We start from the raw sequence: 144,179 nt of genomic DNA, 5'->3' as shown, positions 1-144,179 counted from the left end.
TCGACCAGTTATGAAAACTGGATTTGAAAATCCCGACCAGTTATAGAAACTGGATTTGAAATCCCGACCAGTGAAAGACACTGGATTTGAAAATCCCGACCAATTATAGAAACTGGATTTGAAAATCCCGACCAGTTATGAAAACTGGATTTAAAAAAATCCCGACCAGTTATAAAACTGGATTTGAAAATCCCGACCAGTTATAAAACTGGATTTGAAAATCCCGACCAGTTATAGAAACTGGATTTGAAACTGAAGGATTTAATCTGATGATTTGCAAAGTGACTGAATTTAGGAGGTTATAACCCGAGGGTTAAGAAAATGATAAGATTTTGAGGATATCACAACCGGAGGTTGGGAAACTGATAGAATTATGAGATTGAAGATCTTGGAAATGGTAGGATTGAGGAGTCGCACCCTAAGGGCTTGATCTTTTGGAATACATGACCAGCGGGAGCTGGATCTTTTGGAAGATATGACCAACGAGTGTTGGATCTTTTTGGAAATACATGACCAGCGAGATGCTGGATCTTTTGGAAATATATGACCAACGAGTGTTGGATCTTTTGAAAAATACATGAAATTTTGAGAGATTTAAGTCAGAACTTGAATTTTTAGAAGGAGAAAGGTCTTTGGTCAGAAGACTGATTTTAAAAGGTTACCGGTGTAAGAACCGGGTTTTTCAAATGTGCTCTATATATGATTGAAAAGTTTGAAAAACAACCAGTGCGAGAACTGGGTTTTGAAGATGAGCTTAGATTTTCAAAATGAGTTTTTAGAAGATAATTCAGGATTTATCCCCTTATCCTGAACGGGGGGAATAATAAAAAGAATACCTCATCGAAAGGAGGCATCAGGTTTATCCCTTAACCTGAAAGGGTATTTTGAAGATAAAAGTAGAGGAAATTTTAATAAGATTGGAAAATTTGTTAAAACTTGACATAAACGAGCATTAGCTTGATGTAAATCTGATCAAAGCAAAATGAATCAAATGAAAATAAAGATCACAAGATCAATTAAGAATTAACAAAATTTTGAGGAAAAGAACTTTCGTCTAATCCTGCCTGCATATGATGAGAAAGATTTTTATGAATTAAAATAAAATGCCCCAGTATCATGGATAGGAATGTAAGAATTGATAGAAGATCATTATTTTATTTAAATGGCTCTTTGAATAGTACAAATGGTTTTTGAATGAAAATTCTAAGTATAAAATTTCTTCAAATGCAGAGCATTGATGGGATATGGCATCTCCACTCCATCTGCGTTGATTAGACGATACAAATTGCAAGGCAAAGCTTCCTTAACCACATAAGGGCCTTCCCAATTGGGTGACCACTTGCCCCGTGGTCGATGCTTGAGATGAGCTGTCGATCTGAGCACCAAATCGTTAACTCGAAATTTTCTCTCAATGACGGACTTGGCATAGTGTCGAGCTATCCTCTGTCGATAAGCTTGAGCATGCTCTGCTGCTTTGAGCCTCTTTTCATCCAGTAAATCTAGCTGCACCAATCTCTGCTGCTGATACTGATTAAGTGGCAATTCTATAAGTGAAGCAAATTTGAGTGTGGGCTTCTGGACATGGAGAGGCAAAACCACTTCAGTTCCGTAAGCAAGTTCTGAAGGAGTGGCATTAGTCGGGGTCCGAATGGTGGTCCGATATGCCCAAAGTGCGTCATGAATCTTCTCATGCCAGTCTCGACCTGTCTTCACAGTCCTTTCCAGAATACGAATCAAGATCTTATTGGTAGCCTCTGCTTGGCCGTTCCCTTGAGGATAATAGGGAGCTGAGAAATGATGGGAAATTCTGAATTTAGAACAGAAGGTTTTCATCCTCTCATTTTTTAAATGGGTTCCATTATCTGAGACAATATCATGTGGTATGCCGAAGCGGCAAAGGATGTTCTTATGAATGAAAGAAACCACATGGCGGCCTTCTACTGTGCGTAGAGTAACAGCTTCAACCCATTTTGTGAAATACTTCGTCGCAGCCAGGAAGTATTTGTGGCCGTTGGAAGCAGAAGGAGTAATCGGGCCGACGACGTCAAAAGCCCACATAGAAAATGGCCAAGGAGAAACAACTGATTGTAGATATGCGGCCGGAGCATGAATATAAGGTGCGTGCAATTGGCACTTGACGCACTTCTTCACAAATCTATGACAGTCCTGCTGCATGGTATTCCAATAGTACCCTGCTCGAACGATCTGTTTGACGAGAGTTTGATAGCCGACATGGCCACCACAAATCCCTTCATGTGCCTCTTGGATAACTTCCATAGCTTCTTCTTTGTCTAAGCACCTTGAATACTCAGAACTGAATCCACGGCGGTAGAGGACATTGGCAAGAATGAAATAACGGGTAGACATACATTGAATCGCACGTTGCTCCCTTTTTGGCATCTCTGGTGGAAATTCACCAGACTCAATGAAATTTTTGATATTTTGATACCAAGGTTTCTCCTTCTGATTAACCTGGTTTATTTGCATGATTGAAGCGAAAGCAGGTTGCTCAAGTCTGCCCACTTCGAAAGAGCGACATGATTCACCACCTTTGAAGGATAAAATGAAGCCCAGACTGGCTAAACCATCAACTATCTGATTATGCTCTCTTTTGATATGACTGAGCTGAAATTCTTCGAAGCTGTCCACAAGAGCGAGGACGATCTTCTGATACAGAATCAATTTGGAATCTTTCACTTGCCATTCAGTGTTAACTTGACTGACAACAAGTAGGGAATCACCAAAGGCATGCACTCTCTCGACATTGAAACTTTGCAAGATTTTGAGGCCTTGTATTAAAGCTTCATACTCGGCCATATTATGAGTGCATTGGAAACCAAGCTTGAGAGAATAAGGGATCATTTCTTTTTCTGGAGTAATTAACAAGACTCCAATCCCGATGCCAGACATGTTTTTAGAGCCATTGAAGAACAAGTTCCAAACTGGAGGCTGTTGGACATTACAGATGTGCTCGTCAGGAAAATCATCTTCTGTTTTAATTTCTTCTGTCAGAGGGAAATCTGCCAACTGATTTGCGATCGCTTGGCCCTTAATCGCCTTTTGAGAAACATACTCTAAGTCATATTGCATCAGCAGGACTTGCCACTTTGCGATTCGTCCAGTGAGAAAAGGTTGTTCAAGAATGTATCTGAGCAGATTGAGCTTTGAAAGAAACTTAATTTCAGAAGCCAACAAGTAATGTCTCAATTTCTGGCACATCCAGACCAGAGCTAGACAAGTTTTCTCCATCTGAGAATACTTCTTTTCATAATCAATGAATGTTTTGCTCACGTAGTAGATGGCGTGCTCTATCAGGCTGCCTTCTTCATACTCAGCGAGGAATCCACCACAGGCATTCTGATTGACTGAAATATATAGTAGGAGAGGCTTTCCCAGCTTTGGCGGCTTCAAAATTGGTGGATTAAGGAGATACTGCTTGATGCGCTCAAACGAGAGCTGACATTCTGATCCCCATTCAAATTTAACTCTTTTTCTTAGCAAATGGTTAAAAGGCTCACATCTCATAGCCAAATTGGAGATGAACCTGCGAATAGACTGAATACGCCCTTGAAGGCTTCGCAGTTCTCTCAGATTAGTTGGAGGCGGCATGTCAATAATGGCTTTTGCTTTAGCCGGATCCACTTCGATTCCTTTCTTGCTGATGATGAATCCAAGCAGTTTTCCGGACTCTACTCCGAAAACACATTTCTGAGGGTTAAGTCTTAACTTGTAAAGAATGAGTCTTTCAAAAACTTGACTAAGAGCATCGAGGTGATCCTCTTCTTTTTTAGACTTAACCAAAATGTCATCCACATACGCATCCATATTCTTGTGCATTTGATCGTGGAAAATAACGGCCATTGCCCTTTGATAAGTTGCCCCGGCATTTTTGAGCCCGAATGGCATGACTGTATAGCAGAAGGTTTCCCATGGGTAGTAAATGAGGTCTTCGACTGATCACGAACGGCCAACTTAATCTGATTATAACCTGAATATCCGTCCATGAAAAAAAACATGGCATGACCTGCTGTGCTATCGATCAACAGGTCAATATTGGGAAGCGGATAATCATCTTTCAGGGTGGCCTTATTGAGATCCCTGAAATCAATGCAGATCCGAACTTTTCCATTCTTTTTAGGGACTGCCACGATATTTGCTAACCAATCTGGATAATCAATGGCCCGGATGAAGCCTGCTTTCAATAAATCTTCAAGTCCTTCCTTGACTTGTTGCTCAATTCGAGGGTCTAATTTCCTCAATTTTTGCTTGATTGGTCTGGCTTCTGGTTTCAACTTGAGTCGATGCTCAACTAGCTTGATATCCAATCCTGGCATATCTTCATAAGTCCAGGCAAACACTTTCTGATGTTTTTTGAGGAATTGGATGAGTCTAGCCTTTTCAATTTCACTTAGACTCGACCCAATTTTGAGAATTTTCGGATCATCTTCCGACCCAATGTTGATATCCTCAGTTGGATCTTGCACCAAAGATGAGGGTTCATCCTGCTTCTGAATGTGAGCAAATTCTGGCAATTCTTGAATGGTGGAATCAAATTCGGCTGGTTCTTCGGTCTGTTCCTCTGTCTGACTGACCTCCGCTCTGTCCTTCATCTCAGGAAACCTTGCCAATCTTAAATACTTGGGATTGATAACAAATCTTGTCATTGATTCAGGAGTTAATGGTCCTAAAAAATGCCAAAAAGAGGTTGTTTTTGAGAGAAAGTATGAGCCAAATCAAATTTTTGTATAAAGCAAAGAACAATGACATAGACAGAGTATAAGAAGGAAATGATGGATATTCGAAGAGAAAATTTTGATCTTTCATTGATTGAAGTAAAGTATTTACAAGACTTAAACAAAAGATGGGACTGTATTGTCCCTACAAGATAAAAAGAGAATAAAAGAAAGCAGGAAAACTAAGGCATCATCTCTTCATTGGCTTCCTCTGACAAAAACTGTCCTTTTGCTGGAATCCTGTTCGGTGAACCCCAACCCTGAACTGTCCGCATGCCGAACTGAAATGATGGGCTCTATCACGCCATCTTCATCTTTCCCCATGCCTCGGAATGGCTGGTATTCATGTTTTATCAGCAGATCAAATCCCTTTCTGGCTTTGGAGAACTGAGGGAACAAAGGGTGATCTTTGAAGGAGGTGTAATTGATGCGTCCTCCTAGCTTGAAGAAACAAGGTCCCTGCCATTGGACCGTGGCTGCGACGTTTTCCTCTTTCATGACATCTTTTAACTTTAGCATCTCCAGGCTATCACTAAGATTGATCTCATCTGCCTCTCGGATGCTGGGGATATCTGCTATAAATGTGGGACGAGGAATCATAGGCTGTGGCAGCCTTTCTTCAGGGTCTTCGCCCAAAACAGTAGTAATCATTCCACCCTTAGACCACTTGATGCACTGGTGGAGAGTTGATGGAACGGCATTGGCATTGTGGATCCATGTTCGTCCCAACAGAAGATTGTAAGTCGGTGGTACATTGACGACATGGAACAACACAGTATGCACTGAGTAGTTTATGAAAATCTCTAAAAAGACTTTGCCTTTTGCAGTCTGCCCGTGATTGTCAAAGTCATAGATGGTGATGGGATCAGGCACGTACTCTTCTTCTTTTAATCCCAGGGCCTTTGCTGTCATTTCTGGGCAAATGTTCAAACTGCTGCCTCCATCAACAAGAACATGTGGGACGGTCATGCCCCTGGTTCTGACCACAATGTACAGCGCATTTTTATGAAATGAATGAGGTTTAGGCAAATCCTCATCAGAGAACGTAATGGGCGCATTTGTCATTGCCTGATTTACTATTTGCGCCATGTCTTCGAGCGTGGTGCCCGGCTTTACTTTGATCTTTCTTAGTAGATCATTGAGCTTTTCCCGATGCTGGGGAGACTCGTGAGTCAACTCAAAAATGGAGATGTTGGAGAGCGCTGTAATAGGCTTTTGAAGGCTTTTGGCCCGCTCTTCTGCTGCTTCTGAGGTTTCTGCCTCCTCTGTGCAGGTCTCCTTTTTCACGAATCTCTTTGAAAAAACTTGGGTTTTCCCATTCTCCACTGACGTGTTTCTGATGTTCAAAAATGAGAGGATATCCCCTCTCTGAGATGCAGGCTGGTCCTGGCGTAGAACCATTACCTGATGCTGCAGACTCATCTCCTCTTCGGAACAAGGGTGTATGTGACTCTGCGGCAGGAAGGAATTTTCAGAAACGGTTGATGTGGAATGCTTTGGGAATGGGGCGGATAGGATGTACATTTTGCCCTCTTCTTCATCCTCGATGAGGATGCTTTTATCAATGCAATCTTGGATCAGATGCTTCAGAACGAAGCAATATTCAGTGTCATGGCCCATTGCTCTATGGAACTTGCAATACTGTTCCTTGAATCTTCCCATGAGCATTGGTGGATCTGCCACCTTGGGAAGTTTTAACATCCCGTGAGACAGCAAGTATTCCAGAATTTTCTCCAAAGGCTGGTCGAGGGGAGTGAATTTCCGATCCCTGCTCCAGTTTATATGTTTGGGCTTCTCTTGAAGGACCCCCTTTTGTTGAGGACCGACCAGAAGAGACTTATCATTGTTCTTGAAGAATTTCCCTTTCCTTCCTCTGTTCTGCTCGGGCTTTGTGCCACTGCCACTGCCCTGTTTACTGCTACTGCCCTGATCATCCCCTAGAACCTCGGCGGAGTAGGTGAAGTGTGCCTTCTTCTTTGGGTCTTGCACATTTTTGGCTAAGGCGACACCTTCATACATCCTGTTCTCTACCCCCATCTCGAGCCATTCTGCTCGCTCCGTCAGTTCAATAAACGATTTGGAGGGATATGGGAAGAGGAGACTTTTAAGGGGTTGGGAGAAGTTATTGAGGATGACTTGGAGGGCATGCTCCTCAGAAATAGGGTTTCTCATCTTGTTGCACAGGCTTCTCCACTTATGAATGAAGTCCCTGGCCTTTTCATTGGGCTCCTGTTTCAGGTTGCACAGGTGGTTCAGGGTGGGCAGAGCTTCTGTGTTGAACAAAAAGCGTTCAACAAACATATTGACGACTTTGTCAAAATCCCTTAGTTCAATGGGATTGACGTCAGCATACCATTTGGCAGCTATTCCCTCCAAACTGCGGGGGAAACAGAGGAAGAAGGCGTGGTTGTCTTCGCTGAACCGGGCGCATTCCACAAAGAACATGGTGAGATGGGCCTTGGGATCTCCGGATCCATCGAATTTAATGAATTTCCGGGGGAGGTTCTCCATATTGATGTCCCCCTCTAAACCGAGGTAGAAATCCTGCCTGGTGTATGATCTTTTCCCTTTATCCGGGACTTGCAAGTCTTTGACCATCTTGGTCAGTGCCTGGATCGAGTCCTCTGCCGGGGCCCCATATTTGGGTTTGTTCACTGACACTGGCTCTTCCACTGGCTTCTTGGATTGCCGCAGATGTTTCGGGATGTAGATCAACTGCTCTTCTTCCTCGGAGATCTCTTCCGCTGACTCGGAGCTTTCAGAAGTACTGTCACGCTGTACTTTTTGTTTGCTGATCTTTACTGGCTTTTTCATGGGCTTCTTCTTAGCCTTGGCCTTAGAAGCTGCCTTCTTTGGAGCCGCCTTAGCCTGCTCGGCCATCATTTTAGTCATCATTTTCTGAAAAACCCGGTACATGGCCGGATCAACATCACTCTCATCTCCGGAGTCATGTTTTTTGGAATGTCTAGGAGAATTCATCTCTTCTGGCTCGCTGTCACTGTGCTGTTGAGCAGCCCTTGTCTTAACCATTTTCAGATGCCAAAGCTTTCCTGCAGAATATGGGAATGGTTAGAGTATGGAGAAGTTTTTTTTGAAAATCATAATTTCTTTGAGAAAAAGCAAGAAATGAGGGGATTTGGTAGACAATTTCAAGAGATTATCTCATTACCCAGGATTGGGTCATCACACGATTTGTGATAATTGTGTTACCATTTGATGATAACAGAGAAATGTGCCTTGTTACCTAGGCGAGGTCGTCAACCATGATTTGAAGAAATGCGGAAGGAATATCCCTTTTACCCGAGATTAGGTCGTCATCCAAAATTTGTGACTTTTATTTGCGCTATAAACAAAATACAGAAAACAACATTTTTGGCCAAAAAGTAAAATTTTATTGATATTTTTAACTTTCAAGGACAAAGAGAGGGTGGGCAGACAGTTTGCCACCACTCTTGATATTCAGATGATACATTTGGCCCAGGAAATATAGACAGAGAAATAAAGGAGTTCCAGGTATATTTAGCGACATGATATGCCCCAGACCACTGATCCGACTGCAGGTTGAATTCTGACACATTGCCTGTCGGGAAACGGGTGTTGGCACGAACCTGCCACTGCGAAAACTGCCTCAGACATCGTTCTGGCTGATAATCAACACAAAAAAAAGGTCCCATCAACTTGTAGCGCTTGTCACGAGCATAAGTATATCGAGGAACAGTCTCTCTTCTGTCAAAGAAATCCCAGGTGATCTCCTCCTGATGCAGCTTCTTGATCAGAGCTCGGTATTGGATGACTGTCTTTGGCTGCTTACCGTTGAATTTGAAAGAACTGGCCTTCGAGGGAACGTGTCGCAGGAACCACGACTGCAAGGCGTAAGTGCATCCTTCTACCATAATGGTCTCCCCAAGGGCAAATCGAGCCAAGCCTCTGTAAAGGAAGGCTACAGAGGCCATAGAAACTGAACGTTGACGGGTTTGCTTGCTTCCCCATCTCCGAAAGAGCTGAGCGACTCTGACATCTATGAAATTCTGACCATCTTGAAAGAAAGCTAACCCCACTGTACACAGGATCATGGCATGCTGAATCCTGTCCTTCGCTGCTCGAGACAGAGTGTCAACCTCTTTGTAGGCTCCATACTTTTGATATAGTTCAAATAGGTCGATGAACTGATTTCCACCAATCTCAATGAGAGGCCAGGATCTGCTCCCCGTTGCTCTGGCCAAGGCTTCTCGAGCATCCACCCCTTTGATGTTGATCAAAAACTGTTGCTCGACAGGATCATCTGGCTGACCAGCGGTTCGGGCAATCCCATAATGTCATTGAACTCATCCATCAGTAGAGTCATCTCCCCCCAAGGAAACCAGAATGTGCAGGTACGTGGATTCCACCGTTCTGCCATGGCCTGAATCAGAGCTCCGTTGATGATTCGTTTGCCTGCCGCCAATGCCATCTCCAACCCGCAGTCATCCAAGTGGTCTGGGAACATACGTGAGAAGGTGGCGAACCAAGAATAATACCACCGAGGGAAGAAAGGACGAGACTGGATGACCCGCAGATCCGGGGGTCCATCCTGAATCTGATAGAAGACATGATCTCGGGGAAAGACAACATCGAGGGAATTTGACGCCATTGAGATGATACTGGGAAAAGAAGAAAATAAGGAGGATTAGATAAAATGCAGGACTTACGGATAGACCTTTTAAAGAATCAAACCTGGAAATTTTGAAAGATTTGAGGAGATTTTAAAAGAATTTTCCAGGGTTTTGAAGAAAATTTGATCTAAAAGAGAAAAAGAAAATGTAGGTAGAGAGAAATATACACCTAGGGTTTTTGGAAATAAGAGTAAGTTTTGAATAATACACCCAAGGTTTTTTAAAAAGGTTTGATACATATATGAGAGAATAAGAGAATTTATCATACAACTAAAGTTGCACAAACAAGGATGCGCACACAGCACTCCCTAAAGGCTGACTCTAAATGTAATAATATTTGAAATGGCTTGTAGGACCTTAATCCTAACTCTAGGATTTGAATTATCTGATTCCGATCAAGATACGCCGATATACCCAAGCCAAAGCTCGAAGTACGTGGCATAGAAATATTTCTCCGGTTCTAAGGTAATGGCTTCCCAACATCCTTGAGCACCTACCGATATACCTCGGACTATGGCCCTTAGGTACGTGGTAGGGGGGCGCGAACCCAAATAAGTGGTCCAGTTGTGAGGCTCTCTCCCGAACTATGGTTCAGTGAGACAGCCCAGCAACGTGAAGACCGGGACAATATAGGTAAGGAGGTTTTCAAAATATGTGCAACATGCAAGAAATCAGAAGGCCCTAATGCAAGTCCTAAAGAGATAGATTAAAACGAAGAGAAGCATACACTTGCATACATTGTTTGCATTCAATCCCTAGAATTGAGGAGAGTTGTATTTAAGACCTAAGTCTAATGTGAGCATGAAATAATCTCCTCAATATGGTCCTACCAAACCATACTTAAATCCTATATGCAATGATGTCAGCTTAGGACAAAATCTAGGCCCATAAGGTTTGCATGGAAAATATAGCTGACATATGAAGAATAAAGACTTAGATAATATCAAAGCAAAAGAAAAGGCATTAAATTCGACAGGACGAAGATGAGTCCCATCACGGTCGCCAAACCTGTGATCATCGCAAAATTTTTCCTCTCATAATGTTCTCTCTCTTCCTTCTCTTTTCCTTTCCAACCTCTTATTTTCCTCCTTTTTGAAGGGAGAAAAGATAAAAGAACGGAAAGAAAGAGAGAAGAGAAAAGAAAGAAGAGAAGAGAAGAGGAACTCTTTTGCAGGTCTCACTTGACCTTAATTTTAAAAAGATATTTGAAATAACTCGCCTCCGTTTTTGAAATATTTGCGGGAAAACTGGGAGACGGGATCCGCTCGTCGGTACGAGGTTCGACCGTTCCTGGCGCCTTTACCAGGGGTAATCGAACCAAGGGTCGAATTAATGCCTTTTGCTTTGCTAAGAAATCATCTAAGTATTTATCCTAAGTCTAAATGCACAATGAATCATGCTTGTGCAAATGCAAAGATGTATGCTCTTTTGAAAATATTTTGAAGAATTTCCAAGTGAATCTGATAAAGTGAAGAAATGATTCCTAACTTTAGAACTTAAAATTAAAGTTCTAAGTTTTTTAGAATAATCAAGAGTTTGGGAAAATAAATCTGGAATTTGGAAACTGATTTTGAGATAAAAGGAATTTTTCAAAGTCATAAATGGACTTTGAATCAGAAAAAAATGAAAATGGAATTGAATCAGGAGGAAAGGCAGAATTGGGAAATGTAATTGATTTAAAAGTTGAATTTTCAGGATGAAATCCGAATCCAAGTTCTGGATTCTGAATAGAGTTTTGAGTTGATTTTTTTGATTTTAGGGTCTGAAATGGGAATTTGATCTGAAATCTGGAATGAAATGAAATTGGTTTTAAGAATTGGAATTTAAAGTGAAATTTGGATTTTGGAATTTTGAATGGAATCGGATTTCAAGATTTGGAATCCAAGATGATATTTGGATCCGAAATCTGAGATCCAAGATAGGGTTGGACTATGGATCCCAAGATGGAATTGGATCTGAAATCTGAGATCCAATGTAGGATTGGGTTCTAGACCCTAGAATGGATTTGGATCTAAAGTCTAAGATCCAATGTAGAATTGGTTTCTGGATCCTAAGAATTGGAATTTGGATCTGAATCTCAGATCCAATGGTAGAATAAGGATCTGGATCCTAAAAGAAATTTGGACCTATGATTGGAGATCCAAAGTGGAATAAGGATTTGGATCCTAAATGGAATTTGGATCCCTGATGGGAGATCCAAGGTGGAATAAGGATTTGGATGGAATTCGGATCTGTGATGGGAGATCCAAAAATGGGATAAGGATTTGGATCCTAAATGGAATTTGGATCTATGATGGGAGATCCAAAATGAGATAAGGATTTGGATCCTAAGAATTTGGAATTTGGATCTGAATCTGAGATCCAAAGCAGAGTTGGATTCTGAATCCTAAGAATTGGAATTTGGATCTGAATCTGAGATCCAAAGCAGAGTTGGATTCTGGATCCTAAGAATTGGATGTTGGATCTGAATCTGAGATCCAATGGAATGAGGATTTGTATTCTAAATGGAATTTGGATCTGTAACTGGAGATCCAAATGGAATTTGGATCTGTAATTGGAGATCCAAAGTGGAACGGAGTTTTATACTTTGGAAATCTGGATCCAAGTTGAGACTAGGATTTGATTTTGGATTTGGTTTATGAAAAGTCCAAAATAGGACCTTTAAAGACGGATCTGGGTTTTAGAAACCCAAATTTAAACTTGAGATTCGAATCCAAACCTTGATTGAAGATAGGGGGATGAACTTGGTTTTTGAAATCAGGAGATAATTTCAAAGTTAAATTGAACTTTGAATTTGAATTTTGATTTGAGTTGGAAATTTGAAGTTTTGAATATGAAATGATTTTGAAATTTCAAAGTCAAATTGGTCTTTGAAATTGAATTCTTGAATCTTGAAGTGAGATAGAATTGGATTTGAATAAGATCTGATGAAGAAGAAGAAACACTTGGAATTTTAAAAAGGAAGTTTTGAAAATATGATGCAGTTCTACCCTAAATGATGAATGAATTTAAATTTTGAAATTAGATTTTGAAAATTGTATTTCATTCTTTACATGAATTGAAATAAGATTGAAGATATAATACATCCTTGACTATGGTCATTGAATGTATCATATAATAATCTATATTTAAACTCAGGTGAAGAATGAAACATATTTTGTGCTTTTATAGAGTTTAAAATGGAATTAACTCTCAATATACCCTGACTATGGCCATTGGTATATATATTGAATTAATTCTAAGTTAAACTCTGATAAAAGGTGAAATATTTGAAAAATATGATGATTTTTGAAAAGAGGATCCAGTGTGGATCCAGTATTATTTCATAAAATATAAGAATACTAAGTCTTGTTTACACCCCGACTATGGTCGTTGGTGTAAATCATCAACTTAGAATTAACTTACCTTTTATGAAATGGTGCATGTGCCATTCGTGCTTTACCACTGTGAGAATTGGAGAAATGAAGGAAAAATGCATGAGAACAAGCAATTTATAATGTTTATAATGCTCATTCATTCTACCTAAAGCGGGAAATGTAAATTCTTATTCCAACCTAACTACTACAATTCATAAAATCAAATTTACAACTTCAAATAGTGGCTTTATCTACATATTTCCTGCAAAACAACTTGGTTAGCATGAGAATAAAAGTAAGTTATACATACCATATGAATATTAATGGTAGAAAGGCTCAATATACAAAGATGTTTATGATGGAAAGAAGTAAGATGACATATATGCTAATATGCCCACATATATATGTACTGTATGTGAAAACCCTTGCAGCTAAAACACTTAAAACTTCCTAAATCTGGAATTGTAGCATCCGTAAAGAAAAATTCTATAGGTAGGATCAAGAACTCTCCAGCATACTTCTCATTAGTGTGAGGAATAATCTCAACTATACCATTGCAAAAAAGGGGTAGTAGGTGTAATGCAGCTGGGAAGGGAACTGAAAACATGAAGTGCTGGTGGTTGGCTGATCTAGGTTCACTGATGCTGGTAGTAATCAGCTGGAGTGTATTTTGAGACTAAAAGCAGTTGGGTAATGGGATGGAGAGGAGCAGCAAGGTGCTGCTATGTGAGCAGCATCATGGGGCTGCTGTGCTTGACAAATGCATGAACTTGTAATGATTTTCATATGGTGCAGGAATTAAAGCCACAGTGAAGGGGCTATCAGTGCAGTGGAGTGGTAGGGAAAATAGGTGGAGTGAAGGTGTTTTTGCAAAAATATTCACAAAAAGGAATTTTTCTGAGAATTTAAAAACTATTTTGAGAAAATTTCTTCAGATATGGGTTTTGATCCGGATTTTGAGGAAATACGGATTTAAAGTGATGGATTTGAACCTGAAAATGATTTTGAATGGATCAATATGGTTTTTAATCCAGAAAGTCTGAAGAATTTGCTTCGATTTCTCAGAAAATGGAGTTAGGGGCAAAAGGGTCATTTTTAGAAAACTTTGAAAATTTGGGGTGATCACAACGTTTCTCTCCTTTTTTTTTAACATAACAAGAAAGAACTCCTCTCACAGGTAACTTGCAGAGATCGATGAGTTACCTCTACGTTTTCACGCTCAGTTATCGTGCATGAAACAAGTGGAACAAAGCAACAACCAAGAAATGCATAACAGAGAAACAGCATGCAGGACTGTAAAATATACAAATGGGTACTAGCAAAATAAATCGGTATGACAAATTATAAAGGGAGAATAACATAAACAGGGGTATCAATAGCAGTAAATGATCAATACAAAATCGATTACCAAATTCGGATGTGAATAAGAAATAAACATTCTAAGAGGAACACCTAAACATATATTCCATACCATGGAACCAAAGCAAATCACCAAGAGAATGGAGACAAACACAAAAGAGATACCAAGATGGTGAATGGATGTAAGTGATGTTTCCTCATGGAGGCACGAATGGGTTTTCAAGGGGTTTAACATTACATGAATGAAAACGTGAAATAAACTGCAAAAAGAGAAGAAAAAAAAAGTATTGGGATGATGGACTCATCCCTATTGCTATCGCATGTCTGTAGATCAATTTTGCTATGAGAAAAAATCGGTGCTACAAGGATGCCTAAAAAAAAGAAGAGAATAAGATGAGACAACACCAACGAGGATCAGAAAAGATGAAGCTCAATAAAAGCGAAGTAGCAGTTTTTTTGTTTTTGTTTTTGAGGAAGGTTCAAAAGGAAAAAGGCACAATTATTCACCTGCAATTCTTCTTGATGGAAGGTCGACTTGCGATGGCTTGAAGGGAGAAAATCGACCGTTCGATATTCTGAGATGGGGAGCTCGTGCCTTGGGATGCTATTCTTCAACTTTTGTCGGGAGATGTTTTGGAGAGAATGGCACCGATAGAGGGGTTTTCCTCCTTCCTTGATGTGTTTTCACGATTGCGGTGTTGATAATGGATAAGAAGAACTCGAGGCAGTGAAAAGTGAATGGTATGTTGGCCCCTTGATGATGAGAGCTGGGATGGAGATGAAAGGGGAAAAGTGGACGATTCTCAAAGCTCTGATGAAGATCGATGCTAAAGGTTCTTTTCTTGCCTTTTTTTTTTCTTCCTCCTCCTCCTTTTCTCTGTGTCGCTCTTTTTATAGGGGAAAACGATGGTTCGAGATGGAGCCTCCTTCGGTTGCAGATCGATGGCTGAGGTGAAAAGGTTGTGCGCCGTTGGCAATCGAAGGTGGAGAAATGGAGCATGCCAGGCCGTTGGCGATCGAGGGTTTATGGTGGATCGATCGGGGGAAGAAGAAGATCGGAGGGTGGAGGCCATGGATGCTTCCAGAGGGAGGAACGCACATGGAGGCGTGTGATTTTGTTGATGATGGACGAAGGAGAAGGGCGATAGAGGCAATCAGAGGGTTGATGGAGGGTTTTGGAGAGGGAGAAGAGCACATAGGGTCGGTCATGAGAGGGTTCCGGCGAGAGAAGTAGAAAACCCAAAAGGCGATGGAGAGAGCTTTCGTAACCCTAATGCGATTTTTTTTTCGCAAAAAAAAATCCTCTCATTTTCCTAAAATTTCAAAAGGCCAGCTCTTTTTTAAAGGCTTTTGCAAAAACTGCCCTTCTTCTTTTCTCTTTTTTTTGTTATTTTCTTGACATTTTCTATATTTTTTGATATTTTTGGAATAAAATCCTAAAACTTACGAGAAAACAAGGATTTAAAACTAATTTTTTTGTATTTTGGAGAAATATTTACAAAAAGGGTTTTTAAGGCTGTCTTGGGAAAATTTCTTCAGGAAATGGGTCTGGACCCAAGTTTCGAGAAAATATTTGAGCTTTAAACCTCGAATTGAGAAACACAACTCGATGGATCCAAACGGATACCGGACGAACTGTTTTGAGCCTTTTCAGAAAGTTATGTTGGAATTTTTGGGAATTTTGATTTAAAAAAAAAACTGGATAACGAAGCTTAGATTTAGATTTTTATTTGGATCCGGATCCGAAATTGAGTCAGATATGTAAAATAAAAAAAATTTAAAAAAAAATGGAATTTAGATTAAGAAGTGACTCAATTGCCCAAAAAATGGGTGCAAAGGGCAAAAAGGGGATATTTACAACATTTTGAAAAATTTGGGGTGTTCACAGATACCCCTCTTTGCTACTAAGCCGGTTGAAAGCCGAGCTTAGTGGCAAAGAAACACTCCAAATTTTGAAAAATGCCCCAGTCAGCAGATCTGAACTAGGTGTGGAAGAGTTATTTTGAAAACATGGTTTTTCAGGCTTAAAACCTTATCCTGAATGGTTCTGGGGGACGAAATCCTCGAAAATGATATGACTGAATAAAATAAATAAAAAAATGAGGAAATCGTGATGGGACTTTAGGTAAAAAGATCCCAAGATGGTGAAAGATCAGAATTTTGATCAAGTCTCATGGGTGAGACAAGATCAATCCTTTTGGAATGACTCAGGTTTGGCCCTTAACCTGGATGGGACGAAGATAGATCAAGGTAATTTGGATGGGGAAAGGAATATAAGCAGACCTCGATGGGACATTTGTGAGAGAAATGTCTCGCGAGATGAAACTCTAAGCATGATCCTTTTCTGGATGGATATACAAAGCATAGATTCCCTTGTGGGGAAGACCATGATGGGACGAGGAGGATTACCTCATTAAAACGAGGTCCAGGTTTAACCAAAACCTGAAGAAGGAAGATATCTCGAGAAATGAGATTCAGGCTTAACCCTTATCCTGAAAAGGACGACCATACAGAACCCTCGAACGAGAATGCCGTGATGGGACAGGAAGGGATATATCATCAGAAGGAGATTTAGAATTTAATCCTTGACCTGAGTGGGGGGATCGCACGCAGTTCTCAAGTGAAGAAACTGTGGAAGGACTAGAAAGGACATCTAGTCGAAAATGAGACTCAGGTTTAACCTTAACCTGGACGGAAAGATACCTCGTGGAACGAGGCTCAGGCTTAACCCTTAACCTGAAAGGGGGCAACCATACGGAATCCTGGGATGAAGAAACCACGATGGGACCTTCGGAATTTAGATGAAGAAATCCAGAAGGGGTTTTGCGAGAAGAGAAAAATAAGAGATTCCCTAAAGCTTGAAAAGGGGATGATCTGGGGTGTCTCATCGCTGAGACTAAATCAGCTTTCTAAAAACAGATGACCTCTCGCAGAAGGTTTTTTGGGCTATACCTTGAGGAGCGAGGTAACATGTTTAATCCTTAGCCTGAATGGATACAGCATCCTCGAAGAGCGGGGAAACTAAGATGGGCCTCTAGACTTTGCACAACAAGTTCAAGAGGGGTTTTTGAAAAAAGGATAAGAATGGGGGTCCCTGAAGCTTGAAAAGGGGTTGTTCTTGGGCGCCTTATTGCTAAGACTGAAAATAGCTTTTGACAATAATAGATCTTTTGCAAAAAGTTCAGGTTTAACCCTTATCCTGAGCGGGTACTGTCTATGGCGGGACAGTGGGGAACACAGGGAAGTGTGCAGATCTGAGAGCGCTCAGATCAGACGGAAGGAAAGGATTTTTCAGTCTTAAGGAGGGATGACGTCAGGATACGTCAGAACGAACATCAAGTTCTTTCTTCATGTTGAGATAATGAGAAAATATTGCCAATAAGATGCCAAAAATTATAGTTGACTCAGAGTGATTGAATTGTGCTCATGTGTGAAAATATCACCTCTTTCTACCTAGAGTATTAGCTCCAATCAGGCTAACTCTGTAGAATTGAGAATCAAATTCAAATTTGTTGATGTTGAACTTCTTTAAGGAAGTTGTTAATTTCCTTGATATGAAAAGAGAGGAAATATTCTTAGCTTCATAAAAGCGATTGAGTGAAAAGATATTGATAAAAGAATTTTACATAGATAAAGACGATTCTTGGCAGTTTCGGGCAGTTTGATATCCTGGGCATTTCCTATGACGATCTTTTTGCACTCTTTTAAACCATGGAGCTTTCTTCATTTTGGAGATGTCCTGACCTTTTCTCTCTTTTTCGGGGGAAGGGTACGTCACAAAGTCCTTCATCTTGGAGATGTTCTGATCCTTGTTTTTCTCAGGAGTCAGGCTTGATGACATAGGTTCATTGGTCAAAATTCCCTAGATAATAGCAGAAATCAAATATCTTTTAGGGTTTGTTGGTAGGTCTATCACATCCGCCTTCATCTCGACGGTGATCCGAACTTTCCCTGGAAGGATCCGTCACAAACTCCGTCAACTTGGAGATGTTTCAAATCTTCTTTGGCCTCGGGGGTCTACTCGCTTAATTCGCCTTCATCTTGACGACACTTGAGAGATCCCTTTTGCGGATATTTGATTGCAGCTTGACTGACTGAGGAGATATGGATTGGGTAGGTTTTTTTTTTTTTACTACCCAGGATATTTCCATTGTCTTACTGCCAAAGAATGGCCTTTAAGAATGTGTCATAGCTATGATCAATATCAATTCGCTCATGGCTTTTTAACATCATCGAATTTTCCTTTGCCGGTCATATCGAAGATTTTTCTTCATCCTCTTGGTTGACCAACAGAAAAAGCTTGAATTTCAGTTCTCATTTCGCAAAAGTCTTGCTCCTCTGGAAATAATACTAAAGGTAGTTTGAGGTAATTCTTTTATATGATGAAAATTTTGAGATCAACAATGACTTGATAACAAATTGGCAAAATATTCTTAAAATCCTTGATGAAAGGGGTCGCTTGATACCGAATCGACACATCCGCGACAAAATTCTCCTCTCTTTTTCTCCAAAAAGAGAGACGGGCTTAGCCCTTACCTGAACGGGAAGTTGGAAATATTCCTCTCTTCCCCAAAGAGGAGGTGTTTGCAAAACGGAACTTTCGAAGAGAAATTAAGTTTTCGTCAAAACTCCCTATCTCTAGGCTTCTCTTATGGAAAGACGGCCAGGAAAACAAAGTTGAGAAAGTATCACAGAGGAATGAGTCCATCACACTCTCCCTAGAAGAGGGTCCTCTGTGAAAGGATTTGGCCAAAGATGAGAAAAAAATGGGGGCCACAAAAAGAAACGAGCTTTCGTCGAAGCTCTCCCAAAAAAAGGGTTCTTTTGTGTAAAGTTGGTTGTTGTTTTGCAAACTGTTCGCGAAGAAAACGAGTCCCTTCAAACTCTTCCTGGAAGAGGGTTCTTGCGAACGAAAGATGGTTACATGCGAAAAGAACGAGCTTCCTCGAACTCTTCCTAAAAGAGGGTCCTTCGCAAGAAAAGATTTGAAAATGATAACCCGAAGGTTGAAATTTGAGAATTTAGAACTTGAATGATGATGTTTGGTTAGTACAAAGACTGAACCTGGGGGGGGCTGACTGATTAGTCAGCCAAACACTAGCACGAGCGCTAGATGTACCAGCACGAGCACTGGATTTCAAAAGAATGCCCCAGTACGAGCGTTGGGTTTTCGAAAAATGCATACCAGTACGAGCACTGGATTTTCGAAATGCACATCAGCACGAGCGTTGGGTTTTCGAAAAATGCATACCAGTACGAGCACTGGATTTTCGAAATGCACATCAGCACGAGCACTGGGTTTTTCAAAAGGAGAATTTGAGAAATAAGACTGACATTCGAAGATATTTGAGAATTAAGCGAGAATGATTGCCGGTGTTTCAGGATTATCCCTTATCCTGAAGGGGGGAATTCAGGTTTTTGCTCCTTAACCTGAAAGGGAAGTTCAAGGAGAATTCCGCTCCACAAGTGAGCATTAGATAGGCATAGGAAATTCAAATTGGAACTTCGAAAAAATGAGGATATACAAAAGCGAAAATTCCGGTCAGGACTTGGTTTAAGAAATGAGTGAGAATTGAGTTTGAAAACTTGAATTCTTGACACAAATCGATTTGTCCAACACGAGCATTAGATTCAAAAGGAAGTTCAAGTCGGAACTTGAGACTTCAAAAATAAGAATATACAAAAAGGAAAATCCGAGTCGGAACCCGGTTTTTAAATGAGTGAGAATTGAGTTTGAAAAACTCGAATTCTCAAAACAATGATTTGTCCAACACGAGCATTGGATTCAAAAAGGAAGTTCAAGTCGGAACTTGAGACTTCAAAAATAAGAATATACAAAAGGGAAAATCCGAGTCGGAACCCGGTTTTTAAATGAGTGAGAATTGAATTTGGAAAAACTTGAATTCTCAAAACAATGATTTGTCTAACACGAGCATTGGATTCAAAAAGGAAGTTCAAGTCGGAACTTGAGACTTCAAAAATAAGAATATACAAAAAGGGGAAATCCGAGTCGGAACCCGGTTTTTAAATGAGTGAGAATTGAGTTTGGAAAAACTCGAATTCTCAAAACAACGATTTGTCCAACACGAGCATTGGATTCAAAAGGAAGTTCAAGTCGGAACTTGAGACTTCAAAAATAAGAATATACAAAGGGAAAATCCGAGTCGGAACCCGGTTTTTAAATACAAGAAAATGAAATGAGAATTGAGTTTGGAAACTCGAATTCTCAAAACAATGATTTGTCCAACACGAGCATTGGATTCAAAAGGAAGTTCAAGTCGGAACTTGAGACTTCAAAAATAAGAATATACAAAAAGGAAAATCCGAGTCGGAACCCGGTTTTTAAATGAGTGAGAATTGACTTTGGAAAAACTCAAATTCTCAAAACAACGATTTGTCCAACACGAGCATTGGATTCAAAAGGAAGTTCAAGTCGGAACTTGAGACTTCAAAAATAAGAATATACAAAAAGGAAAACCCGAGTCGGAACCCAGTTTTTCTATAAAAAAAAAGATAATAGAAAAATGAAATCTTGAGTCGGAACTCAGATGGGAAGGAAACGATTCCAACCCGGAAGTCGGAACTTGAAGGATCGACAAAAGCATGAATAGATTTTGATGATGAAGATGAGAGATTTATTCGAGATCCTTGACCCAAGGTGGCCTAAGACCAGAATTTATTTATGATGACTTCAGTATTTTCCTTCATCCTGAGAGAGTATAGAACAAAATTTTTAGGTGATTTGAAGAATTTATAGGAAATAATTCAGGTTTATCTTTTAACCTGAAGAAGAATAAATGGAGAAAAATTTAAAGAAATTTATTGAAAATTTATTTTGAAGAAGAATTTTCACGGGTAGCAGCGATGCTCCTATGAGGGATATCAGAATTATCCCTTATCCTGAATGGGAACACCTCAGACAAATGAGGGTCAGGTTTTTCCCTTAACCTGAGGGGAAAAATATGAAAAGAATACCTCATGGGAAAGAGGCATCAGGTTTATCCCTTAACCTGAAGGGGGGTATTTTTTAAAGATAAGGAAATGATATTTAATAAAATTTGATAAAACTTAATGAAACTTGACAAATTGATAAAAATTGACAATAAATTAAAATTTAATTAGATAAAAATAAAATGAAATGAGTGCAATTTAATAATGAAAAAAGAGTTGGTAAGATTTTTAGAAAAGGATTCGTTTGATCCTGCCTGCATTATGATGAAGGAAGATAAGTATAGATCAAAATAAAATGCCCCAGTATCAGGGAGAAGAATGTGAGAACTTAACAGAAGATTATTGCTTTATTGAAGGAAACTTTTGAAGAGTACAAAAGGCTATGATGAACAATTTAAGTGTGAAATATTTTCAAATGTAAAGCATTAATAGGATCGGGCAGTTCCACCCCATCTGCGTTGATCAGACGATAGGAATTGCGAGACAGCGCTTCCTTAACCACATAAGGGCCTTCCCAATTGGGTGACCACTTGCCCTTCGGTCGATGCTTGAGATGAGCTGTCGATCTGAGCACAAGATCATTGACTCAAAATCTTCTCTCAATGACTGATTTGGCGTAGTGCCGAGCTATCCTTTGGCGATAGGCCTGAGCGTGTTCCGCTGCCTTGAGCCTTTTCTCATCTAATAGATCAAGTTGAACCAACCTCTGCTGCTGATACTGATCAAGCGGAAGCTCGATGAGCGATGCAAACTTGAGTGCAGGCTTCTGAACGTGGAGGGGTAATACCACCTCGGTCCCGTAGACGAGCTCTGAAGGAGTAGCATTGGTCGGGGTCCGAATGGTAGTTCGGTATGCCCAAAGTGAATCATGCATCTTCTCGTGCCAATCACGGCCTGTCTCCACTGTTCTTTCCAGAATGCGGATCAAAATTTTGTTGGTGGCCTCAGTCTGGCCATTCCCTTGAGGATAGTAGGGAGCTGAGAAATGGTGATGAATCCTGAACTTCGAGCAAAAAGTCTTTATCTTCTCATTCTTGAAATGGCTGCCATTGTCTGACACAATATCATGTGGGACGCCGAAGCGGCAAAGGATATTTTTATGGATAAACGAAACCACATGTCGGCCTTCTACTGTTCGCAGAGTTATGACTTCGACCCATTTGGTGAAGTATTCTGTAGCTGCGAGGAAATATCGGTGGCCATTAGAAGCCGAAGGAGTGATCGGACCGACTACATCAAAGGCCCACATTGAAAAGGGCCAAGGAGAGACCACGGATTGCAAGTATGCGGCTGGCGCATGAATGGAAGGTGCGTGCATTTGACATTTGACGCACTTCCTTACGAATTTACCAGTTTCAATAAAGCTCTTGATGTCTTGGTACCAAGGCTTCTCTTTCTGAGTGACTTGACTCACTTGCTCAACTGGAATGTAGGCAGGTTGATTAAGTTTTCCGATCTCGAAGGAGTGACAAGACTCACTGTCTTTAAAAGTCAGAATAGAGCCTAAACAGGCTAGACCATCTGCTATGTGATTGTATTCCCTCTTGACATGGTTGAGCTGAAATTCTTCAAAATTGCCTATGAGGGCTAAGGCAATCTTTTGATAAGGGATTAACTTTGAATCCTTGACCTGCCATTCAGCATTAACTTGACTGACAACAAGTAATGAGTCGCCGAAGGCGTGTACTCTTTTGACACCGAAGTCTTGCAAAATCTTGAGGCCTTGTATTAGAGCTTCATACTCGGCCATATTATGAGTACATTGGAAGTCGAGTTTGAAGGAATAAGGGAGCATCTCCTTTTCAGGAGTGATTAGCAAGATTCCAATTCCTATACCAGACATGTTTTGGGCTCCATCAAAGAATAGAGTCCAAATTGGGAATTCCTGGATACTGCAAATACGATCGTCAGGAAAATCATCTTCGGCTTTGATTTCTTTTGTCAACGGGAAATCTGCCAACTGATCTGCGATGGACTGACCCTTGACTGACTTCTGAGAAACGTATTCCAAGTCATACTGCATCAGGAGGACTTGTCATTTTGCAATCCGTCCAGTGAGGAAAGGTTGCTCAAGGATGTACTTGAGAGGGTTAAGTCTCGACAGAATTTTGATCTCTGAGGCCATTAGATAATGTCTCAGCTTCTGACACATCCACACTAAAGCTAGGCATGTCTTCTCCATCTGAGAGTATCTTTTCTCATAATCAATGAATGTCTTGCTGATGTAGTAGATGGCATGCTCTATTCGGATGCCTTCCTTATACTGCGCAAGAAATCCGCCGTAAGCATTATGGTTGACGGAGATATACAAGAGCAACGGCTTTCCAAGTTCTGGTGGCTTTAGAATTGGTGGATTGAGAAGATACTGCTTGATGCGCTCAAATGAGAGCTGACATTCTAGTCCCCACTCAAACTTCACTTCTTTTCTCAGCAAGTGATTGAAGGGCTCACATCTCATGGCCAAATTGGAGATGAAGCGTCGAATTGACTGAATGCGACCTTGAAGGCTTCGCAGCTCTTTAAGATTAGTGGGAGGCGGCATATCAATGATCGCCTTTGCCTTGGCAGGATCTACTTCTATGCCTTTCTTGCTGATCATGTAGCCAAACAGCTTGCCTGACTCCACTCCGAAGATGCATTTCTGAGGATTGAGTCTCAGCTTGTAGAGAATAAGTCTTTCAAAGACTTGGCCGAGAGCGTCCAGATGATCCTCTCCTTCTTTTGATTTGACCAGGATGTCATCCACATAGGCATCCATGTTCTTGTGCATCTGGTCATGAAAGATGACTGCCATTGCTCTTTGATAGGTTGCCCCAGCATTCTTGAGCCCGAACGGCATGACTGTATAGCAAAATGTACCCCAAGGCGTAGTAAAAGAAGTTTTGGATTGGTCACGAGCGGCCAATTTGATCTGATTATAGCCTGAGTATCCATCCATAAAGGAAAACATGGCATGGCCTGCCGTGCTATCGATCAGAAGATCGATGTTGAGTAGTGGATAGTCATCTTTGGGGGTGGCTTTGTTCAGATCTCTGAAATCAATACAAATCCGGACTTTGCCATTCTTTTTAGGAACTGCCACGATATTCGCAAACCAGTCCGGGTATTCAATGGTCCGAATGAATCCTGCTTTTAATAACTCTTCAAGTCCTTCTTTAACTTGCGGTGCCACTCGAGGATCCATCTTTCTCAATTTCTGCTTGATTGGTTTGCAATCTAGCTTCAACACAAGGCGATGCTCGACTAACTTGGAGTCTAAGCCTGACATATCCTCATAAGTCCAAGCAAAGACTTCCTGATGCTTTTTGAGGAAGTAGATGAGTCTTTCCTTCTCATTCAAACTCAAACTGGAACCAATCTTGAGAATTTTCGGATTATCTTCAGAGACGATGTTGACATCTTCTGTCGGATCTTGAACAAATGGTGATGGTTCATCCTGCTTCTGAATACTGGCGAATTCTGGCAAATCTTGAATCGCTGAGTCGAAATCTGCCAATTCTTCGATCTGCTCTGTCATTCTGCCCCTGCCTTTGCCTTGCAGATTATGGCTGGTTTGAATTTTATTTGAAAAAGACTGGTATTGATGACGAGCTTTTTGAGCGATTTCGGAGCCATGATTCCGGCAATCCTTTAAGCGCAAGGAAGGTTTTTGAGAAAAAAGGTTTTGAAAAATAGCCTTTTGTACAAAAACAAAGAATGTCTATCATAAAAAGGGGATATAAGCAAGAATTTGTGTACATCAAGATGAGAAATAGGAATCAAAAGTTCATTGATTAAGTAAGTTTGATATTTACAGACGATAGAACGAAAGAAAGAAAATTGGGGCGGATTTTTGCCCTTATAAGATGACATGAAAGAAAACAGAAAACACTGGCATTGTCTTCATTACTGGGCTCTCTTGACGAAGATAATGCGCTTGCCGGATAACTGACCCGTGAAACCCAAGCTGGTACTGGTGACATGCTGAGCGGGGATGATTGGCTCCAGAACGCCGTCTTCATTTCTGCCCAGGCCCCTGAAGGGCTGATAACCATGCTTCATTAGAAGATCAAATCCTTTCTTTGTTTTTGAGAACTGAGGAAAAAGAGGATGATCCCGAAAGGAGGTGCAGTCGAGGCGCCCACCTAACTTGAAGAAGTGGGGTCCCTGCCACTGGATTACTGCCGTTACGCTTTCTGTCTGTTGAACTTCTTTCAATTTCAGCATATCCAGGCTTTCACTCAGATTGATCTCGTCGACTTCCCTGATGCTCGGGATGTCGACAGTGAAAGTAGGATGGGGGATCATTGGCTGTGGGAGTCGCTCTTCCGGGTCCTCTCCTAGGACCGTAGTGATCATGCCTCCTTTCGACCATTTGATGCATTGGTGCAGGGTTGATTGAACAGCATTGGCATTGTGAATCCAAGTGCGTCCAAGCAACAAATTGTATGTGGGCGGCACATTGACCACGTGGAAGAGTACAGTATGCACTGAATAGTTGATGAAAATTTCGAGAAATATCTTTCCCTTGGCTATCTGCCCATGGTTATCAAAACCGTAGATCGTGATCGGATCTGGGGTATATTCCTCTTCTTTTAAGCCCAATGCCTTGGCTGTCATCTCCGGACAGATATTGAGGCTGCTGCCCCCATCAACGAGCACATGAGGGACTGTCATGCCCCTGGTTCGCACTACTATGTAAAGTGTGTTGTGAAATGAATGAGGTTTTGGCAGATCCTCATCCGAAAAGGTGATTGGTGCATTCGTCATCGCTTGATTGACGATCTGAGCCATATCCTGCGGAGTGGTGCTAGGCTTGACCTTGATCTTTCTGAGAAGATCCTCTAACACTTGCTGGTGCTCAGGTGAAGCGTGGGTCAGGTCTAAGATAGAAATGTTGGATAAAACAGTAATCGGCTTCTGAACTGACCCTGAAGCCTCTTCTTTCTTTGAAGCTACCTTGATAAAGCGCTTTGGGATCCTGGGAACTATTTTGGCAATGTCTGCCGCTGCTTTTTCTGGTTCCTTGGTTGTTTTCTTATTACTAAAAAATGCAGTAATATCCACCTTCTTGGCGGAAGACTGCGCTTGACGGAGGACGAGGATCTGATGTTGATCCTGAACGTCCTGGCTGGAACATGGTTGAATACTGCCCTGAAGAGCGAATGTCTGCTCTGTGATGACTGAAACTGAGTGCTTGGGAAATGGCTTGGATAAAATTTCTGGTTGTTCTTCTTCATTCTCAATTAACAGGTTCTTGTCAATGCAATCCTGGATGATGTTTTTTAGGACAAAACACTGCTCTGTGTCATGTCCCACAGTCCGGTGAAACTTGCAGAATTTATCCGTCCATTTTCCCATAGTAACGGGAGGGTCTGCTACCTTGGGGAGTTTTATCATTCCCTTTGACATCATATATTCCAGGATGTCTTCGCGGGATTGTTCCAGGGTTGTGAACTCTCGGTCATAACTCCAACCCTCATGCTTCGGCTTTTTTGATTGCTTTGCTTCTGGCTGAGGTGTTGACTGAGTAGGCTATTGCTTGACAAATTTCCCCTTCTCGGCTGCAGAGTTTGCCCTTTCGACCTTGGAGTGTCCTGAGTTTTTGTTGCGATTTTTCTTGCTCTTCTTGTTGTTGGAGCTGCCACTGCCTTGGTCTGAAAATTCTGTAGCATAGGCGACGTGCGCCTTCTTGTTTTGGTCAGGATTCCCTCTGACAAAAGGATATCCTTCGTAAAGTCCGTTGTCCAAGTCAGTCTCGAGCCATTCGGCTCTCTCAATTAGCTTGATGAATGATTTGGCGGGCGAAGTGGAAATGAGGTTCCTCAGAGGCTGGGCGAAATTATTCAGAATAATCTGCAGGGCGTGCTCCTCTGGGATGGGAACCTTCATTCTGTTACAGGTGCTTCTCCACCTGTGGATAAATTCGTTGGCTTTCTCATTCTCTATCTGTTTTAAATTGTACAGATGATTGAGGGTTGGTGAGGTTTCAACATTGAACATGAAGCGCTCAATGAACAAATTCACGACTTTATCGAACTCTCGTAGTTCGATAGGATTAATGTGGTCTGCATACCACCTGGCCGCTACCCCTTCCAGGCTGCGCAGAAAGCAAATGAACAACGCCCGGTTGTCTTTCCTAAAACGGCTGCATTCAGCATAGAAAGTGGCCAAATGAGCCTTGGGGTTGCTCGTTTCGTCAAATTTAAGGAACTTGCGAGGGAGATTTTCCAGATTGTCATCCCCGTCCAGACCATGATAAAAATCTTCGCCAGAGTAGGTCTGCTTGCCTTTGCTTTTGGCTTGGATATCTTTGATGGCCTGATTCATTTCCTTCATCTGCTCTTGCATCGGATCATTAACCGGAATGGGTTTGTTGATTGATTCGGGCTCTGCAGCGGTCTTTACAAGTTGCGGTGGAGGATTCTGATGGTAAACAAACTGCTCTTCTTCTTCTGATTCATCTTCTACTGACTCTGTTTCTTTAGAAGTGGTGTTGGGCTGTACTTTCTTTCTAACAATCCTGACTATTTTCTTTACAGCCTTCTTCTTGGGCCTGCTTTTCGGAGCAGCCTCCTTCTGGCTGGCTTCCGCCTGCTCTGACATCATTCTGGTCATCATTCTTTTGAACAGGTTGTACATGGCGGGGTCTATATCATCGGCCTGATTCTGATTCTGCCCCTTGACTGACTTAGGAGAGCTGACGGCCTCAACTTCACTGTCGCTGTGCTGAGGAGCAGACTCTTTTCCAGCTCTGGTTTGCACCATTTTTGGCAATGCCAGATGATTTCTGAAGAAGTAGAAGAACGGTTAGAACTCGGAGGAATTTTTTTGAGAATGCGGTTTTTGAGGAAAAGACATGAAAGAAGGAATTGATAGACAATTTAGATAAGTTATCTCATCACCAGGGATTGGGTCATCACAAATTTTTGTGATAATTGTGTTGCCATTTTGCGGCAACGAAAATGCGCCTTATGACCTAGGCAAGGTCGTCCATCATGACAAGAGATGATCGAAGAAAGAATATAGGAAATGAGTCTCATCATTGGGGATGAATTTGTAACCACATAAAACAAAAATAAGATTTTGCCATAAAAAGCCTATTATCAGAACAAAGGTTTGCATTTTCATTGATGACAAAATTTAAATACAAAGAGAAGGTGGGCAGACAGTTTGCCACCATTCTCGATACTCTGATGATACATTAGGACCAGGAAATATAGACAAAGGAATAAAAGAGTCCCAAGTGTATTTGGCGACGTGGTATGCTCCAGACCACTGATCCGACCGTAGATCGAACTCTGGCATGCGGCCCGTCAGGAAGCGGGGGTTGACACGAATCTGTCGCTGCGAGAACTGTCGGAGACACCTCTCTGGCTAATAATCGATGCAGAAGAAAGGGCCGAGCAATTTGTAGCGCTAGACACGAGCATAGGTGTATCGAGGAACGGTTCCTCTTCTGTCGAAGAAATCCCAAATGATCTCCTCCGGATGCAGTTTCTCGATCAAAGCTCGGCACTGAATGGCTGACTTTGGCTGCGTACTGCTAAATCTGAAAGAACTGGCATTTGATGGCACATGTCGCAGAAACCACGACTGCAAGGCATACGTGCATCCTTCCACCAAAATGGTTTCTCTGAGGGCGAAACGAGCTAAGCCTCTATAGAGAAAGGCCAGAGCTGCCATGGACACCGAAAGCTGACGGGTCTGCTTGCTTCCCCATCTTCGAAAGAGCTGGGCGACTCTGATATCGATGAAATTCTGACCATCCTGAAAGAATGCTAATCCCACTGTGCATAGGACCATGGCATGCTGAATCCTCTCTTTAGCTGCTCGAGACAAGGTATCGACTTCTTCGTAGGATCCATACTTGTGATAGAGTTCGAACAGATCGATGAACTGACTTCCGTTGATCTCCGTGAGAGGCCAGGATTTGCTCCCTGTGGCTCTGGCCAACGCTTCTTGAACATCTATCCCTTTGACATTGATCAAGAACTGTTGCTCGACCGGGTCATCTGGCTGACCAGCTGGCTCCAGCAATCCCATGATGTCACCGAACTCATCCATTAGTAAAGTCATCTCTCCCCAGGGAAACCAAAATGTATAGGTACGCGGATTCCACCGCTCTGCCATAGCTTGAATCAGACTGCTGTTGATGATTCGCTTGCCAACTACTGATGCCATTTCCAATCCACAATCATCCAAGTGGTCTGGGAACATACGCGAGAAGGCGGTGAACCAAGAATAGTACCACCGAGGGAAGAAGGTACGAGACTGGATGACTCGATGATCTGGGGTTCCATCCTTTATTTGATAAAGGACATGATCCCAGGGAAAGATAGTATTGGGAGATTCGGACGCCATCGGAATGATACTGAGGCAGAGAGAAAAAGAGTCAAATAGAATGCAGGACTTATGGATAGACTTTTTGATGAAAGAAGAGGATAGACATCAATCCTGGAAATTTTGGAAAGAACAGGGGATTTGAAAAAGACCTTCCAGGGTTTTTAAGAAAAAAAAATTGACATAAAAAGGGGAAAAGAATATAGGTAAAGGGAAAATATGCACCTGAGGTTTTCAAAAATAGAAGAAATTTTAAATAGTGTACCCAAGGTTTTAAAGAAGTTTTTGATATACACAGGGGCATACAAGAAGATGTTATATACTTATAGTTGCACAAACAAGGATGCACATACGGCACTTCCTACAGGCTGACTCTAAATGCAATATTTGAAATAGCTTGTAGGACCTTAATCCTAACTCTATGGTTCAGATCATCTGATTCCAATCAAGGTATGCCGATATACTCGAGCCGAAGCTCGAAGTACGTGGCATATAAGATATTTCTCTGGTTCTAAGGTAAGGGCTTCCCAACATCCTTGAGCACCTACCGATATACCTCCGACTATGGCCCTTAGGTACGTGGTAGGGGGGCGCGAACCCAAATAAGTGGTCCAATTGTGAGGCTCTCTCCCGAACTATGGTTCAGTGAGACAGCCCAGCAACGTGAAGACCGGGACAATAAAGGTAGGGATGTTTTTAAAATATGATCAACATGCAAATAAAATCAGAAGGTTCTAATGCAAGTCCTAAAGAGATAGATTTAAATAAAGAGAAGCATACACTTGCATACATTGTTTTGCATTCAATCCCTAAAATTGAGGAGAGTTGTATTTTAGACCTAGATCTAATGTGAACATGAAACAATCTCCTCAATATGGTCCTATTAAACCATACTTAGATCCTATATGCAAAGATGTCAGCTTAGGACAGAGTCTAGGCTCCTAAGGTTTGCATGAAAATGTAGCTTACATATGTTAGAATAAAGACTTAGATTATATAAAAGCAAAGCAAAGACATAAATTCAACCGGACTGAGACGTGTCCCATCACGGTCGCCAAACCTGTGATCATCACAAAATTTTTCATCTCTCGTTGGTTTCTCTCTCTTCCTTCTCTTTCCCTTTTCTAACCTCCATTCTCCTCCTTTTTGAAGGGAGAAGAACAAAAGAAAGAAAAGAAAGAGAGGAGAGAAAAGAAAGAAAGAAAGAGAGAAGAGGAAAGATTTCGCGCGGTCTCACTTGACCTCTATTTGAAAACATTTAGAAAATTACTCGCCTCCGTTTTGAAATATATTGCAGGAAAAATGGAGAGACGGGATTCGCTCGTCGGTACGAGGTTCGACCGTTCCTGGCGCCTTTACCAGAGGTAATCGAACCAAGGATCGAATCTATGCCTTTTGCTTTGCCTAAATATAATCTAAGAATTTATTCTAACTCTAAATGCACAAAGAATCATACTTGTGCAATGCAAGGATGTATGTTCTTTTGAAAAGAGTGTTTTGAAAAAATTCCAAGTATTCTGAGATGAACTTTGATAAAGGAGTGAAGAAATGATTGAATCTAACTTTAGAACTTTTAAAATAGATCAAAGAAGTTCTAAGTTTTTGAAGTAAATCAGAGTTGGAAAAAAATAGATCTTGGCTTTGAGGAAGAATAATTTGGAGCTTTGAAATGAAAGAAAAATGAAGTTTCAAAGTCGGAAATGGACTTTGAATGAATACTTGAGATGGAATTGAGTTTAGATTTTGAAATTGGAATGGACGTGAGAGAATCAAATGGTATTTAATAATAGAAATGGATTTAAGAGATTCAGATTAGATCCAAAAAATGGAATTGAAAACTAGAATTGGAGCTGGATTCTAGATCCTAAACAGAATGGGATCCGAGATTTGGAATCCAAGATGGACTTTGGGTTCTGGATCCTGAAATGGAATGGATCTGAAGTCTGAGATCCAAATGTAGAGTTGGACTCTGGATCCTAATATGAATTTGGATCTGAAGTCTGAGATCCAAGGTGAAATTGGATTCTGGATCCTATAAGGAAATTGGATCTGAAGTCTAAGACCCAATGGAGAGTTGGACTCTGGATCCTAAGATGGATTTGGATCTGAAGTCTGAGATCCAACGTAGAGTGTTGAATCCTGGATCCTAAAATGGATTGGGATCTAAGGTTTGGAATCCATGATGCAATTTTGGATCTGAAGTCTAAGATCCAAAAGTAGATTTTGTATTTAGAGAACTGGATCCAAGTTGATCTTTGGATTTGGGTCTTGAAAGTCTAAATGGGACTTTTAAAGATGGATCTGGGTTTTGAAAAACCCATATTGAATTTTAAAATTTAAGAAGAGTTAATATTCAAAAATCAATCTCAAAACTTGTGATTTTTGAATTTGAAGACTTGATTTTTGAATTTGAAGATGAATCAGAAACTTCAAAGTTAAATTGAACTTTGAAATCGAATTTTGAATTGAGTTGGAAATTTGAAATGTGAATATAAAAATGATTTTGGAATTTCAAAGTCAAATTGGATTTTGAAATTGAATTTTTGAACCTTGAAATGAGATAGAATTGGATTTGAATAAGACTTGATCTGAGAAATGAAGAAGAAGAATCACTTGGAATTTTGAAAAGGAAATTTTGAAAATATGATGCAATTTTATCCTAAATGATGAATGAATTTAAAGAATTTGAATTTAGATTTTTGAAAAGCTATCTTATTCTTAAACTGAATTAAAATAAGATTGAAGATATAATACGTCCCTAACTATGGTCATTGAATGTATTATATAATAATCTGTATTTAAATTCAGTTAAAGAATAAAACACATTTGGTGCTTTTATAGAATTTAAAATGAAATTAACTCTCAACATACCCTGATTATGGCCATTGGTATGTATTTTGAGTTGATTTTAAGTTAAATTCTGATAAAAGAAAGAAATATTTGAAAATATGATGATTTTTTGAAAAGGATCCAGTGTGGATCCAGTGTTATTACGTAAAAGAATAAAAATATTAAGTTTTGTCCACACCCTGACTATGGTCATTGATATGGATCATCAACTTAGGATTAATTTACCTTTTACGAAATGGTGCATGTGTCATTTGTGTTGCCATTTGTGAAAATTTGAGAAATAAAGGAAAAATGCATGAGGAACAAGTAATTCATGATATTTACAATGCTCATTCATTCTATCTAAGGTGGAAAATGTAAATTTTTCATTAATATCTAAGTTGTTACAACCCTTGAAATTTGGAGCAATAACATCCCTAATCTAAGAAAGTAATACAAGTCTCCCATGACTTCCCTGCAGGGGAATGAGTCAGTACCATCTAGGAGAAGATACTTTATTAGAAGCAAAGTTATATACGATTTGTATTGACCTTAATGCAAGATGCTATGTTCATGCTGAATGAGAAAAAGTACCTGGCCTACTCTGCATTTTGTTTAGAAAATGTACATATCTATATGGGTATACATATATATATGTATGTATAATACGCAAGGCCCTAACTAAGTGGCTTCCATATGCAATGAATGAAGACGAGGGCCAAGATGGCCTAAGGTGACTGCTAGTGATGAACCATTCATGGGGAATGGGAGATCATTGAACTATTATGAGAAATCACAGTTCTTCGGCAAATCCCTATGCCATGAATATACTCCAATACCCCATTTATGGATTGTTAAGGACATGTTGACCTTGTGATGCTACCTAGGCTGGGAGTGCAATGTTGACAGGGTTTTGCTAGGGCGCCCACATCCAATAGTATGAGACAACAATTTTTAGGCAATGCCGTAGATGTGCAACAGGTAAAAGGGATGTATGAAGATGCCGATTTTAATGAAGTATAGCACCCATGGGGCTGCAATAACAGAGGTTCGACTGCTATCAAATTTCTACTAACAGCCACGGTAGCTCAAAGTTACATCGGTGTAACCACTGTGAAGGGTGAGGTATGCTGGAACTAAACATGAAATGCATCTGCTATGTGCTGATGATGGCTGCAGGTGGTAGAGGAAGTGCAGGAGAAACGAGTTCACAGCAAACAGCTGTTGTAGATAACTTGTAATGGGAAACAGACTATGCCTATGAGCGGCAAAGTGAAGAAGGAAAATGTTGTGAGGTTTGGGTGCGATTATAAAAGGTATGCTGACGTGTTAAGGATGTAACTATGATGCAGAAAATGGGATAGACAAAATGATGCTAACATTTAGCAATATACATGTATATAATGCAGGAAACAGTATACATTGATGAAAGAAAAAAAAAATGGTTGGCTGCGGTGTAATGGGGAATGATAGAGTTGATGTAATATATATATATATATATATATATATATATATATATATATATATATATACATATTATATATATATATATATATATATTGTACAACGCACAAATGAAGGTAAGGCTGGAAAATATACTATATGCTAAGCGGTTTTAGGTGTCATGAAGGTGAAATCGACGACTTGCTGCCTTGCTTAAGTCGCCAACTGGTACTGACTACAGCCTCCATGGCTATATGACATTTGTCAGCCAATTGGCTCAGGCTGGGAGCTTGTGTATATCTATGAAAAGATTTTTTTGTATAGGATTTGTTGCAGAAATATCTGCGATTTCTCACGGAGAGATAGCTGAATGTCCTAATCATTCTCGGTTTGATCCTCTCAGAATCTGATTCATCTGAAGAAGGGCAATGTGATGGGGCTGGTATATCGAACTAATGCAGAGTGAAATTCAATATGTATACAACATCCTAAATGGAAAAAATAAATACATGAACACTGTTATACACATGATACCTTAGAAGTAAATGTAAATTTATGTACATCGGCCTAAGACCTTTATATTTAACTGGAATATAATTGCACATGCTAGAATCAGAATGAGGGAAACAGCAAAAGAGAATCTATGACCTAGAGGTGGTTGCAAAACCGATATGAGGATTACATGGATGTAGTGAGTGCCCATGAGATGTAAATAAAAGGGAAAATTGTTGTGTTATGGAGATGGAATGATATATATTGTAGGGAACCAAATGCTACAGACTTCTACAGACATTTCATATTGTCATAATCGTAGTGGAAGTCATATCATCACAAGGTTTTGAGTTCAAGGCCTACCTTTTGCTGCTTTAACCGAAAGATCAACCCCACGATCAGGTATTTAGTAAAGGGTCGTACCTATAATCAATATTAATAGTCAGTTGATTATGCCTATATGAGAGAAAAAAAAAATATTCTTTAGAAAGTCAATTTTGTAGCAACATTCCCGATTTAACGCATATGTATATCTGCAGAAAAAGACCCATCCTCGATGGTTCCGACTATATCGATTAATGCCTAGGATGTTGTCAGGACAACACCTTTATCATAGATGCATCGGGCATTCCTGTCAACAGAACATCCTGCTGCCAAACTGGACAAAACTGCACTTGTCAATGGAAATTCTTTCAGGGAAGTCACCTTACCTGTGGATGTGTCTGTATTTAATGATCTACGAGAATTGAGCGAACTTTACCTTTTTATTCAAGACCACCTGATTTTGGCAATTAATTCAAAATCCTAAAATAACATACAACACATCTTACCGATGACTGAAAACCGGCAACGACCTGTATATGAATGACTATAGCAGGTTTTGTGAAAGAAAATATGATAACAAATGTCAAGATAGACTACTCCCAGCCAATTTTTTTTTTTATTGCAGTGAGATCGAGGAAGGATCTTAGCAATGATGCACGTCCTTTTACAGGAAAGAGTTTCCTTAGGCTAGCAAAGTTGCAGTCATCACTTGCGGACACATCATTGACCCCAGTGTTTGCGAATCAAAGGCACCTTTTTAAAACATACTTGACGTAGGTCCTCTTTGCTTAATCATCTTTTACTCCAAAGGGATAACACCAACTAAGCTTCATTAGTGATATCTTGTTGACTGCGATGATTTAAACCAGAAATAGGGACTAGATAGGAACACAACCTCCTGAACCGGGGTCCAGCACTTCAGCCGACTGCATGATAATTTTCTGTGAAGTCTGTGGTGACTATAAAGGTTTTTTGCAGATAATGCGAAAGATTTGAGAATCCTGCCCATGATTCTCAATTGTGCGATCCTTTCATTCGGATATCTTTCGATGATCACATTCTCAGGGACTCATAAAGGAAAGTGCAAATAGTCACTCCATTCTTATGAGATTGTTCGGACATCTGAACCCTTTACTGAATCTGATTTCACATTTGTTCCTGTCTTCAACCCCCCTTAGAGGGTGACCACAGACACACAGCCATGAAAACATTTCTCTCCTTTTTTTTTTAACATAACAAGAAAGAACTCCTCTCACAGGTAACTTGCAGAGATCGATGAGTTACCTCTACGTTTTCACGCTCAGTTATCCTGTAGATTGAAACAAGTGGAACAAAGCAACAACAAAGAAATGCATAACAGAGAAACAGCATGCAGGACTGTAAAATATACAAATGGGTACTAGCAAAATAAATCGGTATGACAAATCATAAAGGGAGAATAACATAAACAGGGGTTTCAATAGCAGTAAATGATCAATACAAAATCGATTACCAAATTCGGATGTGAATAAGAAATAAACATTCTAAGAGGAACACCTAAACATATATTCCATACCATGGAACCAAAGCAAATCACCAAGAGAATGGAGACAAACACAAAAGAGATACCAAGATGGTGAATGGATATCAGCGATGTTTCCTCATGGAGGCACGAATGAGTTTTCAAGGGGTTAACATTACTTGAATGAAAACGTGAAATAAACTGCAAAAAGAGAAGAAGAAAAAAAGTGTTGGGATGATGGACTCATCCCTATTGCTATTGCATGTCTGTAGATCAATTTTGCTATGAGCAAAAATCGGTGCTACAGGGATGCCTAAAAAAAAGAAGAGAATAAGATGAGACAACACCAACGAGGATCAGAAAAGATGAAGCACAATAAAAGCGAAGTAGCAGTTTTTTTTTTTTTGAGGAAGGTTCAAAAGGAAAAAGGCACAGTTATTCACCTGCAATTCTTCTTGATGGAAGGTCGACCTGCGATGGCTTGAAGGGAGAAAATCGACCGTTCGATATTCTGAGATGGGGAGCTCCTGCCTTGGGATGTTATTCTTCAACTTTTGCCAGGAGATGTTTTGGAGAGAATGCCACCGATAGAGGGGTTTTCCTCCTTCCTTGATGGGTTTTCGCGGTTGCGGTGTTGATAATGAATAAGAAGAACTCGAGGCAGTGAAAAGAGAATGGTATGTCGGCCCCTTGATGATGAGAGCCGGGATGGAGATGAAAGGGGAAAAGTGGACGATTCTCAAAGCTCTGATGAAGATCGATGCTAAAGGTTCTTTTCTTGCCTTTTTTTTTCTTCCTCCTCCTCCTTTTCTCTGCGTCACTCTTTTTATAGGGGAAAACGATGGTTCGAGAAGGAGCCTCCTTCGGTTGCAGATCGATGGCTGAGGTGAAAAGGTTGTGCGCCGTTGGCAATCGAAGGTGGAGAAATGGAGTGTGCCAGGCCGTTGGCGATCGAGGGTTTATGGTGGATCGATCGGGGGAAGAAGAAGATCGGAGGGTGGAGGCCATGGATGCTTCCAGAGGGAGGAACGCACATGGAGGCATGCGATTTTGTTGATGATGGACGAAGGAGAAGGGCGATAGAGGCAATCGGAGGGTTGATGGAGGGTTTTGGAGAGGGAGAAGAGCACATGGGGTCGGTCATGAGAGGGTTCCAGCGATAGAAGTAGAAAACCCAAAAGACGATGGAGAGAGCCTTCGTAACCCTAATGCGATTTTTTTTTCGCAAAAAAAAAATCCTCTCATTTTCCTAAAATTTCAAAAGGCCAGCTCTTTTTCAAAGGCTTTTGCAAAAACTGTCCTTCTTCTTTTCGCTTTTTTTTTGTTATTTTCTTGACATTTTCTATATTTTTTTGATATTTTTGGAATAAAATCCTAAAACTTACGAGAAAACAAGGATTTAAAACTAATTTTTTGTATTTTTGAGAAATATTTACAAAAAGGGTTTTTAAGGCTGTCTTGGGAAAAATTCTTCAGGAAATGGGTCTGGACCCAAGTTTCAAGAAAATATTCGAGCTTTAAACCTCGAATTGAGAAACACAACTCGATGGATCCAAACGGATACCAGACGAACTGTTTTGAGCCTTTTCAGAAAGTTATGTTGGAATTTTTGGGAATTTTGATTTAAAAAAAAACTGGATAACGAAGCTCAGATTTAGATTTTTATCTGGATCCCGATCCGAAATTGAGTCAGATATGTAAAATAAAAAAAATTAAAAAAAATGGAATTTAGATTAAGAAGTGACTCAATTGCCCAAAAAATGGGTGCAAAGGGCAAAAAGGGGATATTTACAACATTTTGAAAAAATTGGGGTGTTCACAGTGACCGACCAGCTTGAGGGCTTGATCCTCATGTGAATCAAGAGAGAACAAGGAGAGAAAGAGAGAGAAGGGAATTTCTATTTCAATAATTTGCATGCCTTACTAGGGGATCCCAAGCCTCTATTTATAGCTTTTGGCCTAGGTTAGAGTTCAATTCCAATCCAAAAATAAAAGCTAACCCAACACCCTCTAATGACCAAAATAGAGTCCTAATTGACAACTAGAACTAAACTAGGGAAGGGATTTTAGGGCCATTTCCTAATAGGACTCATACTAGACCTAATTACCAAAATAATATAACTGCCACACAATTAAAATAAAGACAAGATGAATTTTTAAAGACAGTCTTCCTCATGGGGCACATCCACAACAGCTGGAGGCTCGCCATGGAATAGTTTGAAGTAGGATACATGAAAGACAAGATAAATTTTTACCTCTTTGAGGAGAGCCACATGATAGGCTAACTTTCCTACCCGTTCCTTCACCTTGCACGATCCATAGTATTTTGGCAGTAGTTTATGATAGTCTTGGACCAAGAGAGTCTTTTGACTCCTAGGCCTCCGCTTTAGCCACACTCAATCTCCTTCCTTAAATGCCCAATCGAAATGACCCTTGTTGTTGATTTACTTTATGCATTGCTAGGCTTTATGATATTCTAACTCAATATGGTGAGAATCTCATATCACATCTTTAAATCATAGTCGACTTCAGGAGATGCAACACTCTCATCATCGTATGTTGCCATTGACGGGGGAGGAAACTCATATAATGCCATGAACAAGGTCATCTCTATGAAAGAGTGATGACTAGTGTTAAGGGCAGACTCCTCCCATGGCAGAAAGTGGTCACTTGTTTGGGTGTCTCCTACAAACTAGCGAAGGTAAATCTCTACCGCTTTGTTTATGATTTTTGTCTGCCTATCCATTTGAGGGTGGTGTGGTTCAGTTTTGTCCCACTTAGTTCAAAGTAGGTGAACCAAAACTAGCTCAAAAGGATCGAATCTCGATTACTCACTATGCTTCTGAGCATCTTGTGGAGTTTTACCATATGACTCACGAATTGATTTTCTACCATCTGAGCGGTATACTTGCATGGAAATCTGATAAAGTGAGTGTATTTTGAAAACATATCCACCACTGTAAATATGACCTCCTTACATTCACGTGAGGGCAAGACCTCCATGAAGTCTATTGATATATTTTGTCACCCTCGCTCGGGAATCAGAAAAGGCCGCAACAACCCCGACAGTTTTATCGTCTTGTACTTGTTGTCCTGACAGACTACACATTGTCATACATATTCTCGAATACAACCATTCATGCCTGACCAATGTGTTATGCACCTCGTATCAAGGATCCTGAATCACATCGCTCTCTAGTGGCAAATAGATTTGTCATTTGTATAACATGGCCTACCTCTAACTGTGTGATTATGGTGACTATCCGGGTTCTTACCCAACTTATACACCATTTTTTGGATTTCACTATGGTCTGTTTGGGCACTACATGCCTTACTCCATACATTACATTCAGTTGTGGTAAGTGTATGCAAATTTGGTGTGTTTTCAAATTGCAGAATAGGGCATCGACTGCATTATTCTTCAAGCCTTTCTTGTATTGGATCTTAAAGTCATAACCCATCTATGTTAGCTGATGATAGTAATCCGCTGCTCTAATAGGTATTTAAGGCTTTAATGATCTGTCTGCATGTTGAACTTACACCCAAGAAGGTAAGGGTGCTACTTTTCCACCACTAGAACCGTTGCAAGCATTTTTTTATCATAAGTAGACAAGGTACGACTCTGGTTGGGCAAGGCTTTGCTTATAAATATAATGAGACATCTGTCTTGTGAGAGGACAACATAAAATCACTGCCACACGCATTTGTCTTCCCCACAAAGACCTTAGAGAAATCCGGCAAGGCAAGAATTGGAGCTTGGCACGTAGCTTTCTTCAACCTCTCAAATGCATAAGTGGCCTTGTCGGTCCATACATAACTGTCTTTCTTCGAGAGGAAGGTAAGGGGATGGGCAATATAGTCATAATATTTTATAAATCTTCTGTAATACTCAGTCAACCCTACGAATCCCTATAATGCCCTCACAGTATGTGGCTTAGGCCACTCAAGCAAAACATCAATTTTGTCCAGATCGTCTTAGATGCCTTGGTAGGAGACTATATAGCCAAGATAGCCCACTTGGGCTTATTCAAAGAGATACTTGGACATCTTAGCACTCAAGTGGTGCTCCCACAAGGTCCTTAACATAATCACACATACTATAAATGTGAATCTCAAGAACAATTGTACATGAATATGTCATCGAAGAAAACAAGCACAAACTTCTAAAGTATAGTTTTGAAAATGCTATTCATTATGACTTGGAAGGTTGCGGGTGCATTGGTCAACCCAAAGAGCATGACCAAAAACTCATATAGACCCTCATGAGTCCTAAATGTCATCTTGTACATATCATAATAGGCCATGCACACTTGATGATACCCCGAACTAAGATCAAGCTTTGTAAAGAATGCGCTACCATGCAATTCATCAAGTAGTTCCTCAATGACTGGGATTAAAACTTGTCTTTCACTGTTGTCTTTCAAGGTCTGGTAATCTACACAAACTTCCACATGACACCTTCATCTCACACTCAGGCGGATGATCCCTTGGCTCATCATCTCTCCCATGAGTTTTCTGATCTTGTATTTTTGGGAGTGATCATACAAATAGGGCCTTATGTAAACGGGTCTCATGACCACCTTTAAGGGTATTCTATGGTTTTGGGTCCTTTTAGGAGGTAGATCATGTGGCTCATCAAACAGATCAAAAAATTTATTCAGTAATTTAGCCATACCAGGGAGATCGTCCATGAGGATCGGGGCATTTTTTGGCTCTACCACTTGAGATGAGCAAATAGGCACATTGGGCGCCACTCTACTTCCTTTGCTATTGGAGGTATGATAGCAACGACTTTAGTTTCTCATCCATCCTTGCAAAAAGACATCTCCATAGAGAATAAATCCCAGACTACTTTTTCAAAAGTTTGCAGCCAATGCATCTTAAGGACCATGTCCACAACATGCATAGGTAGGACGTATAAATCCACAATAAATTTAGCTTTTGGGAGCTGTAAACCAATATCGGGACAGACCTCCAAACACTTTAGGTTTGTTTTGTTTTCAACCATCACATCAAAAGTGAGGTGTTCTTTGAATTTGTACCTGATTTTTTGAACAACACTCTCATGAATAAAATTGTGAGTGTTTCAAGTGTCGATGAGTACATTTACCTCATGTGTGCTTAGGTGGCCATGTATCCACATGGAGTTGGGAATGGAGATTCTCGAGAGTGCATGTAGGAGATTTCATGGCATGACTCCTCTTGACTTTCTTCATCATTCAACGAGTGATAGTCTGAGAGTTCTTCCTCGGATTCATATTCTATCACTTGAAAGATGTGGTAACACTTGCATGTTTGACCCTTGAACCACTTATTATTGCAAATAAAGCAGAAACCCTTATTAATTTGTTTCTTGTGTTATGCACGTTGATTGACTCCACCTTAGGGGTGGATGTTGCCCCCTTGAATGGACCGGGCTTGGATTGGCCACCCGAGTGTCAATAGGTTGGTTTGGCCTTTGCATCGCTTGGAGTCACCTTTGTTTCTCATTATTAAGCTTGTCTACCTTGTAGGCCTTTCTAGGACTTCTCACAATTGTTGTAAGAACCTCAATGCGTAGGTCCTCACGTAGCCCATCGACATACAACCCAAGCAAGGTTTCTTCATCCACTTGAGGCAGGAGTGTACAAAGGTTCTTGAACTCTATTTGAAATTTTTCCAAGCTGCCTTGTTGCTTAAGATTCTTAAGCTCTATATGGTAGTTAACAAGCACTGTGGGCCTAAATCTTTTCATGATGCACTCTATGAAGTCATTCCACATTAGCTTCCCATGTACAGTGTCTAACCACTCGTACCATTGAAGAACTCTACCTTCTAGGGGGCAACCACTTCAACAACTCGTGCCTCATGTGACACGTTATGATAAATAAAGAAGTGCTTGAGTTTGAATACCCAATCACACATATTCTTATTGAAAAAAAGAGGAATATCAAAATGAGATTTTTTCCTATCCCTTGTTCATATTCGAGTGATAACTCCTTAAGGATTGAGCCATTCGGGTCTGTAAACAACCCAAATTTTTACCCTCATTCAATGTTTACATTTCGTATGTCATTACATATCACTGCATGCATTCGATATGTCATTTCATGGCATTGCACATCATTTCATCTCATTATCGAGATCCAGAACTTCTGTTTTCAAAATATTGAATCCAGATTCGAGCTTTTAAAACTTTCTTTCAAAGTCAATTTCAAAACCTGGGTTTTGAATCAGCATTTTGCCATTTGTCAACCCTCCAAGATCTTATATTCTAAGTGTTTTCTCAAAAAATAATCTGGATTTGTTTGAAACTCAATTTCAATTTATTTCAATTCTCAGATGAGACCCATTCAGGTGGTGTCTCTTCTGGATTCTTTTATTTATCAAAAATCTCAAAAATTTTAGAGTCCTAGTAGGATCAGGACTCTGTATTTTCATCTTTCTGAAGCTTTTTAAAACTCCATTCGTATTTTAAACCAGTTGTGGTCATATCCTTTCCCATTTTCATCATTTTGTCTAAGATTTCAGAATCCCAGTCCAATCAGGACTCTTTTTTCATGGTCCTAGTTGGATCAGAACTCTACCTTTTACTACCCCTTTTTACCTATTTTTGAGAAAACCTATCAAAATCCTTTTTTTTTGCCAAAATCTTAGAGTCCCAGTCGAATTAGAACCCTTTCTCGGAGTCCTAATCGAATCAGGACTCTATCCCGATTTCGTCTGTTACTTTTGTTCTTCACTTGTTTTTAAAATCTTTTCATCTGATCTTCAAAATTTTCCATTTTAGCCAAAACTTTAGAGTTTTAGTCGGATTAGGACTCTTCCTCAGAGTTGCAGTCGGATCAAGACTCTATCTTTTATCATTATTCTTACATGTTTTTAATCAAATCTTTTAAAATCTTTCAAAGTCTTTCAAAGAGAAGTAAAAAACTCAGAGTTTTAGTTGAACCAAGACTCTATTTGAAGAGTCCTAGTTGGATCAAAACTCTGACCCTGATTTCAATTTTGAGAGAATCCTTCAAAAATCCTTTTATTTATCCTTTCAGGAATCAAAATTGTTATACCTTTATCATGGAATTTCAAAATTCTGAGGTTTTATTCCAGAGTCCTGATCGAATTAGGACTCTATTCCAAATTCCTGATCGAATCAGGACTCTATCCAAAGTTTATTTTCTTACTTCATTTTCACTGGTTTTCAAAAGCTTTGTTTAAATCTCAACATTTGTTTATCAGAAAACCAAAAAGTTTCAGTGTTCTAATCAAATTAGGACTCTTCTTCAGAGTCCTAGTTAGATCAGGACTCTGAACTGAACTTCAATTCTATCTTGTTTTCACTTGTTTTTCAAAATTCTCTCATTTTGTTTTCTCAAAAAATCCAAAATTCTGAGAGTCCTAGTCCAATCTGGACTCTGTCCTCAGAGTTCCAATTGGATCAGAACTCTGTTTGATTTCAATACTTGTTATTTTCACTATTTTCACAAGTTCTTTCATCTGTTTTTCAGAAAATACAAAAAAAAATCTAGAGTTTTAATCCGATCAGGACTCTGTCCCAGAGTCCTAATCCAGTCAGGAGTCTGTTCTGAAGTTTGTTTTTACTTCTATTTTCATTCATTTCCATTTGTTTTTCAAAAATTAGGTCATTTTGCAGAGTCCTGGTTGATTCAGGACTCTATTTCAGAGTTTCGGTTGAGTTAGGACTCTAACCCTCACTGCATTTTTTAACTTGTTTTTATCAATTCTGATAAAATCTTTCAAAATCCTCTTTATTTGGCTTTTAAAATCTAAAATCTCAGAGTCCTAATTGGTTCAGGACTCTGGTCCAGAGTTTTAGTTCGCTTAAAACTCTATTTTCAAAAACTTTGAATTTCATTTATTGATTTTAACCTCTTTTCAAAGCTATTTTCAGTCTTTATTTCAAATTTTCAAAACCCTGATGTGGGGCCCACTTAGTTGGTGCCATATCTAGAGGAGTTATGACCCAATCAGGACTCTGTGTCCTTTCAAAACTTTCAATCTCAAAGTCTACTTTTGAATATCTTTTGAAAAATCTCTCAATTTTAAGTTTTAAAATCGTTTTTGAAAACTCAAGTGGGGCACACTCTGGGTGGTGCCACGTTTGATAAAGTCAGGGTTAGACTAGGGTTAGTCGGTATCCTAGTTAGATTAGAGGTTTAGATGAGTCAAAACCCATTTTGAAAACCCATTTTATTTAAACCTTTAACCATTTATTTTTAGAGTTTTAAATTAAAAAGCTTTAAAAACCCAAATGTGGGCCCACACTAGGTGGCGCCACATTTGGAGGTTTTCTAAGTTAATTAGGAGTTTGGTTGGAGTCTAACTAGGTTAGCTTAGAGTCCATTTAAGGTCCAATCCAATTAATAAAAATCACCCCCCCCCCTTTAGAGTCCATTTTTTTTAAAACTCTCAAATTAAAACCTAAAAAAAATCTCTATTTAAAGAGAGCCCAAGGGGGGTCGACCCCCACTCTTCCCCTTGGTGAATCTTGGAGCTTCTCTTTTGTATGAAGCCCTTCCTCCTTCCTCCATTACAGCTGCAACCTCAAGGTAAGGTTTTCATAATTTTTTTAAAACTTTATTTAATATTTTTCCATGTTTTAACATAGATTTCACCATGGGCTCCCCATTCTTTCATGGTTTAAACCATGGAATCACCATGAAGAACCTCAAAATCGGTCCAAGAAGATGATCTAACTTTGTTCAATGCTGTATTTTGAGATTCTAATCTATTAGAATTGTTTACATTGTCGTTTTCCAAATTTTTAACCAAGAAAACATGAGATTTATCCGTTAAATGGATTAAATCCATGATTTCAAAGGTAAAAAATAATTCCAGCCATGGATTCACTCTTTTATTTTTATTTTTTAGCATATTAATGTTTATTACATGTGTTCCAGTATTAAAATCAATTTGGTTTTACTGTTTAGATATTTTTATGATCTTTTATTGATTAAATCATGTTTTTTTAGTGTTTCTTAGATTTTTGTATGTTTTAATCTTAGATCCATAGAGAGCATGCTAGTTTGTATTGAAATCTTCATTAAAAATTTCTGATTTTTTTATATGTCGTTCACGGACATGTCAGTGAGGTTTTGTAAAAAAATCAGAGGTTTTGGGATTCGAAAACTTTGTTGGAAAAATACAAATTCAAATCGCAAATTTTGTTGATTAAATCGTTATCCAAATTCAAATATAACTTGTAGATGTGATATTTCTCTCATCTAATATTCGATTTGAGATATGTAAAATGCAGTGGCTTTGTGTTAATGTAAGATATTTACTGTAAAATTTTAATAGTTTTTTATCACTGTTTGATATTTTTGCTCTGTCAGAAAGTCAGATACACTTTTTAAAATGCGTTATGATTTGTTAAAACCCTAATTCAATTTGTGTTGATCATAGATCCTTAACTGTATATTCAATTTATGATCTGTAAAAAGGGAAGTTGATTATTTATCTGTTTGTTATTCACTGCTAAAATCTTAGAAATTTTTTATGAAATCTACTATTTTTCCTTGTATTTTCAACTGGAAGTACCTGTTTTAATCAATTTTATGTTAGTTAAATTTAAGTCCAGATTGCCATATTGATATCTCCCTAACCAAAGATAATTTTTCTGATCTGTAAAAAGAAGATTATTTGCTTTTATGTCTATTTTGTCTCTATTAAATTTGTAGGAATTTTCATGGTCAATTGATCCCTGATTCGGGTCTGACACTGAAACTGGTACATGACCGTGGGTAAAAATAGCATATTTTAGGGTTTTAATGCAATTTGTGAATTGGAATAATGACAAAAATATATTTTTATGATTCCAATCTAATTTTAGGGTGAGAATAAGTGCAGGTACCGATTTTTAAGAATTTTGGACCTCATTTGAAGCTTGAATGGATTAAATTGCAAAACAGGGTGCCCGTAGGATCTCGAAACACTGTCAAAATCATGATTTTTATGATATTTTTGAATTTTTGTGTATAAGTTCATGTTTTTAGGGTTTGTTTATGTTTAGAATCATATTAGGATGCTTCATGCTCAATTTTATGTTCATTTGAATCTTTTTTAAACCCTAAACCCAAAGTTTTTACCAAAATATTTTTTGAAAACCCTGGTTTCAATGCCATATTCTTGCTATCGGGGGCATTTTGGTCATTTGACATCAATTTCAAAATTACAAACTTTGGTTTTCACATTTTTAATCATATCATATCATCTTTGGCTTAATTTATCCTCATTTGAGTTTCAAAAGTTATATTTTATAAAATATCTTTCTGAAAAACCCTGGTTTCAAGGACATAGTCTTGCTATCAGGGGTATTTTGGTCATTTTGACCCCAATTTCGAATTTTCAAATCTCATTTTCATTATTTCTTCTGCTTTATTTCATATTTCATTATTTTTATCTTAGGAAATCATGGAAAAAGGCTTATATTTAGTAAAATCTAGCAACTTCCAGATATTGCTGGATAAATCTAGAAAAGCCGACATATCTTCACTAACAAGTTCTCCAGTTTTGCAGAGATATTGAAGACTTTGCTTTCCTTTAATTTCCTTTATTTAAATTTAATTAGTGATTTCAATTAAATGTAAACTTTGGAATAAGAATTTCAATTTTTGCTTAGATTAGGATTTGCATTGCATATAGTTTAAACTTTGATATATAACTGTTATGTATGCCAATTCATGTATATTTTTACAAACTCACCATGGTCGACACGAATGGCATGTGCACAAGCTCTTAGGAAGTTGACAAACTCGGTGGAATTCGTATTCATGGCCATAGTCAGAATACGAATGAGACCCAGATTTGTGATCTTCGTATTAGCCACATTCAGCCTACACTCTTAGGCTAATTTCAAAATGCACTGTATTTCTCAAAATACAAAAGGATTTTCTCAATTCTTCAAAACAATGTCTTTCAAATCTATATTCATTCATTCAATTTACAAATCTCAATTCCAATTCAGAGAAATCGATTTTCTCAAAAATTTCTAAGTCTTACCCAGAAATCATTTTTCTCAAAATTCTGAGTTTTCAAAGAACATTTCAAGTATTTCTCAAGTTCAAACTCATGATTTTCCAAATCCTAACATCTTCAATTCCAAAGTTCAAAATTCAAACTTTTCTCAGAATTATCCAAGTTTTCCCAGAATCGATTTTCACAAAACCTCAGGATTTCTTCATAAATCGATTTTCATTTTCTCGAAAATACTCTTTCACCATGATTGACGATTTTCAAAGTGTTATATTTTCCAAGAATTTTCCAAGTATTTCAAATATTCAAAGCAAACATCATGTTTTCAAATCTGCATTTTTGAAAAATCCATAGCACATGCTTGATTCTTTGTGCATTTAGGAAATAAAACACGATTTAGACAAGTTGAGCAAAGCTAAGCACACTTTTGATCATTGGTTCAATTAGCCCTGGTAAAGGCGCCAGAAACGGTTGAACCTCGTACCGACAGGCGTGTCCCATTCTTCATAATTATCCTGCATTTTAAAACGAAGGTGAGTTATTTTCAAAATCTTTTTCAAAGGTCAGTTTGACTTGCAAAAGTAAAATTTTGCGATGATAACAGGTTTGGCGACCGTGATGGGACCTGTCTTCACCTGATCAATTGTGTGCTTGACTTAGTTCAAATTGTCAAAATTGTGTTCCATGGAATGTCAGCTTTTACTTTTTGATATCATGTGAACCTAGGAGCCTAGACTTGAACCCAGTTGACATGGATTGCATGTAGACTAGGCATGGTTTGGTAGGACCATATTTAGGAAAATCATTCATGCTCACATAGACTTAGGTCTAATATAACCCTCCTCAATCTAGGAATTGTATGAAAACAATGTTTGCTTCTTCAAATATTTCAAAATTCTATCTTTTTAGGACTTAGAGCCCTCTGTTTGCCTGCATGTGCTCATATTTTCAAAAACCACCCCATCTATGTCCACCCGGTCTTCATGTTGCTAGGCTTTCTTCTAGAACCATAGTTCAGGACAAAGCCTCACAACTAGGCACTTATTTGGGCCAACGCCCCCCTGCCACGTACCAAGGGCCATAGTTCAACATATATCGGTAGACGCTCAAGGATGTTGGAAAACATGAACCTAGAACCGGAGAAATTGATTTTATGCCATGTACATCGGGCCTTGGCTCGAGTATATCGGCATAGCATGATTGGACACAGATGATTTGAGCCTAGAGTTAGGATTAAGGTCCTACAACTATTTCAAAACCTGTGCATCTAGAGTCAGCTTTTAGAGAATGCTATATGTGCATAATTGTTTGTGCTGGATGTGATGTATTTATTTTTCACCTTATTTTGTCATATTTTTCCAAATTTTCCAAAAATATTGGATGATTTTTCAAGTATCTCATTTTCCAATTTATGAAACCCTTCTTTGTATTTTCTCAAAACCCTGGACGATTTTTCCAAATTATCCACTTTTCCTTCAAAACTCCAGGTGATTTTCTATCCTTCGTTCTTCTGGATCTCAAATTTTCAGCTTCATTTTGATCCTCCCTGCATCTTTTTCAAAATCCTTATATTTTCCCAAGTCTTATCCCAATTTTCCAGGTTCTTCAGTCTGATGGCATACAGTCAACTTGATTCGGTCTTTCCTAAGGGTCACATCTCCTACAAGGTGTGACAAAGTATTCCTGAACATCGAACTCTCAACACCGGATCCTTCATTCCCTGGTGATATTATTCATGGTTCAAGAACTTCTCTCGTATGTTTTCGGACCATCTGAGCAATTGTGGGTTAGAACTGACATCCGCAGTGGGAAAGCAAACAGTCAACGACAATTTAATTCATGCACTAGCAGAGCGGTGGAATCCGTGCACTTGTACTTTCTGGTTCCCATGGGAAGAAATGACTTTGTTGATGGACGAATTCTCAGAGATTATGGGATTGCCTGAGCCAGCTGGTCAGCCTGGAGATCCATTGGAGAAACAATTTTTTATCAATGTCAAGGGTTTAGATCTCTAAGACGCTTTAGTTCGCATGACAAGACGCAAGTCTTGGCCATTAATCGAGGAGAATGAAAATGAATATGTGAACCTGCTCAAAATCTATAGATAGTATGAGGCATTTTTGGAAGTCAGTTCTTTATCTCGAATAGCTCAGGAGAGAATCTGGCATATGATGGTCTTATGTACAGTAGGATTGACTTTCTTTCCAGACGGACAAAACCGCATGGATATTAGGATAGTTTAGCTCTTGTGAAGGTGGGGAAGTCGACCGACCAGTCGCCTCTCCATAGCCAAGGCCACACTCGCTTTCCTGTACCGAGGGTTGACCCGTTTCACGCTCGAAGAATCAATTCTAGTCGAAGGGTGCATCTATGCCTTGCAGTCCTGGTTCCTCCGGCATGTGCCAACCAGAGCCAGTTCATTTAGATATAATGGTGAAAAGCTCCTTCCAGTTACACGATATTGGTTCTTGATCGACAATCTCCAAGAGGAAGAGGTCGCGTGGGACTACTTTGATCGTCAGGAATCACCTTTCAGATATACTTATGCACACAGCAAGCAGTTTAGGCTACTTGGCCCATTCTTCTGCACATATTACCATCCAAAGCGTTGTGTCAGGCAGTTTTCTCAGAGGCAGAAACGTGTAGAAGCTCGCCTACTTTCAGGGATCATGCCAGAGTTCGATCTCACATCAGCACGGTGGTCTGGAGCATACCATTCCGCGAGATATAACTGAGATTCTTTTGTCAATCTTACTTTTTTTCCGGGTCCTCGAGTGTCCAATGATTATCAGAAGTGGTGGAAAATTATTTGTCCCCCTCCTTTATGTCAAGTTTATTATTAAATCATGTTTCCTTCAATAAAATTCCTTTCATTTTCATGCTATCATGGTTTGACGAACTCGCCTTGGTAACAAGGCGCACCTTTAGTTGTTTATTTTATAAAGAATAGCAGCGCAATTGTCGTGACACCAGCGATGACTCAGTCCCTAGTAATGAGACATCTTTCAATTTGTCTACCAGATATTTAGCAAATGTTTACTATTCAAAACCATTTTCAGCAGCTAACCCTCAGTTTTGCCCTACAGAGAACACTTGCATTCTTACATGGTTCAAACAAGATCCGGAAGGAAAACCACGCCAGTCGAGCTTATCAGTTCCCTATTGGCTTCAGTATAAGAAATGACCTCTTCACAATCCGTCAGAAATGGAAGTCAGCAAACTAATGATGACATCGACCCACAAATGTATTCGTTGTTTCAGAAAATGCTAAGCAAGTTATTATATGAAGAAATACGGGCCAGCTCAGGAAAAACCCACAATAAGAAAAAGATCAAAGGCCGAACAGTGAAGAAGAATGTGAAGATCACCAAAAAGCAGAGTTGTCATGAAGAAACCTCTGATGAGGCAAAATCAACAGGAGATACTGATGAGGAATATGAAACCCAGCAGGCATTTAGAACATCAACTCAAGGGCAGGGGTCGGCTTATAAATCCAGAAGTCAGTCTGTTGATGACCCTACTCAGTCACAACTCCGAGACATGATGAAGATGGTCAAGGATGTGCAGGCTCGTGACAAGGGCAAAAGGGTCTTTACAAGTGAAGATTTCTATGATGGATTGGATGGGGATGATGATCTCGACAATCTTCCCAAGAAATTTATCAAGATTGATGGTTCGGGTGACCCAAAGGCACACCTCGCCCTATTCTTCGCAGAATGTTCCAGGTTCAGGAGGAATAACCGAGCCTTATTTCTTTGTTTCGCTCGCAGTCTGGAGGGTATTGCAGCAAAATGGTACTCGGAGCACATTAACCCTATAGAGCTGAAAGAGTTTGACAAAGTGGTCAATTTATTTATTGAGCACTTTTTATTCAATGTTGAGGTAGTCCTGACCCTCAGCCACCTCTGGAGTCTGGAACAGAAGGAAAATGAGAAAGCCAGGGATTTTATTCATAGGTGGAGATCCGCTTGTAACAAGATGTGTGATCCGATATCAGAGAGACATGCACTATCTCTGATCCTGAGCAACTTCTCACAACCCCTAAAGGGACTGATTTCCACCTCTCCATCAAAGACTTTCATAGAACTGACAGAATGAGCTGAATGACTTGAGTTGAGTATGGAAAATGGATCTTATGAAGGCTTCATGTTTACCAAGAACAGCAGTCAGCAAGAATCAAAGAAGAAAACCTATTTCACTTACTCTGCCAATAATAGTAGAAATCAGAATAAAGGAAATGTGAAAGACCCCAGTTATGGGTCAGAAGGGTCAAACCCCAACAAAAATGATCAGAAAGGCAAATCGATCCCTTAGTATGATAGACAACCACAACAGACTCTTGAGCAAGGGTCAAAACATCAAGAAAAGCCAAAGCGTAAAGGGTGGAGTTATAATCGCAAGTTTACCCCCTTGGATCAGTCTCTCGAAACAGTGTTAGAATATATGCTCGGCAGTGACATGATTAAGCTTTCAAGGGTAGCTGATCCGCTAGTGGTCATGAGAAAAATGAAAGAGAAATTCTATAAATTCCACCGAATAGTGGGACACGATACCGAGAACTGCTTTGTTCTAAAGAATATTATTCAGGATTATATTGACAAAAACCTGTTGGTAGAAGGTGTCGAAGAGGAGAAAATGAGAATACTAAATCAGCCTTTCTTTCAGCATTCAACCGCAATGATATCTGATCATCCTTTCCAGCCTCAAGATCACACCCAACCATGTCCTAGCAGTGATATAAACATTCAACATCGGGTTTTAGTGTTACATAAGGCCCAGTCCCATACTCAGAAGATGGACCTCGTTTCAGTTTTCAGTAAGATGAAAGACTCAAGAGAACCTGCTGGAATATCTCCTAAAGTGGCCAAAAGAATGTCGTGGTTCCCTAAAAGCTTTATTAAACCAGTATCTGAAAAGGACAACGCATCAGAAGAGAAGGTGGATATAGTGCGAAGACCAATTACTGCCCTCTCAAATATCCTAATCCTTGAATTGGCGCATGCTTCTCCCAAGCATCAGCAAGTCCTAGATGATTTATTGAGGAAAATCAAGGTCAAACCAGGCACCACTCCCGAAGACATGACCCAGATCGTTAATCAGGCATGACCAATGCTCCCATAACTTTCTCCGATGAAGACCTACCCAAGCCCCATGCATTTAATAACAATGCTCTGTACATTATAGTTTGAACCAGAAGGATGACTGTACTCCAAGTGCTCGTAGATGGAGGCAGTAGCCTCAACATCTACCCCGAAATGACTGCCAAGGCTTTGGGTATAAAAGAAGAAGAATATACACTAGATCTGATCACCATTTATGGATTTGATAATCACGGACAGACGACAAAGGGCAAGATTTTCCTGAAAATATTTATCAACTACTTTGTTCACACAATGCTTTTCCACGTTGTCAATGTGCCACCAACGTATAATCATCTACTAGGGTGAACGTGGATTCACAATGCCAATGCAGTGCCATCCACCCTACACCAGTGCATTAAATGGTCTAAAGGCGGCATGATAACTACTGTCCTGGGGGAAGATCCAGAAGAGAGGCTGCCTCAGCCTATGATTCCCCGACCGACCTATACTACTGATATTCCTAGCATCAGGAAGAGCGAAGAAGTTGTTCTTAGCGAAAGTCTGGAAATGTTAAAACTAGAGGCAACGCTAGAGGCGAAGCATAATACGGCGATGGTCCGATGGCAAGGGTCATATTTCTTTAAGATTGGGGGTCGTCTCGATTACAGCACTTTCATGGACCATCCTCTTTTTCCGCAGTTTGTAAGAACCAAGAAAGGGTTTGACCTGTTACTGAAGCATGGTTATCTGCCTTTCAAAGGCTTGGGCAAGAACGGAGATGGTCGGCTAGAGCCAGTGATCCCTGACCATCATTCGCGTAGGGCAGGATTGGGGTTCATGGGCAAAAGATCTCACAAAATACTGTCTTCACTAAGGGGATTCATTAAAAGCTTCTACCATCTGTTTTTCTCCTTTTCATTTCTGCAGTTTGTAGGGACGATGTCTCGTTTCGGTTCATTTTAAATGTCATCATTTCATTTTAAGTCTTCAATAAAGCTATCAATTTTCTCGTCCATTTAGATGTCATCTTTCTCTTACTCCTCTGCAATTTGTCTTCAAAATTCATTGTTCTTATCCTTTTCATTTCATGCAATTTATGCCATAATGAATGAACTTTTTCTAAAAGACTATTCCTTTTTAAAATTTCAGAATGTCTTCCCAATCAATAAAGAGATTAGTCATCAATTCTTAAATCACATCGAAACCTGCAAAGATTTATAGGGTCAGGGCAAGAACAGAGAACAGTAAGGTTGCAAAGCAGCCAGAAGAAGTGGTAGAATTTGACTCATCACTTCCAGAGTTGCCAGAATTTGCAGCAATCCAGAAACAAGATGAGCCATCGAACCTAGTTCAGGATCCAACTGAAGACATCAATATTGGTTCAGAGGATAGTCCTAAAATTTTCAAAATCGACACCAGTCTAAGCACAGATGAGAAGGGAAGGGTCATCGATTTTCTCAAGCAGTACCAAGAAGTGTTCACATGGACTTATGAGGATATGCCAGGGTTAGATCCTAAATTGGTGGAACATCGCCTCGTTTTGAAGCCTGATGTGAAACCAGTTAAGTAGAAGTTGAGGAAGATGGATCCTCGAATCGAGCAACAGGTCAAAGAAGGACTTGAGGATTTGCTCAAAGCTGGATTCATTCGAGCAATAGATTATCCGGTTTGGTTGACAAATATCGTAGCAGTTCCCAAGAAGAATGGCAAAGTTCGAATCTGTATCGACTTTCGTGATCTCAATAACGCTACTCTAAAGGATGACTATCCACTCCCAAATATTGATCTCTTGGTCGATAGCACGACTGGTCATGCCATGTTCTCTTTTATGGATGGATACTCCGGATATAATCAAATCAAATTGGCCGCACGTGACCAATCCAAAACATCCTTCACCACGTCATGGAGCACTTTCTGTTATACAGTCATGCCGTTTGGGCTCAAGAATGTCGGGGCAACCTATCAGTGCGCAATGGCCGCCATCTTCCATGATTAGATGCACAAGACCATGGATGCATACATTGATGATATCCTAGTCAAATCCAAGGAAGAAGAAGACCATATCGATGCTCTCAGTCAAGTCTTCAAGCGGTTCATCCTTTACAAGCTAATACTCAACCCTCAGAAATGTGTCTTCGGAGTTGAATCAGGCAAGTTGTTAGGCTTTTTGGTCAACAAAAATGGGATAGAAGTGGATCCCGCTAAAGCAAAGGCCATCATTAATATGCCACCTCCAACCAACCTTAAGGAATTGCGTAGTCTTCAGGGACGTATGCAATCAATTCGGCGATTCATATCCAATCTTGCCATGAGATGTGAGTCTTTCAATCATTTACTCAGAAAAGAAGTGAAGTTTGAGTGGGGACCAGAGTGTCAGCAATCATTTGAACATATCAAGAAGTATTTACTCAATCCTCCTGTCTTAAAATCGCCAGAATTGGGGAAACCCCTTTTGCTATATATTTATGTTAACCAAGTCGCTTGTGGCGGATTCCTGGCGCAATATGAAGAAGGCAGCGTAATAGAACATGCAATTTACTATGTGAGTAAGACTTTTATTGATTATGAAAAGAAGTATTCTCAGATAGAGAAGATATGTCTAGCCCTGGTTTGGATGTGTCAGAAATTGAGACATTACTTGTTAGCATCAGAAGTCAAGATTCTCTCAAAACTTAATCCTCTCAAGTACATTCTTGAGCAGCCATTTCTCAGTGGATGGATCGCCAAATGGCAAGTTCTATTAATGCAGTATGACTTGGAATACGTATTTCAACAGTCAATTAAAGGCCAAGCTATCGCCGATCAGCTAGTCGATTTTCCTTTATCCGAAGAAGTGAAAGCCGAGGATGATTTTTCTGATGAGTGCATCCATAATATCCAACAATCTTCAGTTTGGAATCTATTCTTTGATGGGTCTAAAAACATGTCTGGCATAGGAGTCAAAATCTTGTTAATCACGCCAAAGAAGGAGATGATCCCTTTCTCTCTCAAACTCAATTTTCAGTGCATTCATAATATGGCCGAATATGAAGCTTTAAGGTCTGAGAATTTTGCAAGACTTTAATGTTAAGAGAGTACACGCTTTCGGTGATTCATTGTTCGTCATCAGCCAAGTCAAAGTTGAATGGCAGGTAAAAGACCAGAAGTTGATTTCTTATCAAAAGATCATTCTAGCCCTCATCAACAATTTCGATGAATTTCAGCTTTTTCATATCAAAAGAGAGTTTAATCAAATAGCTGACGGTTTGGCTAGCCTAGGCTTCATTATGTCTTTCAGAAGCGGAGAATCCTGTCGTTCTTTTGAAATCAGCAGACTTGACCAACTTGCCTTCATTCAAGTAATATAAGTCAACCAGACGGAACAGAAGAAGAAGCCTTGATATTAAGATATTAAAAACTTCATTGAAACTGGTGAGCTTCCACCAGAATTGTCAAAAAGGGAGCAAAAAGTGATTCAGCATATGTCTACCTATTATTTATTCTTGCCAATGTTCTTTATCATCGTGGGTTCAGTTCTGAGTATTTCAGGTGCTTAGATGAAGAATAAGCCAAAGAAGTTGTGCGAGAAGCGCATGAAGGCATTTGCGGTGGTCATGTTGGCTACCAAACCCTTGTTAAGCAGATCATTCGAGCAGAATATTATTGGAAAACCATGCAACAAGACTGTTATCGTTTTATAAAGAAGTACGTTCAGTGTCAGATACATGCACCCTTTATTCATGCACCAACAACATATTTATAATCTGTCGTCTCTCCATGGCCGTTCTCTATGTAGGCCATCGACGTCGTATGTCCCATCACCCCTTCTGCTTCAAATGGCCATAAATACTTTCTTGCCGCAACAGAATACTTTACTAAATGGGTGGAAGTTGTCACGTTACGCACAATAGAGGGCCGACATGTGGTCTCATTTATTCACAAGAATATTCTTTGTCGTTTCGGTATACCGCATGACATTGTTTCAGATAATGCTACTCATTTCAAGAATGAGAGAATGAAGACCTTTTGTTCGAAGTTCAAAATTCATCATCATTTTTCAGCTCCATACTATCCCCAAGGGAATGGTTAGGCAGAAGCCACAAACAAAATTTTGATTCGCATCTTGGAAAGAACCATTGAGACGGGTCGTGATTGGCACGAGAAAATCCATGATGCACTATGGGCATATCGAACAACCATTCGAACCCCGACCAATGCAACTCCTTCAGAACTTGTCTATGGAACTGAGGTGGTATTGTCTCTTCATGTTCAGAAACCTGCCCTTAAATTTGAATCTCTTTTAAAGCTACCACTCGATCAGTATCAGCAACAGAGATTGGTACAACTTGATCTACTCGATGAGAAGAGGCTCAAAGTAGCAGAGCATGCTCAGTTTTATCGTCAGAGGATAGCTAGGCAGTATGCCAAGTCAATCATCGAAAGAAGATTCAAAATTAATGATTCGGTCCTCAGATCAACAACTCATCTCAAGCACCACCCACGCAGCAAATGGTCACCAAACTAGGAGAGGCCCTACGTGGTCAAAGAGGAATTACCACATAATTCATATTGTCTGATTAATGCAGACGGGGTAGAATTACCCGATCCTATCAATGCCCGACATTTGAAGAAATTCTATACTTAGAAAACTTCTATTCTACCTTTTATATCCTTCAATAAATTCCCTTCCAATAAATGATCAATTATTCTTTTACCAGAACATTTCTTTTCTCATACTACACTGGGGCATTTTCATTATAAAATTCATCTTTTATTCAAAATACTCTGTATGCGGGCAGGATCAAACAAAATCTGTCATCATTCGCTTATTCGCATTCATTTACATTCACTCGCATACATTAACATTCATTCGTATGTGTTTGCATTTGCTTACATCCATTCTGCATTTGCACCAAATTTCATTCGGGATAAGGGACAAATCCAGAGATCTCGACAGTCATCCAAGTCATCGTGAGGGTGAAGATCGAAAATCTCCCATCACAATCAACTGATAATCTTTTAAAAATCAGTGCTCGTACTGGTAATCTTTTCAAAATCTAGTGCTCGTACTGTTAGTCTTTTAAAATTCAGTGCTCGTACTGGTACTCTTTTAAAATCTGGTGCTCGTTGAACTAGTCCCAAATGTCATCTTTACACTTATTGCCTTTTCTCTCCTCCAGATTCTAGAATTGGTCTAGAAGATCCGCGTTCTGATTCAAACCTTTTTCCAAATCCAATTCAGAATTGGTCTGGAAAAATTAGAGTTCCGACTTGAATTTTCTTCCAAATCCAATGCATCTAGTCTTTCCTGGAAGATTTGAATTCCGATTCGAAGTTTCCGATCGAACCAAGTTTTATACCGGTCTGGTTAACTCCAATTTTCAAAATTGGTCCTTTTATGAAATCCAACCTCGCTTTGGTTGCTTTACAAAATCGCAAATTTGTATTGGTAATTTAAAAAAAAAAAAATCGGTGCTCGTACTGGTAATCTTTTAGAATTCGGTGCTCGTACTGGTAATCTTTTAAAACCCAGTGCTCGTGCTGACGATCTTTCAAAAATCCAGTGCTCGTGCTGACGATCTTTCAAAAATCCAGTGCTCGTACTGGTAATCCTTTAAAATCTGATGCTCGTACTGATAATCTTTTCAAAATTCAGTGCTCGTACTGGTAATCTTTTGAAATCCAGTGCTCGTACTGGCAATCTTTTAAAATTCAGTGCTCGTACTGGTACTTTGTCAAAATTCAGTCTTCATACTGATCGCAACATAAATCTCACATTGAGGTTCAGACTCAATGTTAATCTTCAAATCTGTGAATCAAACAATCTTTATCAGACCTTTGGGTCACTTCCTTTTGTTAATCTGACCTTCGGGTCACCAATTTTATCAGACCTCTGGTCATCCATTTTATCAAGCAAATTTTTGGGTGTCAAAACCTATCAACGTCAATTATCAATCTTTTCTCTTGCGAGGGACCCTTTTTCCAGGGTGAGTTCGAGAGAACTCATTCTTTTCGCATGTCTTTATTGTTCGTTCGTTGAACCCCTTTTTCTAGGGAGAGTTTGAAAGGACTCGCGCTTCACGAACAGTTTACAAAATAATCTTTATTGTCACACAAGGAACTCTTTTTCCAGGGAGAGTTTCGACGAAAGCTCGTTTTCCTTGTAACCTAGATGTCTTTTGTTAGGCCACCCTGTCATCAAGAATTCTTTTTTCAGGAAGAGTGTGATGGACTCGCTTCTCCATGATATCATTTCCAACCTTTGTTAGCGGCCCCCTTTCCATAAGAGAAGTCTAAAAATAGGGAGTTTTGACAAAAACTTTATTTCTCTTTGAAAGTTCATTTTGCAAACACCTCTTCTTCAGAGAAAAGAGGAGTATCTTTTGTTACCCGTTCAGGTAGGGGTCAAGTCTGAGGCTCTCCTTTGGGGAAAGGAGAGGAGAATCTAGCCACAGATGCGTCATTTAGACCTCAAGCAATTTCTTTCGCCAAGGATTACAAGAAAATTTTGCCAATTTGTCATGAAAAATAGTTGTTGATTCCAAGAAATCTTTTATTACACAAAAGAATTACCTCAAGTTACCTTCAGTATTACTTCCAAAAAAGCGAAGCTTTTGCAAAGAAGGATTCAAAATCTAAATTCTTTCTATTGACCAACCAAAGGGATGAAGAATAAATCATCGATATGACCAGCGAAGAAAATTCAATGTTGCTGTGAAGCCATAAGTGATCGATATTGATCGCAGTCAATGGCACATTTTTAAAGATCATTCTTGGAAAATAAGGCAACCGAAATATCCTGGGTGATACAGAAAAATCCATTCAATTTTCATATCTCCTTAATTGTTTAAGCTGCAATTAATATCTGCAAAAGGGATCTCTCAATTGTCGTTAAGTTGAAGACGAATTATGCGAGTTAGACCCCGGGGCCAAAGAAGATTTGAATCATCTCCAAGATGAAGGAGTTTGTGATGGATCCTTCCAGGGAAAGTTCAGATCACTGCCAAGTTGAAGGCGAATGCAATGAACCTTCCGACAAACCTTAAAAGATATTTAATTTTAGCTATCATCAAAAGACCACCAACCAATGAGCCAATATCGTCAATATAATCCCTGAGGCAAAGAAGGATCGAAACATCTCCAAGATGAAGGAGTTTGTGACATACCCTTCCAAAAGAGAGAGAGAGAGAGAGAGAGAAAAGCCAGGACATCTCCAAAATGAAGGATGATGTAATAAATTCCCCAGAAACCCAAAAAGCTCAAATTCTGTCAAAAAGTGCAGAAAGACCATTCTAAGAAAAGAATCCCATGATATTAAATTGTCAAATCTGCCAAGAATCTTTTTTAATTTTGTGAAATTCTTTTATCAATATACTTTCACCAATTGCTTTCACAATGAAAATCCTTTCTTTTTCATTCATATTAAGGAAATTGATAGTCTCCCTAAAAGAAAAGTCAATTGCAAGTAATTTGAATTTGAATATGGATTCTATGAAGTTAAGTCCAGATGGAGGTAATACTCTAGGCAAAAAGAGGGAATGTTTTTCATATATATATATATATATATATATATGCTTATTTTCAATCATTCTTGAATCAATCACAATTTTTATCTTATTGGCAATTTTTTCAAGTTATCCTGACATGAAGTGAGAGCTTGATATCTATTTTGATGTATCTAAGCGTTGTTGTTATCCCTTTTAGGATCAGATGACGGGAGTTGTCCAAGATCCTTCCCTTCTTGTTTTGATCTGAGTGCCTGGGCTCTCAGATTTGCACACTTCCCTATGCTTCCCACTGTCCCACTAGAGACAGTTCCCATTCAGGTTAAGGGTTAAACTTGAATTTTCTGCAAAAGGTCATCTGTTTTAAAAGCCATTCAGTCTTACTAATGAGACATTCAAGATCAATCCCTTTTCAAGCTTTAGAGAACCCCCTTTCTTCCTTTTGCAAACCCCTCTCGAATTTATTGTGCAAAATTCGAAGGTCCCATCATGGTTTCTTCATTTGAGTATTTCGTTTGTTGTCCCCTTTCAGGTTAAGGGTTAAGCTTGAGCCTCATTTTTCTACAAGGTATCGTCCTCTTTCAGGTTAAGGGTTAAGCCTGAGCCTCGTTTTTCCACGAGATATTGTCCCCTTTCAGGTGAAGGGTTAAGCCTGAGTCTCGTTTTTCCATGAGGGATCGTCCCCTTTCAGGTTAAGGGTTAAGCCTGAATCTCGTTTTTCTATGAGGTATCTTTCATCCCATCCAAGTTAAGGGCCAAACCTGAGCCTCATTTTGATGAGGTGAATCTTCTTCTTTATTCCTCATTCCATATCTACCATTTTCCATCATCCGAGTCTATTCCTTCATATCCGGTCAGATTCTCCTAACTGGGGCATTTTATAGTCCAAATTTGGTGTGGTTTTCTTTGCCACTAAGCTCGGTTTTCAACCGGTTTAGTAGCAAAGAGGGGCATTTATAAATACCCCAAATTTTCACCCTCATTCAATGTTTACATTTTGTATGTCATTACATATCACTGCATGCATTCGATATGTCATTTCATGGCATTGCACATCATTTCATCTCATTATCGAGATCCAGAACTTCTGTTTTCAAAATATTGAATCTAGATTCGAGCTTTTAAAACTTTTCTTTCAAAGTCAATTTCAAAACCTAGGTTTTGAATCGACATTCTGTCATTTGTCTGCCCCCAGAATCTTATATTCTAAGTGTTTTCTCATAAAACAAACTGTATTTGTTTGAAACTTGATTTCAATTGATTTCAATTCTCAAATGAGACCCATTTAGGTGGTGTCGCTTCTGAATTCCTTTATTTATCAAAAATCTCACAAATTTTAGAGTCCTAGTTGGATCAAGACTCTGTATTTTCATCTTTCTGAATCTTTTTAAAACTTCATTCTGATTTTAAACCAGTTGTGGTCATATCCTTGCCCATTCTTGTCATTTTGTCCAAGATTTTAGAATCTCAGTCCAATCAGGACTCTTTTTCCAGAGTTCTAGTTGGATCAGAACTCTACCTTTTACTACCCCTTTTTACCTGTTTTTGAGAAAACCTATCAAAATCCTTTGTTTTTGGCCAAAATCCTAGAGTCCCAGTCGAATTAGGACTCTTTCTTGGAGTCCTAATCGAATCAGGACTCTATCTCGATTTCGTCTGTTACTTCTGTTCTTCACTTGTTTTTAAAATCTTTTCATATGATTTTTAAAATCTTCCATTTTAGCCAAAACTTTAGAGTTTTAGTCGGATTAGAACTCTTCCTCAGAGTTGCAGTCAGATCAGGTATCTATCTTTCATCGTTATTCTTACATGTTTTTAATCAAATCTTTCAAAATCTTTCAAAGAGAAGTAAAAAACTTAGAGTTTTAGTTGAACCAAGACTCTGTTTGAAGAGTCCTAGTTGGATCAGAACTCTGACCCTGATTTCAATTTTGAGAGAATCTTTCAAAAATCCTTTTATTTATCCTTTCAGGAATCAAAATTGTTATACCTTTATCATGGAATTTCAAAATTCTGAGGTTTTATCCCAGAGTCCTGATCGAATCAGGACTCTATCCCAGATTCCTGACCGAATCAGGACTCTATCCAAAGTTTGTTTTCTTACTTCATTTTCACTAGTTTTCGAAAGCTTTGTTTAAATCTCATCATTTGTTTATCAGAAAACCAAAAAATTTCAGAGTTCTAATCAAATTAAGACTGTTATTCAAAGTCTTAATCAAATCAGGACTCTGAACCGAACTTCAATTATATCTTGTTTTCACTTGTTTTTCAAAATTCTCTCATTTATTTTCTCAGAAAATCCAAAATTCTGAGAGTCCTAGTCCAATCAGGACTCTGTCCCCAGAGTCCAAATTGGATCAGAACTCTGTTTGATTTTAATACTTGTTATTTTCACTATTTTCACAAGTTCTTTCATCTGTTTTTCAGAAAATACCAAAAAAATCTAGAGTTTTAGTCCGATTAGGACTCTGTCCCAGAGTCCTAATCCAGTCAGGAGTCTGTTCTGAAGTTTGTTTTTACTTCTATTTTCATTCATTTCTATTTTTTTTTTTCAAAAATTAGGTCATTTTGCAGAGCTCTGGTTGATTCAGGACTCTATTTCAGAGTTTCGATTGAGTTAGGACTCTGACACTGACTGCATTTTTTAACTTATTTTTATCAGTTCTGATAAAATATTTCAAAAACCTTTTTATTTGGCCTTTAAAATCTAAAATCTCAGAGTCCTAATTGGTTCAGAACTCTGGTTCAGAGTTTTAGTTCGCTTAAAACTCTATTTTCAAAAACTTTGAATTTCAATTATTGATTTTAACCTCTTTTCAAAGCTATTTTCAGTCTTTATTTCAAATTTTCAAAACCCTGATGTGGGGCCCACTCAGTTGGTGCCATATCCAGATGAGTTTTGACCCAGCTAGGACTCTGTGTCCTTTCAAAACTTTCAATCTCAAAGTCTACTTTTGAATATCTTTTGAAAAACCTCTCAATTTCTAGTTTTAAAATCGGTTTTGAAAACTCAAGTGGGGCCCACTCTGGGTGGTGACACATTTGATAAAGTCAGGGTTAGACTAGGGTTAGTCGGTATCCTAGTTAGATTAGTGGTTTAGATGAGTCAAAACCCATTTTAAAAACCCATTTTATTTAAACCTTTAACCATTTGTTTTTAGAGTTTTAAATTAAAAAGCTTTAAAAACCCAAATGTGGGCCCACACTAGGTGGCGCCACATTTGGAGGTTTTCTAAGTTAATTAGGAGTTTGGTTAGGGTCTAACTAGGTTAGCTTAGTGTCCATTTAAGGTCCAAGCCAATTAAGAAAATCCCCCCCCCCCCTTTAGAGTCCATGTTTTTAAAAACTCTCAAATTAAAACCTAAAAAAAAACTCTATTTAAAGAGAGCCCAAGGGGTGTTGACCTCCACTCTTCCCCTTGGTGAATCTTGGAGCTTCTCTCTCCTCTGCAGCCCTTCCTCCTTCCTCCATTGAAGCTACAACCTCAAGGTAAGGTTTTCAGAATTTTTTTTTTAACTTTATTTAATATTTTTCCATGTTTTAACATAGATTTCACCATGGGTGCCCCTCTTTCATGGTTTAAATCATGGAATCACCATCAAGAACCTCAAGATCAGTCCAAGAAGATGATCTAACCTTGTTCAATGCTGTATTTTGAGATTCTAATCCATTAGAATTGTTTACATTGTCGTTTTCCAAATTTTTAACCAAGAAAACATGAGATTTATCCGTTAAATGGATTAAATCCATGATTTCAAAGGTAAAAAATAATTTCAGCCATGAATTCTCTGTTTTATTTTTATTTTTTAGCATATTAATGTTTATTACATGTGTTCTAGTATTAAAATCAATTTTGTTTTACTGTTTAGATATTTTTGCGGTCTTTTATTGATTAAATCATGTTTTTTTAGTGTTTCTTAGATTTCTGTATGTTTTAATCTTAGATCCATAGAGAGCATGCTAGTTTGTATTGAAATCTTCATTAAAAATTTCTGATTTTTTTATATGTCGTTCACAGACATGTCAGTGAGGTTTTGTAAAAAAATAAGAGGTTTTGGGATTCGAAAACTTTGTTGGAAAAATACAAAGTCAAATCGAGATTCTTGTTGATTAAAATCGTTGTTCAAATTCAAATATAACTTGTAGATGTGATATTTCTCTCATCCGATATCCGATTCAAGATCCGTAAAGTGCAGTGGCTTTATGTTAATGACATTTATTTACTTTAAAATTTTTATAATTTTTTGTCACAGTTTGTATTTTTCCTCTGTCAGAAAGTCAGATAAACTTTTTAAAACTCGTTATGATTTGTTAAAACCCTAATTCAACCTGTTTTGATCATAGATCCTTAACCGTAGATTCGATTTATGATCTGTAAAAAGAAAAGTTGATTATTTATTTGTCTATTATTCACTTCTGAAATCTTAGAAATTTTTTATGAAGTCTACTATTTTTCCTGATATTTTTAATCACAAGTACCTGTTTTAATTAATTTTATATTCGGTAAATTTAAGTCCAGATTGTCGGAATGGTATCTCCCTAACCGGAGATGATTTTTCTGATCTGTAAAAAAGAAATTCTTTTCTTTTTAGTCTATTTTGTCTCTATAAAGTTTCAAGAATTTCTATGGTGAATTGACCCCTGATTCAGCTCTGACACGGAAACTGGTACGTGATTGTGGGTAAAAATAACATATTTTAGAGTTTTAATGCAATTTTTGAATTGGAATAATAGAAAAAATATTTTTTTATGATTCCAATATAATTATAGGGTGATAATAAGTTCAGGTACCATTTTTTATAAATTTTGGACCTCATTTGATGCTTGAATGGATTAAATTACAAAACAGGGTGCCCGTAGGACCCCGAAACACTGCCAAAATCATGTTTTTCATGATATTTTTAATTTTCGTATATAAGTTCATGTTTTTAGGGTTTGTTCATATTTAGAATCATATTAGGATGCTTCATGCTCAATTTTATGTTCATTTGAATCTTTTTTAAACCCTAAACCCAAAGTTTTTACCAAAATATTTTCTAAAAACCCTGATTTCAAGGCCATAGTCTTGCTATCGGGGGCATTTTGGTCATTTGACCTCAATTTCAAAATTACAAACTTTGGTTTTCCCATTTTTAATCATATCATATCATCTTTGGTTTAATTTATCCTCATTTGAGTTTCAAAAGTTATATTTTATAAAATATCTTTCTGAAAAACCCTGGTTTCAAGGACATAGTCTTGCTATCAGGGGTATTTTGGTCATTTTGACCCCAATTTCGAATTTTCAAATCTCATTTTCATTATTTCTTCTGCTTTATTTCATATTTCATTATTTTTATCTTAGGAAATCATGGAAAAAGGCTTATATTTAGTAAAATCTAGCAACTTCCAGATATTGCTGGATAAATCTAGAAAAGCCGACATATCTTCACTAACAAGTTCTCCAGTTTTGCAGAGATATTGAAGACTTTGCTTTCCTTTAATTTCCTTTATTTAAATTTAATTAGTGATTTCAATTAAATGTAAACTTTGGAATAAGAATTCCAATTTCTGCTTAGATTAGGATTTGCATTGCATATAGTTTAAACTTTGATATATAACTGTTATGTATGCCAATTCATGTATATTTTTATAAACTCACCATGGTCGACACGAATGGCACGTGCACAAACTCTTAGGAAGTTGACAAACTCGGTGGAATTCGTATTCATGGCCATAGTCCGAATACGAATTAGTCACAGATTTGTGATCTTCGTATTAGCCACATTTAGCCTACACTCTTAGGCTAATTTCAAAATCCATTGTATTTCTCAAAATACAAACGGATTTTCTCAAATCTTCAAAAAAATTTCTTTCAAATCCATATTCATTCATTCAATTTATAAATCCCAATTCCAATTTAGAGAAATCGATTTTCTCAAAACTTTCTAAGTCTTACCCAGTGGTTGATATTTTGAAATGATCTTTTTAAAACAAGTATTTGCAATAAACTTTGGAAAATCGTCAACCAAAAATATAAAAACCGACTTTCCACAAAGTGGTAAGTTCGGGTCGAATCCTCAGGGAACAGGAATTAATTAAGGTATTTCTAGAAAATTTGATTTATTAATTAACAATATCAATCTACAACTATAAAGTTAATACAACTACAATTAATCACTAAAATGAAAATGAAAAAGCAATTAAATCTTCTGCTCCACACCAAGGGTATTTTCGTCTTTTCGCCAACTATTCGTTCTTCGCACTTGGAAAATAACCCTGGAAAATAAATATGCTTTTTAACCTAAAAATGCAGAAAAAATACAAAGTTAGTATTCTATTCTAACAATGCAAACAATAACTAAAATTAATTCTAATTTTACGAAAATGATAAAACAAATGCTACTTATCAAACAAAAATTAAATAAAATACTAAATTAATTCTAAAATTAACCAAATTAATTCTACTAATGCTGTATGATGATTATGCAACTCCTAAAATGCAGAAACTACTGAAAACAGGTCTAAAATGCCGAAACTAAGAAAATTACGAAACTGCCCCTAACTAGTGTAAAATAGATTTCTGACAGGTTATCATAAAACCACTGTTTGACAGGGCAAACGAGGTCCGATTTTCCCGAAATTTGTTCTATTCTTCAAATGACAGATTAAACAATCTGACAGTTTTTACAGAATGGAAAAACAGTATATGGAACTCCAGATATAAGCGTTTCAAATCTAGGAAAAATCAGGATATCGAAAGTCCTGTAATTTAAAATCCAGAAAAAGCGGTTTTCGCAAAACGCTTAAAAATCAGACCAAATCAACTCCAAAAGAGCTGAAATTTGGTCCGCAGTCAACTAACACGTCAATTAAGTAAATAGAACAAAAATTTTTGGAAAACACGAAACTTTTGCACAGAAAATAGCGCTTGTGCGACAGGGCAAAAATCGGTTGTTTCTTTGAGTGCACTATTCACTTTATGATTTTATTTAAACACTATAGAAGGCAAAGTAAACCTAATGCAACCTAAATGACACTGTATAACAGTGAATATGCAGATGAGTATTACAACTATGCTACATGCATGACGAATGAAATACAATAAGCAAGTTATGACTAAAGCTACGTTAAATAATGATGCGAATGCAACTATGCTACTCAATGAAATATGATTCTAATTAACTATGTTAACTACTAAATAACTACGAGTCAACTAAGCACAATGCACAAATCACACACACGAAACAAATACAATTTATGCACACACACTTCTACCATATACTAAATCAAATAACTAAACTAATTAACCTAAAATCAACATAATTAACATCTAAATGAAATTAAATCCACTAAAGAACAAAGCTAGGGTTAGGTTAGACTCGGTTGACTCAAATAGGCTCGATTTTGACTTGACTAAGTTCGGGTTGGCTTGGATGAACTTGGTTTGGATTAGGTAGGCTCGGGTTGGATTAGGACTCGACTAGGGTTAGGTTTTGACTTGACTAAGTTTACTAAGACTAGGTTGACTTGATTTAGGGTTGACTTAGTCAACTAGGTTCGGGTTTACTTAAGTGGAATCGGTTTGACTTAGATAGGGTTGGACTAAAGCTTGACTAGGGTTAGGTCTAGGTCTTTTACTAGGCTTGACTAGGGTTGGGTCTTGGTCTTGGACTCGACCTAGGTTTGGTCTAAGCTTTGACTTAGACTAAGCTAGGTTTTGACTAGGTTCACGACTCACCTAACCAAGTCAATCTAATTGACTAGGTTAGATTAGGTTCAATAGGTAGGGTCGGTTGACTCAAACTAAGGGTTGACTTGACTAGACTCAAGTGGGTTTAGACTAGGGTTTGACTCGACCTAGGCTCGGTTTTGACTAGATTCAGTAGAATCGGTTTTGACTAGGTCAAGGGGGTTTAGACTAGGGTTTGACTCCCTTAATTAGGTCGACTAAATTAGTAGCCTATTAATTATTCCAAATTAATTCCAAGCTAACGATTTTAATGTAGAAGGTTGGGAAAAGAAAGTAATAATTGGAAATGCTCCAACTTTGAAAGGATTTGGATTCTCAAAAATCGCCCCACTTAATGAGGGGGTTACACTCCTTAATTGCCTTTAAAGCTCATTTTGGAAAAATGAAAAGTCCAATATAGAAATCCATGATTTTTGCTTTTCAAGATGGAATTGAATGCCTTTAATTCTTTATGGAAATCGTGGAGCCTAAATTAGAATTTTTATTTAAATTCAAAAACACTTTCCAAAGTGAAAGAGTAACTCCTTCTTTAATGCATATGCCAAATTCAAATCCTCATTAAATGCCTCACACGATTTTTGAAGAACCTCCTATTTCCAAAAGCTTTCCAAGTTTCAATTACTTTAATTACCTCCCTTCTCAAAAATCGCCAACTTCTAAAAGTCCTACTTTCTAAATTAATGCACTTAAAGCTACCTAGGGAAAAAAAGGACTTAAATAGAAAAATGAATTCCTAGGATTAAATGCTACTCTAATTCCTAAAACCTACTTAATTGACCCCTAAAAACGGCTAGGAAAGAAAACCCTAATACATTAAACCTAGACACCTTCCTAACTTAACTAATTGTAATTAATAATTTCTAAAAAAATCGACCAAGAGCTCAAGGGGAGCTCTAATGGCTGCCGCCCCACCTTGGGGAAGAAGAAGACTAAAAAAAAAAATTAAAAACATAAACTAACAAAAAATGATTTTACTAAATAGCCACTATTTTGATAAACTAAATTAAAATATAATAAAAAGAACTTCTAATTGCATAAATGCAAACATGAATAGCAATATGCTGGAATTGATTAAAAACATAAAGAAATAAAAATTCGACTTTTGTAATTTTTGTTTTTCAATAGATCCAAAACACCAAAAACACAAAAATGCTAAAAACGATTCTCTAAAACAATCCAAAAATAAGGAAATGACTTAACACGATTTTTTTTTCTGCTGTTAATATGCAAAACATACAGCAAACCACACAATTTACTAACCTAAAAACACAACTCTAACTAAAATGCAAAGATCGGCTAGAATAAGTCTAGCCGATTTTTTTTTCTTCTTCAAAAATGATAACAAACAAGACACAAGCACAACCCATGAATAAAATGAACTTTTATAATTGGATTTTCAGCAAAACAACTCAATACACACGCTGGACAAAAAAAATTTGAAACAAAAATATTTTTGTAAAAATCAAGAATCGGCTAGAAATTGTCTAGCCGATTTTTGTATTTTTGCTTTTCTATTGAAATAACAATCACCACACACAACCAAACGACTAAGATGAATCAAAAGAGCAACATTTTTTTTATTAGTTTTTCTGTAAAACAGACCCAAGAACACCTATGACACTTGAAGAATCGGCTAGATGAAGATCTAGCCGATTTTAAGGAAAAGAATGAAAAATAAAAAAAAATCGATTCCAATGAATCAAGCAAACAAATAAACCTAATCTAATGTGCTGGCCTAAGCACGAAATCTAATCTAAGGTTGAAACAAAAATAAAAATAAGAAACACACAGAAAATAAAAAAAAAAAGAAAACCAACACACAATTTGGTTTAAGCTAGAAGAGAAGGAAGAAGAAGACCTACCTCTTGGAAGATCCGACGACCGGGGGGATGAAGAGGAGCGGACCGTGGCTGGAGTAGGACATCCTAAACAGTTCGAGGATGCTGGAATTCACAAAAAAAACAGCACCTTTGCAGCTGCTACACGTTGGAGATCCACCGACGATGGAATGTGAGCCGATTCTCGATCGGAGGGTGTAGAAAGCCTGATGGAGGTAGGGCCGGCTCACCTTGTTGGTGTGTTTCGCACTCCCGCACAAGGTTAATGGTCTCCACCTCTGCTACACCTGCAAAAATACAGAAAAGTGCTGAAACTACAGCAAGGAGAAAGAAAGAAATGGAAAGGAACACAAGAGAGATCGAAAATATGCTTGAAAATCAAGCATAGACCGGTCTTCAATGGCCAAAACGTGGAGAGAGATGGAGAGGAAGGAGCTGCTGGAGTAGAATCACTGTAGGGGGCGTCCAAACATAGCCAAAGACGCCTAGGGTTTGCTAAAAAAAACTATTTATAGTTTTGCCATTTTTCAGAAAGAGGTTTAAAAAATTAAATATTGCTAGGCGCCACTTTCTGGGGGGTTTTCTGCAAAACTTTTTAAATTGGGTATGGATAGGCGTGTGGGCTGGGTTTTGGGCTTTCTAAGGGTTGATCCAAAGTCCAAAGAACCTAATTGGGTCGGATATGGATCTGATCCACCTCGAACTTCGTGCCCAAACACTGAAATAGCCATAACTCTCTCATTTTAACTTTGATTTTTCTGAAATTCGAACCATAACCCCTTACTATCAAAATACATCTAAACATGGGTTTAAAACCTTAAACTAGATACATAATGCATGAAAAACGTATTAACATGATGCACATTTCATGCATCATCAAATACCCCCATGCTTGAATGTTTGTTAGTCCCTTAACAAACCCTAATTATGCTATGCAATGAAGACAAGAAATGTTAAGCATGAATGCATAATACTAACTCACTTTCATAGGAATCACGGTTGCATTTAGCGTATGCAACAAGCCCTTTAAACCCCTAGCTTACACTAGTGGACGAGTAAGGTCTCGTGAGGGTTTGCAGAGATGCTACCCACAAACATCAATGAAATGCGAGGATGATTTTTCAAAAATATTAAGCTTTTAAGAATGCAGTTGGAACAAATATTTCATGTAATTGACATTCTCAAAACAAGTTTAAAAATCTCATGCCACCACAGTAAAAATTCTTTTCCTTCACTTGTCTAATATTGTAGCTAGTTCATGATTTTTCTCCGAAAGTCAAGTATTCTCATGTTTTACTCATTTATTCTCACTTGTATATTTTCTGTACAGTAATACACATATATGCCTAAGCAATGAAAATTTTCTCATTCAGCACATTCTTTCATTTTCACTCTTTTTTCAACTTTTGATCTCTTGTGCATTCTTCTCATATGAGCACTATTTCGAATAGTCAGTTTTCGTGACCCGTGTAGCGAGCTTTAGGTCAGTGACTCCCAAGTCGGCCGACCTTAGGGCACTAGATACAGAGTATCCCTCGGACTTAATTGCTCAAGTCACTAGACCTTCTATTCTAATAGTTTACGTATAGTTTTCCTCTCGTCATGTGCAATGTCTCTATCTCTTAGGCTTTCTATGCAGTCCATGTAACAAGCTTTCGAACCGGTGGCTCCCAAACCAGCTGGCTTTGGGGCACCAGGTGTAAAACACCCTTCAGATTCTACTTACTCGAACTACAAAGGCCACAGATATCGACTTAGACAAGAAGATGATCTCCTTCGTTATCCTTTTCGTTAAGAGACTCAAACATTTCATTCGTGTCTGAGTTCCACTACTAAGATTCACGAAGACATCAACAACTAAACGTAGCTCTATTCTTTTAAACTCATTTTTCAAACACATCTTTCCATTGCTTATTTCTTTCACAAAACATATTGTGCATACTTATACTAAAGTGATTCAAAATTTTCTAACAATCAAATACTATCTTTTCTTTGAATTTTCTCATAAACAACTACTTTATTTGACTCAATTCAGAAAATAAAATTTTTTTATGGGGCTTAAAAATTTATAAACTGTTAGATTATGCCAAAAATAATCATATATGCTACAACTTGTTCTCAAATGCCTACTTTGATTACCAGTCATACAAAAAATTTTGAAATTTTTGTGTGCATGCATCTAAACCACCCCCCCATGCTTGAATGACACTGTCCCTAGTGGCATACAAAATATATCACAATACGATGCACATGCATACTAAGAACAATAGAATATGGGAGAAAGGATAGATACAACCTGATCTGCTCTTGAGCTTCTGAAGTTGAATTTCATCTGATCTTTGAATTATTTGAAAGCTCTGCTCTGTACCTGGTAACTGATACACTAAGTGTTAAATTCATCATGTATATATCAAAACAAAAGTTAGCAAATATGAAATAAAATAATGAATAAAGAAAATACTGAAATGACAAACAAACTAATGTACATATGATACATCCCTCTGGTTGAATCCTCATGCCTTTGTGAGATGCACTATCTCACACTCACCATCCTGCAGGGCATCTGAAATAAAGGGCTTCAATCTTTGCCCATTCACCTTGAATGTACCTTGGGTCATAGGATCGAATAACGTCACTGCTCCATGGGAAAATACTTCTTTCATAATGTATGGACCTGTCCATCTCGATCTTAACTTCCCTGGGAATAAATGTAAACGAGAATTGTATAGCCACACTTTCTGATCTGGCTCAAACACTTTTCTGACAATATGCTTATCATGAAATGCTTTTGTGCGAGCTTTGTATAATTTGGCATTCTCATATGCATCATTCCTGAGTTCCTCTAATTCTGAGAGCTGCAGTGCTCTCTCTTTGCCAGCCTGGGTGAGGTCAAAATTCAATTTCTTGATAGCCCAATACGCTCTATGCTCTAGCTCGACAGGAAGATGGCATGCTTTCCCGAATACAAGGCGATACGGGGACATGCCAATGGGAGTCTTAAATGCAGTTCTATATGCCCAAAGTGCATCATCTAAGCGCTGGGACCAATCCTTGCGGTCCGGACGAACTGTCTTTTCTAAAATTCGCTTAATCTCCCTATTGGACACTTCAACCTGTCCACTAGTCTGCGGATGATACGGCGTGGTGAATCTGTGATTGACAGAATATCTTCTCAGTAGAGAAGCTATCTGTACATTCCTAAAATGCTTGCCACCATCGTTAATCATCGCACGTGGCACACCAAAACGACTGAAAATGTTGTGCTTAATAAACTTAAGCACTACTCTATGATCATTGGTCTTGGTTGCCACAGCCTCGACCCATTTGGACACATAATCAACCTCCACAAGGATGTATAAATTTCCAAATGAAGGCAGAAATGGTCTCATGAAATCAATGCCCCAAACATCAAAAATCTCGACTATCAAAATCGGAAGCAAGGGCATCATGTCCCTCTTAGACATGTTCCCAATCTGCTGACATCGAAGACATCGCCTACAAAACTCATGAGCATCCCTGTGGAGTGTGGGCCAATAAAATCCTGACTGCAAAACCTTTGCAGTCGTCTTCCTACTGCTAAAATGCCCTCCACGGGCTAATGAATGGACAAAATTCAGAATGGACTGGTACTCCTCCTCCGGAACACATCTCCTAATGATCTGGTTTGCACAGTATTTGAACAACTCTGGTTCATCTCAATAATAGTGCCTCACCTGAGATAGGAATCTCTCACGCTCATTCTTGTTCCAATGCTCAGGTATCTGCCTCGAAACCAGATAGTTCACAATATCTGCAAACCAAGGTAACTGTGGTGTACTGATTGACATGATCTGCTCGTCAGGGAAAGAATCACTGATTGGCCTCTGATCCTGCGTGGTCTCTACGATCAGTCTGGAAAGATGGTCTGCTACTACATTCTCGCTTCCCTTCTTATCTCGAATCTCGAGATCAAACTCCTGTAGTAGTAGGACCCAACGAATCAATCTCGGTTTGGTGTCTTTCTTATTCAACAAATATTTCAATGCAGCATGGTCAAAATAGACAACCACCTTCGAACCGAGTAAATAGGACCTAAATTTATCCAATGCAAAAACTACCGCAAGTAGCTCCTTCTCTGTCGTAGTATAATTCATTTGAGCATCAGATAGAGTTCTACTCGCATAGTAGATCACATAGGGATTCCTATCAATGCGTTGTCCTAAAATGGCCCCCATAGCGTAATCAGACGCATCGCACATAATCTCAAATGGGAGAGTCCAATCCGGAGGTCTCAAAATGGGCGCAGTAATCAAGGCCTCTTTGAGAATCTCAAAGGCCTTCATACAATCCTCACCGAAAATAAAGGGCTGGTCTTTCTCCAGTAACGTACATAGCGGTCGAGAGATTTTACTGAAATCTTTTATGAACCGCCTATAAAAACCCGTATGCCCTAAAAATGATAGAATCTGCCTCACAGAGGTGGGTGGAGTCAAACGGGAAATGGATTCCACCTTCGCTCTGTCAACCTCAATGCCATGCTTGGACACAATGTGTCCGAGCACAATCCCCTCCTGGACCATAAAATGGCTCTTTTCCCAACTCAGGACGAGATTGGTCTCTGCACACCTACTCAGTACTCGAGCAAGTTTTTGGAGGCAATCTTCAAAAGAAGAGCCATACACTGAAAAGTCGTCCATGAAAACTTCCATCACATCATCAATCATGTCCGAGAAGATAGCAAGCATACACCTCTGAAAAGTAGCCAGGGCATTACAAAGCCCAAAAGGCATACGTCTAAACGCGAAGGTGCCATAAGGACATGTAAATGTGGTCTTCTCCTGGTCGTCAGGATGGACAGCTACCTGATTATATCCTGAATATTCATCTACAAAGCAGTAGTAGCTCTGCCCTGCGAGTCTCTCTAAGATCTGATCAATGAATGGCAATGAGAAATGATCTTTCCTAGTTGCCACATTCAGCTTCCTATAATCGATGCAGACTCGCCATCCTGTAGTGGTCCTCATCGGAATTTTCTCACCCTTCTCGTTCTCAACCACAGTGAGTCTTGACTTCTTCGGCACAACCTAAATCGGACTGACCCACTGGCTATCAGAAATAGGGTAAATGATTCCGGCATCCAACCACTTCACCACCTCTTTCTTCACCACTTCCTTCATGTTGGGATTTAGCCTTCTCTGCATATCCCTAAATGGCTTGACTTCCTCATCACAATGGATTCTATGCATGCAGAATGAAGGATCAATCCCCTTCAGATCAGTAACTCCCCAGCCAATCGCTGCCTTATGCTCTCGAAGAATAGTCAGCAATCTCTGTTCCTGCTCCTCAGTGAGCAAGGACGAGATGATCACAGGCAGAGTCTCCTCATCTCCGAGGTGTGCATACTTGAGTGAATCCGGTAAGGGTTTCAACTCGAGTTTCGGAGGTGACTCGATCGAGGACTTGGCGGGGGTCTCCGCAAGTGGTGGAAGAGGCTCACTGACAGCTCCCCAAGGTGGTCTCTCTGACGACACTCTAGACACATCTACACTATCTACCCCGCTATTCTTCTCTATATGGTACAAATCTAAAGAATCCTCAGTAATATACAACTCGGGCTGCTCTTCCACTAACTCATGAGCAATATCTACATGAAAGCAGTCCATGTCTTCTGCTGGTCCCATCGCGGCATTGAAAATATTCAGCTTTACCTTCCTATTGCCGAATGAGAGATCCATGGCTCCGGTCCTACAGTTGATGAACGCATTGGCAGTCACCAAGAATGGTCTGCCTAAAATAATCGGAGTCTGGTGCTGGCTATCTACTCCTTCCATATCAAGAATAATGAAATCGACTGGAAAATAAAAGTCATCCACCTTAACTAGCACGTCCTCCAAGACACCTCTCGGTACCTTGACAGAACGATCTGCCAGTTGAAGTGTAATCGGAGTCGATCTCATCTCTCCTAGCCCAAAAGAATCAAAGAAATACCCGGGCAGAATGTTCACGCTTGCTCCAAGATCGAGCAATGCGCGTTCTATCTGGATATTCCCTATGGTACACGCAATGATAGGGGCTCCAGGGTCCTTGAGCTTTGGTGGTGTCTGATGCTGAAGTATTGAATTCACCTGCTCAGTCAAATGGACCCTGTTAGGAACTCTCTCTCTAGATTTACGCTTCTGCGTACATAGTTCCTTCAGAAATTTGGCATATGCCGGCACCTGCTGAATCGCATTGAGCAAAGGTAGGTTGATCTACACATGCTTGAAGATGTCAAGCATGTCCTGGATCTTCACACCTTGCTTCCCTCTATATCCAAGAGACTCTAATGCTTTGGGATAGGGTGGTGGGGGAATATACTCTGCTGGCTCCTCCTCCTTGCGAGAAGGCTCACTCCTATCCTTCTTTTGCACTGAGGATGAAGATGAAGATGAAGATGGGGAAGATGATGATGATGATGGGGATGGGGATGATGGCAGAGCCGATGTAGGTGAAACAATGGTCTCTGGCTCCTTTATCTTCTCTCTACTTTCTCGCTCTCTGCTCTCGATGTGATACTCACGTCCACTCCTCAAAGCCATAACTTATTTGGCTTGCTGCTGTGTCTTAGTATGAAACAGGCCTCCAGTAATCTGGTCCTTGCCCTTTGGGTTCATGACAGCCTGACTCGGCAATGTACCCTCGGGTCTCCTACTAATAGCCTCAGCTAACTGTCCCATTTGCGACTCTAACTTCGCAATGGACTGCGTATGTGAGCTCAAAATCTGGCTACACTTCTCGAAGACGTTCTGATTAGAAGTTTTCACCTCTTGGAATGCCTGGAGAAGTCTCTCCTCAAAAGATGTCTGTGGGGCAGACTTCTGCTGAATCGGGGGAGTGACTGAAGAAGAAGAAGACTGAGAATAATTCGGTCTTTGAAATGACTGAGTAAAAGATGGCCGTCGAACTGGCTGAGAGGATGTAGGCATCTGCGTGGAAGACTGTGGATTCTTCCATAAAAAATTGGGATGGTTACGCCAACCCGGATTATATGTCGATGAAAATGGGTTATTCGGCGGTCTGACGTAACCCTGAGCTGCCTGAACTTGTTCTTGAACAAATTCAGGGTACTGAGCTGCCGAAGGGCACTTAGTGATCTCGTGTGCCGGACTGGCACAAAGAGTACACACCTGCTGTGTAGTGGATGGTCCTGAGAGAAGTTGGTCCAGCTTCTGAGCAATCATGTCTACCTTGCACTGTAGTGCAGTAGATGGACCAATCTCAAGAACACCAGCTTTCTTCTGAATGCTGGGTGTGGCTCTATCCGAATGAGAGCTCGAAGCATGGTGGAGGGAATTCTCGGCCAATGTATCAAATAACCTCCATGCTTCGTCCTCGCTCTTCAGCATGAATGTCCCTCCACATGAAGAGTCAATCATCTGACGATTCTTGTCAGACAATCCATCGTAGAAGCTTTGCACCAATTGCCATTTCGGCACCTGATGATAGGGACATTTCCTGAGGAGATCCTTCATTCTCTCCCAGGTCTCATAAAAGTGCTCACCATCTAGCTCTGAGAAGCTAGTGATGGCTCTACGATATTGGTTCGTACGACCAATGGGAAAATATTTCCGAAGAAACTCCTGTTGAATTTGATCTCATGACTCTATTTCTACAGAATCTAAAGACTTTAGCCAATACTTGGCTTTGTCCTTCAATGAGAAAGGGAATAGAGTCAATCTCAAAGTATCATCATCGAAATTTTGTATCTTTACTGTAGAACAGATTTCGAGGAATTCATCTAAATGTCGGTAGGGATCCTCGTGACTAAGGCCATAAAAGGATGGAAGCATCTGAATAATGTTGGCCTTAATCTCATAATGCGGCGCTCCTACATCGGGTCTCCTAATGCAGGATGCCTGAACATAGTTTGTGGGAATGAAGTATTCCCGCAGAGGGCGTGGATGAACTGGGGGTGGAGGTGGAGGATCCATGTCAGCCATTGTTGCCGAACTTCGATGAGAATGTAAAATTCTCTCTGGGTTGTCAACAAATGGGTGTAATGGGGTTCCTAGACCTCGTCGCCCCTGCATACACTGGTACTAAGACCAGATGTAAGCAAACGACCTAACTCTAAATCTAAACTAACACAGGTACTAAAATGTAAATAAACAAATAACAGTAATTAAAAACAAACAGATATGCTATCTAGCTATGTCAGAATTCTATAACTAAATAAATAAATAACAAAGTAAACTATTCTAAAATGCTAAAACAAATAAATACAGGAAATCACCAACTATGTTTTTCTAAAACCCACCTATCTAATCGCTCCTTGTAGAATGATAATTAAGTGAATCCTAGAAAGAACAGTACGTGAATCCTATATTTACTAACTATGTTAATCCTATATTCACTTACTAAGCCTACTAACTAAAAAGAAAACAACTAATTAACTAAGTAAAACAATTAATAAATCAAACTCTACGAAATAAAGTAATTAATTCGCCGTTCCCTGGCAACGGCGCCAAAATTTGGTTGATATTTTGAAATGATCTTTTTAAAACAAGTATTTGCAATAAACTTTGGAAAATCGTCAACCAAAAATATAAAAACCGACTTTCCACAAAGTGGTAAGTTCGGGTCGAATCCTCAGGGAACAGGAATTAATTAAGGTATTTCTAGAAAATTTGATTTATTAATTAACAATATCAATCTACAACTATAAAGTTAATACAACTACAATTAATCACTAAAATGAAAATGAAAAAGCAATTAAATCTTCTGCTCCACACCAAGGGTATTTTCGCCTTTTCGCCAACTATTCGTTCTTCGCACTTGGAAAATAACCCTGGAAAATAAATATGCTTTTCAACCTAAAAATGCAGAAAAAATACAAAGTTAGTATTCTATTCTAACAATGCAAACAATAACTAAAACTAATTCTAATTTTACGAAAATGATAAAACAAATGCTACTTATCAAACAAAAATTAAATAAAATACTAAATTAATTCTAAAATTAACCAAATTAATTCTACTAATGCTGTATGATGATTATGCAACTCCTAAAATGCAGAAACTACTGAAAACAGGTCTAAAATGCCGAAACTAAGAAAATTACGAAACTGCCCCTAACTAGTGTAAAATAGATTTCTGACAGGTTATCATAAAACCACTGTTTGACAGGGCAAACGAGGTTCGATTTTCCCGAAATTTGTTCTATTCTGCAAATGACAGATTAAACAATCTGACAGTTTTTACAGAATGGAAAAACAGTATATGGAACTCCAGATATAAGCGTTTCAAATCTAGGAAAAATCAGGATATCGAAAGTCCTGTAATTTAAAATCCAGAAAAAGCGGTTTTCGCAAAACGCTTAAAAATCAGACCAAATCAACTCCAAAAGAGCTGAAATTTGGTCCGCAGTCAACTAACACGTCAATTAAGTAAATAGAACAAAAAATTTTGGAAAACACAAAACTTTTGCACAGAAAATAGCGCTTGTGCGACAGGGCAAAAATCGGTTGTTTCTTTGAGTGCACTATTCACTTTATGATTTTATTTAAACACTATAGAAGGCAAAGTAAACCTAATGCAACCTAAATGACACTGTATAACAGTAAATATGCAGATGAGTATTACAACTATGCTACATGCATGACGAATGAAATACAATAAGCAAGTTATGACTAAAGCTACGTTAAATAATGATGTGAATGCAACTATGCTACTCAATGAAATGTGATTCTAATTAACTATGTTAACTACTAAATAACTACGAGTCAACTAAGCACAATGCACAAATCACACACACAAAACAAATACAATTTACGCACACACACTTCTACCATATACTAAATCAAATAACTAAACTAATTAACCTAAAATCAACATAATTAACATCTAAATGAAATTAAATCCACTAAAGAACAAAGCTAGGGTTAGGTTAGACTCGGTTGACTCAAATAGGCTTGATTTTGACTTGACTAAGTTCGGGTTGGCTTGGATGAACTCGGTTTGGATTAGGTAGGCTCGGGTTGGATTAGGACTCGACTAGGGTTAGGTTTTGACTTGACTAAGTTTACTAAGACTAGGTTGACTTGATTTAGGGTTGACTTAGTCAACTAGGTTCGAGTTTACTTAAGTGGAATCGGTTTGACTTAGATAGGGTTGGACTAAAGCTTGACTAGGGTTAGGTCTAGGTCTTTCACTAGGCTTGACTAGGGTTGGGTCTTGGTCTTGGACTCGACCTAGGTTTGGTCTAAGCTTTGACTTAGACTAAGCTAGGTTTTGACTAGGTTCACGACTCACCTAACCAAGTCAATCTAATTGACTAGGTTAGATTAGGTTCAATAGGTAGGGTCGGTTGACTCAAACTAAGGGTTGACTTGACTAGACTCAAGTGGGTTTAGACTAGGGTTTGACTCGACCTAGGCTCGGTTTTGACTAGATTCAGTAGAATCGGTTTTGACTAGGTCAAGGGGGTTTAGACTAGGGTTTGACTCCCTTAATTAGGTCGACTAAATTAGTAGCCTATTAATTATTCCAAATTAATTCCAAGCTAACGATTTTAATGTAGAAGGTTGGGAAAAGAAAGTAATAATTGGAAATGCTCCAACTTTGAAAGGATTTGGATTCTCAAAAATCGCCCCACTTAATGAGGGGGTTACACTCCTTAATTGCCTTTAAAGCTCATTTTGGAAAAATGAAAAGTCCAATATAGAAATCCATGATTTTTGCTTTTCAAGATGGAATTGAATGCCTTTAATTCTTTATGGAAATCGTGGGGCCTAAATTAGAATTTTTATTTAAATTCAAAAACACTTTCCAAAGTGAAAGAGTAACTCCTTCTTTAATGCATATGCCAAATTCAAATCCTCATTAAATGCCTCACACGATTTTTGAAGAACCTCCTATTTCCAAAAGCTTTCCAAGTTTCAATTACTTTAATTACCTCCCTTCTCAAAAATCGCCAACTTTTAAAAGTCCTACTTTCTAAATTAATGCACTTAAAGCTACCTAGGGAATAAAAGGACTTAAATAGAAAAATGAATTCCTAGGATTAAATGCTACTCTAATTCCTAAAACTACTTAATTGACCCCTAAAAACGGCTAGGAAAGAAAACCCTAATACATTAAACCTAGACACCTTCCTAACTTAACTAATTGTAATTAATGATTTCTAAAAAAATCAACCAAGAGCTCAAGGGGAGCTCTAATGGCTGCCGCCCCACCTTGGGGAAGAAGAAGACTAAAAAAAAAAATTAAAAACATAAACTAACAAAAAACGATTTTACTAAATAGCCACTATTTTGATAAACTAAATTAAAATATAATAAAAAGAACTTCTAATTGCATAAATGCAAACATGAACAGCAATATGCTGGAATTGATTAAAAACATAAAGAAATAAAAATTCGAATTTTGTAATTTTTGTTTTTCAATAGATCCAAAACACCAAAAACACAAAAATGCTAAAAACGATTCTCTAAAACAATCCGAAAATAAGGAAATGACTTAACACGATTTTTTTTTATGCTGTTAATATGCAAAACATACAGCAAACCACACAATTTACTAACCTAAAAACACAACTCTAACTAAAATGCAAAGATCGGCTAGAATAAGTCTAGCCGATTTTTTTTTCTTCTTAAAAAATGATAACAAACAAGACACAAGCACAACCCATGAATAAAATGAATTAAAATGAACTTTTATAATTGGATTTTCAGCAAAACAACTCAATACACATGCTGGACAAAAAAAATTGAAACAAAAATATTTTTGTAAAAATCAAGAATCGGCTAGAAATTGTCTAGCCGATTTTTGTATTTTTGCTTTTCTATTGAAATAACAATCACCACACACAACCAAACGACTAAGATGAATCAAAAGAGCAACATTTTTTTTATTAGTTTTTCTGTAAAACATACCCAAGAACACCTATGACACTTGAAGAATCGGCTAGATGAAGATCTAGCCGATTTTAAGGAAAAGAATGAAAAATAAAAAAAAAATCGATTCCAATGAATCAAGCAAACAAATAAAGCTAATCTAATGTGCTGGCCTATGCACGAAATCTAATCTAAGGTTGAAACAAAAATAAAAATAAGAAACACACAGAAAATAAAAAAAAAGAAAACCAACACACAATTCGGTTTAACCTAGAAGAGAAGGAAGAAGATGACCTACCTCTTGGAAGATCCGACGACCGGGGGGATGAAGAAGAGCGGACCGTGGCTGGAGTAGGACGTCTTAAACAGTTCGAGGATGCTGGAATTCACCAAAAAAACAGCACCTTTGCAGCTGCTACACGTTGGAGATCCACCGACGATGGAATGTGAGCCGATTCTCGATCGGAGGGTGTAGAAAGCCGGATGGAGGTAGGGCCGGCTCACCTTGTTGGTGTGTTTCGCACTCCCGCACAAGGTTAATGGTCTCCACCTCTGATACACCTACAAAAATACAGAAAAGTGGTGAAACTACAGCAAGGAGAAAGAAAGAAATGGAAAGGAACACAAGAGAGATCGAAAATATGCTTGAAAATCAAGCATAGACCGGTCTTCAATGGCCAAAACGTGGAGGGAGATGGAGAGGAAGGTGATGCTGGAGTAGAATCACTGTAGGGGGCGTCCAAACATAGCCAAAGACGCCAAGGGTTTGCTAAAAAAACTATTTATAGTTTTGCCATTTTTCAGAAAGAGGTTTAAAAAATAAAATATTGCTAGGCGCCACTTTCGGAAGGGTTTTCTGCAAAACTTTTTAAATTGGGTATGGATAGGCGTGTGGGCTGGGTTTTGGTCTTTCTAAGGGTTGATCTAAAGTCCAAAGAACCTAATTGGGTCGGATATGGATCCGATCCACCTCGAAATTTGTGCCCAAACACTGAAATAGCCATAACTCTCTCATTTTAACTTCGATTTTTCTGAAATTCGAACCATAACCCCTTACTATCAAAATACATCTAAACATGGGTTTAAAACCTTAAACTAGATACATAATGCATGAAAAACTTATTAACATGATGCACATTTCATGCATCATCACCCAGAAATCGATTTTCTCAAAATTCTGAGTTTTTAAAGGATATTTCAAGTATTTCTCAAGTTGAAACTCATGATTTTTCAAATCCTAACATCTTCAATTCTAAAGTTCAAAATTTAAACTTTTCTCAGAATTATCCAAGTTTTCTCAGAATCGATTTTCACAAAACTTCAAGATTTCTTCATAAATCGATTTTCATTCTCTCGGAATTATTCTTTCACCATGTAAAAATTAATAAATTTTATTAGTTTTGCTATTCTTAATTGTATCATTTAATTGTTTTCAAATTTTCATGCAAATCTTTGTAGGTACCTTCTCACGCTTAAGTCCTATGTGCATAATAGAAGTCATCTAGAAGGTTCTATTGTTGAAGGATATATAGCTAAAGAATGTATGACATTTTTGCTCAAGGTATTTAGAAGGTATTGGAACATGCTTTAATCGATCCTCAAGAAATGAAGATGGTGTGTATGAAGTTGACAAAGGAACATCTACGTTGTTGAAGAAAGGATGTGTTTTAGGAAAGTATAAGCCAATACCCGTAGATGATATTGAGTTAAAGCAAGCACATCATTACGTGTTATTTAATTGTAACTTAATCATACCATATATCGAGTAAGTTCATCATTTTACCAATTTATTCTTATTTTTTTAATTAATGTTGTTTTAGGAAACACTATGCTTTATTAAGAATGAAACATCATCATAAAAGTCAACGTGAACTTGAAAGAATGCATCAAGAAGAATTTGAAGACTGGTTCAAAAAGCATGTAAGTTATTTATCAATTTCCGTCAGTTAGTGAAATATTTATTAAACAAAATGTTGATTATTTGACATTTTCTTTTCCTAATAGGTTTATTCCCTGCGTTCAATGGGTAAGAAAGTAAATGAAGAAATCAAATGGCTATCACAATGTCCGCAACTAGTGGCAAAGAAATGTAAAGGTTTTCTTATAAATGGATTCGGGTTTCATACCAAAGGTAGAGACAAAAGAAGAAATACACAAAATAGTGTTGTTGTTGTAAGTGCAAGAACATTGAGTTATTCCAGTGCTAAGGATAAAAACCTGACTGAGGGAGATGTGATTTACTATGGTGTTTTGAAAGATATCATTGAAATAGAATATTATGGAGAGCTAAAGTTTGTCCTATTCAAGTGCAAATGGCTTGATGTTCTTGGATAAAAAAATAAAGACATTAAAAAGGATAAGTTTAGATTCACATTGGTCAATTCTAAATTTAGATGCAAGAATGATGAACCTTTTATACTTGTATCTCAGGCAAAGCAAGTGTTTTATGTGCAAGACCCTATTGATCAAGATTGGCTAGTGGTTATCAACACAGTGCCTAGAGATTTGTATGATATGGTGTCACACTTGCCTATTGAGGATGAACTCATCCTAGAAAATGATGATATGTACCACAAAAGTACATTAGGTGATTCATTAATCAATAATGTTTTAGATGACTTGGTTAGAATAGACATGCCTGAAACTGAAATTGACATGCCTACTGAAGAAGGAGAAGAATCATACCAATTAGATGATGATGAGGATGGTGGTAGTTTTAAAACATGAAGGCCTTTGATGCATGTGATTGGTATGTTATAATGTTATTTTGTTATTACTAGTGTTTTGAAATGCTATGTTTTAAATTTTAATTTTGTTTTTTGTATTCGATGCCATGTGTTGTTATCTTTTCTTGAATTTGAGCAAGACTTGCACATGAGTGCATCTACTAGTGGTATAAATGGTTTAACTATTGCATATTGTTTATTTCTAATATATGTTTTAATGCTTATTTGTTTTTATACTATTTCCTAGTTTCACTGCTTAAAAAGTGCAAGACACGAGGCCCAAGCCAATGCTTGAAAGTAGCATACTTGCAAGATGGTGAGAAGTTCATAGAGTTCAATGAATTTGGTCAAGCAATTAAGGACAACACATCAACCCTAGTTCATTACATGGGCAACTTAGCACACAATGGAAAGTTGGCACCACTCACTCGTGAAACTTGGAAGAAAATACTGCAAGAACATAAGGATGATATGTGGAGTTGCATTAAGGTACACAACAATTTATTTTATTTAAGTTGATAATTATTTTTTATATATAATGATATTTAATGTACACTTCATGTTATACATGACAAGTTTGAACTTGAGGATTTTATGAAACATTGGGCCATGAAATCTTTAGGTGAAAAATGGAAAAACTGGAAGCACAGAGTAAAAAAGAAGTACTGTGATCCTTTTGAAAGCAACCAACATCTATTGGTTGTTCCTAAAAGGGTTATAGAAGCACAATGAACTGTCCTTTTGGAATATTGGAACTCTGATGAGTTCAAAGTATGTATTTTACTTCATTATTATATCTTGTAATATTTTAATAAATCTCACATAAATGTGTTATATAAGTGTTTGTTGCTTTTCAGGCACAAAGTAATAGAAATAATGTGAATCGAGCAATGCACCACGATCCTCATACTTTAGGAATGAAGAGCTATGCTCATTTTTGCCATGATTTAGTAAGTAATATTTTGTTGTAATTAATTGTGTTGCCTTTTTTTTGTTTTACACTAAGTTTTCGCCATGATTTGATTTTACACTAATTAACTGAAGTGTTGTGCGATCGTAGAATGCCATTGCGGTTGAAGAGAAAGCTTTATAGGACGACTATTAGGCCCGCTTTACTATATGGTACAAAATGTTGGGCAACCAAGAGACATCATATTCAAAAAATGAGTGTAGATGAGATGCGTATGCTTAGATGGATGTGTGGAAATACAATAAAAGATAAGATTCAGAACGAGAAGATATGTAAGAAGTTAGGTGTTGCACCCATTAAAAATAAGATGAGATGGAATCGTTTACGGTGGTTTGGACATATTCGGCGAAGGCCTAATGATGCTCCGGTTAGAAGGATGGAGAAATGGGAAAATATATTAGTTAAAAGAGGTCGGGGTAGGCCTAGGAAGACTTGGATGGAGATTATAGGAAAGGATATGAATGCTTTGAACCTCATCGAGGACATGGCATTGGATAGAAATGATTGGAGGATAAGGATTCATGTAGAAGACCCATAATGATTTTCTTTGTTGGTTCATATCGCCGACCCTAATTGTTTTGGGATGAAGGTGTAGTTGTTGTTGTTGTTGTTGTTGTTGTTGTTGTTGTTGTTGTTGTTGTATTATTCTTTTACATGACATCAGAAAAAAAAAAGCAACTGAGGGATACCAGAAAAAAGCAACGGAGGGATACCACCTAGTCGAGCAGAAGTATATGCACATTCACGTTAGAGAAAGAACAAAAAACATGTGACTAGTAGAGCATCACATCTCATTGTAGGTTCTTATGACCTATTTTAACTGCATTATTTGGTTAATTTTTCTTGCAAGCATATAAATATTAACATGTATATCTTGATTGCAGACTGAGATCAAGGAGAAAGCATCTCAGTTGCCCACATGTGTGCGAGATGAGGGTCGACATGATATACCCCCTCAAACTAGGGGACCAGAATGACCTGGACGTGTATGCACGTATGGATTAGGTGTCACACATGTTGATGTCTATGGCCCACATTCAGGTCAAGCTGCATCTTCACGTGCTACTATAGAGTTCCTAAAGAATTGTAGATATTGAAGATCAGTGTATGAGAATTAATAAGGTTGTGGCAGAACTACAACAAAAAAATGCATAGTTACAAGCAAAGCTAGATGCTTTCATGGATTATGTCATGTCTGACAACCACAGTTTTTAGGTAAGTTCTTTCTTGCTTTGCATTTTCTTGAAACTGCATTTTATGTGGCTATTTATGCATTTCACTAGAAGTTTGAAACTGTGGGAGGTGTATTATTACAGTTGGATTTTGTTAATTGCATTTTTGTGTTGCTTGATTAATCCTTCAGAGCATGTTGAATTAATTATAGTAATCATCATCTCCTGCTGGTGTATCAGCAAATGGTTCAGTATTCTCACCTTATGGAGGTTATGCTCTTGCCATGGTAAGCATCTTCTTTATTATGTTTGTTTATTATGTGTAGCCATAATGGCAAATTATCATGTGGTTGGTTTTATTTCATTTCTTGAGGTGACTAACTGATAAAACCAATTGTGATAAGTAATCTGAATCAGTTTATTAGCAAACCCTTGTAATTTAAGTAGTTAACTTGAACATGTAGTGGTATGACCGTTCATTGGTCTTCATCTCGCAAGCTTCAGTTTAGATGCTATCATTGCCATGTTTGAGTTGCTTGACAAGTTTCTGTCTTAAGTCTAAATCACACTAGTTTCTAAAACATGACTGTTGCATATGCTGCATTTGTCAAATACTATGTCACATGGGTGTGGGTGCGGGGGTGCGGCACTTTCAAAAACCTTGGGTGCGGGGGTGCGGCAAAAAAAACTAAAATATATATATATAGAAGGGGGGTCTGCGGGTCCTGCTGCGCGGTCAGTGGGCGGGGGGGGGGGGTATAGTGGGTCCACCCCCACCCCCCAAGATTTTTTTTTTAAATTCCGCAGCACATTTCATAGGGCAATTTAAAAAAAAATCCAAAAAATGGACCAAAATGACCTTGGTGCGTTGACCGCACCCACGGTCATGTTGACTGCATCGGGTGTCGCACTGTGAACACCCCAAATTTTTCAAAATTTTATAAATATCCCCTTTTTTCCCCTGGCCCCCATTTTCTGAGTAAATTGAGTCATCTTTAATCTAAATTCCAGTTATTTCTCGAATTTTACTGGAATCAAATACGTTTTATATATCTGACTCAATTTTGGATCTGGATCCAATGTCAAAACCTAAATTTGAGCCTCGTTATCCAAATTTCAAATTAAATTTACAAAAATACCAAAATAATTTTTGAAAAGCTCAGACAGTCCATCCGGTATCCAGTTGGATCCACAGCTCTGTATTTCTCGATTCGAGGTTAAAAACTCGAATATTTCCTCAAAACTCGGATCCAAACCCGTTTTCTGAAGAAATTTCCAAAATTCAAACCCAAATTCTCAGAAAACACTTCTTTTGTAAATATTTTTAAATTTCGCAAAATTAGTTTAAAACCCTTTAGTTTTCAAAGTTTTATATCAAAAACACAAAAAAATAGAAAATGCAAAGAAAAAGAGCAAAAAAATAAAAACAGAAAAGAAAAATACAAAAAATAGTTTAGAAAGCCCCTTTTTGAAAGTTATTCTTTTAGTGAAAACCACCCTTTTGAAAAGACTTCTTTTCAAGAAACCTTATTCTGAAAATTTTAGAAAATAAGGACCAAATTCAAAGAAGGCCTAACGGCCTTCTATTATAAAACAGAAGTCGCAAGCCTCCTTTTCCCCATCCGCGCTCACCCTCTCATATTCTTCACGCATCACGATCCGTCTTCACCCCACCTCCCTTTGATCCATCTCTCTCTCTCTCTCTCTCTCTCTCTCTCTCTCTCTCTCTCTCTCTCTCTCTCTGGTCCTACTCTCCATCTTCTAAAAGAAGCCAATTGATCACCCCTGTGATTACAGGTAAGTAACCGTCTTCCTTTTCTTTCCCTTTTTTTCTGTAAACATCTCTTTCTCTTCATTTTCAACATTTCTCCGTTTCGATCTTTCTTGTTCTTCTTCATTTCTTTTCTTTTGCATTTTCTTGATTTTCATAGACTTTAACACATGTTTATAGTTTGATTTTTCCTATTTTCGCCTTCATCGTCTTTTTATTCTAATTTCTCATGTTTATTTTGGTTTTAAATTTTACATTGGATCCTCAATTTCATTTAATACATCCTCTGATATACTGGTAGTCGATGATGCCTCGCAATGGCATCATCGGTTTACCTGGGTTTTGAGTTTCTGAGTTTATTTTAGTTCTCCTTTTTCAGTTTGATTCCCCTTTTGATTCTCGAACCTCTGTTTGTAGTTTAATCCCTCTTCTAGTTTTTGATCTCTCATTTCTCTTTTCCCTCTCTTGTGATCTTTGATTTCTTAATTTCACTTTATTTTCTTTTGATTATCTGTTTGCGTCTTGATCCCCCATCTCCTTACATTCATTATTTATCAGAGTTATGGTCCACTGTATCCGTGTGGTTTTCTTTTTAGCATGTCATCCATCTCGTTTAGTATATTTCTATTTTTTTTATTCCTGCAATTACAATTTTACATATCTGCAATTGCATTCATTTTTGTAGCATGCATAAGTTCTGATTTGCTTTATAGCATCATCCATTCTGTAGTTATCCATGGAACTTTGAGGTATGGCTCGATTGGTTACTGATTATATGTCAGTCTGACTTAAGGATGTCTAAATTCTATCCTCATCTGATGACCCATGGTGCATCCTTTGTATGACTTCATTACACAGAGTCAAGATTTTGCAAGTGCAAGGAATCCAACAATTATACCTATTGTGCACTTGTTGCATGACTGGAGATACATATGCAACAATGGCCTGCACTGGATTTAATTTTCATGCTATCTTTTTGTTCATCTAAAGGCGCCCACATTGTCCATCCTTTTATCCTATGGGCCTTCTCCTGTCTATCGGGTGTCGTATTCTTCTTTCTTTTTCCCTTTTGCAGGAACAAAGGATTTCTGATTATGCTGTTAAACTGGATTATCATGCATTCAGTAGATGATGTTGTAGTTTTGGGAAAAAAACAAATTGCCTTATTTCCTGGGGGCTGCACTTGCGATTGTTTGCGATTCATTGACATGAAGCATGATGCCTCACAGTCAGTTGTGACAATGGTTGGGATGCAAAGCAAGGGAATGTGTATCTTATGGTTAAGACAACAATCAAGAATATACAATGTTTTACTGGATTTGAAAACCATAAACTTTTGTTGCCAAAATTCACATTGCAAGGAAGCAGCAATGTGGATTCACCTGCTAAAACTTGCATTCGACCCTCTGCAATTCTAGTTTGCATCCCTCGTCACTTCAAAATTTGTTTTTATAGCTATTCTCTTATAGTTATCTGTTTGATATTCAACCCTGTATAAATCAGTCTACAGGTTTGAACTCCCTGCCAATTAAATTGTTGTGGGTAATTGATCCACTGTATATCCTTATCCACCATTGTTATACATGCTCCCCAAGAGAAAGAGATTGAGTCTGTGAAGGAGATATGGAATCTTGCCACTAAACCTGGGTTCATCCTTTACACCCTCATGGTTATAGCATCAGACGTGGTATTTATTTTCAAACTGTCATATAAATATGAATACTCACATAGGTTTATATACATTAAAATTGTCTCTATCCTGGGTTTTATTACAGTGATGAGCGTAAAAGCATTGGCAATTGCTTTGATACTAACATTTTTAGGAATGAATCAGTTCATCTACGTTCAAACCATGGCCATTTGTATTTCTTGTTGTTTCCTGTGTGGTTTTGCAGGTGAACTATTTTGGACAAGGCATTGAATGTCTTCAATACTTTTGTCGCATCTCCAGTCTACTAGGTCATGTTTACATCTTTTACAATCCTGGCGAGCATCATCATGTTCAAGAATTGGGCAGGACAGCGTGCGTCACAGATAGTCCCAGCCTTATGTGGTTTTGTAACAGTTCTTTCTAAAATCTTCATTCTTCATAAAACAAAGAATATGAATGAGAATGCCATTGTTCCAACAGTGTTAGGAGAATCCTTATAGCACTGTGACATCTGAAGCATAGCTCCCACATGCCCCTGACTTGAAGTCATGTGAACACCCCAAAAATTTTTCAAAGTCTTTTAAATATTCCCTTTTTGCCCCTAAATTCATTTTTTTGAGCAAATGAGTCATTTCAAATCTAAATTCCAGTTCATTTCTCAAGTTTTATTGAAATTAAATTCATTTCATATGTTTCAATTGATTTAGGATCTGGATCCATTGTCCAAATCCAAATCTGAGTCTCATTATCCAAATTTTAAAATAAAATTACAGAAAATACCAAAAATAGTTTTTAAATAGCTCGGACAATCCATCCGACATCCATTTAGATCCATCACGTATATTTATCGATTCAAGTTTCAAAAACTCGAACATTTTCTCAAAACTCGGGTCCAAACCCATTCTTCTAGAAAAATTTCCCCAAAAGGTCTGAAATTCTTGGAAAAATACTTTTGTAAGTATTTCTCAAAAAAATGCAAAAAAATTAGTGTTTAATCTTTGTTTTCGTGTAAAAACTTAGTTTTCGTTCCAAAAATACAAAAAAATGGAAAAAATCATGCAAAAAACCAAAAAAAAATCGGAAAAACTATGAGAAAAATAGGTGATTTTTAAAGATTTTACCAAAAACCTCATTTTGAACTATTTTATAAAAATCTTAAAAGGGGGGATCCTTCTTTTGGAAATTGGGAAAAGAGGCAACGGCCTCTTTCCCGCGCATCCTCCCTCTCAGCCCGACCCTCCATCTGCAAACAACCTCCTCTCCCTCAACCTCTCATCTTCAACAGCCCCTCTCTCTCGAAGGCTCCTCTCCTTCTTTAAAAGGGGAGCACGCAGGAGAGAGAAGGGGATCCACGCTTCTATCCCTCCACGCTTCTACCCTTCTTCTTCCCCATTTGCTTTCTTTGTTCTTCTTCCCCGACTGAAGGGAGTCGCTCCAACCCCAGGAGTTTTTCTGATTGGTCGAAGATCAGTGAAGTGCGGGAACTACAGCAGTCCCAAATCCCTTCTTCTCCAGCATCCATTTCATTCGCTCCTTCTTCTTCCAATCCTCCTCTCGATCAAGTTGCTTCCCCTCTTCTTCTTCTCCTCCATCGGAAGGAAAATTTAAGGAGAAGACAGAAGAAAATTCAGCATCACTCCTCCAGAAGAAGGGTTTCTCTACAAAGTGCATCCTCTACCAAAGCAGGTAAGAATCCCTCTTCCGATTTCAATTCTCTGCAGATACCTTCTTATGTTGCTGTTCTTCGATACCCTCTTTGTTTCATCACCTTTCATTTGTATTTATCCATTTATTTATTTATTTTCTCCATTAACGCACCATTGATGGTGTAGGATTGCCTATAGCAATCCTAACACATCCCTATGCAACAGTGATGGAATCGTATATTCCAACATTTTTTTTTTACATTTCATGTTTTGTTTCAACCTATGGTTGAGTTTATTTCCGATTTTCTTTTTTTATATATTGTCCAAATTCCTGATTTGCATTAGGATTTTTGTTCCATTGTTTATTTTTGGCAGTCGTTATTGTTATTTCGGGTTAACATATAGTCGGATTGCTAGTAATTTTTTTCTGATTCATCATCGTTTTTCATGTTTTGTTTCATGACATCTTCATTTCTTTTCTTAATCCTCTTGGCCTCAACATGACAGAACAGAGTTTCAACATTTGGATAGTTGAGCATCAATATATCGCAGACACCAGCATCCGCCGTGAGATGCTCTACTTAATCGATCAAAAAATTTTGATTCGTAATTGATTTATTATAAAGATGGGCCTTATATCAGTTTATTATATTTTTTTTTTCTTTCCTTTTTTTCTTCTTTCTTTCGTTATTTTGTCTACATTATATTCCAGTCTATGGTTTATGCCATCTTCAATCTTCTTCACTTATTGTAATTCCCAGTTTATATCTAGTTTCTGATGCTCTGTTGGTAATCAATTTGTAATCTGTGATTTTTTTTTGGTTTCTCGTATACATTAAGGTTTGATCTCTTATTGTTTCCTGATTGCTTTCTGTTAATTAGGGATCACCGGTGATATTTTGATTTTATGCTTTTTCCCCTACTCAGATGTAATCCTTTCATTTTTTTTTTACTCTATCTGATTCCTCGTTCATTTTGATTAGGAGTTATAAGAACACTCAGAGCTTTTGAAAACCTTGTTCGTATGGCACTATATGCTGGCCCTGTTTCATAACTTCCATCCATACATGTCGATTGCCATGTTCTGGGCAATTTCTTAGATTCGTGGAGTAGTGGACTCTGTTATTTTCTTCTGTTTTCAATCAACTTTCTCTGCTATATTTTCTTTTTGAGCATAACCCACCGTTACCTCAATATCTCACATCCACCTGTGCTGCTGTTGACATCCTCGTTAGGAACGATATTGGGGCTGTGTAATCGGAACCATTGCTCAAGACTTGAAATAGCAACAAAACTAGCCTTCATTAGCTGATTCACTATATCCCCATTGATCCTTCTGAATTTTGGTCTCTGGTTTACCTGTAATGTCTTATATATCATCTTGCATTAATAGAATATGCGAATCTCAATGATAACCAACTCTCAAGGGGAAGTTTCCAGCATTCCAACTTACATATATTCTTGAAGTTCCTAGATTTAGCAGTAATGAATCGTGTGGATTCATATCGTTTGAGTTTTTGAGATAGTAGTTCCCTCTCAGGTAACTAACCTATCAGCAATCAGGTAGCAGGTCGTTGACCTGTTAGCAAACTTCATTTCCGATGAGCTTTTACTGCTCACAGGGATCTTCCTCATATCTGATCTATCAAATAATCCGTTCATTGGAAATCTATCTGTTATTATGAAATGGGAAAGCAATCTGGAATTTGCTGATCTTAGTGAGACCCAGTTAATTGGGTACCCTCTGAAGCCAACAGTCAATGCTTTGAAATTGAGTTTTTGCTTTGGCAAAAGGAGCCATCAAAGAGGTGGTAGAATATGGTTTATAGCATGAATTACATCAGAATTGGGCAACCTCATCCTGTGAGAATCTGAAGCTGAGATTTACCAGGCGATTAGGACCATCTCAATAAAAATGCCAGAATATATCAAACATGTTCAAGTGGCAGAAATGGATTGCTGGAATCAGTTTGCATAGATAAATTCATTTTTCTGGTTCGTTGGTTGAAGAGGCACTTACAGAGCATCATTCAAACCAGTGCCTAGTAATGCTATGTCCTCGTGTTATATAAAGGCCTTCAACAAAATGATAGTTCCAAAGATAATTCAGTTTCTAATATTTTTTTTATCTGACAGGGTCTGGCTTCAAATAACAGATTAAATGTCCCAATATCCCTTCCGGTAGTCAATCACCCGTATGTTGTTTCTGTTAAGCTATCTACTGCGTATCTGTGAGTGGTTGTATTTTCTTTATAACATTCATTTGTTGTTAAATACTACTGTCACCCGTTCCTCTGCACCTCACTTGATACAGCACATTTTTTTTATTTATTTCCTTTCTCTCTGCTAAAATTTTCTGTGTAACTTATCTGTCAGCATTTTCGCCTTGCTGAAACTCCCTTTTCTATTATATAGCAGCAGCATTTCTGCATCTCAGCATATCCTTACATCATTCCTTTTTTTCTTTTCTTGCATATTTTGTAAACAGATCATGTAGGTTACTCAATCACCATGCATATGGGCATACTAGACCATTCACAAACCTTCCACAAAATTGTGTGGCATTCATCTTATAGTTAATAAATACATTAAACCTCATCTGTCATGCTTCTTTGTATGTCACCTTCATTAATGTTTATAGTTTCTTATCTACATGTTATATTTGTCATAATCTCATTTTATTTAGTATAAGCATCATAGTTAGATAGATACATTTGCATTTCATTATTTGTATGACCATATGTATGTTAATCTCTGATATAGCACTTTCCATCTTTCTTTACATGTTCACATTCTTGGTTTGTGCTAACTCCATTTTTCTTGCAGGGATACGTGAGATGTTTGGTTCTCTCTTTTAGATTAAGTTTTGATTATTTTAGTTTCGATTCTCAAGATTGTAATAGCTAGATGCTAAATGAGAATATTTATATTTCCAGTTCTAGAATAGAATGAATGAGCATATAAATATCATGAACCACTTGCTCTTATGTCATTTTCATCTTACTTCTTAAAAATTTTCACAAATGAAAACATGAATGGCACGTGCACCATTTCGTAAGAGATAATAAATACTAAGTTGATGATCCACATCAATGGCCATAGTCAGGGTGTGGACAAAACTTAGCATTTTTATCTTTTACAAAATAACACTGGATCCACACTAGATCCATTTTTCAAAATTCATCATATTTTCCTAAAATATTTTCTTCTTTTATCAGAATTTAACTTAAAATTAACTCAAAATATATGCCAATGGCCATAGTCAGGGCATATTGAGGGTTAATTTCATTTTAAATTCTATAAAAGCACCAAAAAGGTATTTTATCCTTCATTTGAATTTAGATATGACTATTATATAATACATTCAATGACCATAGTCAGGAGTGTATTATATCATTAATCTTATTTAAATTCATTCGAAGAATGAAATATGATTTTCAAATCCAATTTCAAACTTATTCAAATTCATTCATCATATAGGATAGAAATGCATCATGTTTTCAAAATTTCATTTCCAAAATTTCAAGTGATTCTTCTTCTTCATTTCTCAGATCAAATCTTATTTAAATCCAATTTTATCTCATTTCAAGATTTCAAATTCAAAGTCCAGATTGACTTTGAAATTTCAAAATCATTTTATATTCAAATTTCAAATTTTTAACTCAATTCAATTTCAAAGTTCAAATTAACTTTGAAGTTTCTGATTCATCTTCAAATTCAAAAATCAAGTTTATCTTCTTATCTTCAAAATTCAAAAATCACAAGTTTGAGATTGATTTTGAATCTTGACTCTTCTTAAAATTTAAAATTCAATCTGGGTTTTCAAAAACCCAGATCCACCTTCAAAAGTCCCATTTGGACTTTCAAAACCCAAATTCAAAGTTAGATCAACTTGGATCCAGTTTTCTAAAATACAATTCTACTTTTGGATCTTAGACTTCAGATCCAAATTGCATCATGAATACCAGACCTCAGATCCAAATTCCACTTAGGATCTAGATTCTCCTTCTACATTGGATCTCAGATTACAGATCCAAATTCCATTCTAGGATTCATAACCCAATCCTATATTGGATCTCAGACTTCAGATCCAAATCCATTCTAGGATCCAGAATCCAATTCTACTTTGGATCTCAGACTTCAGATCCAATTACATCTTAGGATCCAGAGTCCAGCTCTATCTCGGATCTCAGATTTTCAATCCAAAATCCATCTTGAAATCCAAATCAATCCCATTTCTCAATTCCTTTAGATTTCCCACATTTCCTTCTAATTTCAAAACTTCAAAATTAGAATTCAATTCCATTCCAAATATTCATCCAAATTTAAATTTCTAATTCAAAGTCCATTTATAACTTTGAAATTTCCTTTCTTCTCTCATCTCAGTTTCAAGATCATTTTTCAAACCCAGATTTATTTCCCCAAAGCTCTTGATTATTCTAAAAACTTAGAACTTTAAATCTTAAGTTCTAAGTTAGAAATCATTTCTCCACTTTATCAGATTCATCTCAGAAACACTTGAAATTCTTCAAAACATTTTCAAAAAGAGCATACATCTTTGCACTTGCACAAGCATGATTCTTTGTGCATTTAGACTTAAAATAAATTCTTGGACAAATTCTTAGCAAAGCAAAAGGCATGAATTCGACCCTTGGTTCGATTACCCCTGGTAAAGGCGCCAGGAACGGTCGAACCTTGTACTGACGAGCGGATCCCGTCTCCCAGTTTTCTCGCAAATATTTCAAAAACGGAGGTGAGTTATTTCAAATATTTTCAAAATTAAGGTCAAGTGAGACCCGCAAAAGAATTCCTCTTCTCTTCTCTTCTTTCTTTTCTCTTCTCTCTTCTTTTTCTCTCTTTTATTTTTCTCCCTTCAAAAAAGAGGAAAATAGAGGCTAGAAAAGGAAAAGGGAATGAAGAGAGAGAATATTACGAGAGTAAAAATTTTGCGATGATCACAAGTCATCAGTAATATCTCTTTCCAATTTTCACCCAGTCCTAGGAGTGTTGCTGCAAAGCTTGAAGGATGTTCCTAATATTGCTGAAAAGATCTCAGACTCATGCTTAATCTGGAAATGTTGCAGAATGATGAATACAGTGGTGGTTGTTTCAACCACTAGCTGTTGCACTGTTACCACGAATTCCCTTGCTATCTGATAGCCTCGCCATTGAAAGGTATTTCAAATTTTGCAATCTTCTGGAATTGTAGGTGTGAACAACCATCCTCTGTTCTGTGCATTTTCATCATACGAGAATTAAAAACTCTGGTTCCTCCCAGATTAGTTTCTTTACAGTTGTATGTAATCCCCTTGCACTCACGCTGTAACACATTCATCACACTTTCTGCACCTTTCTGCCATAACCTACCATACATATTTGTCATCCCATTGTTTCATCTCCTTGACATCATTATATTCCCATTTTTTTCACTTTGTACTGAGTATATTTTCCCCACTCTCATGGGCACAACAAATCCACCCCTACACAGCACCAGGTGCTGCCATCATCACTGTGCGCCAGTCCTCATATCCACCCTATAGCAGCACATTACAACTCACACACCAGCCATAACCTGCTGAGCATCTATTTTTTTTTGTTTTCCTGTATCTACTATATGTTGTATATGAATTCGACCCTTGGTTCGATTACCCCTGGTAAAGGCGCCAGGAACGGTCGAACCTCGTACTGACGAGCGGATCCCGTCTCCCAGTTTTCTCGCAAATATTTCAAAAACGGAGGAGAGTTATTTCAAATATTTTCAAAATTAAGGTCAAGTGAGACCCGCAAAAGAATTCCTCTTCTCTTCTCTTCTCTTCTCTTCTTTCTTTTCTCTTCTCTCTTCTTTTTCTCTCTTTTATTTTTCTCCCTTCAAAAAAGAGGAAAATAGAGGCTAGAAAAGGAAAAGGGAATGAAGAGAGAGAATATTACGAGAGTAAAAATTTTGCGATGATCACAAGTCTTCAGTAATATCTCTTTCCAATTTTCACCTAGTCCTAGGAGTGTTGCTGCCAAGCTTGAAGGATGCTCCTAATATTGCTGAAAAGATCTCAGACTCATGCTCGATCTGGAAATGTTGCAGAATGATGAATACAGTGGTGGTTGTTTCAACCACTAGCTGTTGCACTGTTACCACGAATTCCCTTGCTACCTGATAGCCTCGCCATTGAAAGGTATTTCAAATTTTGCAATCTTCTGGAATTGTAGGTGTGAACAACCATCCTCTGTTCTGTGCATTTTCATCATACGAGAATTAAAAACTCTGGTTCCTCCCAGATTAGTTTCTTTACAGTTGTATGTAATCCCCTTGCACTCACGCTGTAACACATTCATCACACTTTCTGCACCTTTCTGCCATAACCTACCATACATATTTGTCATCCCATTGTTTCATCTCCTTGACATCATTATATTCCCATTTTTTCACTTTGTACTGAGTATATTTTCCCCACTCTCATGGGCACAACAAATCCACCCCTACACAACACCAGGTGCTGCCATCATCACTGTGCGCCAGTCCTCATATCCACCCTATAGCAGCACATTACAACTCACACACCAGCCATAACCTGCTGAGCATCTATTTTTTTTTGTTTTCCTGTATCTACTATATGTTGTATATGAATTCGACCCTTGGTTCGATTACCCCTGGTAAAGGCGCCAGGAACGGTCGAACCTCGTACTGACGAGCGGATCCCGTCTCCCAGTTTTCTCGCAAATATTTCAAAAACGGAGGAGAGTTATTTCAAATATTTTCAAAATTAAGGTCAAGTGAGACCCGCAAAAGAATTCCTCTTCTCTTCTCTTCTTTCTTTTCTCTTCTCTCTTCTTTTTCTCTCTTTTATTTTTCTCCCTTCAAAAAAGAGGAAAATAGAGGCTAGAAAAGGAAAAGGGAATGAAGAGAGAGAATATTACAAGAGTAAAAATTTTGCGATGATCACAAGTCATCAGTAATATCTCTTTCCAATTTTCACCCAGTCCTAGGAGTGTTGTTGCCAAGCTTGAAGGATGCTCCTAATATTGCTGAAAAGATCTCAGACTCATGCTCGATCTGGAAATGTTGCAGAATGATGAATACAGTGGTGGTTGTTTCAACCACTAGCTGCTGCACTGTTACCACGAATTCCCTTGCTACCTGATAGCCTCGCCATTGAAAGGTATTTCAAATTTTGCAATCTTCTGGAATTGTAGGTGTGAACAACCATCCTCTGTTCTGTGCATTTTCATCATACGAGAATTAAAAACTCTGGTTCCTCCCAGATTAGTTTCTTTACAGTTGTATGTAATCCCCTTGCACTCACGCTGTAACACATTCATCACACTTTCTGCACCTTTCTGCCATAACCTACCATACATATTTGTCATCCCATTGTTTCATCTCCTTGACATCATTATATTCCCATTTTTTTCACTTTGTACTGAGTATATTTTCCCCACTCTCATGGGCACAACAAATCCACCCCTACACAACACCAGGTGCTGCCATCATCACTGTGCGCCAGTCCTCATATCCACCCTATAGCAGCACATTACAACTCACACACCAGCCATAACCTGCTGAGCATCTATTTTTTTTTGTTTTCCTGTATCTACTATATGTTGTATATGAATTCGACCCTTGGTTCGATTACCCCTGGTAAAGGCGCCAGGAACGGTCGAACCTCGTACTGACGAGCAGATCCCGTCTCCCAGTTTTCTCGCAAATATTTCAAAAACGGAGGCGAGTTATTTCAAATATTTTCAAAATTAAGGTCAAGTGAGACCCGCAAAAGAATTCCTCTTCTCTTCTCTTCTTTCTTTTCTCTTCTCTCTTCTTTTTCTCTCTTTTATTTTTCTCCCTTCAAAAAAGAGGAAAATAGAGGCTAGAAAAGGAAAAGGGAATGGAGAGAGAGAATATTACGAGAGTAAAAATTTTGCGATGATCACAAGTCATCTGTAATATCTCTTTCCAATTTTCACCCAGTCCTAGGAGTGTTGCTGCCAAGCTTGAAGGATGCTCCTAATATTGCTGAAAAGATCTCAGACTCATGCTCAATCTGGAAATGTTGCAGAATGATGAATACAGTGGTGGTTGTTTCAACCACTAGCTGCTGCACTGTTACCACGAATTCCCTTGCTACCTGATAGCCTCGCCATTGAAAGGTATTTCAAATTTTGCAATCTTCTGGAATTGTAGGTGTGAACAACCATCCTCTGTTCTGTGCATTTTCATCATACGAGAATTAAAAACTCTGGTTCCTCCCAGATTAGTTTCTTTACAGTTGTATGTAATCCCCTTGCACTCACGCTGTAACACATTCATCACACTTTCTGCACCTTTCTGCCATAACCTACCATACATATTTGTCATCCCATTGTTTCATCTCCTTGACATCATTATATTCCCATTTTTTTCACTTTGTACTGAGTATATTTTCCCCACTCTCATGGGCACAACAAATCCACCCCTACACAGCACCAGGTGCTGCCATCATCACTGTGCGCCAGTCCTCATATCCACCCTATAGCAGCACATTACAACTCACACACCAGCCATAACCTGCTGAGCATCTATTTTTTTTTGTTTTCCTGTATCTACTATATGTTGTATATGAATTCGACCCTTGGTTCGATTACCCCTGGTAAAGGCGCCAGGAACGGTCGAACCTCGTACTGACGAGCGGATCCCGTCTCCCAGTTTTCTCGCAAATATTTCAAAAACGGAGGAGAGTTATTTCAAATATTTTCAAAATTAAGGTCAAGTGAGACCCGCAAAAGAATTCCTCTTCTCTTCTCTTCTCTTCTTTCTTTTCTCTTCTCTCTTCTTTTTCTCTCTTTTATTTTTCTCCCTTCAAAAAAGAGGAAAATAGATGCTAGAAAAGGAAAAGGGAATGAAGAGAGAGAATATTACGAGAGTAAAAATTTTGCGATGATCACAAGTCTTCAGTAATATCTCTTTCCAATTTTCACCTAGTCCTAGGAGTGTTGCTGCCAAGCTTGAAGGATGCTCCTAATATTGCTGAAAAGATCTCAGACTCATGCTCGATCTGGAAATGTTGCAGAATGATGAATACAGTGGTGGTTGTTTCAACCACTAGCTGCTGCACTGTTACCACGAATTCCCTTGCTACCTGATAGCCTCGCCATTGAAAGGTATTTCAAATTTTGCAATCTTCTGGAATTGTAGGTGTGAACAACCATCCTCTGTTCTGTGCATTTTCATCATACGAGAATTAAAAACTCTGGTTCCTCCCAGATTAGTTTCTTTACAGTTGTATGTAATCCCCTTGCACTCACGCTGTAACACATTCATCACACTTTCTGCACCTTTCTGCCATAACCTACCATACATATTTGTCATCCCATTGTTTCATCTCCTTGACATCATTATATTCCCATTTTTTTCACTTTGTACTGAGTATATTTTCCCCACTCTCATGGGCACAACAAATCCACCCCTACACAACACCAGGTGCTGCCATCATCACTGTGCGCCAGTCCTCATATCCACCCTATAGCAGCACATTACAACTCACACACCAGCCATAACCTGCTGAGCATCTATTTTTTTTTTGTTTTCCTGTATCTACTATATGTTGTATATGAATTCGACCCTTGGTTCGATTACCCCTGGTAAAGGCGCCAGGAACGGTCGAACCTCGTACTGACGAGCGGATCCCGTCTCCCAGTTTTCTCGCAAATATTTCAAAAACGGAGGCGAGTTATTTCAAATATTTTCAAAATTAAGGTCAAGTGAGACCCGCAAAAGAATTCCTCTTCTCTTCTCTTCTTTCTTTTCTCTTCTCTCTTCTTTTTCTCTCTTTTATTTTTCTCCCTTCAAAAAAGAGGAAAATAGAGGCTAGAAAAGGAAAAGGGAATGGAGAGAGAGAATATTACGAGAGTAAAAATTTTGCGATGATCACAAGTCTTCAGTAATATCTCTTTCCAATTTTCACCCAGTCCTAGGAGTGTTGCTGCCAAGCTTGAAGGATGCTCCTAATATTGCTGAAAAGATCTCAGACTCATGCTCGATCTGGAAATGTTGCAGAATGATGAATACAGTGGTGGTTGTTTCAACCACTAGCTGCTGCACTGTTACCACGAATTCCCTTGCTACCTGATAGCCTCGCCATTGAAAGGTATTTCAAATTTTGCAATCTTCTGGAATTGTAGGTGTGAACAACCATCCTCTGTTCTGTGCATTTTCATCATACGAGAATTAAAAACTCTGGTTCCTCCCAGATTAGTTTCTTTACAGTTGTATGTAATCCCCTTGCACTCACGCTGTAACACATTCATCACACTTTCTGCACCTTTCTGCCATAACCTACCATACATATTTGTCATCCCATTGTTTCATCTCCTTGACATCATTATATTCCCATTTTTTTCACTTTGTACTGAGTATATTTTCCCCACTCTCATGGGCACAACAAATCCACCCCTACACAGCACCAGGCGCTGCCATCATCACTGTGCGCCAGTCCTCATATCCACCCTGTAGCAGCACATTACAACTCACACACCAGCCGTAACCTGCTGAGCATCTATTTTTTTTTGTTTTCCTGTATCTACTATATGTTGTATATGAATTCGACCCTTGGTTCGATTACCCCTGGTAAAGGCGCCAGGAACGGTCGAACCTCGTACTGACGAGCGGATCCCGTCTCCCAGTTTTCTCGCAAATATTTCAAAAACGGAGGCGAGTTATTTCAAATATTTTCAAAATTAAGGTCAAGTGAGACCCGCAAAAGAATTCCTCTTCTCTTCTCTTCTTTCTTTTCTCTTCTCTCTTCTTTTTCTCTCTTTTATTTTTCTCCCTTCAAAAAAGAGGAAAATAGAGGCTAGAAAAGGAAAAGGGAATGGAGAGAGAGAATATTACGAGAGTAAAAATTTTGCGATGATCACAAGTCATCTGTAATATCTCTTTCCAATTTTCACCCAGTCCTAGGAGTGTTGCTGCCAAGCTTGAAGGATGCTCCTAATATTGCTGAAAAGATCTCAGACTCATGCTCAATCTGGAAATGTTGCAGAATGATGAATACAGTGGTGGTTGTTTCAACCACTAGCTGCTGCACTGTTACCACGAATTCCCTTGCTACCTGATAGCCTCGCCATTGAAAGGTATTTCAAATTTTGCAATCTTCTGGAATTGTAGGTGTGAACAACCATCCTCTGTTCTGTGCATTTTCATCATACGAGAATTAAAAACTCTGGTTCCTCCCAGATTAGTTTCTTTACAGTTGTATGTAATCCCCTTGCACTCACGCTGTAACACATTCATCACACTTTCTGCACCTTTCTGCCATAACCTACCATACATATTTGTCATCCCATTGTTTCATCTCCTTGACATCATTATATTCCCATTTTTTTCACTTTGTACTGAGTATATTTTCCCCACTCTCATGGGCACAACAAATCCACCCCTACACAGCACCAGGTGCTGCCATCATCACTGTGCGCCAGTCCTCATATCCACCCTATAGCAGCACATTACAACTCACACACCAGCCATAACCTGCTGAGCATCTATTTTTTTTTGTTTTCCTGTATCTACTATATGTTGTATATGAATTCGACCCTTGGTTCGATTACCCCTGGTAAAGGCGTCAGGAACGGTCGAACCTCGTACTGACGAGCGGATCCCGTCTCCCAGTTTTCTCGCAAATATTTCAAAAACGGAGGAGAGTTATTTCAAATATTTTCAAAATTAAGGTCAAGTGAGACCCGCAAAAGAATTCCTCTTCTCTTCTCTTCTCTTCTCTTCTTTCTTTTCTCTTCTCTCTTCTTTTTCTCTCTTTTATTTTTCTCCCTTCAAAAAAGAGGAAAATAGAGGCTAGAAAAGGAAAAGGGAATGAAGAGAGAGAATATTACGAGAGTAAAAATTTTGCGATGATCACAAGTCTTCAGTAATATCTCTTTCCAATTTTCACCTAGTCCTAGGAGTGTTGCTGCCAAGCTTGAAGGATGCTCCTAATATTGCTGAAAAGATCTCAGACTCATGCTCGATCTGGAAATGTTGCAGAATGATGAATACAGTGGTGGTTGTTTCAACCACTAGCTGCTGCACTGTTACCACGAATTCCCTTGCTACCTGATAGCCTCGCCATTGAAAGGTATTTCAAATTTTGCAATCTTCTGGAATTGTAGGTGTGAACAACCATCCTCTGTTCTGTGCATTTTCATCATACGAGAATTAAAAACTCTGGTTCCTCCCAGATTAGTTTCTTTACAGTTGTATGTAATCCCCTTGCACTCACGCTGTAACACATTCATCACACTTTCTGCACCTTTCTGCCATAACCTACCATACATATTTGTCATCCCATTGTTTCATCTCCTTGACATCATTATATTCCCATTTTTTTCACTTTGTACTGAGTATATTTTCCCCACTCTCATGGGCACAACAAATCCACCCCTACACAGCACCAGGTGCTGCCATCATCACTGTGCGCCAGTCCTCATATCCACCCTATAGCAGCACATTACAACTCACACACCAGCCATAACCTGCTGAGCATCTATTTTTTTTTGTTTTCCTGTATCTACTATATGTTGTATATGAATTCGACCCTTGGTTCGATTACCCCTGGTAAAGGCGCCAGGAACGGTCGAACCTCGTACTGACGAGCGGATCCCGTCTCCCAGTTTTCTCGCAAATATTTCAAAAACGGAGGAGAGTTATTTCAAATATTTTCAAAATTAAGGTCAAGTGAGACCCGCAAAAGAATTCCTCTTCTCTTCTCTTCTTTCTTTTCTCTTCTCTCTTCTTTTTCTCTCTTTTATTTTTCTCCCTTCAAAAAAGAGGAAAATAGAGGCTAGAAAAGGAAAAGGGAATGAAGAGAGAGAATATTATGAGAGTAAAAATTTTGCGATGATCACAAGTCATCAGTAATATCTCTTTCCAATTTTCACCCAGTCCTAGGAGTGTTGTTGCCAAGCTTGAAGGATGCTCCTAATATTGCTGAAAAGATCTCAGACTCATGCTCGATCTGGAAATGTTGCAGAATGATGAATACAGTGGTGGTTGTTTCAACCACTAGCTGCTGCACTGTTACCACGAATTCCCTTGCTACCTGATAGCCTCGCCATTGAAAGGTATTTCAAATTTTGCAATCTTCTGGAATTGTAGGTGTGAACAACCATCCTCTGTTCTGTGCATTTTCATCATACGAGAATTAAAAACTCTGGTTCCTCCCAGATTAGTTTCTTTACAGTTGTATGTAATCCCCTTGCACTCACGCTGTAACACATTCATCACACTTTCTGCACCTTTCTGCCATAACCTACCATACATATTTGTCATCCCATTGTTTCATCTCCTTGACATCATTATATTCCCATTTTTTTCACTTTGTACTGAGTATATTTTCCCCACTCTCATGGGCACAACAAATCCACCCCTACACAACACCAGGTGCTGCCATCATCACTGTGCGCCAGTCCTCATATCCACCCTATAGCAGCACATTACAACTCACACACCAGCCATAACCTGCTGAGCATCTATTTTTTTTTGTTTTCCTGTATCTACTATATGTTGTATATGAATTCGACCCTTGGTTCGATTACCCCTGGTAAAGGCGCCAGGAACGGTCGAACCTCGTACTGACGAGCAGATCCCGTCTCCCAGTTTTCTCGCAAATATTTCAAAAACGGAGGCGAGTTATTTCAAATATTTTCAAAATTAAGGTCAAGTGAGACCCGCAAAAGAATTCCTCTTCTCTTCTCTTCTTTCTTTTCTCTTCTCTCTTCTTTTTCTCTCTTTTATTTTTCTCCCTTCAAAAAAGAGGAAAATAGAGGCTAGAAAAGGAAAAGGGAATGGAGAGAGAGAATATTACGAGAGTAAAAATTTTGCGATGATCACAAGTCATCTGTAATATCTCTTTCCAATTTTCACCCAGTCCTAGGAGTGTTGCTGCCAAGCTTGAAGGATGCTCCTAATATTGCTGAAAAGATCTCAGACTCATGCTCAATCTGGAAATGTTGCAGAATGATGAATACAGTGGTGGTTGTTTCAACCACTAGCTGCTGCACTGTTACCACGAATTCCCTTGCTACCTGATAGCCTCGCCATTGAAAGGTATTTCAAATTTTGCAATCTTCTGGAATTGTAGGTGTGAACAACCATCCTCTGTTCTGTGCATTTTCATCATACGAGAATTAAAAACTCTGGTTCCTCCCAGATTAGTTTCTTTACAGTTGTATGTAATCCCCTTGCACTCACGCTGTAACACATTCATCACACTTTCTGCACCTTTCTGCCATAACCTACCATACATATTTGTCATCCCATTGTTTCATCTCCTTGACATCATTATATTCCCATTTTTTTCACTTTGTACTGAGTATATTTTCCCCACTCTCATGGGCACAACAAATCCACCCCTACACAGCACCAGGTGCTGCCATCATCACTGTGCGCCAGTCCTCATATCCACCCTATAGCAGCACATTACAACTCACACACCAGCCATAACCTGCTGAGCATCTATTTTTTTTTGTTTTCCTGTATCTACTATATGTTGTATATGAATTCGACCCTTGGTTCGATTACCCCTGGTAAAGGCGCCAGGAACGGTCGAACCTCGTACTGACGAGCGGATCCCGTCTCCCAGTTTTCTCGCAAATATTTCAAAAACGGAGGAGAGTTATTTCAAATATTTTCAAAATTAAGGTCAAGTGAGACCCGCAAAAGAATTCCTCTTCTCTTCTCTTCTCTTCTCTTCTTTCTTTTCTCTTCTCTCTTCTTTTTCTCTCTTTTATTTTTCTCCCTTCAAAAAAGAGGAAAATAGAGGCTAGAAAAGGAAAAGGGAATGAAGAGAGAGAATATTACGAGAGTAAAAATTTTGCGATGATCACAAGTCTTCAGTAATATCTCTTTCCAATTTTCACCTAGTCCTAGGAGTGTTGCTGCCAAGCTTGAAGGATGCTCCTAATATTGCTGAAAAGATCTCAGACTCATGCTCGATCTGGAAATGTTGCAGAATGATGAATACAGTGGTGGTTGTTTCAACCACTAGCTGCTGCACTGTTACCACGAATTCCCTTGCTACCTGATAGCCTCGCCATTGAAAGGTATTTCAAATTTTGCAATCTTCTGGAATTGTAGGTGTGAACAACCATCCTCTGTTCTGTGCATTTTCATCATACGAGAATTAAAAACTCTGGTTCCTCCCAGATTAGTTTCTTTACAGTTGTATGTAATCCCCTTGCACTCACGCTGTAACACATTCATCACACTTTCTGCACCTTTCTGCCATAACCTACCATACATATTTGTCATCCCATTGTTTCATCTCCTTGACATCATTACATTCCCATTTTTTTCACTTTGTACTGAGTATATTTTCCCCACTCTCATGGGCACAACAAATCCACCCCTACACAGCACCAGGTGCTGCCATCATCACTGTGCGCCAGTCCTCATATCCACCCTATAGCAGCACATTACAACTCACACACCAGCCATAACCTGCTGAGCATCTATTTTTTTTTGTTTTCCTGTATCTACTATATGTTGTATATGAATTCGACCCTTGGTTCGATTACCCCTGGTAAAGGCGCCAGGAACGGTCGAACCTCGTACTGACGAGCGGATCCCGTCTCCCAGTTTTCTCGCAAATATTTCAAAAACGGAGGCGAGTTATTTCAAATATTTTCAAAATTAAGGTCAAGTGAGACCCGCAAAAGAATTCCTCTTCTCTTCTCTTCTTTCTTTTCTCTTCTCTCTTCTTTTTCTCTCTTTTATTTTTCTCCCTTCAAAAAAGAGGAAAATAGAGGCTAGAAAAGGAAAAGGGAATGGAGAGAGAGAATATTACGAGAGTAAAAATTTTGCGATGATCACAAGTCATCTGTAATATCTCTTTCCAATTTTCACCCAGTCCTAGGAGTGTTGCTGCCAAGCTTGAAGGATGCTCCTAATATTGCTGAAAAGATCTCAGACTCATGCTCAATCTGGAAATGTTGCAGAATGATGAATACAGTGGTGGTCGTTTCAACCACTAGCTGCTGCACTGTTACCACGAATTCCCTTGCTACCTGATAGCCTCGCCATTGAAAGGTATTTCAAATTTTGCAATCTTCTGGAATTGTAGGTGTGAACAACCATCCTCTGTTCTGTGCATTTTCATCATACGAGAATTAAAAACTCTGGTTCCTCCCAGATTAGTTTCTTTACAGTTGTATGTAATCCCCTTGCACTCACGCTGTAACACATTCATCACACTTTCTGCACCTTTCTGCCATAACCTACCATACATATTTGTCATCCCATTGTTTCATCTCCTTGACATCATTATATTCCCATTTTTTTCACTTTGTACTGAGTATATTTTCCCCACTCTCATGGGCACAACAAATCCACCCCTACACAGCACTAGGTGCTGCCATCATCACTGTGCGCCAGTCCTCATATCCACCCTATAGCAGCACATTACAACTCACACACCAGCCATAACCTGCTGAGCATCTATTTTTTTTTTGTTTTCCTGTATCTACTATATGTTGTATATGAATTCGACCCTTGGTTCGATTACCCCTGGTAAAGGCGCCAGGAACGGTCGAACCTCGTACTGACGAGCGGATCCCGTCTCCTAGTTTTCTCGCAAATATTTCAAAAACGGAGGAGAGTTATTTCAAATATTTTCAAAATTAAGGTCAAGTGAGACCCGCAAAAGAATTCCTCTTCTCTTCTCTTCTTTCTTTTCTCTTCTCTCTTCTTTTTCTCTCTTTTATTTTTCTCCCTTCAAAAAAGAGGAAAATAGAGGCTAGAAAAGGAAAAGGGAATGAAGAGAGAGAATATTACGAGAGTAAAAATTTTGCGATGATCACAAGTCTTCAGTAATATCTCTTTCCAATTTTCACCTAGTCCTAGGAGTGTTGCTGCCAAGCTTGAAGGATGCTCCTAATATTGCTGAAAAGATCTCAGACTCATGCTCGATCTGGAAATGTTGCAGAATGATGAATACAGTGGTGGTTGTTTCAACCACTAGCTGCTGCACTGTTACCACGAATTCCCTTGCTACCTGATAGCCTCGCCATTGAAAGGTATTTCAAATTTTGCAATCTTCTGGAATTGTAGGTGTGAACAACCATCCTCTGTTCTGTGCATTTTCATCATACGAGAATTAAAAACTCTGGTTCCTCCCAGATTAGTTTCTTTACAGTTGTATGTAATCCCCTTGCACTCACGCTGTAACACATTCATCACACTTTCTGCACCTTTCTGCCATAACCTACCATACATATTTGTCATCCCATTGTTTCATCTCCTTGACATCATTATATTCCCATTTTTTTCACTTTGTACTGAGTATATTTTCCCCACTCTCATGGGCACAACAAATCCACCCCTACACAGCACCAGGTGCTGCCATCATCACTGTGCGCCAGTCCTCATATCCACCCTATAGCAGCACATTACAACTCACACACCAGCCATAACCTGCTGAGCATCTATTTTTTTTTGTTTTCCTGTATCTACTATATGTTGTATATGAATTCGACCCTTGGTTCGATTACCCCTGGTAAAGGCGCCAGGAACGGTCGAACCTCGTACTGACGAGCGGATCCCGTCTCCCAGTTTTCTCGCAAATATTTCAAAAACGGAGGAGAGTTATTTCAAATATTTTCAAAATTAAGGTCAAGTGAGACCCGCAAAAGAATTCCTCTTCTCTTCTCTTCTTTCTTTTCTCTTCTCTCTTCTTTTTCTCTCTTTTATTTTTCTCCCTTCAAAAAAGAGGAAAATAGAGGCTAGAAAAGGAAAAGGGAATGAAGAGAGAGAATATTACGAGAGTAAAAATTTTGCGATGATCACAAGTCATCAGTAATATCTCTTTCCAATTTTCACCCAGTCCTAGGAGTGTTGCTGCCAAGCTTGAAGGATGCTCCTAATATTGCTGAAAAGATCTCAGACTCATGCTCGATCTGGAAATGTTGCAGAATGATGAATACAGTGGTGGTTGTTTCAACCACTAGCTGCTGCACTGTTACCACGAATTCCCTTGCTACCTGATAGCCTCGCCATTGAAAGGTATTTCAAATTTTGCAATCTTCTGGAATTGTAGGTGTGAACAACCATCCTCTGTTCTGTGCATTTTCATCATACGAGAATTAAAAACTCTGGTTCCTCCCAGATTAGTTTCTTTACAGTTGTATGTAATCCCCTTGCACTCACGCTGTAACACATTCATCACACTTTCTGCACCTTTCTGCCATAACCTACCATACATATTTGTCATCCCATTGTTTCATCTCCTTGACATCATTATATTCCCATTTTTTTCACTTTGTACTGAGTATATTTTCCCCACTCTCATGGGCACAACAAATCCACCCCTACACAGCACCAGGTGCTGCCATCATCATTGTGCGCCAGTCCTCATATCCACCCTGTAGCAGCACATTACAACTCACACACCAGCCATAACCTGCTGAGCATCTATTTTTTTTTCCTGTATCTACTATATGTTGTATATAATTTTTCATACATGTGTTTTAGTCCACCCATATACTTACACCCTTACCTCTTGCTGCTACACTCTTCAACTTCCACCTACACTCACAGCAGTGTGAGGCACGATTGTGATTTCTTTAAGCCTACAGCAGTGCAAAGCGCTGCTGTGTCCTTCTTGCATTTGCAACAGTGAAAAGTACTGTCGTGTTCTTCTTGCATTCATAGCAGTGCAAGGCATTGCTATACCTCCCCATTACACTCACAACAGTGCAAAGCACAACTGTGGTTCATTTAAACCTACATCAGTGTGAAATACTGTTGTATTCCTCCTGTCATTTGCAGCAGTGCAAAGTACTGCTGTGACATCATGCACCCATGACATTTCCATCCATTTCAAGCATCCCCAGCACATGGCCTTTTCATTGCATCAAATGCACAACTGCTCCATTTCACTTTCTGTATGTCATACCTACTTGCATGAGCCACCATGTGCCCATTAGTGTAGGGACTAACTCATATATACCTTCAGTAGCAGTCTATGTTTTATCATTAGCAAAGATGGCAAACGCAACAATGAAAAGTTGAAGATAGTGCATATGGATGTTTGTAGCCCTTTTTCACCGTGTTATATGGGTGAAAAATAGGTTATCACATTTATGGATGATTACTCATGGTATATGTATCTCTACTTATTATTTGAAAAATCAGAAATCTTTCAGGTTTTTAAGGACTTCAAGAAAGAAGTAAAGAAACAAACTGGTGACGTTATTACGGTTGTCAAGTCTGATAGAGGTGGCAAATATTATGGTCGTTTCACTAAAATGAGACAAAAGAAAGAACCATTAGTGTGGTTTTCATAAGAGGAAGGCATTGTACCTCACTATATCATGCCTGGTAGTGCTTACCAGAATGGTGTAGCTGAAAGAAGAAACTGTATGCTTAAAGAAATGGTTTGAGCGATGTTGAATCACTCAAACATTCCTTTCACCTTGTGGGGTGGAGCTCTTAGGACAACAGTGTATATTTTGAATAAGGTTCCCATGAAAGCTATTTAGAAGACTTTTTACGAGTTATGAACAAGTAGAAAACCTTTTTTGTCATATATACGCATATGGAGATGTTCAACAGAATCTAAATTGTTTAACTTACATATAAAAGCCTTTGATCTTAGAATGACTAGTGAATTTTTTATTAGTTATCCAAAAAGATCAAAAGGTTTTAGGTTTTATTGTCCATCTCATACACCACAGATAGTGAAAATAGATATAGCAAGATTTCTTGAAAATAATTTTATTGAGATATATGTATCTCAAAAAATTAATTTTGAGAAAATACAATATCCAAGTTTCATACCTGCGAAGGATAAAAACCTAGTTTTTTCTATCATTGTCCTTTGGAATAATATGAGAAAAAATCTGGTCAATGAATATAAATCCCAAATAGAGTCAGCTGTTGATGAGGATATACAACAAAAGGATACAAAAGTTTATTTTGAATCACCTGTAACACATGTATGGAGGTCTATGAGGACCAGGAAATCCGCTATTCATCCAAATTATGTGGTGTATTTACAAGAATCCAATAATGTAACGCCCCGGATTTCCAAAACAAAGCTAAGTTAAAATTTTCATGAATTTCTTTTTTTTTTCTTTGCAGCGGAACTTACAAAAGCTTTTAGCAGCGGAATAAGACGATAATGAGTCGTCGGTTTTAGAAAACTCCGAGCACGTTGCAGGTATGTGGCCAAGCAACTCATTGACCACCAAAGTGTTCCATTTTATCGAAAACATATGTTTATTACAACACTACTGCTTAGGAAAGCAGTGTAGGTTCAATAAAAGGAAGCAGTACAACTCTGTCTAGAGAAACCCTGGAACTTGATGCTGCCTTGCTCCGCATATCGCCATGCAGGTTCAATACCTGAAATCCCCATAAAACGGGGTCAGAACCACTGATGGTCTGGTAAGCATGCAATCATGTAACCATTCAACTCAAGTACGATAATGACCACTCAGGGTCGCAATGCGCAATAACGACGCTCAAGCCTCCAAGACTTAGCGTATATCGCAGGAGCCTCCTCAGGGCTATGAGTTGAACATCCGCTCGAGTCCTCATGACTTAGAGCAAGCCTTTTCAAGGCTGTGATTTGAATAGCCGCTTAAGTCTCCACGACTTAGCCATGACCTCTTTCGGGTCTCAAAGTGATGTCTGGCTCAAGTCTTCATACTTGGCACATCCGTATCCCACGCATCTAAGGACAACTCCTCGAGCTTCGCTTAGTCGTGCGGATACAACACGGGTCTTTGCCCAGTCGGTCCAGTAGTATACCGAACATGACACCTTCACAAAGGTTATGCAGGACTGACTCAACACGTCATCCACTCATACATTCAAAACATCGCTGTACCTAGAACTAATGCATTGTTTGATAATTAACCGCTCCCGCCTTTGGTACGCAGGTAGAGCTATTGTCCGGGCATCAACGCGACGTTCTGGGGGTTGATTATTCTATGTATTTTAGATACCCCAGAGGCCTGTTGACCCTATCCATAGTAGGGCAGTGTGTTTCAACTGGGAGAATCCTACTAGGCCCATATTCGGATGCATCCTCTACTTGCAGTAGTTGGGTTCAATCCTTAGATCTTAAGGATAACCACGACCCCAAAACCCATGAGTGACTGAGGCCATCGTGGACTCTATCAGGTCCAAAGTAAAATACATGTCACTCAAGGCTGTACCATCACTGTCATTCCACAGTGAGCATAATTCCTGAAGGGGTCTGCCAGTCTTACAATTACTTGGACAGAATCTGCATGCCATTTAGGCAGCCCGTGCTTTCAGCACTACGGGAGTATGTACCCGACCCCATTCAGTCTTCCCCAACACAGTCATTACTGAGGGGGTACCCCTAACACGATCTTCAACCACGGGGTATGTGCGACCTTAAGTCTTATTCATATGCATGCAGAACACCGCTCTTTGGCACATCGGCCACCACGAGCATCACACCTCTTTGGGTGGAAACAACACACTCTGGCTCTTCGGCCCTTACGAGTCTGGTTGTGTAACCGTTCTCAATGAGCATGCATATGACTCGATCTAGATAGATCGGCTACTCGGCGTATTTTTACGCAACGAGTCCAAACCTAGCCAAGGCGCAACCTCTACTCCGGCTCAGCGGCCCTTACGAGCAAGGTGCCCTTGCAGGCACAAGGATACGAGCCGATCTGACATCGTTCCATCAACGGACATCATTATGCCGTTCCATTGGTTCAGGCAGCTCTTCTGCCAACCATCTCGTCAGCACCTCCCCTGCTCTACCGGCAGTGGTGCGACGAACCCTTCTACATTGTAGAGGGCAAACCATGAACTGGGTAGCACTCTGCTATATGTCAGAGTATCCTGCTACGTTCTTTCTGAGCTATTCTTAGCTTCTTCAGAAATTTCAGCAGCACTTCCTCTCTTTTACGGAGAAAGCGTGCGTTTCTTTTATCCATTTCAGCGGCATCTCCCCTCTTTGGTAGGAAATCGCCACGCTTAATTCAGGAAATGGATGCGCACCGTTGTGCGTACTTTGCATCCATCAAGGTTGCAGGAACCCTTGGCCATAGCCAGGCCATACGTAATTGACTTAGTCTTTACGGAAAGAGCATTTTGCCAAAAAGCGAAGCCTTTCCAATAGGGGCTTCATTCGTCAAGCAGAATCTTGAACGAGGAGCGGTCAAGGAATCGCATGGGCGATTTGGAGTTAATCTCCATTTGAACGCTCATTTATGCGCTATATATGTAGTATAAGCAGAAACCTGTGCTTTATACAGCGGCGGCGTAAAGAAATGCATATACTATTGTTCAGGGTGTGTAACTGAACGAAATATTCTACATATATAACAAAGCAGAAGCCTTGGCATCGTTCGACGCGACGGCGTAAGTAAAGACATTGCAGAAAGCAGGAGCCTTGGCATCGTTCGACGCGACGGCGTAAGTAAATGCATAATCGGAAGTGCAGAAATCGGAAGTGCAGAAAACAGGGAGCCTTGGCATCATACGACGCGACGGCAAAGGTAAATTACATAGCCTGTGCGATATAAGACGCGTCGGCAGAATCAGCAGATATACACCTAGATCTGTATCCAACGATAGTTACGAGGTGAGCGAGTGAACACCGAAGTGTCCTAGAGGGCTCAACCAAGAACTAGGGTGAGATACTATTTTGAAGAACGCATATACTGCGCATTCGAACATATATATCCGACGATAGTTACGAGGCGAGCGCGTGAACACCGAAGCGTCCTAGAGGGCTCAACCAAGAACTAAAGCAAGATACTACTTCAGAAAGTATATTCTATATACAAACAATCAAATACTTGAGAGAGATGGATCAACGAAGCGAACTTACTTCAAATCGTGGAAGAAACGGCTCTGGGTTGCTTCTTTGGCTTCGAGCCTTCCTTCGAGAGGTCAGACTAAGTCAGATGAAGCTGACTTAGTTGAGAAAGAGGTAGAGTAGGTCAAGCTACTCAACCTAAGTGGTTTGAACCAAACAGGGTTCGATCCAAGTCAACTGGGTTCAGCAGGTTCGAACTCAGCTCAAGTAGGCTAAGTCTGGGTTCAGAAATCCAAACCGGAATCTGGACCAAAACGGACTTTGACTTTGACTTTAAACCCAACTAGGTTCAAGTCAAGTCAACTAGGTTTGGACTAGGTCAAGTGGGTTCAGACCCAGGTCAGGTGAGCTAGGACCAGGTCAGGCAGGCTCAGACCAGGTCAGGTGGGTTCAGGCCAGGTCAGGTGGGCTCAGACTCACTTGGGCTCACTAGGGGAAGTTTAGGAGAGAGAGAAGGCAAGAGAGAGAGGGGGGGTCGAAATTATGAGAAGAGAGAGAGTGGGGAGGGCTATTTATAGCCCAAGCCCACCTCCTCTTGGGTTTTTCCATGCCCCTTTTACCCCTGAGCTATATTTTAATTCCTGGAGGTTCCTTTTGAGGTGGGGCCCACAAGATATTTCCATAGGATATTTTGTGGGTCCCACAAGATATTTTCTGAGGAATATTTCTGTGGGTCCCACCAATATTTCCGTGGGTCCCGCAAGAATTTCGGGTTTCCGGCAATTTTTTTCGAAAAATTCTGAGTACGCCATTTTCTTCGTATTGACGTAACTAAGAAAGTTGGCTCGTACGAATCTATTGATTTCGTTTAGTTAGGAAGTTATGGCTTCCAGAGTGTTTGAGCATATATTCGCAATTCGACGAATATCCTAAGTATAACTGGCTCGTACAAATCGATCTGATTCGTATTTCGGGTTCAGATGCTATTTTTACTTGAAAATGCCTCGTGAATTTCTTCAGAAAGATACTGAAAAATTATGGGTCTTACAAATAATTTCATAGATATTGATGATGATCCTTTCACATATGCAGAAGCCATTGAAAGTGAAAGATCAACACATTGAATCAATGCCATGAAAGAAGAGCTTAATCTTCTATCCTAACCTGATAGAGTTAGACCTATTGGTTGTAAATGGATCTATAAGACCAAAACAAACTTTAAAGGTCAAGTGAAGAGGTACAAGGCTAGGCTTGTTGCAAAAAAATTTACACAGATAGAGTGCATTGATTATAATGAGACTTTTTTTTATCTCAACTAAGAAATCGTTGATGATAATCATGACCCTCATAGCTCATTTTAATTTAGAGCTACATCAAATGGATATAAAAATTGCCTTCCTGAATGGGGATCTGGAAGAGGAGGTATACATGCAACAACCTCCTAGTTTTAGTGTAGATGACTTAAATCATTTAGTTTGTAAATTGAAGATGTCAATTTATGAACTTAGATAGGCCTCCCGCCAGTGGTATAAAAAGTTTAATCAGGTAATTATGAACTTTGGATTCACTGAAAACATTGTTGATCAGTGCATTTACATTAAGACTAATGGGAGTAAGTTTATAATTTTGGTTTTATATGTTGATGATACTCTTCTTGCGACTAATGATTTGAGTCTATTATATGAGGCAAAAGATTTTCTTTCCTCTCATTTCGATATGAAAGACATGGGTGAGGCCACATATGTCCTTGGAATCGAGATCTGTCGTGATAGAACTAAGGGTGTCATTGGCCTCTTTCAGAAATCCTATATCCTTAAGGTTCTTAAAAGATATGAGATGAAGAATTATTCTCCTAGTTCGGCACCTATAGTGAAAGGGAATAAATTGAGCTTAAAGAATTGCCCTCGGGATGATAATGAAAAGGCTCAGATGACAACTATCTCATATGCTTTAGCAATTGAGAGTTTGCAGTACGCCTAGACCTGCACACGACCTAATATAGCATTTGTTGTGGGAATGCATGGTAGATATCAGTTAATTCCAGGCATTGCGCCCTGAAAGGCAGCGAAGAAGGTCACACGCTATTTACAAGAAATGAAGGACTTCATGTTGACCTACAGAAAAGTTGACCATCTAGAGGTCATTGGATACTCTGATGTGGACTTAGAAGGATGTCTCGATAGTAAAAAATTCATTACTCAATATATCTTTCTATTAGCTGGTGCACTACAAGAAAAAAGCTAATTAGTGACAAAAATAATTCATTGCAAATTTACAACGGATTGGCTAGAGAAAACTAGTTGTCCGTAAAATTGAAATTAGTTACAGAATTAGCGACATAAAAAATCTGTCTCAAAATCCGTCGCTACTTAGAGACGGATTAGCGCTGCAAAAATTTTGTCTCAAAATCTATCACAAATTAAGCACAGATTAGTGATGAAAAAATTCTTTCACTAATCTATCCCAAATTAGCGATGAATTTTGAGACGGATTTTTCGCATCGCTAATTTGTCTCTAAGTAGCAATGGATTTTGATATGGAAAATTTTTGTCGCGCATCCGTCGCTAATTTGCGATATAAAAATGCCCATTTAGGGCACAATCTCTCTCTCTTTTTCTCCTGCCCCTGTTTCTCTCCCCACTCAATGACCGCGGTGAAGGACTAATGGACGCTCCCCACACCGGAGTTTCACCTCTGTTCGGGTGCTGAGAGGATGGACGACTGGCCAAAATCCTCGGGCGACCTTTAGTTTTCTCTTTAGACTGTAATCCATCGCCTACCATACCTTCCACCGGCAACACAGGTATGTCTCTCTCTCTCTCTCTCAAGTGTTATCGGAAGGTAATTGGTTCCCCCTCTCTGCAACATGTGTTGCCGAAAGGTGAGGGGTCTCCTTTCTCTGCAATGTGTGTTGTTGAAAGAGGGCAGAAACCCTAAAGTATATTTGGCATGTATACGGTTGTATGTATTTTTTTTCTCTTGCTCTATGGCTAAGGTTGAATACCTACTTGATTGCTAAAGAAACTTTTTGTTTTCCATTGCTCAGCAAAGATGGCTCTACATCTCAGCTTCTTATATTAGATAGTTCAAGTGCATATTTCATGTTTATATTTCATGGAATATGGTTGTATACATCATCACCATTGTCATCATCATTGTTGTCATTATAAGTCATATCTTCAGCTATGGTTACATTCATTGTTCGACTAGTGTTTGAATGAAAGAAAGAATAAGGTACTGCAGTCACTCTTCTGCGTGGACATTCTTTATCAAGTGTGTTAGGCACATGATACAAAGATTATAATAAGCCTAGTTCTATTATTTAGTTCTTTTTTGTTGATTTATGCTTGTTCCCCTAATAAGATTGATTTTTCAAGCTCATTATACTTTTAGATCTTGACTTGTTGGAAAATAAAAATGTCTTTTCTCATTATACTGTGCAGTGAAATTCCCAATAAATCTCCCTTATGAAAAGCTACTAGAGAACTTAAATGGGTGGTCGGAAGCTGTGAATCAGAGATTTATTGTTTCCCTTTCTGCACCAGCAACTTTCCTTTTCTAATATCTCATTGGAACTTTCATTAAGAAGTGTAATTTTCATGATCTATTTTTGTAAAACAACTGATGATATGTGGGTGCTTTGTTTTAGCATTATACTTTTAGCATGTATTATTGACTTATGTCTTAACCAAAGGTTCTTTATTACCTAGCTTCAGATGCAAAAATCCATTATATGGTGGAACCTTGTCTCACTTCAGGTCAACAGAACATGATATGTCTCTTTCAAAAGTGTGGGTTGTTGCAGATTACTCAGATTTTGTACCTGATGCCTCTAACTATGGGAGAGATATAGGCTACCACCCTCTTGAAGAACTGAAAGACCACATAAGGAAGGACAAGATGCATACAGATGCTGAAATAGCTAGAACTACTGTTGAGGTAAATCTTAAACCTAGATGAATGTTATCACATATTTATGATTGAAGCTTCATTTTTATGTACTCAGCAGTTTATGATTGTGGTTGTAGGCTAATATCAGGGCATTGTTGGTAGTTCCTGGCATGGTTCACCGTGAGCCACATGGTCGTGCCTCATGGGCTGAATATCAATATGTAATTGATGATTATGGAGGTCTGGTTGCACAATATAAATGAATAACTTCAAACGAACACATTCTCACATCTGCACACACACACATAAGTATCACTGTTAACTGATTTTTTTTCGTTTGCAGATATGTACTTTGAAATTTATGATGATGAAAACATGATGCAAGATCATGAAGCTGGCAATCATGTGGTAAGTACCATATCTGTTCTTACAAAGCTGTTATTTTAAACTTCCGAAAAGAAACATAAGCTTGAACATATTTTACAGCTTAATTTATTGATTCTTTTCATTCAGAATGTTTTGATTGGCCTGGATGTGCCAATTTATAAAGCTAATAGGAGATTGATCAATGATCATTATGGATCTCTGGATACTGGGAGTGTTGATGAAATATACTTTGAAGATGATGATCATGAAGAGGTTTGGAAATTGTTTTTCACGTGTTTCTTCTTATGCTGCAGCACTTGATTGGTTTTCAAAAAGCATACTTATCTACACCTTTTCTTTGCAGATTGATGAGATCAATATATCAGGGTCTTCAACTGAGTGGGGATACCCAGATACCATGCACTGGGTTCATCCAATGTATTTTGCAAGACATCTGATGAAGGTGTGTTTTTGATGATTGACCATGTTAATTAATAGACACCTGGCTGTTGTGCTTAATTTAGAGCTTTTTCTCATGGTTAAGTACCACAAAATCAAAGAAAAATCCATGAGTGAGTGAGCATGTGAAGCCCAACATTATGTGTGCTTGTTTGATTCTCTGAATTGACAAATCCGATTTCAAGCTCTTGTTTGGATAATTTCTAGCAAATGAAATGTTGTTATATGTGTCAAGGAGCATAATCATGAGGTTTAGTATGTAGGCACTCCATCACAATTCTTTTGATAAACTGTAACACAATAGACTTCAGAAAATTAGTTTGTAGGCTTTATAGACGTTATATGACATTAGTCTAGTGGTTGATGATGAACTGCTAACAACAAACTTTAGAAAATCTTGGCAGCAGCAAATTTAGTTTAGAAAAGTGATTCATAGATTTTAGTTTTCAATTTAATTATATGAATTTTAATATATATATATATATTTTTTCTTTTGGGGTTAGGGGACAGCTAATAGAAATGCATTTAGCTTGGCAATGAACTCTTGAATTTCTTCAAAGGTTTTAAGTCTCATTCTTAAAAGTTGCCACAGTGATTCTTGAAAATATAAAAGTTTTCTACGCAAGAGAAATTTTCACTTAAGTGCCAAAAAAAGTCATTATATAATATTTTAAAAATACGCTTCATGCATGTTTGTGAATTCTTTTAATACATGCTATGCTTTTGCCAATTGTGAGATTAGGAATGTCATAGGATCGGATTTGGATTGGATATGGCTTTTACCATATCCACTTATTCAGATATTACTTAATTTGATTCAGAATCAGATTTAGATTTGAATATTAAAAATATAAATTCATATCCAAATTTTTACATGCAATAGGATTCGGTAAAGAAAAACTTTATACCGTGTCCATATCCAATTACTAATTGGATGTGAATTTTATTGTCGGATCCAACTACCCAATTTTGAATCCGAATCGAATACCAATTATATCCAACCATTGACATCCTATGTGAGATAAGAGCTGCCCATGCCTTTATGCTAAGCCAGTTGAGAGAATGACACCAAATATCCTCCATTTTCTTCTTAATTTTTTTGTTTTAAGGCTTCGTTTTAATCTCAAATTTGGTGATTTCAAGCCCAACATTATGACACATCATTAACAGCATATAGCAACATTTCATTTGCTAGAAATTATGTTGGGCATTTCATTGGCTACAAATCTGATTTCAAGCTCTTGTTTGGATAATTTCTAGCAAATAAAATTCCCAACAAATGCTGATTTCAAGCCCTACATTATGACACATCTTTAACAACATAATCAAACATATCTATCCCTTCTTTAAGTGTCAAGGAGATCTGCTTCAACATGTCAATGCTCTTGGATAATTTCTCTTCATCCTTACTTTTCCCATCTACAAGTCAATAGATCAATTAGATAGCAAATGTAGGTTGAAGATTGAAATGCTTATGTGCGTTGTATATAGTTTATTTCAATATATTTTGTTTTATCAATACTAACATTTCGGTTCTCTCATAGGATGCTGGAGATGATCAGCGTAGAGGAGCTGATGGAGGCATGGATGGAGGGGCAGACCGAGACTATGAGGAGGAGGATGCTCCAAATCTTGGCGAGGAGTAGCTTGTTCATGTGTTAAATTTATTTCACATGTTGTTTGAAACGAAACCTTTTGTATATATTCTTTGTTAAAATTGTTTCACTTATAACTTGCTTGTTAAATTTATTTTGCCTATTTTGTATATGTTTTTTTTTATGTGTTCTTTGTTTATACACAAGTTATATAATTTGCACAACAAGAAAAAAATTTCTCGATATTCATATTTCAAACAAATTTTTAAATTTTTTTTTTAAAATTTTGCGACGGATATGTATCCATCACTAAAATTCAGCAAAAATTCAGGCACAAAATAGCGACGCCATTTAGCAACGGATATTATCCATCGGTAAATTTTAGTGATGGATTAACGATGGATTTATATCGGTCGCAAAAATAAAATCAATCATATTTAGCGACGAATTGTGGCATTCGTTATTCCCTCACAATTTAGCGACATATATTTTCTGTCGCTAATTAGCGATCGTGAATTAGTGGCGTACGCTATCCATCGCAAATCTGTCGCTAACAATTTTAGCGATGGATTAACGACGGATTAGCAACGGATAACGTCCGTCGCTATTCTACGAAATTCTTGTAGTGGTGGTGATGTCTCATGGAGAAGTGAAAAGCAATGTACAACTGCTGCTCAGACCATGTAGGCAGAATTTATTGCTCTATACGAGACTTCGTCGCAGGCCATTTGGTGGCACAATTGTTGTGACCTTCTTATCTTTATCTTTTTACAATTTGGATATGAAGCTTCAGCTTGAGATCTGTTCATAGTGGCTCGGTTACTCTTCGAATCAAAAGTGTCCTAATGATAATTTAATGGAGCAAAGGTTTCATTCTTGTTTTTTTCTCACATTCAAAATAAACAGGTGTATGTGAACCTTGCAAGAATTGCCAATCACCAAAATTTTGGACTTGAGTATCCAAATATGCAACCAAATTGAATAAAAGGAGATGGGACTTTAAGCATCCCAAATGTAGTAAATCCTAGGATGAACCACAAATGGGATTATTTTGAATTGCAGAGTTCATGGAAGCCTGGCTTTAAGATCCCATAACCATAAAAACCTTAGGCAAGTCAAGATCAAGGATCTTTTGATGGTGCATCATCACCTTGGACCTATTAACAATCACTATTATTATTAACCGATTTGGTAGCCAGGTTTTGCCAAACAGGTCACCAATTCATGTTCAACGCCCTAGCTTTGAATTGTCTAGGACTCTCGCAAGGATGTAAATGGGTTGGACTCACGTCAGATCCAGGCATTACCAAGTCTGAACTTATTGGATCTTGAGTCAGATTTGGAGTCGGATGGGCGTCAGCTAAAACTAGATCAGGATTCAAGTACCTTAAATTCCAACACTTGTATTTGCAATCAGATCTTAGTCTAATTCACAATTTATTTGGACTCCGACTCAGATTCGGATGCAAAACACAATACTCAGTCCAGATTTGATTATTAATTGGATCCAATTTTGGCTACAAAATTTTACTAAATGGATTCAGATTCAATCAGATATTTGACGTGAATCCTAACTGTTTACATCCCTAGACTCTGGGCTGCCCACATGCTGAGCATTTCAAATTGATTTATTGGTCTTTCCTCTGAAAGTGATCTGTAATTTGGGGAGGAGAAATTTGTTCTTCCAATTCACTTGAACCGGACCCCAAGGGGTGGTTGGCATAGTGGGGTGGGACCTTGGCATCTAGATGGGTAGTCATGGTTCGATTCTCATGGATGTCGCCCCTCTGTGCAAGCCAACGCGTAGCATAGGGGTCCTAGCCTCAGAGTTTTAACATGCCGGCACTACCATCATAGGTATGGCAGGCTTAATGCCAGGTGCAGTTTCTTTGGGTTATAAATCCTAAAAAAAAAAATAAACTTCAACCGGATCCTAAAAACTGAAAGCTATAAAAGGAAATTCACACAAGAATGTAAGGAAAATTGAAAGTTGGGTGTTCAGACCCTCCTTACTTTCATTAACATCCACAGCACTCCATGTTCTTTTCTATACATGGAACCCCTATTTGTTCTAGTGAGTACCATACTTTCGAATTAGATTATACTTTCTTTTCTAAGTATGATCAGATACAATCACTGATTACAAAGGAGAATGTTTACCCAAATTGGAAAGTGATGTATTCAAGTTACCTGAGTATAGACAGCTTATTGACTGCACCCAATTGTACTATTTAATCAATCGTTATACTATTCTCCGATAAGTAAATAATTGCAGTTCAAAATTTACTGTATATAGTATGTATAACTTTGATCGGCTCATTTGACCTAGTAAATAAACGCAGCCAAATGCCATAAAAATCATTAAAATTCATTGGTAGATGACAAAGTTATGCCCTGTTGAAGTTGTGCGACAGTTTGCTCTCTTTTCGTATTTAAATGATCAGCAAAGTTAGGTAAGCTACGCAACTGACTTAAAAGACCCAGCTAGATATTAATTAATGCTATGAGCTTAAGCCCAATTAGATGATAAATTGATGATGAGCTGATCCATTTTAAGTTTATTTTAAAAATTAATCGTACCTGCTTACAATCTTCAAATCATCCCCAATGCCTTGGTAGATGCATATCTTTGCTACAAATACAATGGTATATATATCATATATAAAATCAACAACCAATACGTACAATGGTATATATATCATATAAAATCAATAACCAATCCTAACTGAGTATGCATCATTGTTAGGCCATACGTCCTTCTTGTCCACCTGCACCCATCCGTTGTGGCCAATGCCCTAATTTTCCAGGGAAAATATCCATGAATTCCGGCAACCGATCCAATGATGACTTGATGACATTTGATGATGAGCCAGCTGGGTCTCTAGTGGTTGTAATGATCTTGAACCACTGGCTTGCTGGGTCACATTTCTGATCTCTGTTTAAACATTTGCACGGATTAGTGACAATATTTTGGTCCGAGTCAACGTCCACACACATGAGGGTTCCATCTGAGGAATTGGAAGCTAGATGGAGGTTCGAGTCGGAGACCGGTTCCCATCTGGAATTCGCCTCAGAGCAAAAGATTCCGAGTTTCACAGGCTTGCCCAAGCCGACGGCTTGAAAACACATGCAGGTTCCCTTCAGCTCTAGAGTATGTTGAGCTGTGTAGGTCCAGGCTTCCGACTCGATACATGGTCCAAGCATGAGTGGATCCAAGAGTGACTTTCTTGTTATGCACAGTCCGGTCAATGGATGAAAAATTAATTGGTATGGGCTCTGCTCCGATAGACCCGGACCTAAACTCAAACATCATTCATGATAATGTAAGTACCCAGTAGAATAGTTAGTTTATTGGCAAAACTTCCAAACTAAGATCGCACCAGCCTCTTGACATTGTAAATATATGATAAATAAAATAGTATATCATCAATCATGATATTGACCTTTGTGTGATATGCAACCAAAATATCATTATCAAAAGTCACATTATTGAGAAACTGCAAGGCGAGGTTGGGTCTCCTGAACGAAAGCCGGTTGTGGATGGATAAGCCTCCAGATTGGAACCCTGATCCTAACTGTTTATGATGTATATCTTGAATGTATTTATTTGTTTGTTTGTTTTGCTTGGACCCAGCTTGCTAATATAATAAATTTGTTTAAATTTATGAACTTTGGTCTATGTACATTCAATCCTAGACTTGCTGTTGATTGGATGGTTAAGATTGAATGTATGATGGAAAGATCCGTGTTCTTCAAAGGTGTCGGTGTCAAGGTTTTCATTGTCCACCTCATTAGAATTGTCTAACGTATGTCATTGGCCCTTTCAAGTTGGGGCGGGGGAAGAGAGGCATGGGGCCTCATATTAATGGAGGGGTCACTACTAGGGATGGCAGTGGACCGGGAAGGGGGGGGGGGGGGGACGGGCCTGCCCAGCCTCACCTTGTTTGGACCGGGGATGGAGGACATGAAACAGAGATGAGGGAAGGGATGGAGGTTAAAATCAAAAACCCATGTGGGGATGGACTTATGTTTTTTCCCGACCCACCCTGTCCCGACCTCCTCCTTGCCCCACCCCACCCCGCCTCGTCTCCAACCCTTCTTTAGGGATGGCAATAGAAAGAGGGGAAATTGGGTCCCCATCCCGCTTCGCCCCATTTGAATCGGGGATAAAGGCGGAGATGGAGGTTAAAGTCCACACCCATGCAGGGATGGAGGTCCGGATTTTGAAATAGGGTAGGGGTGGAGACCTTGTCCCTCGCCCCAGTCCATAGTCACTGCATGGTTGGGGCTGTCTGCTCTCCAAATTTGAGGAGACCACAAATCCGTTTCATTCATCCCTATGTCATCCCTACCTTCATAACCCCTCAGGATTTAATTGATGCTAGTTGTTTACATCAAATTGAACTCTATAAATGTGTTCATTTAGTAAAATTCGACATTTAAATCGTTGAAATCTATCATAGGACTTTTTGGTGATTCCAAAATCAACTGTTATATTTTTCATTAAAAAAAAAGATAAAAAAGACCATGTTGTTGAATCCATCTATAAGGTTAGTTTTGATTGAAATAACTTGCATCATAAGATTTAAGAGGGGTATACATGAAGACGGGGGATGAGTGAAACTCCCACGTAATTTCCAATATCATCCAAGAATTTATAATTATAAGCCCATTAGATGAGATGGATCGACCAATTAAAAGTCAAGAAGAAGGAAGCAAATAAGCATTCAGGAAAGCAAAGCACCAAGTTAAATAACGCAACTCACCTTGAAGTGGAGATTGAAGGAAGGAAATCCTTTTCAAGAGACTTTGGTTCCTTGGTCCACACCAATTCCAATTCAATAGGCCATACGTCTCATCCATCCCAATCTTGCCTTCCCTCACGTAGTAGCTGCCTTGTAACGCCCACAACGCCCAGTCCATGTCCATATCAGCCAGGACGCCGAGCAAGCAATTCAAGTATCTATTGTCGTTGGCATTAACCCCTCTCTCATCCAACCCAAATTCGCTAAGAAACAATGGGTACCTTTCTCTCTCTCCCCTCAATAAAAACCCTCCCCTCCTCATGAAACTGCTGACTACCGACCCGCAAACCTGGTTCGGATTACCGTTAACCCAAGCCTGACCGTCAGAGAATCCATACCTGCACCAACAGTAGTGAATACATACATATTAGAGTTTAGCACCAATTTTTCAATTACCATTCTATAATCAAATTAAACAGATAAATTAAAAGTTTATTTGATAGCTTTCCTTGAAAAAAAAAAGTTTATTTGATAGCTTCAAAATAACCCGCATATAATATTCATCCTGCTCTCACCAGTGCAATTCGAAGACCAATTTGTTGGGAAAGCTCAGCTTCACAGAGGTGCCTCCGTTCTTCTCTACAAAACTCAAATCCGTGTCGAAACTCAACCCAGAGAGTATAACCAGCACATGAGGGTTTGCAGCATGAACAGCCTCTGCTCCCTTCTGCATGTACTGGAACCACTGCTGCTGGTTCTGCTTGGGGCCACGCAACTCGTTCCTCAGGCTAATCCCTACCACTAAGTTGCTGTTGTTGAACATGGAAGCCACACGCACCAAGCCCTTGATCCAGGTGTTGGGGTCGAAGTACCGGTCATTAAAGAAGCCGCTGCCATCGAAGATGCTGCAGCACCATCCGGGCTTGCTGATGTGGTTGTCCAGAATCACAAACACCGAGTTGGAAGCAAGGCTTGATACAACTGCCTGATGCACGCGTGCATGGAAGAGTTAATCCATCATCATCATCACACACACACACCAACAATTAAGTCGATCGATACAAAACTTGCACATTAAACTAGCTAGAGGGAGGATCCAATTAAGCTGTTAGTAGGCTAGATCTGCAGATACAATCATAAAAGTACTAGCTAACCAACAGAGGATATCTAGGAAATTGATTAAATCGACCTTCGAGTGTCCATTTTTGACAATATATATACCCATCTTCGATTCCCCAGATAGCGCTATGAGTAGCTAGCTAGCCAGTCTGAAATGCAAAACTACCTCCAAGCCCGCCTTAGCTAAGAATACTTCTACAGCAGGTATTCCAGACGGAAGCAGATCAGGTCATGCTGAACATGAGCTTTTTGCTCAGGCCAACATCGTGGCCGTCTGTTTGCATTTTGGACGGCCACGATGTTGGCATGAGAAAAAAAGCTCACGTTCAGCATGGCCTGATCTGCTTTCCTATTCCAGACTCAGACCCTAGCTTGCATCTTCCTTTTCAAAGTTGAAAAGAGTACAAATTAGGACACAGTTTACCTTAAATGCATTAATCAAAGGCAGATCTATGAGATCAGGGTTGTGGATCTGGAGTGCTGCAATCGACTCTACTAGATTGAAGCTCTTGAGGGAGGATCTAACTGTCAGATTGGAGTAGGAGTCATTGGTGAAGAGGAAGAGGGGCCATGTGAGCCTAACACAATTGAAGCCCATGGCAGATATGAGCTTGGATATGGCATCCAACGGTTGTTTGTTGAGGCCCTCGGCAATCATCGTGTCGACATGGGACACCCAGTTGACGCAGGCGAGCTTGACGCGCTTGCCAGTCTCATCATCAACGATCCATCGAGAGTTTGTGGAGAGTGGTAGTGCCAAAGAGTGGTGTAAGAGCAAGGGGAGGAGTAGGAAGAGAGAAAAAATCAGGGGCCTCATGGGGTTAATTTGCTGCTGTGACTGTGAGGGAGGGTGAGGGTGAGAGCCTGCTAATTAACATGGTGGTGATATATATATATATATATATATATATATATATATATATATATATATATATATATATATATATAGTAAGTGAGAAAATCGAGATGGAGGAGTGTCTAAGGCACGTTAAGCCACGTGAGTTTGCTTTGAAGCATTAATGAAACTTTTTCTTTATTCAAGAAAGAGAGGAAGACTTTGGAATATGGATACATCGTGGGGTGGAGTTACAGGCAGTTGGTGCAACTGCAGAGTGGTAACTGCCTATTTCAGCCTCCCATTACAGAGACTTGGGTTTTTATTATGAATCGGATTTAGATCTGAATTGGATCATATAGGAATCGTAACAGGATCCAGACACTATTTACACATAAACCAGATCAGTGATCGATACGGTTCTTTCTCGGATCGGTTCAAAGTCATTTTTGACCAGTTCCTTATAGCTTTTACCGATTCTAAGATGTAGAGACTTTGTTTCCATGAATTCATGAAAAGACAAAGATTTTCTCATTCGTTTATAGAGTTTTATGAGCTTTTATTCATGTTTTTCACTGGTTCATTAGGTCTAGAACCGGTTGAGACCATTAGATGACCGGTTTGAGGCCATTTTAGGGTATTTTCAGGCCGGTTTCAACTTGAGGACCCTGGGTTTTACCCATATAAGCTTTTTTGTTATTTTTCATGCTTTATAAGTATTCATTATTAAGAAAGCATGACTTATATATGTTAATTCATGTATTTTATATTGGTTAATTTATGCATTATATTTTTAAGCATAAATTATGACTAAATTCATGATATTTTATCATTAAAATTAGTTTATGTATATAAGTTAAAGTATAAACTAGTATTTTAACGATATAATATATATTTTGTCATGAATATACATGCATTAACATATGTGCATGGGCATGCTTCATGATACAAATATGTTTTTGTTAAAAGATCTTGATTGATTGATTCGTGCAATCACCAAAGTGATCTCAGTAATATTGATTAAGGATTCTTTAGATCGTATTAAGATTCGTTATTATGATTGTGTGTGACTTTGTGAAACAACGATTATACCCAAAGGTAGGTTGTTGTATTCTAAATTAACACAAGGTGTAATAATAGATGTGTATTTCAGCCCATGAAGCATGTTTGTACCCAAAGGTATAGTGTTGAATTGTCTCTAGTTACTTGATTTGCTAGTTTTACCAACAGAAGTCAATTTCTTGTGAATTAAAAAGATAAAGCAACTATAAATATTGTCATTTTCACCAAAGTAGAACGATAATGGCTCAACTATGCTTATCTCAAAAAAGGTGAATAATAAAAGTTCTCACTTTTATCTTTTCATCACAAGTCTCGTCTGAGCAATAATAAAGTCTTCTCTTTCGCTCCTTGTTGTATCAGGTTCTTTCCTTATCGACACTTCTAGTAACATTCCCCTATTAGATGGATTTAATTTTTCAGATTGAAAAGAAACAGTGTTGCTCACTCTGGGTTACATGGGCCTTGATTTGGCTCTTAGAACTTATGAACCTCCCGCTCTTACAAAGCAGAGCACAACCGAACAAAACGTTGTCTCTGAGCAGTGGGAGCACTCGAACAGACTTAGCCTATTGTTTTCGCAATCTCGAGTGGCTAAGAATATTCGAGGCACTATTCCTTACTGCAGGACAGTAAAGAAATTTCTGAGAGCCATTGAGGCTCAATTTATCAGTTCTAATATGGCAAGGGCTAGTACATTGATGTCCAAACTGGTATCTATGGAATATACTGGTAACAGTCGCATCCCACAACATATTTTAGAGATGAGAAACATTGCATCTCAGCTGAATGATATGAAGTTTTTCGCTTCTGATTCTTTCTTGGTATATCTAATTTTGACCTCATTGCCTACTGAATATGGACCCTTTGAAATCTCGTACAACACACATAACGATGAGTGGTCTTTTAATAACTTCTTGTTCAAGTTTATTGACGAAGAGAAGAGACTGAAGGGTGAGAGAGTGTCAAGTACACATATGACCTCTCATAAGAAAAAGCATAGGCCGGGGCCAAAGAAAAGTTCCTTAAAAAAAGAACAAGAAGAAGGCCTCTGGAGAGAGTTTTAACTCTCAGGCGAAAGTCAAATCCCAGGCATAAGACTTTTCTATAAAGTGCTTCTTGTGTAAGAAGAAGAGGCATAAGAAGGTGGACTGCTTGAAGCATAAGAAATGACTCAAAAATAAAGGTAATGACTCATTTGCTTCTCATGAATGCAATTTGATTCATGTTTCATTGCATAGTTGGTGGATTGATTCTGGTGTTATGATGCACATTGTCAACTCTTTGTAGACATTTCTGAACAAAAGAGAACCAACAGAGCATGAAAGAAGCATATTCTTAAAAAATAAGATCTATTCACATGTTAAGAACGTTGGGACCTGTAGAGTTGTGTTGAAATCAAGATTCATTTTGGATTGGTTGATACATTTTGTATTCCATCCTATAGTCGAAACTTGATTTCAATTTTGAAACTTGATAAGTTTGGTTTTAGTTTCCAATTTGAAAACTCCAAGCTTGCAATTATCAGAAATTTTATTAATTTAGGTTTTGCATATGTGTGTGATAGTTTGTATTGGTTAAAAACCAAATTTTAAATTCAGAAATCTCATTCTGTTGAGAACGCAATGATTGGCAATAAACATGGTCTAAAGAAAGATCAATCCTATTTGCTTTGGCATCGAAGGTTAGGATACATCTCAAAAGAAAGAGTTCAAAGACTTGTGAAAGAAGAAATCCTTGGATCCCTTGATTTCACAGATATAGAACCATGTGTTGACTGCATAAAGGCTAAGCAGTCTAATACGTATAAGAAAGATGTCAAACACAATAATGGAAAGTTGGAAATAGTGCATATTGATATTTGTGGCCCTTTTTAACTATGTTATACGGGTGGAAAGTATTTTGTGACATTTATAGACGATTACTCATGGTATATGTATCTCTACTTATTAATCGAAACATCAGAAATCCTTCAAGTTTTTAAGGACTTCAAGAAAGAAGTAGAGAAACAAACCGGTGAAGTTATTATGGTTGTCAGGTCTGATAGAGGTGGTGAATATTATGGTTGTTTCACTGAGACAAGACAAAAAAATGGGCTATTAGCGAGGTTTCTAAAAGAAAAAGACATTGTACCTCAGTATATCATGCTTGATAGTGCTTACCAGAATAATGTAGCTGAAAGAAGAAACCGTATACTTAAAAAAATTGTTTGAGTGATATTGAATCACTCAAACCTTGATTTGACCATATGGGGTGGAGCTCTTAGGACAATGATTCCTTACGAGTTATGGACAGGTAGGAAACCTTTTTTATCATATATGTGCATATGGAGATGTCCAGCAGAAGCTAAACTGTATAACCCACATATAAAAACCTTTGATCCTAGGACGACTAGTGGATTTTTTATTAGTTATCTAGAAAGATTAAAGGGATTTAAGTTTTATTGTACATCTCATACACCACAGATAGTGGAAAAAGATGAAGTGAGATTTCTTGAAAATAGTACTATTGAGAAATGCAAAATTCAAGTTTCATACTTGCAAAGGATAAAGACCTAGTTTTTTCTGTCATTGCCGCTTTAGATAATATCAGGAAAAATCTGGTCAATTAACATCAATCCCAAATAAAGTCAGTTATTGATGAGGATATACAACAACAGGATACAAAAGTTTATTTCAAACCACCTGTAACACCTGTATGGAGGTCTACAAGGACCAGAAAATTTGTTATCCATCCAGACTATGTGGTATATTTACAAGAGTCTAATAATTTTATAGATATTGATGATGACCGCTTCGCATTTATAGAAACCATTGAAAGTGAAAGATCAACACATTTGATCAATGCCATGAAAAAAGAGTTTGAATCTATAGCAAAGAACCAAGTATAAGATCTTATACTCCAACCTGATGGAGTTAGACATGTTGGTTGTAAGTAGGTCTATAAGACCAAAATAGACTCTAAAGGTCAAGTGGAGAGGTACAAGGATAAACTTGTTGTAAAAGGTTTCACCTAGGCATAAGGCATTGATTATAATGATATTTTTTTCTCTTGTCTCAACTAAGGAATCGTTGACGATAATCATGGCCCTCGTAGCTCATTTTGATTTAGAGCTACATCAAATGGATGTGAAACTGCTTTCCTGAATGAGGATTTGGAAGATGAGGTATACATGTAACAACCTCCTGGTTTCAGTACAGATGACTCAAATCATTTAGTTTGCAAATTAAAGAAGTCAATTTATGAACTTAAACAGGCTTCCCGCCAGTGGTATAAAAAGTTTAATCAGGCAATTATGAACTTTGGATTCACCGAAAACTTTGTTGATCAGTGCATTTACATTAAGACTAGTCGGAGTAAGTTCATAATTTTGGTTTTATATGTTGATGATATTTTTATTGCAACTAATTATTTGAGTCTACTATACGAGACAAAAGATTTTCGTTCCTCACATTTTAATATAAAAGACATGGGTGAGGTCATATATGTCCTTTGAATCGAGATCCGTCATGACAAAACTAAGGATGTGTTTGACCTCTCTCAGAAATCCTATAGCCTTAAGGTTCTTAAAAGATATGGGATGAAAAATTATTCTCTTGGTTTGACACCCATAGTGAAAGGAGATAAATTGAGCTTAAAGGATTGTCCTCAGAATGATAATGAAAATACTCAGATGGCAACTGTCCCATATGCTTCAGCAGTTGGGAGTTTGCAGTACGCGCAGACCTACACACAACCTGATATAGCATTTGTTGTGGGAATGCTTGGTAGATATCAGTCAAATCCAGGCATTGCACACTAAATGACAGCAAAGAAGGTCATGCACTATTTACAAGGAATGAAGGACTACATGTTAACCTATAGAAAAGTTGACCACCTAGATGTCATTAAATACTTTGATGCAAACTTAGAAGGATGTCTCGACAGTAAAAAATGCACTACTGGATACATCTTTCTATTAGCAGGTGGTGTTGTCTCATAGAGAAGTGGAAAGCAGTCTACAACGGTTGCTTATACCATGGAGGCAAAATTTATTACTCTATACAATACTTCATCTCAAACCATTTGGATAAGAAACTTCATTATGGGTCTTGGTGTTGTCACTACAAGAAAATACGTTGTTAGCGACAGACTTTAGCGACGAAATACTTATGTCGCTAATTAGCGACGGATTAACGAGTGAAAACCATTCGTCGCTATAATGAATGAAATTTACAAAAATAGCGACAAAAGATATCCCGTCGCTAATTAGCGATGGATTTTGTGACATAGTGTTTTGTCGTAATGAACGCAACATTTGGCGAGGTTGTTTGCGACGAAAGATTTTTCGTTGCTATTTTCATAAATTTGATTTACGTCGGCTTACCGACGGAATTAATTTGTCGCTAAGCCGTCGCTAATTTTCACATAACCCTAATCTCAGACAGCTTTTCCTTTTCTTCTTTCACTGCTCCCGCTCCTACCGTTCGTCGTTCGCCCGTTCCCGCCGTTCGCCCGCTCCCGCAGTTCGCCGGTCCCACCGTCCGCAGGCCCCGCCGTTTGCCGCCGCCCGGAGATAGGTAAACGAGGGGGTCGACCCCCCCCCCCCCCCCCCCCCCCGTATTTTCCGGCAGGGGGTTGACCTCCTGCTTTTTTCGGCAGGGGGTCGACCCCCTGCTGTTCCGGCAAAGGGTCGACCCCCAGCCTGTTCCGGCAGGGGGTTAACCCCTTACCGTAACCCCCTGCCTTTCCGACAGGGGATTAACCCCTTACCGTAACCCCCTTCCTGTTCCGGCAGGGGGTCGACCCTCTGCATGTTCAGGCAGGGGGTCGACCCCCTGCTGTTCCGGCAGGGGGTCGACTCACTGCCGAAAAGGCTGGGGTCGACCCCCTGCCGAAACAGGCAGGGGGTTGACCCTCTGTCGGAACAGCAGGGGAGTCGACCTCCTGCCGAAACAGCCTCATTTTTTTGTGGTGACTTCATTTTAAAATAGTTTTTTGTGTGCAGATTTTTCAACGGAACCAGCTTGTGCTCAGCCACTTGTGGTAAGTAAGTGACAAAAACAATGCAAATCGGGTAAATACCCGTGGTGAATAAGTGATGCAAGTGTATCACATGTTATTTAATTTATTAGATGTAACACTTTATTGTTCACACACTCACTTAGTTGTTGATATTTAGGGTTGCTTTGTTGGAGTTCGGAGATCATGCTGAGCATGATTTTAATGTTTGAATATGAAAGTGTTCTTATTTTTTGAGTACGGAGTCTATGCTAGGCATGGTAGTAGTTAGTGAAATATTGAAGTGTGTTTGCTGCAGGTACATGTTTGTCATTTGTTTGATATGAATGATTACGATGTATTACAATGTTTGATGTAATTGTATCTATGCTTGCATGTAGTTACTTTCAATTTGATTATGGCTTCCATGTGAAATTGTATAATGAAAGCATACTTCAAATGATTGTATCGTGTCATTAATAGTTTGCACATGAAAATATTAAGTTATTAATGCATGCATCAAAATTCTTGTTATTGTATGACATCATATATTACATGATAAATTTGATATTTTCTTCATCATAGCATTCTGATGGTTCTCTTTTAATTCATTAGGTTATTATTCATAACATTATAAGCAAATGACTGCAAACCGTGAATGGATGTACCATAGGATAGTGGACAATGAGTTATCGCGTGAATATATAAATGGTGTTGAAAGTTTTATTGAATTTGCAACGACAAGTGTCAGTACAGTGGATCCCACAGGTTGGATTAGGTGTCCCTACAAGACTTGTAAGAATAATCGATTTGTAGAACCTCATGGCGTTAGACATCACCTATACAGGAAGGGTTTTGTGAGTGATTATCAAAACTAGACGTTTCATGGAAAAGAATTTAGAAACAATTTTGATGCACGGGTGAATGTGGTGCACGATAATCCATATATGAATTTGATATTTGATGCCGCAGGAACAGAACTGGGTTCTGCAATGAGTTCTAGTGATGTAAGAACTGTTGTAGATGAAGAATCATCAAACGATGCAGCTAGTAGATTTTTTATGATTTACTTAGAGATGCTGATGAGCCACTTTGGAATGATTGCGAGAGTCACACTATCTTGTCTGCAGTTCTTCAACTAATAAATTTGAAGTCCTAGTATAATTTGATTCAATCATGTTTTGACCATTTGTGCATGATTGTGAAGAGTATGTTGTTCAAAGATGAGAAATTGCCACAAAATTTCTATCGTGTGAAAGTTATGGTCAACGCTCTAGGTATGAGGTACAAAAAGATTGATGCTTGTCTAAATCACTGCATGTTGTATTTCAAGGAGTAGGAAAACAACATATCATGCCCGTCATGTGGGCATCCTCGGTTCAAGCCAAAGACAAGAGGCAATGCTAGCACGAGATCAAAGAAAGTTTCATACAAGTCGCTCTACTACTTTCCTATCACTCCTAGATTGCAGTGATTGTATATGTCTTTAAGGACAGCTAAACACATGAGATGACATGCAAATAAAGTTCAACACGATGAAAACAAGATCACGCATCATGTTAACGCTGAAGCTTGGAAGCACTTTGATCGTACTCATCAGAACTTTGCAATGGAAGTGCAAAATGTTAAACTCGGTCTATGTACAGATGAATTTAATCCATTTTGGGGTAGATCAACTCCATACTCATGTTGGCCAGTATTTGTAACTTCATACAACCTTCCACCAAGCTTGTGTATGAAATGTCCAAATATTTTCTTGTCTCTGTTGATCCATGGTCCGACCTCACTTGGTCAAAATCTTGATGTATATTTAAAACCATTGATTGATGAACTAAAAGTATTGTGGGATGACGATGTTACCACGTATGATGCCCACAAAAAACAAAATTTCAACATGAAGGTCGTTGTTCTATAGACAATCAGTGACTTCCCTGCATATGGTATGCTATCTGGTTGGAGCATACATGGGAGGTTGGCATGTCCGTACTGCATGGAGGATTCCAAAGCTTTTAGATTGACGCATGGAAGGAAGCCTTGCTGGTTTGAGTGTCATCATCGATTTCTACCCAGCGACCATCCGTTCTGACGATAAAAGAATGTGTTTAAAGCAGGCACAACTGAACTGGAAGGTCCATCCACAAGATTGTCTGGCATAGAGATTCTAAGAAGATTGCGATACTTTCCAGATGTATAAAAAAAATGCCCGCAGTCCTACACCCTTCCGTGGATATGGGAAGGATCACAATTGGACGAAGAAATATATTTTTTGGGAACTACCGTATTGGCCGACCTTATTGATACAACATAATTTGGATGTGATGCATGTGAAGAAAAATGTGTTTGATAATGTGTTCAATACAGTAATGAATGTTAAAGAGAAAACAAAGGATAATCTAAAGGCCCGTATGGATTTAAAAGTAATATGTAAAAGACCAGAACTGGAACTCAAAGAGTATAATGGCAAAGTATTGAAACCAAAGGCAAAGTACGTGCTTGGACCTGATCAAATAAAACATGTATGTCAATGATTGAGACAATTGAGATTTTCAGATGGATATGTCTCTAACATTGCTCGGGCTGTGAAGATTGACGATGGACAATTATATGAGTTGATGAGACATGATTGTCATATCTTTATGCAACGATTGATACCCCTAGCATTCCATGATATGTTAGACAAACCTATATGGGGGTATTGTTTGAGTTGAGTGGATTTTTTAGAACATTTTGCGCATCGGAAGTCATAGTATCTTATGCAAAGAATCTCGAGGACTCTGTCATCACCATTGTTTGTCTGCTAAAAAAGATATTTTCGCCAGCATTTTTCGATGTTATGGAACATTTGATCATACATTTGCCATATGAACTAAGGGTTGGTGGCCCTGTGCAATATCGATGGATGTACCCATTTGAAAGGTATATGTTTTTTTATATTTGTCTCTTTAATGATAGATATTTAAAAATTGAAATGTATATTTTTGCCAGATGCATGTTCGACCTCAAAAAAAGGGTTCGTAATAAAGCAAGAGTAGAAGGCTCTATTTGTGAGGCGTACACTTTAGAAGAGATTTCAAATTTCTCATCTATGTACTTTGAACCTCACATTCCAACATGTTACACAAGCTTGCCCCGTAACGATGATGAAGAACAAGTAACTGTAGCTGACAAGTTGTCGATATTTCAACCGCTTGGACATGCATTTGGTAGTTGCCGATCAAGGCTCTTGACAGATCGAGAGCAAGATGCAACACACATCTATATTCTTTTTAATTGCTCAGCGATCGACTCATACATCGAGTAAGTATATGTAGACGCAATACAATTATAAATCCTTTTATGTTCTATACGTGGATACATGGCTCGGTAATATAAGTATTTGCGGTTTATAGACGATTTGATCTGGAGTTGCAAAGAGAAGTTTCACATCTCACTGATGCAGAAGTACAAAAAGAACGTGAAACTAAGTTTATGGAGTGGTTAAAATAGTTGGTAAAGAAGCTAACATAAATTTTGTACTTGTAGACAACACTAAGTTACTTAATTGGTCGTGATCACAATCATTGTTTATGTCTGTGCGTAGTTCTGCCATGGTGATGTTAAAGATCAAGGAATATGCGATTTAGAAAATGGTCCAACCAAAGTTGTGCAATGCTACAACGGGTACATCGTAAATGGTTATCGATTACATACAAAAGATTACGGTATAAACAAATCAATGATGAATAGTGGCGTGTGTGTCAAGGGTAGTAGCTACGGTGAAAATGAACATGATTACTATGGTGTCATAGAGGAAATAATGGAGTTGACTTACTTAGGCATAAATAATAGGGTAACTTTATTCAAGTATCATTGGTTTGATCCAACTGCAACAAGACTCGACAAAGCCTCAGGCATTATGAAGGTGAATCACAAATCAAGGTTTGGAACATATTAACCATTCATATTAGCCTCGCAAGCTCAACAAGTTTATTATACTTCATATCTGAGTATGGCGGGCAGTTTGCAAGGTGAAGTCCAAACTATACCATGAGTATGATCAGTTACAGGAAGACAAGTTAGCTGAAGACAGTGATTACTATCAATCAGATAATATTTATGACTTCGTTTATGGTCACGATGTTGCGCATGATATGCATGTTATATCTCCATTGGCCAATGAAACATTAATAGAAGAATGTGATCCAAATTATATACCAAGTGAATGGGTAAACAATGAAGAAGAAGAATATGAAAGTCAAACAAGTGACGAGGAAGGATTCTCAAGCTAGTGAGCAAAATCTTGTAATACAAACCTCTATTTGAATGCATTGCAATACTTGATGTGAATGATTTAATTTATTTGAATGTATTGTAATACTTGATGCAAATGAATGAGTTCTATTGCAATACTTGATGTGAATTATTTGAATTATTTGAATATATTGTAATACTTGATGTAAATTATTTGAATTATTTGAATACATTGTAATACTTTATGCGAATGAATGAGTTCTATTGCAATGCTTGATGTGAATGATTTGAATGCATTGCAGTACCTAATATGAATGATTTGAATGCATTGTAATACTTGATGTGAATGACTTCAATGTATTTTAATACTTGATGCAAATTATTTGAATGTATTGTATGACATATGTTATTTGTTAGAATATGGTTCATGGAGGTTACAGTGGTCGCTCATCTAGTAGTAGCTAGGCCCAACCTTCATCTTCACGAGCTCCTGTGATAGGTATGCATTTAAGTAATTGGGTGCTTGATTAGTTGAAATGCACATTCTGAGAATTTTTAATGTATTTTTTTACAGATGATGTTACGTTTGTACACGACCCACCTACACCAGTTGATCACACAAGTCAGGAGCCAACACAGGAAGCAGGGTCTTCTCAGCCTGGTACAAGAAGACTCATTCGAATAGTGTATATCGATAATCGACCGTAAGTATTTCATTTTCAATTATTACATATCTTATAAATATTTTTTATTGATATTTACTGTGTACAAATTCATGTGCAGCATGAGGTTTGAGCCATAAGAAGTAGTACGCAAGATTAAGAATTCACTTCTTCAACATCTACCAGGACAAGTCGCTCAATGTTAAGAGTATCCAAAAGAGATGATAGATAGATTATGGTCCTCATTCACGGTATACAGTTATTTCTCATAGTTAATGTGTTTCCTATTTAAATTTGTTTTAGTCATGTCTACTAACTTTCTGAAAATATTTATAAGCTTAGAATCGCTTCGCAACTACGGTAGAGAAAAATGATGCAAGGAAAGTGTGGCAGAAGGTGGTTGCCAATCGATTTACAGAAATGCTGCACAATATGAAGACTGCAGCAAAAAAAACATCTGGCGGAATAGATGATCCACTATAGTGGAAGGGTCATGACCCTATTACTATCAGAAGAGATTATTGGGACAGAATGTATGATAAGTGGGCAATGGATGCATTTCGAAATCGCTTTGCGAAGGCTGCACAAAATCGAGCGAAAATGCCCGAAGCCCATCTACACACAGGTGGATCTAAGACATTTGGGAGCCATCTGAAGAAAATGGTAACTCATCAATATATAATATTAATTTTATAAATATTTTTGTAAACTTGTTAACTAAATCTTTTATCATTTAACTTCGCAGGAAGCAGAAAAAGGAGGCATTGTACCATATAAGGATGTGTTTGTCGAAACACATAAATGAAAGACCACGAGAGACTTCGTATCAGAGAAGGCGAGAACGACAACGGTATGTATTTATTCTATTAATAATCATTGCAATATGCAAGTTATCATAATGTTATCATTAATTATTAATGCATACTTTAAATATTATTTTGTAGGAGGCATATGAGCAATATATGGTAGAGCGATATGGCGATGACGCTACTCAGCATCCATCATTTGATCCTGCAGCATGGGTGACTGCAGCAGGTGAACCCAAAAAGGGTTGTGTGTTTGGGTTTGGGAGTAATATGAACACTTCATCTGTTATTGTTTCTTCCAGTTACGGCTCACAGACTTCTTTCGCCGACATAAGCTCCAAGCAGCAGCCTATTCTTTTCGGTGAAGATGTACGCCAGATCGTTAAGGACATATTGTATGACTACTTCCATGAAACCGTTGTCGACGTTCTCCGAGCTGAGTTTAATAGTTTTTTGCTGAACAAGGAAATTTCGATTGCAGGTCTCTCTCAGGTATGAAAGTTTCATGCAATATATTGCATGTCGTTAGATTTCATGTAACTTTGATTGCCTTAACATATTCAGTTTTTTTGACTGCCTTAGAACACATATAAGCATGCTATAATCACATATTCAGTTTTTTGACTGTCGTAGAACACATATGAGCATGCTAGAATCACATATACAACTTTTTAACTGCCTTAGAGCACATATGAGCATGGTAGAATCACATATAGAGTTTTTTTAAATATGTTAGAACACATATCATTCATGATAGAATCACATATAAAGTTTTTTGCTTTGCTTGCCTTAGAGCACATATGAGCATGATAGAATCACATAGAGTTTTTCTGACTGCCTTAGAACACATGAGCATGCTATAATCACATATTCAATTTTTGACTGCCTTAGCACACATATGAGCATGATCGAATCACATATATAGCTTTTTGCCTGCCTTAGAGCACATATGAGCATGATAGAATCACATATAGAGTTTTTCTAGCTGCCTTAGAACATATATGAGCATGATATAATCGCATATAAAGTTTTTTTACTGCCTTAAAACACATATCATTCATGATAGAATCACATATAGAGTTTTTTGCCTGCCTTAGAGCACATATAAGCATGATAGAATCACATATAAAGTTTTTTTACTGCCCTAGAACACATATGAGCACATGATAGAATCACATATAGTGTATAATTTATTTCATTATATTTTGTTTATCAATACTGACTGTTCTTTTCTTGTGTAGGCTGCTAGCGATAATCAGCATAGCGGGGCTGAAGGGACATATCAAGGCAATGAACAAGAAGACGCACAAAATCTTGGCGATGATTAGAGAACTGTGTTGAAGAAGTTTTATTTTTTTTTTGTTTCGAAATTGTAATTGTTGAATTGTAAATAATTAAACTTGTTAATTTTAAGGTGGAACGATTAATTGTTGTAGATTCCTTTTATATGAAATTTTATGTGTACTTTGTTTTTTATTTACAGGAAATATAAATTATACAGAAAATATAAATTGTACCGTTCTTGATATTTAATTTTCAAATAATTTTTTTCGTGTTTGCGGAAGATTTTTCCGTCGCTATACATATAAATCTAGCAACGGATGTAAATCCGTCGCCAACTGAGGTCGTTGTTTAGTACCGGCAGATTTGCGACAGAATACGTCGTTCGTTATTTCGTCTCAATTAGCGACGAAACTGGTGACAAATTTATTTCGTCGCCAGTTAGCGTCGAAAAATTCACGACGTAAGCTTTCCGTCACCTCGTCGTCGCTAAGCCGGTTAGTGACGAAATGGGGTCGTCGCTAATCCATTGCTTTGTTGTGGTGTGTGGACTCTATTGAGAGACCACTAAAGATCTTTTGTGATAATGAAGCAGTCATGTCCTTTTCAAATAACAACAAGAGCTCAACCTCGTATCGACACATGAAGTTAAAATATTTTGTTGTTAAAGAAAAGACTGAGAATCATCTGATATGTATTGGTACAAAGAAAATGATTGCAGATCTCCTTACTAAAGGGTTAACACTGGGATTGTATTTCCAACATGTAAAGGGGATGAGTCTTTTTTATTCTTTCTAATGTATTACAATACATTATGTCATCATATTTGTGAAAATCAATTGATTCTCTATAACTTTATGTATTGTTGATTTTGCATAAATGATCTTTCATTTGGTTAGAGAGAATAATAAAATAACACTATTAAAGAATCAATAGAATGGGTTGGAGACCAACCTATTTATAAAGATAATCTTAACATGCTAAAGCACTGGAAATGAATTGTATTGTAGTACATGAAAATATGACATTTCATAAAGAGGTGTTCATCTTCATGATTCGTACGATTCATTATTGTGATAAAGGATAGCATGTGAACTCTCATGAAAATTGAATCAAGATAACAGTAAAATCTTGATATAATGTTTTTCTATGTCAATGGGTCAAGTGGGAGAATATTGGAATATGGATCAGATCCAACCTGATGTGACCCAGTTTGACATGGGTACATCATGGGGTAGAGTTACAGGGCAGTTGGTGCAACTGCACGTACATGGCAACCACTAATAGCGGTAACCACCCATTTCAGTCTCCCACTACAAGCTTCTTTCAGAAGCCTATAAGAAGGGGCCTGGTTGCATGATGAAAACAACCATAAGGTGCATCATCTTCTTTCAAATACATGGTTCAGGGTCCTGCTCACCATCGACCTAAGGCATGGACTCATTGTGGGCGTCGATAGGCTGAGGAAAATGCCGAGCACCCGCACGTCACATTCATGGCATCTATTGGTACGTATTTGCATTTCGATTTTGATTTTACAAATACGCCAACAAAAGAAGCTTCAGATGGGATCTGTGATAAGATCGACTAGTTGTTGGGTTAATGATGAGATTGGAGGTTGAGAAAGAACATGATGAAAAGGGGGCTGGGTGGAAAGAAGCTCCCAAATGACAAGCACTCGTAGCGACTTGCAGTTTTGGAGGTTGAGAAAGAACATGATGAAAAGGGGATTGGGTGGAAAGAAGCTCCCAAATGACAAGCACTCGTAATGACTTGCAGTTTGATACCATGTAACACTAAGATAACAATCGTGATTATATACACTAGCTTCCCATACAAATAAGCCAACTCAACAAGAAATCACCCTATACATATAGATGTGGTGTCATGAAAATCACACACACACACACACACACACACACACACACACACACACACACACACACATATATATATATATATATATATATATATATATATATATATATATATATATATATATATATATATATATATATTTCAATATGATATCTATTTATTTTGAAATCATTATGTTCGTGGGTATTAATGAAGTTTTGTCGTGAGATGATCAATATGATATGAGATGTCACAATGCATGTAGGATAATTAGATATTGGACTTCGAGTAAATATAGGAGAACTAGTCTTTTGGGTTTCTTGCACCTTAAATAATCATAACTATGGATGAGGATGAGTAACTCATCGTGGATCCCCACATTTTGAAAAACAAAATGAGGGTAGTTTGAAAATGATTTGGATTCGAAAAACGGATATAAATTTGAGACTAGTGAAAGATGTGGACTTCATTCTTTAAGTATGATGTCTTTCCTCTTTTGCCGAGCAGGGATCAATCATTTCAAAAACTTCAAAATCTTCAATATTCGAGCTTCAACTTACTAGTGAATCGTACCTCATACAGATCCTAAAAGAATGTGAGCTTGATGGTGTGAGACATCTTCAAGGTTTGAAAAAGTATGAAACAAAAGACAAGTATACCTATATTAGAAATTTAAATCCACACTTTTTTTAATAAAATAAATTTAATAAAAAATATAGAAAAATTGAATCTCACATTAAGCTTAGGTAGCCCTTTCCTATGACATTGACGAGCCTGTAGAGATTCTGACAACACTTTAGCTATGTAGGGGCTTTGGTAGGCTAAGTGAGACAAGGGATCTGAACCTAGACTGATCTAAGTGGGTTCAACTGAACTGGACCTACTTGAGCAAAGTAATTGGGTGTTATACTCTAGAAGGCTAGGCTGGATAGTGGATGCAACAGAGTATTGGTGCTCCTAGGTTCTAGATTTTAGTTGATGGGTTGAGAGAAAAGGTCACTATTTTTAAATTTTCTCATGGGTTTAGATGTTAGCCATGTTGTTTTGAGATCCAAAGATCTAAATCTACCCATGGATGATGTGGCAAGATTCTATTGGTTGATTGTTAGAGGTCTCTTTCTGATTGGCCAATGCTACCTAGCTTAGGGGCTAAGGTTTTTGGGATTAAAGGGTAAAAAGATAAGTGTTTTGGGATTTCAAATTTGGGGTTAGGCTCAATGAACCCAATTTTTGAGTTTTTTAAAATAGGGAGATGACCCTTTTAGAGGTTTATCTTTATCTTTATCTGATGTATGAATCTGGACCAAATGAATTAAATGATTTGCTAATGGCACATATTTCTAACGACTCGTTAGGAAGTGTTAATGACATTCCTAGTTTTAGGTCATTGCTAGTGACACTTTAAGCCTACTAATGATATTTTCTTACTTGTTAATGACAACTCAAAGTTCCTAACAAAACTTCTGATCTATCATTAGCAACTAAGCTATGACAACTCTGACATGTTAACTTGTTTTTACCATAACTTCCTATCTGAATGTCAAATCAAGATGATTTTTGATGCATTGAAAAGATAACTACTGAACTTTTAATCATATTTTAAATAAAAACTAAATTTATACATTCTAATAGTTAAAAATTCACTTAAAATGAGTCTTGCCTAAAAAATAGGGTTTTTACTGTATAAGTCACATTGTTTTGGTCATAATTTTATATTGGAATGTTAGACTCATTTAACCCTATAAAAAAATCTAACCAATCCATCCTAAGATAGTTAGATATTATGTTGATAGATTTTTTCACAGATTAATGGCACAATTCTCTAATTGATGATCGGGTTAACCACCCTTATCTCAAGGCATGTCTATCTCTGTATTATACTCAATGATTTTTGCCTGCCCAAAAAAGTTTGTCTATGTCTATGTTTGTCTTTTCAGAGAAGTTTTTGTTTTTTCCTCATGTTCACTGCTAGGCGGTAGGTCCCTTGTTATGAACAACATAAAAGGAAAATGAAGTTAATTATGTGCCCAATATTATGTACCAAATAGCTCGAATAAAATAAATTTTCTAAATAGACACCCATGTTTTACATGAAATACTAAATTTATGACTCAAGTTTTGAAAAAGCTCAAAGATATCACAAAAAAATGCCAAAGAAGGGGACACTAACTGTCATGAAAAGACCCAAACTACCTGATGTTTATAGACCATCACGAGTCTTCTTTCATTACATGGAAAGCTTGAACATGGTCTCTCTCCCTAAAAAAAAGGCAGTTTTCAACTCCAAGGTTAACGCCTGTAGCTTTCCAAATTTATGAATCCCTTTCAATCCGCAACTCTCTAAACCAGCCCTCCTCTATGTGGGAACCACAGGGCATGTCTGTGGCCAATGTTCAATATCACCAAAAATTGATGGTATCGAGCATAACCGAATCTCCCCCTATATTAACTCGGTGACCTTGTATTTATCTCTGAATGTATGAGAATAAGTACTTTTTAATCCATCTTTCATTTTTTTTTGTTTGTATACTTGGTGTAAATATAACCACCCATTCTCATGATTGGGATCTAAAAAAGTGAGGTTGGCATTGAAATTTTATTCAAACCAAAATAGAAGGATTAAAGTATATATGTTTACAGATTTCAAATAATATTTTTATTTTAAAATTTTAAATG

General features: G+C 38.3%; 2 protein-coding genes across 2 annotated transcripts; one reads left to right on the top strand and one right to left on the bottom strand.

Annotated features, from left to right (window-relative positions):
- Window positions 1–36,888: 36,888 nt before the first annotated feature.
- LOC149816587 (uncharacterized) lies at window positions 36,889–118,350 on the top strand. The gene is made up of 6 exons (XM_089986932.1): window positions 36,889–37,097; window positions 117,377–117,557; window positions 117,647–117,749; window positions 117,853–117,917; window positions 118,023–118,148; window positions 118,240–118,350. Exons 1-6 carry the CDS (start codon window positions 36,889–36,891, stop codon window positions 118,348–118,350), a joined length of 795 nt encoding a protein of 264 aa, XP_089843058.1.
- A 1,284-nt stretch (window positions 118,351–119,634) lies between these two features.
- Window positions 119,635–126,610, bottom strand: LOC149816586 (glycosyl hydrolase 5 family protein-like). The gene is made up of 5 exons (XM_089986931.1): window positions 126,218–126,610; window positions 125,250–125,659; window positions 124,696–125,072; window positions 122,778–122,864; window positions 119,635–119,753 (listed from the first exon to the last, which is right to left on the bottom strand). The coding sequence occupies exons 1-5, from the start codon at window positions 126,608–126,610 to the stop codon at window positions 119,635–119,637; spliced, it is 1,386 nt and encodes a 461-aa protein (XP_089843057.1).
- Window positions 126,611–144,179: the final 17,569 nt, after the last annotated feature.

This window comes from Nuphar pumila, chromosome 14 (assembly GCF_984573655.1).
Source record: "Nuphar pumila chromosome 14, dmNupPumi1.hap1.1, whole genome shotgun sequence".
Taxonomy (NCBI): Eukaryota; Viridiplantae; Streptophyta; class Magnoliopsida; order Nymphaeales; family Nymphaeaceae; genus Nuphar; species Nuphar pumila.
This window is presented reverse-complemented; position numbering and strand designations above follow the sequence as displayed.

Coding starts and splice junctions, on each gene's coding strand:
- LOC149816587 (XM_089986932.1), top strand. CDS start 36,889: ATGGAGTGTGCCAGGCCGTTGGCGATCGAGGGTTTATGGTGGATCGAT. Junction 37,098..117,376: donor GAGGGAGAAGAGCACATGGG/GTCGGTCATGAG, acceptor GTCTCACTTCAG/GTCAACAGAACATGATATGT. Junction 118,149..118,239: donor AAGATGATGATCATGAAGAG/GTTTGGAAATTG, acceptor TTTTCTTTGCAG/ATTGATGAGATCAATATATC.
- LOC149816586 (XM_089986931.1), bottom strand. CDS start 126,610: ATGAGGCCCCTGATTTTTTCTCTCTTCCTACTCCTCCCCTTGCTCTTA. Junction 125,660..126,217: donor CTTTGATTAATGCATTTAAG/GTAAACTGTGTC, acceptor CGCGTGCATCAG/GCAGTTGTATCAAGCCTTGC. Junction 119,754..122,777: donor TCATCATCAAATGTCATCAA/GTCATCATTGGA, acceptor ATTGACTTGTAG/ATGGGAAAAGTAAGGATGAA.